We start from the raw sequence: 144,179 nt of genomic DNA, 5'->3' as shown, positions 1-144,179 counted from the left end.
CACATTTCAACACCTTGTCAGCTTGTACATGTTGTTGTATTTGGCAAGCGAGTCCCTCATGTGATGGTTGTGTATCAGCTGACATTTTGCGAGTGAGTAAAGTATTGCTCTCATGTGTAAATAAGAAAAATGTTTTCCAACGTTTAAGCAGTGACAAAGGAATGCAGTAACAATGCTATCCAATAGTTACTGATTATGTATCAGAGCTGTATGGTCATTGATCAGAGGAAATGCACTCTTTCAGTGCTGCCCAATTAATTAAAAAAAAAGATCGAGAATCACACCTATGCAATCTCATTTTGTGAAGAATCATGCAGCACTAGTTGGAGGTCAAATTAATTTTAGTTACTCTTATGCTTTTGCTTGTTTTATAAATAAATATTTTCAGGAAAAAAAAAAAATTGTGAGAGAATCTTGTGAAAGAAATTCGAGATTCACATTTGAGCCAGAATCGTGTTATCTGACGAGTATCACAGCCTCAGTCAAAACCCAACTCATGAGTCACGATTAGGTCTAGTTGGCGCACACACACACACACACACACACACACACACACACACACACACACACACACACACACACACACACACACACACACACACACACACACACACACACACACACACACACACACACACACACACACACACACACACACACACACACACACACACACACACACACACACACACACACACACACACACACACACACACACACACACACACACACACACACACAATAAATATATATCATAAGCATGGTGACTGAAACAGAAACATTTCATGAAATGGCAATGAGTTCGAAACTTACATTGCACAAGGGTAAGGGTTGACTACAAAAGATAAGATGCCGGCGTTATCATTTAATCGTTATTTACTTTTGGCAAAGTGTTGCTGCAAAGAGCCTCTGCTTGTTTGAAACAGCATGTGGTATCACTGAAAGCTTGCCCGCCATCCAATGGTATGGCATGTGGTGATGATAAATGGAAATATTACGGGTTTTACCCAGGAGGCAAAAGGTTAATGTCTACAACTCTAATATGTACAGTGTAGACGGCTTGGCAAAGAATGCTCTACTCACAACAACCACACAGAGGTTGGTTCAAACAGCACAGCGCATCACCAGGACTAAGATTCTGTCATGCTGGCTTTCTCAATCACCATCAAAAACAGTCAGGAACAAGAACATGAAAGAGGTGGCATGTACCTGCCTCATGGCCAGATAAGCTCTACACTACCTTCGCCAGGGAAAGACCAGCAGCGTGAATGTTTTTTTATTGTGGGCGAGGAGGGAAAAAGTGATTCATACTGTATAAACACGTTTGTTTGAAATAACTTTGTTTTGATAATGAATTAAATCACATTGCATCCAAGTTCTCTAATGATACATTTCAATATATATTTCAAAACTTAAGGCTCTTTTTCTCATACTGAAAATGGATCAGGAATCAATAATACAATATAGATGACCAATATACATTACGCAAAAAGGTGACGGGGAGCTAGGAGGAGGGCTGACAGTGTCAGGGGTACAGAATGATTGGGGGCCCCCTTCAGTTAGGAAGGGGCAAAATGCCCTGGATGGCACTTTTTAGTTGCAAATTTGCAATGTATGGTTGTCAAAGAATCAAACCGTTAAGAACCACTGCTCTAGTAGTCTACCAACCAGATTGGTCAAAAATAAAAAAGCAATGGATTGTCACTTTAAATCCAACTCCATTTCAGTTGAGTGATGCACATGAGGTCCATCAGCTTCTGCTTGGTCAGAGACAGGAAACCCGGCTCAGTTCATATCAGGAAGTGAAGATTGCAGAACACATTAGTTGCCTCAACTTTTTCACTGGAAAAATAAAATGCAGGCCAATGGCACACAGACAACAATATAATAATCCACCATGTCAGACAGTGACTGACAAGAAGAAACATTGTGCGACAAAAAGTATAAAAGGTGTTATTACATTACACTTGTCTGATGTACAACAGAGTTAACAACAGCTATTTGCGAGGAGGAAATGACAGAGAATTACATAATGAGTAATGACAGAGAATGAGTATGTCAGAATAGTAAAGAGATGTCATTACAGTGAGTCAGGCTAGGTCAGAGACATTCAGACCTGAGTTGACTCGCTCTGGGCTTTATCTCAGCCCCATGTCTGGGCTGGGCCTAATCTTTAGCATGTGACGGCCGGGAGAGCAAAGCCATGTTTGAATTTGAAATGACTTAAAATGCTAAATGTCAAAGTGAAATTTATCTTATCCAGCGACAACCAAATATTCAAAGTCTTGGGTCTGAGAGGCCAAACCTCATCAAATGGTGGTCCGTGGCTCAAAAACTGAATAAATAGTGGACCATGAAATGAAAATGGTTGAAAACCTGTAGAAAATATAATCTTGGAGTGACCTTATAGCCAAATTGGTTAGGGGCAGGGCACCTAGGCGCTTACCACATAAAATACCTTCTTCAACATGCCCAGGTTCAACACTCTGGGCTGGCCGTACTATTTGTTCCGTCACTGCCCTGCTCTCTGTCCTCTTTTCCTGTTTCTATCTCACCGTCGCTATCAAAATACAGTGGGCATCGGTGGGACGGCACTAAAGTGGTTCTCCTCCTACCTCACCGACCAAACTCCCAAACTCTTCTCCCTTCTGGCTCCAAAACTATGGAATGCACTTCCCATTACAATCAGAACTGCAGCCTCACTCCCAATCTTGGGACTGGGACTCCGCCGTAGTCTGAAAACCCACCTTTTCAGACTCCATCATGGCCCGTAGCACTTGCCCTAGCCGCTTAGATAAGCACTTTATGTAGACTTATAGCATGTTACATAGACAGCACTAGAATTGCATTTTATGTAGTCATAGCACTTTATAGTATATATGTATACTTTTTATGTATGTGATGTATTGCCATGCTTTTTGTTCTTGCTTAATGTAAATCGCTCTGGATTAAGAGCGTGCCTAAATTGTAATTGTACAGCAAAGAAAATAATGTTTAAAACAATAAGTGCATAATTTTGTGAGTGACGGTAAACACTGAGATGAAAAAGGTCAACCAGACATCATCAGTTATTGGCCTGGCTGAAGAATTGGACTATACAGACAGGCAAACACACCAACGCACGCACGGTTCTTCAGAGGGAATGCTGATGGAATTTTTCACACACCATAGAGGCAGAAAAGAGCAGCAAATAAAGCCATTTTGTTTACCGGGTCAACAAACTGCATTTCTGAATGCCAAAGCAGATCAGACAACATTCTATGGAGGGAGCAAGCATGGAAGGTAGGAGAGAAAAACGATTTTATATGAGTTTATAGGCTTTCCTAATTTCCATAGCCCTGGGTACTACTAGACAGTGTTTTCTACTTAACTCCAGTAGACCATGTAGAAAAAGAAGACCCATGGATTTACAAATGTGCGATCAAATGGGGATAAAAAAAAAAGTATCACAGTACTGGGCTGATCACATTACGTCACAGCAATTAATGCAACAGGGAAAAGCAATGAGTGAATCATTAAAATGCACTCATATCGCAGACCAAGGTTCGGGTTGCAACATGTAGCAAAATAATTTAACCCATGATGTCATCAATTTGTTGCAATGTTGTTAAAATCTGTAAAGGCTCCAGATGCGTCTTATCCATCAATGACACAGAGAGAGCATTGGGACAAATCCTGCTAGAACTTGATGACACATTGCTGGCAACTTGGCATCAACATTGGACAGTAACAAAAAAGCTGATTATGTATGTAAATGTTGAAGGCGATGGAAAGAAATCCATTCATTTCTTAGCTTTGTTTTTTTAGCATGTATTCTGGACACATGACGCGGCAGTGGCTCAGGTGTAGAGTGGCCGGTAGAACAGCCGGATGGGAACCGCAAGGTTCCCAGTTCGATCCGGGGCCCCTCTAGAGTTATGCCCCCTACACACTGCACGATATTTGATCCAATTATGCTATCGGGGAGCTTTTTTGGCGCTCTCCGACAAAACCCCCGATCTGATGCAAGATCGGGCTTGAACGCCAAGGTTTCGCTTGCTGTGTGTGAAAGATCTGCGAGAAGCTCCAGCGGCGATAAAGCGCTCACTGCCCGTTTATGAATATCTACCAGGTTTGATATTTGACTCTCTCACCGACTTCATACAGTATGAACGGGGTTGCAACCGCACCCCGAGAAGGTCCGTATTACAGCCAATGAGAGCACTGTGCTCACAGACAGAAAGTCTAAATCCAGGTCTCATACATATGGTAGCTATATTAGCCTAATATTGCTGTGAAATAGAAAACCAACACATCTCACTTGAATGTTGATATTAAAAGAGCGCAAACATTTGGACCACCACGTGCGCTGTGCACGCGCGGAGGGAGAGACGCAGAGACAGAATTATTTAATGAAAATCAAGATTTTAGCGCCCTGACTCGCTCTAGTTTGCCCTGTGTTCCTGTGTGTGCGGAGAGAGAGACGTAAGTCCGTCGGTCTCGCGCATGTATCACGGGATCCTGCACCTATGAATACCAGACGAATCGCCCATTTACCAACTAAAGTAACCCAAGTAAATTATGCTTAAACGGTTAAACCTAACCTTAACCTCATAGTAAAACTATGCCTAAACCTAACCCTATACCTCGGTCGGTGTGAGGTTGTCAGGGAAAAGAAATCGAGGCGTGAGATGGTTTAGGGGCGAACGTACCCGATACCGCACCTATACATGTCAAAATGAATTGAAAAACATTTTTTAGCCTCTATGTATCGAGTCTGGATCGCATCTTGGTGAACTCTTGCAGTATGTGATCCCTAGTCAGCGATTAATTGTTTAGTGTGAAAACCACAAAGATATAATGACAGCAGACTTAAAAAAAAAAAAAAGACTCCTGTAGTGTGAAATACATAACGATCTGATAACTCGACGACAACTTTAAAAAGTGTAAATTGTGTGTCCTTGAACTCCTAATTGCTCCCGATGTGCATGTTGGTGCCTTCACTGCTTTGCATGGTTTCCTCCACCATTGGTGTGTGAATGTAATGCACAATCTATGTAAAGCTCTGTCGTGTGTGTGTGTGTGTGTGTGTATATATATATATATATATATCTGCATTACACACACAGTAATTATTAAATGGCTAGCGGAAGCCCTGGCATAGACAGTCACACAGCCTACACAGATGCTTACTACATCACTGGCTGCTGATAGTGTCTACTAGTGTTCCTCTCAGCCAATAGAGGGTATGCACGTGACATCATCATTAAACCCGGAAGTTATGCAGGAATGCCTGAGTGGCAAAAAACTACTTTCTGACCTTGACAACCCATGCATCCAAACAGAAAAGTCCTATCTGATTGCATGAAACAATGTTAAACTCACTTTGATGAATGTTGCTTTGCCACTCGATTTGCCACTCGTGTGCCATTCACTTTAAGCATGCGCATACCCTCTATGGCAAGAATGCAAGTGTAGGCCAAGAGCCAAGTCCCTCCATCAGTAATGTGGTGGAAAAATAAATCAGATGCTTACTACAGTCAGCAGGCGACTGTTCCCTCTAACACAGAGAGAGACAGGCCTGCATGCATCACAAGCAACCTTTCACGGATGCTTAATGGTATCCTAATGGGCTCTGGAGCCCTCCACAGGGAAGTGGGTCAAAGAGACAGAGGAGGACATGGATCAGTCACTGAAAGGGGGAGGAAGAGGCAAGATCAAGGAGCCAAAAGCAGGGATAGACTGAAATATTCATAGTGGCATCGTGTGAGCTCTGTTTTCAGCATGATATCTACAGTTGGCAAGATGTAATGAATTTAAGGCTGTATACTAATTATGCTGCAGATAAAATACAAATACATAAATGAGAGAATAATGCCCTCCTCAAATTTATGATGTCACAAGCAGAGCTTCATATAAAAAAAACAAAATAGCAAAATCTCAAGCAAATATTGATTTGGGGGCCAAATACAGAGTCCATTATTCGTAGTCAATAATTATGTACTCAACTGATGTTTTATCAGTATAATTTATTTCCTATCGAAAATGCCAATAGCCAATATTTTATATCCTACAAAAATGTATAAATACATTACTAGAGCAATTCTTTTTTGAGTAAAGAAAATGTGCAAAGTAACTGTAAATTCAACAGATAAGTGCCCTGAAAACTCCTCATAACTTTCCTCAATATTGAATGAACAGCCTGGGAAAAAAGTGATGACAATAATAAAAGTGGATATTAATATTAAACCAAATGCAGACCGGTCAGTAAAAACGGAACTTTACATTTTAACAGTGCTCTATTATCTACTGAATGAATGGCTGTGTTTCTGAATGAATATCAAGTTACTGTTATCCCTTGAACACTACATCTACGGGATGCACTACTGTACTGTTTTTATTTATAATAATCATGTATTCTTCTGTTTTCTACATGAATATAACCACATTATAACCATATGAAATGAAATTAGTTAAATGCTGCAATTTGTAAAAAATATATTTGCAAAATATGACTCCTAACGTCATTTAAGTGGGACTCATAAAATGTCCCTGGGACTCATCTAAAAGACCATCCCTGCATTCAGTACATTGAAAACATATTTACTTCACTGCAGAATATATATATTGATTGAACTATTTTAACTCACAGGTCACATCAAATATAAATGAGGTGACTTCATGTGGCTATCAATAGAAAGTTATTAAGAATAGGCAAGTTGGTTGACTAAAAACAGTAGTATCAACGTAATGATTTGTCATCCTGAACAGGGTGTGATGTCATAGTGTATTTGAGCACATACAATATTTCCTTATAGGCAAGCAGAGTTGTTTAATACTTTATGATGGGCATGTATAAAGCTCAAACTATGCACAGGCAAAGAACAACTACGCCCAGAATATACACCGGCATATTAATGTGACAACTTGTATTAGTCATCAATGTTATGTACCCAATTGAGCTGAATATAAGACTACGTTTTTTCCGTTGGAAATATCCTAAAAAACAGGGTTGTATTATAAATCGGGGACTAGACTATTTGACATTCAATGTTCTATTTCCACAAATGAGTCTTAAAAAAATGGGGTTGTCTTAAAATCAGAGTAGTCTTATATTCGGCACAATACGGTAGTTAGCACACTTCTAAGCAAATCTCACTCGACCAGTTACCTAGAAACAAGTGTTGACTTGAGAACTGTTCTTTTCATTCCAAAGGTCTGAATAAGGTGGCACTTGACTGCATGGCAATGTTAATGGCATCTGTCTGTCTGTTGGTTGTTGTGGGGAGTGTGCAATACTCTACATGCTTGGAGTACTAATTAGCTACCAGAAAAATCTATTTGCATTGAGCAAATTGGGCTTGCCTTTCATGTTTAAGGATTTCACATTGGTCAGGAAGTAGCCAAAGTATGAGTTTTAAATCTTCAAATACAAAGCCAATCTTAAGGTCCATGTGGTGCTGACTGGTAACAGGCTTTAAGAGTGGCACACTGATCCAACAGCAGAAAGCCGTTTAAAATTCCTGTACCATCTCTGTGAAAGAAGAGAAACCCTTCATAAGGTAAGCCTCGCCACATTTTCCCATTCAAACAAAACTGACTTTTGGATGGAGCAACACTTGGGGTGAGACACTGGTGATAAAGCGGAGGAAAATACAGCAGGATACGCATCACCATGAGATAACACCATAGCAAGTCACAGCACAGGCTCTTCCTGTGTCTCCTTTCTCTCGTCAATTGTGTGGACAATTTGGACAGTTATCTAGTAGTGTATGTAATGTGATTGAAACAGACTAGCACTTGGTTTGCTTTACTGCAAAGAAAGAAAGACAGACACGCAAAAGATTAAGAACTTTTCATAAAGTATAAAATCGGTAACAAATGTGGAAATTCACATATGGTAACAGAGTTCCTCAGATCGTGTGACAGGCTATGATAGTTTTTAAATTTTCACCATGAGCTGAATGATTAACAGAATTCAAAGTGTCTCCAAATATCCACATAGTTGTACTGGATTTGTGAGTAATTACATAATTTTTAAATTGAATATTGACTGACTATTCTATGAAAATTGACAAATCATCAATTCCTCCCATTTTCACCCAAAGTTTGAATATGAATAGTTTCCCTAAAGATCATGCTACTGGATGATGCTCAGATTATTACTACATTTTTTCCATATTTTTGTATTCACCAAAACAACTAGTCAAAATACCCCTTTTCAAATTACATTGTTAAAATTGTGTTCTCCTCTGTTGCAAAGATAAAGGGAGTGGACATAGATGATTGAAGTCAGGCTGGGTGTCACCACCAGTTCTCACTCACACACGCAAGATATCCACCTCTAGACGAACAGACCTTTTCGTTCGTTATGATATAGCACATTCACAAACTGTCGATATGCTGGTTAGGGTTCCTGTAAAATCTCTATCATAACAAGTTTGACACCCCTGCTATGAACCACCACTCTCCCAGGACAAGGTCCACACACCATAAACATAACAGGAGCTCAGGAAAGTTATTGTAAATCCATCCTGTGTCTCAAAGGTCTATACTGTGTTCCCCTTATGGAACCATAAACACAAACACTATGAACACTTGCTGTTAAAATCTCGGAGGCACAAGGCCAAGTCCATTTAAATCTGCAAACACATACGTAGTAAACTAGCAAAATAAGAAGCTTAGCATTGATGTCATGTGGCACACCTCTTCAAAGCCAGGATAAAATATTACTTATAATCAACTTTTTATGTAAAGTAGAAGTTAGCACTTGACTGACGGCAGAAATAGCGAATTCAGATTGGCTACATAGGTGATCAGGTGACAAAGTTGACAGACAGTGTCAAAGAAATCATATGCAAACCTCACCAGATAACTGGCCCATGCCAATCCATAATGTCTGCCAAACAATACATTATACAGTTAACTTACACCACTTCTTCCCAAGTTGCCTTAGCTAGCATTATGTCTGATGCTATTCCTACGTTACTTCACAGCAGGGTACATCGACATTAGTTATGATACCAACTGTAATACTGTAAGTTACATGCGAATCGGGAAACTAGCATTAACGTTAAGTTCGCTAAGTTAGTTGGTGTGTCACTGTTTTAACAGAGGCGAGAGGCTAATGTGAAACACCTCGTCCAGCTAGCATTATAGCTAGCTAACATTTTACAGTTCTTCCATCTGTCGACAACAAAAACCTCCGAAACCAAAACTAAAGCCAAGGAGTTGGAACATTGAGCCCGTGCAGCTGGCTAAAGCCGGATATATAACACTCTCTGCGGCAAGAAGGTGTGGAAAAAACACAATAGCTCCTAGTACAACAAGCTACGTGACATAGCCAAGTTAGTTAGCCAGAGATAACGTCATTAGCCAACTTTTCCTTTCCCCGGCCAGACAGACGTACAGGGGTCGTCAGCTGCTTGACAGCTGAGACACCGAGAAACGCTCAACAAACACCGATGATCCATTATTCGCTCGACGACAGAAATGAATCGTTTCTTCTGCGACGACTTCAGTCCGTTTTTGTCTTCATGTTAACACAGTTGACAACACGTAACGTCTGTCGAAAATACGTCATTTTTGTTCTCAACAACACTTGTCAAAAGGAGCTCGCGCGACGAAGTAGCCTCGGGGATTTTTTCCCCCTCTTCTTGGTTCCGGTTGCTGGAAAGCCTAAATGCTCTCATATTGTTATATTATAGTCTTATTATATTATATTATATATGATTTGTCTCTATATATTGTGTTGATTTAAAAGGGTCCACCGCTGGACGGACTCTCGATGCGGGCGGTTTAATGATCCCTGTACTTGCCTGATGGCTGGTTTGGCCAAAATGTTAACTGAGGCTGTGGAAAATCTTCTACGACTAACAACATAGTATGATGTAAACGCCCAATACAAACTCCACGTATTCCCAACGTCCACACATGTAAATAGTTTTTCTTTCTTAAAAAACACTTACACTACTTTAGTTGTTTTCGCTGACCACACATCGGTACCCCTCTGTTCTTCTTCTCTTCTCGGGCCCTGGCCTTCCCTTCCGGTTAGTGACTTTTCCGGGAACCTCCCACACTTGTCAGCAGGGTTTCTGAACCAATGAGACACACACTTCATTTATATGGTACCTCGCAGGGCGGTGTCGCGCACGGTGAAAATGGCAGATCTACAAGCCCACGACGTGTCGGCGATGCGAAGGGTCGTGAGCTTGTAAAGTTGCTTTTTTGTCGTCAGAAGAACTGCCTGGGAACGCACTTTACATTCATGGATAAACATTGATTTCTGCAAGTCCACATTTTCCAAACCATCCCCCGATTCCCCCCCCGTTGATTGTTTCATCATTTTATATAAAAAATAAATAAATCGTTGAGCTCGTTTAGCTCTATCCATTTTTGAGCTATCTATGATGAAGTGTGAGAGAAAACATGACCTTGGTGAAAGTTTGTTTATACCTTTTTATTTGATCAACGATTATGTCCATATGTTCTTTTCTCACTTTGATCGATAACCACCAGAGTGAAACATCTAGGAATAATCAATGCTTGTTTCGCTGCACTGAATGGTGTGGATTGTGTGGAACCAAACCATTATAAACCATTGAGCAATAGACGTTTTTACGGTTATTCACCACTGAGTGGCGCTAGAGATCTACACAGAAGTCTACACCAAGCATTGAAAGATGACTATTAAAAAACAATAAACCCCACTTGCACATGTTTACTACAATATATGCGAAACAGAAACAGGTACACACAGTGTTCAGTTGTTTCATTATTATCATTATTATTATTATTATTATTATTATTATTGCGAACGCAGTGATTGCGAACGCAGTGATTGCGAACGCAGTGAGCATTTACTATGAGACCCAGCAGATCACGTCCGTGTGTCTGTGTGTGTGTGTGTCTGTGTGTCACGCTGTAACACCACCCGCCCACCACCAGAGGGCGCAGCTGTATCACACACAAAAACACACACACACACATGCACGCACACACACACACACGCACGCACGCACGCACGCACGCACGCACGCACGCACGCACGCACGCACGCACGCACACACACACAAAAAACTTAACTTAAAAAAAAACTTAACTTAAAAAAAAACTTAACTTAAAAAACAAAATTAAAAAGGAAAAACGCACACACACAAAACACTTAACTTAAAAAAAACTTAACTTAAAAAAAAACTTAACTTAAAAAAAAACATAAAAAAGGAAAAACGCACACAAAAAACTTAACTTAAAAAAAAACTTAACTTAAAAAAAAACTTAACTTAAAAGAAAACCTTAAAAAGGAAAAACGCACACACAAAAAAAAACTTAACTTAAAAAAAAACTTAACTTAAAAAAAAAACTTAAAAAGGAAAAACGCACACACACAAAAAACTTAACTTAAAAAAAAACTTACAGAAAAAACTTTAAAAAAAAAAACCTAAAAAATAAACACGCACGCAAGCACACATACACACACTAAAAAAATAACTTGAAAAAACATTTAATTTAAAAAAACTTAACTTAAACCTTAAAAAGTACGTCATTTATTCCAATTGTTGTTATTGCAATTTACGAGCTGCGTTCGCTTCCCGCGTTTGCGCGTCTTACTTGTTATTAGTATAATAATACTCTGTGACTGGCCCAGAAAGAAAGCAGAGTGAGACTGATACAGTGTGAAAGTCATTGTAGTCACTGACATGTCATTATTCATGCAGTATTGTTTCGATGTATGCAATAAGTGTCAGGCTTTTGTCACCCAAACAATAGAACAGGAATGCACACCAGTAGTGAGGAGGAGCTGACAACGGAGATAAATAACTGCAAGGAAAAGCGTTCGCACAGCTCGTAGCCACAATGCAATAACATTTTTTTAAACAATTCGATACAATATAGGTCTTCTTCAGGGTATGTCCCCTCCACAGTCCACACCCTAAATGGGTCCAACTTCTACAGTTGGAGTAGGCCTACTGCTGCTAGTCTCTGAATCTACAACCTCTTTATCTGTCCTCTCTGGATGCTTAGGAAGTATGCAATCTGTTCCTGTAGAAGACCCCAGCACTGTACTGTATAGTAGCTTCTCTGTCTGGTGGATAGGGCTGCATCCTACCAGATCATTCTGTCTTGGACCACTGATAGAACCAAGGGGGCCCTGGCTGTGTGTTGTGCTTGCTGAGGTATAGACCCCTGAGGCGGACAGGGAGCTAAAGGCAGTGTGGACTTCTGGATGGCCGGTAGGGGTGACAGAGACATGGATGGGTGTTGGTGAGTTGGTAGATTGTGTGAGATCAGAGTTGGCTTGCACACTCAGCGAGGGATAGGACTGGCTGAGGTTTCTTGCAGAACACATTAGGTGACATCTGCTGCTCAAAGTGGGAACGGAGGCCTTGCATCCCACCTGAGGGCCCTGACAGCTGGTTTTAAACGGAGGGCTATGTGGATAGGGGAGGCACTGAGCTGGACCAAAAAGAAGGGCCGGGCAAGAAGCTCAGTGCCTTATTTTAAAGTGATGTATGGTGATTTGTTGTGTAATTCTGCACATCTGAATATAGAATGGACAGAAATGTCAAGTAAATGCATTTATGGCAAAATATGTGAGGACCTATACGGTGGCATTTTCCCCTACAGGAACCTTGATGAGTAGTAGAAACATCTCCGAAAAAAAGAGGGATGTGATGTGGTTGGTCTCTGTTAGGAGACTAGCAGTAAGGGCGGTGGTAAGATGGAGCTGTTTTGTTAAAACTATTAAATGCCCCGTTCTAAATTGTAATACAGATGAAACGTTAGAGCATTTGCTAGTAGACTGCCAGAGGTCTAGAGAGGTTTGGGGGAAGATGTCAATAATTGGTTTTAATGTTAAGATCACATATAATGCAGTAATGTATGGTGTTTTTATGGAAAAAATGTCTGCCATGGAGAACGACTTTTATTGGACTATTGTATGCACTGTAGTTAATAAGATATGGAACACCAGAAGTGCCATGGTGATTCACCAGGAGGTCATCACAGGAGAGGTAGTGTTTAAACAGATACGAACTGAACTAAAAAGACAAAGAACTCTGGACTAAAAAAAAAAGAAACTGACACCATGGCACTTATTAACATTGTGAAAAAAAAAAAAAAGAAAAAAAAAGGAAAAGAAACCCTTTTGTATTGAAATGCATTGATCGATGTTTGTACTTTGATGTAATATACATGTATACACTGTGACAGAGACATGGATGGGTGTTGGTGAGTTGGTAGATTGTGTGAGATCAGAGTTGGCTTGCACACTCAGCGAGGGATAGGACTGGCTGAGGTTTCTTGCAGACTGAGAACACATTAGGTGACATCTGCTGCTCAAAGTGGGAACGGAGGCCTTGCATCCCATCTGAGTGCCCTGACAAGTCACTGGGAAGCTTTGAAAGGCAGAGCTAAGTCCAAGGAGGGATGGGCCTCCCTGACCATGATTTTGGGTCATGTAGGAGGAGTTGGGTATTGTTCTGGAGGTTTTTAAGGGACCACATTGACTCTGTAATCTGTGAGTAGTGGTTGTTTCTCTGTCAGAGCAGCATATGTGTACACAAGATGACACAGGACTGGACAGTCCATGCAAATGCTCAAGTCTCTGGCCTTGAGTGGGATTTATGCCATGGTTGGGTACTCCACTGTGACCCCACACATTTCTGTCAGGTTGGCTAATTGGCTTGTGATGGAGATGAGGCCCTGTTGCCACATTAAAAGGCACATGTGTCTGCCAATCACTGGAAGCTGTCACACTGGCACTGGACGCCATCTGTATGCTACTAGAATTTCGCGGGCCTTCGGCCCGCTCATCCCAGAGTTGCGTTGCCCCGCGTTGCGATACAGAAGTCCACAGATACAGAAGTCCACAGTGACACGCGTTTTATGCAGCTGTTTTGTGTTGCAGCGCGTGCGCGCGCGCGCGCGTGGTGTTGTTGTTGTTATCCATATATGCGCCTGGGTTGGTCCCGTTTGTTCCACGCCAGGTGTCGATGCAGTCGTTTGCGCAATTTGCGTGTTTGCATTATGTTAAGTGTGTAGGCATACCATATTCTGAATGAGCAAAAAGAGGACACATGCGCGCGTGCATGTGGATGTGGACATGCGCGTGCACGTCGTGCATGTGCATGTGTCGTGCGTGGGCGGTTCTGGTAAATTCAGATGTCAAAATAATCTGTAGGCTAACATTAAATTGATCAAATATGCTCTATATTAGTTATGTATTTTTTGAAAGCAGTGGCTCTCAAAGGTGTGATCCAGGGACCCTCATGTTTCCTTGAGGGGGTTCCAAATGGACCCATTATAGGTCTGTAACTCTGAGAGTGTACAAATGGATCCAAGTGGACCCTACAGGTGTGTAACTGTGAGAGTGTACAAATGGAACCAAATGGACTGTTTTATAACTTTTAACTCTGATACTGTACAAATGGAATCAAATGGGACTGTTATGGGTCCATTTGGTTTTACTGTCAGAGTTATGGGGGTCCTTGAAATTAAAAAGGTTGAGAACCTGTATGCAATGGCGTATGTCTTGTGAAAAGAGAGAGCAGCCTATTCTCCATCATATGTTATGCTTTGCTAGGTTGTACAAAATAATATTGGGTCAGTGTAATTTGCAGGAGTCACCGCGCGCACAGCTGCCTTGTCTGTGTTGACATGACATGGGCTTGCAGGACAGAACTTGTATTTGTGACAGACACATAGTTGCTTTGCAGACAATACAATCTGCTTCGCATTGGTCAGTCACAAAGCTAAGAAAACAATGTGAGAGAAAAGGTAAGGACTGGAAAGCGCTGTGTTTGTCTCTGTGTTCCTACGTGAAGACGTGTGTGCTCTGTCTCTCTCTCGCTCTGTTCTCTCTCCTCCCTCTCTGGGGTGTGTGTGTGTGTGTGTGTGTGGGGGGGGGGGGGGGGGGGAGTAGTTGCGCTGCCTTCGACAGTGCTATACTTGTCCAGCAGCGGTGCAGAACCGAGAGAGTGACACATTGTTGTGGATGTAAACGGCGCAACGTGTAGCTCTAAAGTAGTTTGGATTGTGTAGTCGCAGCGGTGCTACAAAGTGAATGTTACAATTCGCACGGTGATATTGTAAGTCGCAAATGCGAGTACGTAGTGGCACTGGCGAGCCCTGTGTAGTGTAGTGCCATTGTCGCGGCATCGCGAGGCGATCCAAATTCCCCCCCCCCGCGCACGCACGCACGCACGCACACACACACTGTACGTAGCTGTTTGTTGTTGCAGCGCGCGCGTGTGCGTGTAGTGTTGTTGTTGGTATCCATATATGCGCCTGGGTTTGTCCCGCTTGTACCACGCCAGGTGTCGACGCGGTCGTGTTAGCATTATGGTAAGTGTCCAAGTTAGAATCAGAGTGTGCGCTGTGTAGTTCTTCTTCTTCTAGTAAACAGAAGCCGTGTGTGTGTCACACCAAAAGTGGTGACCTATAGAATCCTGTACATAGAAGCATCACGCAATCGTCTCCCTCCCTGTGTGGGTCACGTGGTGGGCTGTGAGCCAATGGGAGAGGGAATGTAGTGTTGCCAGGTCCGCGTATTGTAAGCGAGTGGTAGTGTGTGTAAGTAGCGTGTTGAATGGCATTTTTTCTGTGCTTGTTTTCATAGACGTGGCAACAAATTAGGCGGGGGTGTCGGTGCTTGTGGCGTGTTTGTGTTTATTATTGATATTGATATTGTTTGCGAGTGTGGACGGGAGCCGGCTGTAGTGGCAGTGCGATGTCAATTTTTACGCGGCTGGTGTCGAGTGTGGCCGTGCGGCGCGACATGAGGAGATAGGGAACCAACGACGCGGAGGGTAAGTGTGTGACGTGTTAGTGTGTTGTTGCAGTGTGTGTTGCAGCGTGTTGCAGCGTGTCAGTGACGTAGTAGCTGGTGCCTTTTGTTCCTGTGCGTGCTTTTGGGCACATGTTTTCAATTGTAATATAGGATAGGGGTATGTTGAGACTGGGGTCGTATAGTGCGGCATGGTGATATAGGTCTGCAAAAATTGCATCATCTCACGGAGTTCCTTGGCCAGGTTAGATATTTCTTGATTCAAGTTGCTCATCTGTAAAGAAAAAAAGGAAGGAAAAGGGAAGACGGCAATGAAGGATTTCTGATTTCTAATGCCATACTGTATGTTTAAGCTACTTCTCATTGCTAAGAAATAAACTTACTATGGAATGTGTAGCTGCTTCAAATTATACATGTAAAATTGGAGCATACACTTTCTGTAGTACATTAGACTTTGGTTGTAACAATTTTGTTCACATTTAACTTGTGTCCTGAAAGTATGTCAAGAAAAAGTTGAGAGTCCTGCTTTTAGATACAGTATGTAGTGTACCCAGCCCTTGAGGAGCTGTGAAAGTAGAGTAGTGTGACTATATGAAGGAGGAACAAAATGTTTGACATAAAAATGTTTGTCACCTAGTTAAATGTTTCTATTCATAGATTGTGTTATATGTCTGTCATTCAGTTGGTCTAAGGCAGGCCTGTTGAACCCATTTTGGGGTGAGGGGCGCATTGGTCAAAAGGTCACTTGATGTGGGCCAGAACCAGTTGCGGACCCGTGCTTACACGCATTTACAGTATCATTCACATATAAATAAATAAAATGAGGAAGACTACTATTATCAAACAATAAAATAAAACATTTGAAAGAGCAATTCAATTTGAAGTGAGGACATTACCTTTCTAAGCAAACATTTCCATCTGCAAATTTGCATCTGTATCTGCAGCTGTAACTGTAATTACTACACGTTTTATGCAGGCCTACTTTAGACTCTAAGGTCACTAAATACTGTACCTCATTGTTAAGCTTGCCGATATTCTGTCTCACCTCCTCTGTCTCCAGAAGCAGGTTAGCACTGATCTGGAAATGGTCTATAAAAGGGTGTAGAACACAAAGTATGTTAAATAAAAATGAATGTTGCTTATATTTAGTCTAGTAGCCTAGTGTATAATACTTCAAATGGGTTAACAAAAGTGTTTTCAATTAATTGGATTTGTGTGGAAGATTTATCAAGTAGTACAAATCTGAGATGAGTTGCATTAATCTAAGTAGTAATTATTATTAGTACAATGTTCCTAGATATTTGAGACATATACAGTACAGGCGCTGTATGTTTTGGGTCTCAAAAACGTGGAATCAGACATTCCTCCTCTGTATGTTGAACAAACTTTACATGAATAAGTAATGGCCAAGCTCTTACCCCTGAGATATCCTTTTGATCAAGTTTTTCACTGTTCATTCATTGTTACAACTATAGCAGCCTACCACTGATGCACCATGAAGCCTGTGAATGAATTACCTTTTCCATTAGTCTTTGACTCAGTCTGCTCTACATTAAAATGAAACGCATGCCCATTATCTTCAATTCCATCCACAACCCTGGAAGAGACAGGAATAAGAGTTACATCATTATAGAGCAATCTGAAAACCAATTAATATCTGGCTAAAACTGATTGGAATTGATTACCTGGGGCTCAAGTCTAGAGGACTGACACAATGTACAGAAGGGATGAGCAGTTTGGATGGTCTATGGCTCGTGTCTGTGTCATGTCGAAGAGTGGGTAATGGAGAGGACAAGAGATTGTCAGTGTTAAGTAGCTGGGGAGATGGGCTACGGCCTCTACATCCCTGAACGGGTGATCGAGGTCGGAGGGCATGGATGTGGTGAAGCTCTTCTCCCAACCGGGTGGTGCTCAGGCTGGGTTGGTGAACAGGGCTACCCATTGCGTGCAGAAGGGGTACCCTCCTTGGAATCCAGTGGCCCATGTCTTGCCCGTGTTCCACCTTGTCCGTCTCAACAATGAAGGGTAGTTTGTGATTCATTCCAAGCCGATCCTAGGGAGATGAGAGTTAGAAAAACGATTTCTTAGTTCAAAGGATTATTGAAGGAAATTATGTTTGTCAAATAAGTGCTTTGAGAATCACATCGCTGTTTTATGTAAACAGCGAATAAGACTCCTGAACTTGAAAAAAGTGACAAACTGTAACAGGACTAGTTTACAGACAGATTCCTTCATATTTTTAATTGCCATTTATTATATACTGCTATTTGTCAGTATTGTACTGCACTTTAAAATATACACCTTATTGCCACCAGTGCACTTTATACTGCCACCACTGCAGCCATTTCGGTTACTATTTTCACACAGTGGTGTTTTCTACCGTTACGCTATATATTAGTATGTTGCGTCAAAGCTTTTGAAAAAAAGCATATACCATTGCTATGCAGGTCAAACTTTCTTCGCTGCTAACGTGCCTATTGGACAAGGATGGGTTGGGGAGGGACTTAGTGAAGGGCTAATTGAAAAAGAATTTAGGAGAAAAGGTTTTTATATATATATATATATATATATATATATATATATATATATATATATAATATATGTGAAACATTATAATCCTTACCGCATTGCTTTGGTATACCCATTGTTGAATTGTGACATAGATTATGTACAGTTACAGTACTGTACAAACATTGCTGCAGATTGGTGAATGTGTCAAATGTACTGTATTAAACTAGAATTTCGCGGGCCTTCGGCCCGCTCATCCCAGAGTTGCGTTGCCCCGCGTTGCGATACAGAAGTCCACAGATACAGAAGTCCACAGTGAGACGCGTTTTATGCAGCTGTTTTGTGTTGCAGCGCGTGCGCGCGCGCGCGCGTGTAGTGTTGTTGTTCTTATCCATAACAATAAATGGATGAAATATGCTCTATATTAGTTATGTATAGATGTAAAGCAGTGGCTGTCAAAGGTGTGATCCAGGGACCCTCATGGTTCCTTGAGGGGGTTCCAAATGGACCCATTATAGGTCTGTAACTCTGAGAGTGTACAAATGGAACCAAGTGGACCCTACAGGTCTGTAACTCTGAGAGTGTACAAATGGAACCAAATGGACTCTTTTATAACGTTTAACTGTGATAGTGTACAAATGGAATCAAATGGGACTCTTATGGGTCCATTTGGTTTGACTGTCAGAGTTATGGGGGTCCTTGAAATTAAAAAGGTTGAGAACCTGTATGCAATGGCTTATGTCTTGTAAAAAGAGAGACCAGCCTATTCTCCAAACCATCATATCTTATGCTTTGCTAGGTTGTACAAATTAATATTGGGTCAATATAATTTGCAGGACTCACGTGTGTGCTCTCTGTCTCTCTCGCTCTCTTCTCTCTCCTCCGTCTCTGGGGTGTGTGGGGGGGGGGGGGGAGTAGTTGCGCTGCCTGCGACAGTGCTATACTTGTCCAGCAGCGGTGCAGAACCGAGAGAGTGACACATTGTTTTGGATGTAAAATGCGCAACTTGTAGCTTTAAAGTTCGGATTGTGTAGTCGCACCGGTGGGACAAAGTGAATGTTACAACTCGCACGGTGATGTTGTAGGTCGCAAATGCGAGTACCTAGTCGCACTGTCGAGCCCTGTGTAGTGTAGTGGCATTTTCGCTGCATCGCGAGGCGATCCAAATTCCCCCCCCGCGCACGCACGCGCGCACACACACACACACACTGTACGTAGCTGTGTGTTGTTGCAGCGCGCGCGTGTGCGTGTAGTGTTGTTGTTGTTGTTCGTGTCCATATATGCGCGTCGGTTTGTCCCGCTTGTACCACGCCAGGTTTGCACAGTGCGCTCAGTGCGATATTTCCGAACGTGGGCGTTGTGTGTGTGTGGGTGGGTGTGTGTGTGTGGCAGGCTGGCCTGTGTTTTGTTGCGTGGGGATCGCCATGTGAGGGGGCTAGCCAATAAGGGCCCTGTGTTGCATGTGGAGAATTGTGTAGGTTAGTGTGTGTGGTGTAGCCGAACGGGGTGGTGAGAACATGAGGGGGATGTAGCACAGCAATCGGTGACCCCTACATTAAGCTGTGTTGCTCCCAAGATGCAGTGCAAATGCGTGTTGTAGCAACCGTAGCCAATGGGAAAACAGGATGCAGTGTTGCCAGGTCCGCGAATTGTAAGCGAGTTGTAAGTAGCGTGTTGAATGGCATTTTTTCTGGGCTTGTTTTCATAGACCTGGCAACAAATTAGGCGGGGGTGTCGGTGCTTGTGGCGTGTTTGTGTTTGTGTTTATTTACTCATTGTTTGTGAGTCTGGACGGGAGGCGGCTGTAGTGGCAGTGCAATGACAATTTTTACGCGGGTGGTGTTGACTGTGGCCGTGCTGCGCGACATGAGGAGATAGCCGTGGATCGACGCGGAGGGTAAGTCTGTGACGTGTTAGTGTGTTTAGTGGGTTGTTGCAGTGTGTGTTGCAGTGTGTCAGTGACGTAGTAGCTGGTGCCTTTTGTTCCTGTCCTGGGTTTTGGGCACACCTTTTCAAATGTATAATAGATAAGAAATAAATAGCTCTGTGAGGCAGAAATACCTGAGACAGCATGGGAGATCTTGAAAGTCTTGTTCGTCCCTATAGATATATTATCAAAGTTAGCAGATATACACAACTGTGGTGTGGTCGCAAAGTGGCAGCATATAACTTGAAGCATCTGTAGTATATATTTAACACACTACGTAATATATATGCTACAGCAGGGGTTTTCAATTGATTGTGAACAAGGGACCACCACCCTGACTGGGGACCACTGTTGTGTCGGGATGGGATATGGGCTTCGATTAGTGCTTTCGTAACACTTGCATCCCATGTCTATACAACCACTGTTTCTCAACCGATGGTCCACGGACTACTAGTGGTCCATGGAATAATAGGCCTGCAGGTGGTCCATGGGCAAATGTTTTAAAATATAAATAGAATGCCTTTGTTAAATGTATTAAAATATATTTCAATAATACAGTATTTCAAAAGTCCATAAAATGTAAGAAGATATTTGAATAAATAGCTAATAGAAATATTTAAATTAAATCATGACTGTTAAGGACTTGATTTCATTCATTGCACGATACTACGTGCAACAAATTATAACAAGCTCAGGCATTATTAAATTGAAATGTATACTTTTGGCTCTGGAGTGGTCCAGAGCCAATTTACGTATTTATGTTTTGAAAACCACTGATCTATTCCTATCCCACGCTTACCCTTATTCCATTCTTATTTTATCCAACCTTCCATTAAACTCAGGTTAACTGATATACACAATACACTACTGATAGAGCAGACACACGATGACATGATTATCTGCACATTTCCTAATAATGATGACTCAATCAGGAAAGCTGGTAGACTTACCCTTCTTGAGATTCTAACTCACTTTTCTGTAGAATTTCTTAACCTCAGACTTCCCAGTAACTGACAACATTGACGCACTTCCACGGAACAGTGCACTAAAGTTTAGTGCACTGTTCCGTTGAAGAAAATACAAAATCTTAATTGCTACATTACTAAATGCATGGTCAGGGACCACATGCAGTACCTCCACGGACCACTGGTGTACAGACTGTACATGTGGGAAATGGGAAACCACGTGAAGCGCCCAGTTTCGGGTGTTTACGGTGTGTGTGTTGTAGCGATCTGCTATCGCACGCACGCACACGCACCCACTCACACCACCACAATCATTCATGTCCACGCACAACCCAGCACACCCACAGACTAACGTCAGCGCAGCGACACGCCCCCGACGCTGGTACCGGTCAAGGGGCCAGTGAGGCTATTCAACGTTGAAGCTCTGGGCCCTAGTGGTAGGAGGAGGGACTACAAGCGGACCCGTGGATTCATGACCGGGAAACCCCGTGCAGCTGGGCTTTAACATTGAGCGCTCGGTTGCACTTCCGCATTTGACCACCAAAATTTGGTGGTCAAATGCGGAAGTAGACGTTCTGAGACGGTACTTCCGGCAGTCTTCCGGGTGCTTCAAAACGCCACTGAGCAACTTCCACTGACATGAATAGCTGGGGGGGCGGAGCTTCGCGCCAGTTCAGTCTCTATCCTATATACTCTATGGTACCGGTACGTTTACGTTCTATAAATGGAAGGGTAGGCAAGATGGCGGGGCCGGTCACAGAGAGGAGAGACTGAAGTGAAGACGGAGGAGCGATCGCGTACGCGAGTTCAAAGTTTAGTACAGTCTGTGCGGTGCGTCGGATCTACAATCGGATCCATTGGGAGAAGAACCTAAGAAGATAAACCTTGGCGTTCTCACTTCTCACTGTCCGAGTGTCCGGATCTTGGAGCACAGCAACGGAGCTGCAGTGCTCTCTCACTGACTGGTTGACAAAATCAACCAGTCACAAATGCACAAAATCAACCAGTCACAAATGCACAAAATCAACCAGTCACAAATGCACAAAATCAACCAGTGACAAATGCACAAAATCAGCCTGATGGAAATGCACAAAATCAGCCTGATGGAAATGCACAAATCAATCAACCGACTGGTTCACCTGCAAGGAGTGCAATAAATCAGAGCAATCAGCCGGATCCACAATCCGGTGCAAGGAGTGACGCACAGAGTCATTACAGTTTGATTGACATGGATCTTTGTGACAATTTGGTGACAAACCAGATCCAACCCTTGAGGCCGACCTCTTCCACAGTGCTGGGAGCCACATTGGTGGATGTGGTGGCTGCTGTGGAAGGAATGCGTGTTGCCCATCACCACCTAGAAACCATGGTAAGAATCAATGTCAAACAACTGGTGAAACAACAAGAGCGTAATACTGTTACATTGAGAGAGGTCAAGGATGCAACGCTAACAATGGGTGATCAACAGATCACGAAAATGCAGGATGAAATGAGAGCAATGAATGACACCATTTTGCACACTAACCACCACAGTGGAACAAGGTCAAAGCAGAATGCATAAATAAATGATCGAGCACCTGGATTACCTCCGAAGACAGTTCACTTCAACCATGAACTGGAAAATGAAACGCCACCATGCTGAACTGCTGAGGGATGTTAGCACGGCGCTGGCCCCTATTGAGCAAAATTTGGACAACACTCGCTCATCATTAACCACATGCTTGAAAAATATCGACACAGTGAACGCAGAAGTGTTAGCCATAAAACAACATTCCTTGAACACTACTGCAATGCCGGGAACCACACCACAAACCAGCTCTCCCGTCATAACTACTACTGCACCATCTGGTCAGTTTCACCGCAGGCTGCAGTCCACGCTACACGTTGGTGGAGGAACTAAGAGGAGGATTTATGGGCAGACCCCCCCCATTAAAATCCAATTCCCCACGTTTGGACAGCGTGAGGACCCCCCAGACCCCTTGCTTTACTTGGAAAAGTGCAGGGACTTTCTCGCCATTAATCCTCTGACGGATGATGAACTCATTGCCACCCTCAGGAATGTGTTGCATGGCACTGCCAGAGACTGGTGGGATGTGGTTCGCCAGGAGACTAACACCTGGCCAGATTTTGAAGCGAAACTTGTGGCTGCATTCCTCTCTGAGGATTATGAGGACGAGTTGGCTGAGAGAGTTTCGAAACAGAGTTCAGGGTGAAGATGAAAGCATTAGAGATTTTGCCTACATGTACAGGTCTCTCTGCCGACGTTGGAAGCCTGAGATCAGTGAGGCGGACATAATCAAACTCACACTGAAGAGTTTGAATCCAAAGCTTACAAGCCAGCTGCGAAGCAGTGGAGTGAACACTGTGGATGGCTTGGTTCGACTTGGACAACAACTGGAAAAAGACATGGAAAATCAACTTGTATTGTTGAGAAACAAGAAACAAGTACAGATATCAAAACCACAAACACGACAGGATAATTCTGTGAAATCCACACCTCCTGTGAATCCATCATCTTCCTCCTCTAAGAGTCAAGATTCATTCTGCTGGCGTTGCAAAGGTGCACATGCTCCTGCTACATGTCCCTATGCAGATGATGGAAAGAAAGGTAAGGGAAATGCTAATTCTGTGACATCTGCGCAGGTATTTTCCCCAAAGCTTTCTGCATCACCACTCCAGCAAACCTCAAAGGAGCCACCACTCCAATTGAAGGTTCCTGTGACGCTGGGTGCTTGGAAAGGGACAGCGATTGTGGACACTGGGTCCTCCTTCACACTGCTGAATCAGGACCTGTGGACATCAATTAGGGACACGGGAAAAGGCAAAATTACATCTTGGACTAAGGGTCCCATATACTTGGCCGATGGAGAGCCAAAAACCCCAGTGGGTCAGAGTGAAGTGAATTACACCTTACATGGCAAACCATGGACTCAAACCACTGCTGTGCTTCACTCTGACGCCTTGGCAATTCCGTGTGTGCTGGGTCTAGATTTCCTCTGCCAAAGTGGCTTGCAAATTGATGTCACTGACAATGCATACTGGTTCAAAAGCAATGACAAAGAACAATTTAATTTCCTGCTGGAACCCTCAGATGCACATCAACCTACCGGTACTGTGACTACTTCTCTGCTGTTCCACCCTCTCACCTTTCTCTTACAACGGGGGGAGGAGTTATTGAAGTGTTCAGCACGGCTGTGCAGGATGCGCACCTGGAACAGAGTGGGAAAATGCAACTACTTTCACAACTTCAAGATAACTCAGACGTCTGCACCACACAAGTGGGTCGCACTGAACTTCTACAGCACAAGATCTTGGTCAGCTCAAATATCTCACTACGACAAAAACCATACCGTGTATCACCTCCCAAACTCCAGACCATGAAGAAGCTCATTGACAAAATGTTGGCCGATGATGTCATTGAACCATCTTCATCTGCCTGGGCCGCACCTGTTCTGATTCCGAAGAAGACTGGTGATTCCGAAATGGTCTTCAAGGTTGTTTCAGACCAGACAGATAGGGCAGGGGGAGTTTAATTTCTAGAATTATTTTCACGGCTAGCTTCCCTCCGTTTTCACTTTCTGTTACAATCATGCTCTTCTAAATCCCTAACCTAATAGGCTACATGGAAATGAGTGTGAACCACTGCTGTAGGTATAGGTAGGGTGTTGGCAAGACCGACAAATGCAATGCATCTGACCATTGTGCCTGCCCAGATCTAATTTCTATATTCGAGCCAGTGCAGCTAAGCATGGCGGGGTTGTTTTAGCATTTTGGCTTCTTATTTACTAATTTAGGGCCTCCCTACTGTAGTTATGGCTTTGGCCATACTGATAACATGGATTCACTGTTACATGTCTCTGGACACAACTGGCATTTCAGCTGTTTAAAAACAAATATGCATTGGCACCAGCCATCAACTTCGATTCACAGATTAAACAAATACATTTATGAAATCTCTGAAAGTTGGTTTAAAATAAAGATATTGAGGCTGATGCAATGACAAGCCATTTTCTGTTAAAACAAGCTCTGTGGGACTCATAGCAATATGACTATAACAGCCAAGCTAGCAGCTGCACCTAGCTCTTTACACCCAAATGGAAATTGTCCTAGAAGAAAGCTCATCAGGCTTTCATCCTGGGATATCTTGTGTAAAAAGCTGATATTTTGGCCTGAGGGTGACAATACTGACATGTTATTACACCACACACACAATTCAATTCAAAGGGCTTTATTGGCATGAGAAAACATACGTTTACATTGCCAAAGCAGAAAGCACAATACAACAATACAGCAATACAATCAAAACAAAAAAAATTGTACATTTGAACGTCAGAATCTTCAATAGATCAATTTCTATATTGTACCAAGATCACTGGATGCAGGTATAGTGCAGGAATATACACAATGACACACACACACGTCAAGCACATTAACAATATTTTATGCCAATATTTGAGTCAAGTTAACCAGACTTACAAGCAACAGCAAATACCTTCCCTTTGGTAAAATTACAATTTATTTTCTCTTTTTTTTTTGCATTTTATACCACATGACCCCACCCTCCCCATGTCCCCTGCCTCACAGTAGTGGCTGCTGTGAAGGTACTGTTGTGCTAGTTGTTGATGTCATAACAGAGGATGACAACACTGGTCAAAGCGATCCCTCCCTGATATGAAAAGTAAAAATAAGAGAAAAAAGTAAGCATAAAAAGTAGTTTGAGATAACATCTGAATTCACAAAGATGACAAGACAGAGCCAGTGCACTTAATAAATATCTGAATTCACAAAGATGACTTATAGATCAGGAAAAGAAAAAAAAACTGATGAGGAAACATGTAGAGATTGGGAAGATATTGACAATAACTATTGATTGGTTACACAGACAGCAACATGTTTTCAATACACATTTGTGATTTTGGTCAAGAATACAAATCTTGCTTTACGCATTTGTCATTGTACATGGATGATTCAAAGAACATTACATTAATGCTAAATTGACTTATTGGTGACAATGTTAATAATGCACTATTTACTGTATATTGTTGGATTAATTATAAAGCATTAGGTGTCCCTATGCTTTGAAATCATTCTGAATAACTTGTCAAAAAGTCGAAGTAATAACAATAGTGATAACAATATAACAATGTAATAAATCAGTTCATCTATACAGCCGCTATCTAGAAGGAAATGGCTGTCCAGCCCCCTCTCCTTTTTGGAACCCTCTCTTCACTTCTTCCAGGAAGCCGACAGGGAACAAGGAGTAAAAGTGAAGGAACGCTGCATGCACCTTCCACCAAACTAACAGTGACATCATCTTATGATCAAAATACTGGAGTCATTTATGGTACATAGAAAAAACAGTAAGTAGGAAAGAAAGGTGAGGGCCAACAAGCCTGTTTAATTTTTTTTAAATTCCCTCCAGATGCTTTTGATTAGATTTTTTTTCCTTTACAGAAATACAGAGAACCAAAGATGAGCAGATTGCTCCATTAAGTGCGATCGGTACTGATTGATCTTTTTCTCCTTCCATAGGGCCTTTTTGGTGGTTGTTGTCAAATGTCCATTGTCAATCAAGAGATCTTGAGTTGGTACGTCTTGGGGTGGGGTATTTTAAACTTCATTCTGTAAATTAGTGCGTTGGTCTATTTATTTTATCTGTCGATCGGTTCATCAGTTGTGTCTGGCAGTCTACTCGCCAATAGCACTGGTCTGCCAGACGGTTGGTTGGTTGGTACCAGGTAGAAGCTGGTCTGTCCATGGATTGGTTTGACCAATGGGATGCGTGTGTCAGCTGGTTGATATCTGGTCAGGTTGGTTGATACTGTAGGTCGCTTGGATCAATTGACTCAGTACTTTAGTTAGTTTCCACCCCCACAGCACTTGCTACCTCCACCGCCCTGTGGTGCAGTATCCTGCAGGTCCACGCCGCCTCTGGCACGTCCACCAGCACTACTTCCACCCCCCTGGGGCTCATTCTTCGGAAGCTTCTTGGCTATTTTAAAGAGCACAGACCAGGTAGATGTATGGAAAATGAGCAAACATTTATGTACTTTAGAAATATAATATGATGGATCAATGTCCCATAGTAATGTAAGGCGCTTACCTATGGCCATAAAAATCTCATTGACATTCATAGCAGTCTTGGCTGAGGTCTCCATGAAGAGCAAACTGTTGTCATCTGCGTACGATTGTGCTTCCTAAAACAATAAAGATGCAGATACATTTGGAAACTGCTATCAGGCAGTTTGAAGACGTTATTGTCTAGGAATTTCATTAAAGAAAATGTAAGTTTCAGTAGCATTAATATTGCCTGTTATTAGGCTTCTCCTAAAACAACTACAGTATAATGAACTATTTAGATAGATAAATGTCTATTTAGATAGCAAATACTGTACTCGGTACGTTTTATGTACCTGGAAATCTACATCTCTTTTGTTGGCCAAGTCTGCTTTGTTCCCTGCCAATGCAATGAAAATATTAGGAATGGCTTGTCGGAGCTCCTTCACCCACTTCTTTGCACAGGAATCTTTCCTATGTGTGAATGTATCCTAAAAAAAAGAAAGAAGAAAAAAGCACAACACAAAATACACTCAATACGTATAATCATACAACTTTCACATACAACTTCAACTTCACAATTATATGAGCAAAGGTCCTTTGCAATTTACAATTTACAATTACAATTTAGGCATTTAGCAGATTACATTAGGCAAAAACAAAAGTATGGGAATACATCACATATATAAAATGCATTTATCAAGAAACATGCGTAAGCTAAGAACGTAACTAGAACATATCTATATAATGACACTATACATATATACTATACTATGCTATACATATGTACTATGATGTGCTATGACTACATGCAATGCAATTATTGTGCTGTCTACATGACATGCTATAAGTCTGTTTCAAATGCTATCTAAGTCTAAAAAGTGCTATCTAAGGGGGTAGGATAAGTGCTATGGGCCATGATGGAGTCTGAAAAGGTGGGTCTTCAGACTACGGCGGAAGATTGGGAGTGATGCTGCAGTTCTGATTGCAACGGGGAGTGCATTCCACAGTTTTGGGGCCAGAAGGGAGAAGAGTTTGGGACGTGTGGAGCGTTGTCCCGGCGTTTTTAGTGAGGGTACTTCCAGCTTTCCTGCGTTGGTTGAGTTGAGTGGGCTGAGTGCGCGGGAGGGTTTGTAGGGTTCAATCATGCTTGCAAGATATGGGGGAGCCATACCTTTGGTTGCTTTGAATGCCAGCATCAGAGTTTTGTATTCTGTGCGGGCAGCGACTGGGAGCCAGTGCAGGGAGCGGAGCGCTCTGTATTATTCTGTAATCATCAACCCAAGCTGAAAAGCAAGGGTACATTCATAGCTGACAGAGGTTATTTAGGTGCATTAGTCCAGTGGTTCTCAAAGTGGGGTCCGGGTACCCCAGGGGTCCTTGGGAGGGTTCTAGGGGTCCCCAGCTAAATGAGTGAATACATTAGCCTTGCGTAGCGATACTAATATCACTGCGTGGATATTAGTCTCGTCCCTCTCAGTGGTTTTTCGCAATGGGGGCAATATGCATTGCAAAGGCATGCAGGTGAAGGCTGGCTACGTGAGTCTATGAATATTGTAGCTATGAATATTGTAGCGGCCAGCTACAGCCAATAGAAGTGAGTGTGGGGTGGGACTTCCGGGACTGGGGAAGTGAGTGACAGATGTTATGTGGATGTGCTGTGAGGAATGCTGTTGTGTAGGTTCTAAGAGTTACGGACTACGGTGAAGCCAGGTCCATTGTTTGTAAAATAGTGTTAAATTACTATTAAAGTTGGAGCCTTGGAATTTGCACTACGTCTCTGCCTCCAGTTCCTGGGATTGTTACAAACTACATGGCAGCAAAATCTGTTCATTTTGACAATGTCTAACACAAATATTATCTTATCCCTTATGGGATCTCAAAAAAAAATAATCAGATGGGCGTCCAAATAAATAAGGTTTCCTTGACAATGTTTGAGAACTACCGTGTTGGTCAATATGTTACATGCCAGGTAACTTACTGTGTTGGTAATGTCATAGACCACGATGGCAGCCTGGGCTCCTCTGTAGAACATGGGAGCCAGGCTGTGATACTGCTCCTGTCCCGCTGTGTCCCAGATCTCAAACTTAACTGTTGTGTCATCCAAACATACCGTCTGTGTGAGGAAGACAGCTGCCGAAAAAGACAATACAAAAACCAGTTTAACATGCAATGCAGTCTAGTGACTTACAAGTGAAAGTGCAACTACATTCAGTAAGTAATTATCGATTCCCCTTCACATTCGATAATTGACATTGATGGGTGAAAAATGGGTTACAAATCGTGGGATATATTTTTTTAAAAGCACATTGTACCTTTATTTTACCCATAGCAATTCAAAGCCCGACCAATCTCTCCAGCTCTTTAGTAAAGAGTAAAGAAATTAAGTGATAACACATTTGGAACGATTGAAGCAGATGAATGGGTTCCATTTGACACAATAGCATTGATTGTTATCAGAATAAGAGTTTTAACCTGGTGATGGACCACAATGGAAACAAGCCCCTGCAGATTTTTGGGTTATCCTTTTAGCATAACTTTGACTGTACTACTTGTATCTAGTGATGTTAATCAATTATTCAATCAAACCTTTTATTAAACAAACAATTCACTTGACATGATTGCCATTTGTAATTAAACCTTTTTCATTTAAAAAGCTAGATCTTAGATGAGACCTCCAGGCTGGAAAGGGGAGGAAGAGTCAATGTAATATGTAAACAAGATAATTGCAGATACCTTGACATGACAAAAACAAAAAACAGAACAGACCTAAGCCAGAGAAATGAAACATTGCCAGTGTTCCCACTGGCGAGTTACTTTTCCACAGAACCATCAATATGTTTTAATACAGAATGTATTTTCAATGTTTGTAACCCCAAAGTTAAAATCCAGACAAACTTTGTCAAGGCCAATATCCCCATGAGTGAATACACCTTTTGTATGTGATGAAAATAATAAACTAGAAAAAGTGCCCTTCTGGGCACAGGTCTCCACCAGGAGGATAGGAGTGTGTGTGATGTTTGGCAAAATGTATAGGAGTAATATAAACATGTTTTTTTGTTCGTTTGTTTTTTGCAACAATGTTCTTCATTTTGTTGAGGAAATGCAGAGCCAGATCACTCATAGAATCTCTGAGGATAGAATTGTGGATGAGCAGGACATGTGCAGCATTTTGAACGAAACGGGCCACTCCTGAAAACTTTAGAAGGCAATGTTAGCCAATCAGTGTAGAATCTGATAAATCATACATAAGTTGTATACAGATTGATGAAGTTATAGCTAAAAACAGGAATTGGCCTGTTATATCGCCACCATGAGGCTGATTCGGAAAAGAATGAGTGGCATGTCGTCCTCGGCCTAGTGGAAATGTGCGTGTATAATTTCACGGAAATTGCACACTGTGTTTGTGATTTGTGGCATTTTGTTCGAAACGGACCAATCATGTGAGCTTTGGAAGCCAATATTAGCCAATCAGGATGGAACATGGGAAATTGTGCAGATCTGTGTTGATCACATGACTATGGAGATAGTGTATACCGAATTGTGTGATGTATGGATAAAATGTGTACGAGTAATCTACAGAAATGTGTTTTGCCTAAATCGGCCTCATGGTGGCGCTATAACGGGCCGTTGAAGAATATTTGGAGCAGAGGTTCATCGTTGGCATCCATGGAGTGTGTGTGCAAAGTTTGGTATGGATCGGGCCAACGGTACCGGAGATTAGCTGATAACGGACGGACGGAAGGAAGGACACACACACGGACGGAGTGCAAAGCATACTCTCTCGGAGACAATAATCATTTGTGTTTTGGAGGTAAAGGTGTAGCTGACAATATAAGCTCCGACTTACCCTGTTTGTTGTGTAAACAAATGAGTCACGTCTAAACCTTTCTGGGCAGATAAACACCAGAAGCGGTTTCTAGAGTGTATTAAATGTTATGTGGCAGAGAGGATTAGACATGTGAGAAGCTAGTTGTCACTCTGATTCCATCAAAGGCACAATACATTTGGAAGGCGCTCACCTCCGATGGTGCTCACGTGGGACTCACGGAACTGGCCCTTGACGAAGCGATGCACCAAGCTCGACTTGCCTACCCCCGCCTCTCCCACCAGCACTAGCTTGAACTGGCAGATCTTGTTGCTTGCTGCTGTGCCGTTGGTTCGTGCCTGTCCTCGCCCTGCCATAGTGCTGTGCTTAGAGCTTCACTGGAGGAAGTGAATGGAAGTCCCAGTTGACTCTAGGCTAAGGCTTAGTACAGGGGCGGACAAAGCCCGGACAAAGGCTGGTTGAGCTAGGCAAGGCCAGGTATAGTCCAGGCTGCAAACCAGAGAAGATGCCTCACCGATGAAAGCTGGAAGAGAGAGAGAGTACATAAATAAATAAGAGTCCTGTGCGCAGCATTCGAACATTGGGCCTCAAACAGACCAGCGTATTCTACGCATGACAGTGTTTTTCAACCTAAAGAAATTTGTGACAAGAAAAAGCTCTGTGGCGAGGATGTGCTTAAAAAGGAGCACATACCTGCTGTGTTATTTTACAAAAGGAGTCATAATTTGCAAGCAGTGATTTGGCATCATCACAGTACCACATGGCAACACTCTACAACGAGGGGTTTAAGATCTTGATAAAGCCAAATTATACAATCCATATTCCATAATAGGACAGTGCCAGCCCAGAGCCCACTCACTCACCAAAAAGAACAGATCTACAAGGCTTCACATTTCAACACCTTCAGTCAGCTTATACATGTTGTTGTATTTGGCAAGCGAGTCCCTCATGTGATGGATGTGTATCAGCTGACATTTTGCGAGTGAGTAAAGTATTGCTCTCATGTGTAAATAAGAAAAATGTTTTCCAACGTTTAAGCAGTGACAAAGGAATGCAGGAACAATGCTATCCAAGAGTTACTGATTATGTATCAGAGCTGTATGGTCATTGATCACAGGAAATGTACTCTTTTAGTGCTGCCCAATTAATTAAAAAAAAGATCGAGATCTAGAATCACACCTATGCAATCTCATTTTGTGAAGAATCATGCAGCACTAGTTGGAGGTCAAATTCATTTTAGTTACTCTTATGCTTTTGCTTGTTTTTTTAATAAATATTTTCAGGAAAAAAAATTTGTGTGAGAATCTTGTGAAAGAAATTCGAGATTCACATTTGAGCCAGAATCGTGCAGCACTACGCTCTTTGCACAAACATATCCTAACTACTCCATCTGCTGCCCTGCATTGGGAATGTGTAGGCATCTTCAGATGGTCATTATTATCAATCAAGTTTCATAATTAAATTTTAGAGTTTGCCAACTATGACGTTTCAGCGTAGAGATGACGGCTCTATGCCAAACAACTAAAGTATTGTATTTTTTTTTTGGAGTGCCGCAATATTCAGAAACAGTGGGGGGGTTTTATCTGACGAGTATCACAGCCTCAGTCAAAACCCAACTCATGAGTCACGATTAGGTCTAGTTGGTAATCCAGAAACCAGAATCTAACTTTCAAATTTAGTTTGTCATTCCTTCTTACAAGTATTCCACACACACAATTTGTCAGTGACAAACCCTGAGCTATCATATTAGCCCACAAAATAAATATATATCATAAGCATGGTGACTGAAACAGAAACATTTCATGAAATGGTAATGAGTTCGAAACTTACATTGCACAAGGGTAAGGGTTGACTACAAAAGATAAGATGCCGGCGTTATCATTTAATCGTTATTTACTTTTGGCAAAGTGTTGCTGCAAAGAGCCTCTGCTTGTTTGAAACAGCATGTGGTATCACTGAAAGCTTGCCCGCCATCCAATGGTATGGTATGTGGTGATGATAAATGGAAATATTACGGGTTTTACCCAGAAGCCAAAAGGTTAATGTCTTTAATGTCTACAACTCTAATGTGTAGAGTGTAGACGGCTTGGCAAAGAATGCTCTACTCACAACAACCACACAGAGGTTGGTTCAAACAGCACAGCACATCACCAGGACTAAGATTCTGTCATGCTGGCTTTCTCAATCACCATCAAAAACAGTCAGGAACAAGAACATGAAAGAGGTGGCATGTACCTGCCTCATGGCCAGATAAGCTCTACACTACCTTCGCCAGGGAAAGACCAGCAGCGTGAATGTTTTTGTATTGTGGGCGAGGAGGGAAAAAGTGATTCATACTGTATAAACACGTTTGTTTGAAATAACTTTGTTTTGATAATGAATTAAATCACATTGCATCCAAGTTCTCTAATGATAAATTTCAATATATATTTCAAAACTTAAGGCTCTTTTTCTCATACTGAAAATGGATCAGGAATCAATAATACAATAGATGACCAATATACATTACGCAAAAAGGTGACGGGGAGCTAGGAGGAGGGCTGACAGTGTCAGGGGTACAGAATGATCACGGGCCCCCCTTCAGTTAGGAACGGGCAAAATGCCCTGGATGGCACTTTTTAGTTGCAAAAATGTATGGTTGTCAAAGAATCAAACCGTTAAGAACCACTGCTCTAGTAGTCTACCAACCAGATTGGTCAAAAATAAAAAGCAATGGATTGTCACTTTAAATCCAACTCCATTTCAGTTGAGTGATGCACATGAGGTCCATCAGCTTCTGCTTGGTCAGAGACAGGAAACCCGGCTCAGTTCATATCAGGAAGTGAAGATTGCAGAACACATTAGTTGCCTCAACTTTTTCACTGGAAAAATAAAATGCAGGCCAATGGCACACAGACAACAATATAACAAGTAAGACGCGCAAACGCGGGAAGCGAACGCAGCTCGTAAATTGCAATAACAACAATTGGAATAAATGACGTACTTTTTAAGGTTTAAGTTAAGTTTTTTTAAATTAAATGTTTTTTCAAGTTATTTTTTTAGTGTGTGTATGTGTGCTTGCGTGCGTGTTTATTTTTTAGGTTTTTTTTTTTAAAGTTTTTTCTGTAAGTTTTTTTTTAAGTTAAGTTTTTTGTGTGTGTGCGTTTTTCCTTTTTAAGTTTTTTTTTTAAGTTAAGTTTTTTTTTAAGTTAAGTTTTTTTTTGTGTGTGCGTTTTTCCTTTTTAAGGTTTTCTTTTAAGTTAAGTTTTTTTTTAAGTTAAGTTTTTTTTTAAGTTAAGTTTTTTGTGTGCGTTTTTCCTTTTTTATGTTTTTTTTTAAGTTAAGTTTTTTTTTAAGTTAAGTTTTTTTTTAAGTTAAGTGTTTTGTGTGTGTGCGTTTTTCCTTTTTAATTTTGTTTTTTAAGTTAAGTTTTTTTTTAAGTTAAGTTTTTTTTTAAGTTAAGTTTTTTGTGTGTGTGTGTGTGCGTGCGTGCGTGCGTGCGTGCGTGCGTGCGTGTGTGTGTGTGTGTGCGTGCGTGCATGTGTGTGTGTGTGTTTTTGTGTGTGATACAGCTGCGCCCTCTGGTGGTGGGCGGGTGGTGTTACAGCGTGACACACAGACACACACACACACAGACACACGGACGTGATCTGCTGGGTCTCATAGTAAATGCTCACTGCGTTCGCAATAATCCACCATGTCAGACAGTGACTGACAAGAAGAAACATTGTACGACAAAAAGTATAAAAGGTGTTATTACATTACACTTGTCTGTTGTACAACAGAGTTAACAACAGCTATTTGCGAGGAGGAAATGACATAATGAGTAATGACAGAGAATGAGTATGTCAGAATAGTAAAGAGATGTCATTACAGTGAGTCAGGCTAGGTCAGAGACATTCAGACCCGAGTTGACTCGCTCTGGGCTTTATCTCAGTCCCATGTCTGGGCTGGGCCTAAATCTTTAGCATGTGACGGGAGAGCAAAGCCATGTTTGAAATGACTTAAAATGCTAAACGTCAGAGTGAAATTTATCTTATCCATCGACAACAAAATATTCAAAGTCTTGGGCCTGAGAGGCCAAACCTCATCAAATGGTGGTCCGTGGCTCAAATGCTGAATAAATAGTAGACCATGAAATGAAAACGGTTGAAAACCCCTAGAAAATATAATCTTGGAGTGACCTTTAGCCAAATTGGTTAGGGGCAGGGCGCCTAGGCGCTTACCACATGGGCATAAAATGCCTTCTTCAACATGCCCAGGTTCGACACTCTGGGCTGGCCGTACCATTTGTTCTGTCACTGCCCTGCTCTCTGTCCTCTTTTCCTATCTATCTCACCGTCGCTATCAAAATACAGTGGGCATCGGTGGGACGGCACTAAAGTGGTTCTCCTCCGAACCTCACCGACCAAACTCCCAAACTCTTCTCCCTTCTGGCTCCAAAACTATGGAATGCACTTCCCATTACAATCAGAATTGGAGCCTCACTCCCAATCTTGGGACTGGGACTCCACCGTAGTCTGAAAACCCAACTTTTCAGACTCCATCATGGCCCGTAGCACTTGCCCTAGCCCCTTAGATAAGAACTTTATGTAGACTTATAGCATGTTACATAGACAGCACTAGAATTGACTTTTATGTAGTCATAGCACTTTATTGCGAACGCAGTGAGCATTTACTATGAGACCCAGCAGATCACGTCCGTGTGTCTGTGTGTGTGTGTGTCTGTGTGTCACGCTGTAACACCACCCGCCCACCACCAGAGGGCGCAGCTGTATCACACACAAAAACACACACACACACATGCACGCACGCACACACACACACACACGCACGCACGCACGCACGCACGCACGCACGCACGCACGCACGCACGCACGCACGCACACACACACACACAAAAAACTTAACTTAAAAAAAAACTTAACTTAAAAAAAAACTTAACTTAAAAAACAAAATTAAAAAGGAAAAACGCACACACACAAAACACTTAACTTAAAAAAAAACTTAACTTAAAAAAAAACTTAACTTAAAAAAAAACATAAAAAAGGAAAAACGCACACAAAAAACTTAACTTAAAAAAAAACTTAACTTAAAAAAAAACTTAACTTAAAAGAAAACCTTAAAAAGGAAAAACGCACACACAAAAAAAAACTTAACTTAAAAAAAAACTTAACTTAAAAAAAAAACTTAAAAAGGAAAAACGCACACACACAAAAAACTTAACTTAAAAAAAAACTTACAGAAAAAACTTTAAAAAAAAAAACCTAAAAAATAAACACGCACGCAAGCACACATACACACACTAAAAAAATAACTTGAAAAAACATTTAATTTAAAAAAACTTAACTTAAACCTTAAAAAGTACGTCATTTATTCCAATTGTTGTTATTGCAATTTACGAGCTGCGTTCGCTTCCCGCGTTTGCGCGTCTTACTTGTAGTATACAGGTATATGTATAGTAGGTATAGTTTCATTATTGCGAACGCAGTGATTGCGAACGCAGTGATTGCGAACGCAGTGAGCATTTACTATGAGACCCAGCAGATCATGTCTGTCTGTCTGTCTGTCTGTCTGTGTGTGTGTCACGCTGTAACACCACCCGCCCGCCACCAGAGGGCGCAGCTGTATCACACACAAAAACACACACATGCACGCACACACGCACGCACACACACACACACACACACACACACACACACACACACAACTAAACTTAACTTAAAGAAAAAACTTAAAAAGAAAAAACTTAAAAAAAACTTAACTTAAAAAAACTTAACTTAAAAAAAAATCTTAAAGAATCTTTTAAAAAAAAACTTCAAATTAAAAAACGTAACTTAAAAAAAAATCTTAAAAAAATCTTTAAAAAAACTTAAAATTAAAAAACTTAACTTAAAAAAACTTAACTTAAACTTAACTTAAACTTTAAAAAAAAATAAAAAAACAACCTTAAAGTACGTAATTTATTCTAATTGTTATTGCAATTTACGAGCTGCGTTCGCTTCCCGCGTTTGCGCGTCTTACTTGTATAGATATCCCACGGTTACGTTCTTATCTTACGCATGTTTCATGATAACTACTTTTTATGTATGTGATGTATTGCCATGCTTTTTGTTCTTGCTTAATGTAAATCGCTCTGGATTAAGAGTGTGCCTAAATTCTAATTGTACAGCAAAGAAAATAAAGTTCAAAACAATTGTGCATAATTTTGTGAGTGACGGTAAACACCGAGATGAAAAAGGTCACCAGTTATTGGCCTGGCTGAAGAATTGGACTATACAGGCAAACACACCAACGCACGCACGGTTCTTCAGAGGGAATGCTGATGGAATTTTTCACACACACCATAGAGGCAGAAAAGAGCAGCAAATAAAGCTACTTTGTTTACCGGGTCAACAAACTGCATTTCTGAATGCCAAAGCAGATCAGACAACATTCTATGGAGGAAGCAAGCATGGAAGGTAGGAGAGAAAAACGATTTTATATAGGAGTTTATAGGCTTTCCTAATTTCCATAGCCCTGGGTACTACTAGACAGTGTTTTCTACTTAACTCCAGTAGACCATGTAGAAAAAGAAGACCCATGGATTTACAAATGTGCGATAAACAGGGATAAAAAAAAAAGTATCACAGTACTGGGCTGATCACATTACGTCACAGCAATTAATGCAACAGGGAAAAGCAATGAGTGAATCATTAAAATGCACTCATATCGCAGACCAAGGTTCGGGTTGCAAACAACATGTAGCAAAATAATTTAACCCATGATGTCATCAATTTGTTGCAATGTTGCTAAAATCTGTAAAGGCTCCAGATTTGTCTTATTCATCAATGACACAGAGAGCATTGGGACAAATCCTGCTAGAACTTGATGACACATTGCTGGCAACTTGGCATCAACATTGACAAAAAAGCTGATTATGTATGTAAATGTTGAAGGCGATGGAAAGAAAGCCATTAATTTCTTAGCTTTGTTTTTTTAGCATGTATTCTGGACACATGGCACGGCAGTGGCTCAGGTGTAGAGTGGCCGGTAGAACAGCCGGATGGGAACCGCAAGGTTCCCAGTTCGATCCCGGGCTCCTCCAGAGTTATGCCCCCTACACACTGCACGATATTTGATCCAATTATGCTATCGGGGAGCTTTTTTGGCACTCTCCGACAAAACCCCCGATCTGATGCAGTGATGACACTGTACATATAAACTACTATACTATGCTGTACATATATACTATGAAGTGCTATGACTACATACAATGCAATTATTGTGCTGTCTACATAACATGCTATAAGTCTGTATCAAATGCTATCTAAGTCTAAAAAGTGCTGTCTAAGGGGGTAGGGTAAGTGCTATGGGCCATGGTGGAGTCTGAAAAGGTGGGTTTTCAGACTACGGCGGAAGATTGGGAGTGATGCTGCAGTTCTGACTGCAACGGGGAGTGCATTCCACAGTTTTGGAGCCAGAAGGGAGAAGAGTTTGGGACGTGTGGAGCGTTGTCCCGGCGTTTTTAGTGTGGGTACTTCCAGCTTCCCTGCATTGGCTGATCAGAGTGCGCGGGAGGGTTTGTAGGGTTCAATCATACTTGCAAGATATGGGGGAGCCATACCTCTGGTTGCTTTGAATGCCAGCATCAGGGTTTTGTATTCTGTGCGGGCAGCGACCGGGAGCCAGTGGAGGGAGCGGAGCAGGGGGGAGACATGTGAGAATTTTGGCTGGTTGAAGACCAAGCGAGCTGCGGCATTTTGGATCAGTTGGAGAGGCTTAAGTGCACATGCCGGTAGGCCAGTAAGACTGTTGTCTGGATTAGGAGCTGGGCTGATTCCTGGTTGAGGAACGGTCTAATTCGTCGTATGTTATAGAGCAGTGTTTCCCAACCTGTGTGCCGCGGCACTTTACTGTGCCGTTTGATGTGTCCAGGTGTGCCGCCTGATTTGACCAAAAATAACACTAACCCTCCCCCGAAAGCAATAGCTACTGAGCTGCAGGATTCGTGCGACAACAACAACAACGGAACAATAGACTCTAACGACCATCGGCCATAGGAATGTTAATCACCTGTACTCGCCTGGCAACTTTACTGTATAAATGTGCAGTGATGTACCGGAACGCGTTCAAAGAACGATAGTTCACGAACGCGTTCCTATTTCGGCTGAACGTGAACTGAACGTACTGTATTTCTGCCTGATGAACGTCATTGTGAACGCGTTCATTTCTGGCGTGTGTGAACGTCACTTTCTCACGTTCAACTTCGTTCAAAAGTGAGTGAGCCTTCCAGGCGAAACCCCCGCTAAAACACACCCTAATCACTCCTTATTAATATCTAGCGGAAAACCCACCAATAAGCCCTTATCCAACACAAATTAACTAATCTTCACTGGAGCGCGCAGCGCGCATATGCACGCAGACAGCAGACACATACAGTCCTACATGTCCCGACCCAAACACTGAGGAGGTAAAGTAAACTTGTTTATAATGTGCCACGGAAAATAGATTCCAATTGCTTATTTTTTGCGTCGATGAGGTATGTCGTATGTGTCCAACTGTCCATACATGATCGCCTCGTTTTGCCAACAATATATATCTCCCTCCCTCCACAGAAGCGCAGTGATGCCTGATTTATTCTTCGTCGTACACGTGTTCCATGCTGAAAATAGTTGATCTACAAGCTCACAACGCGCGCAACGCGTTGTGAGCTTGTAGGCTGTGGCTGTGACACCGTCTCCACACCTTAGCGCAAAACGGTCTTAAGCTGCGCACTTCTTAAGCTGCGCGCAGCTTAGATTCTGAGTTTTTAGACAGCTGGTGGATGGAAAAGAAGCTCCACCTCCGCAGACTTTTTGCGCGGAGGAGAGCGTTTCCGGGAATCTGGCCGTCGCGCAAAAAGTCCGCGGAGGTGGAGCTTGCAATGGGTCTGGTCCACAAGATTCGATACACCACCAAGATACCCATGTACCTGTCTAGATACTTCCTTAATGTTAACGAAGTCCACACCCACAACACCAGAGGGAGTGCAACGAACCATGTACAACCCAGATTCGGCACAAACAAGGGACTAAATTCTTGTCGCTCCTATGCCACCAAAATGTGGAACGCCCTACCAACTGTCATTAAGACATGCGAATCCCTTGACTCCTTCAAAACCGCTCTCAAAGGGCACCTACGGATGGCTGCAATTCGAAACTGGCCCCCGTAAAATCTGAATCCCCCCCCCCCCAGCCCCCCCCCCTTTTTCCCCTCACTGTATATATTTCTTTTCCCTTTTTACCTCCTTTATGATGAATTCCTGTTCTGTCTATAGAAGTGTCTATTTGTACGTCTCTAAATGTTTTGATGATTTGAACATGGTGGACCCTATTGGAAACAAGTGTAATGCTTAATTGGGTCGTCCACTCACAGTTAACAGCCTTTGTATTGAGTTTGTGCTTGAAATGTACTGTAATTCTGCAAACTGTTAATAAATTCTTCAATCAATCAATCAATCCAGGCTGTGAGCTTGCAGGCTGTAAGAACTGAGACCCTTCACAATAAAAGCATGTAGCTTTCACAAGTTGGCCCCATAATAAAGACAAGGAAAAGGATGAATCCTTACATTCGGTGGCATTTCACATTGCAAAGAGCAATATTTTCCCCAAAAAAAATCACACCCGTGTGAAGTGAACTGAGTGGTTGCTCATGTTTAAGACCATTGTATTGTGGCAAAACATTTTTTTTATTTAGAAGTATTTACTTTGCATTGACAAATTGAACATGTGTGTGCTATATTTTGTATATTGAGTTATTTGATGAGTGCTGTCATGTGTGTTCTTAAAAGTATATTGGGTTCAAATAAGTTTTACTCTGTCAAAAGTATAATGTGTTTATCAAAGACGTTTTACTATATATATATATATATATATATATATATATATATATATATATACACATACATACACACATGCACACCCCCCGTATATCTAGGTGTGCCCCGAGATTTTTAGGCTATGAAAAGTGTGCCCTGGGACAAAAAAGGTTGGGAAACACTGTTATAGAGTGTGAACCTGCAGGATACAACCGTGAGACTCTGCCTTTGAAGCGCAAACATTATCCACAAACGACCCCCCCCCCCCCTCAATGCTGCATAGAGAGTCAGAGAGAGAGACGCTCTACTCCTTACTTACAAGTGTTTCACCGGATTTTACTGTTAAATAAATAAATAATTAGCCGTGACTGCGCACGTCTGTAGGAACCGATAGTTAGATCCGAAATTTCATTAGGCCTACTGTAATGGGTGCCACGGAAAGTACCGACAACTCACCCCGCAATGTCAGAAAGTGAAGAGCTGTCCGTACTTTCTCGCCCAACTCGCCCCAGCGGAAAGTACAGACAACTCACCCCGACATGTCAGAAAGTGAAGTTGTCCAGTATTCGTCAAAAGGAGCTCGCGCGACGAAGTAGCCTCGGGGATTCCCCCCCCCCCTCTTCTTGGTTCCCGTTGCTGGTCAGCCTAAATGCTCTCATAAAGTTATATTATAGTCTTATTATATTATATATGATTTGTCTCTATATATTGTGTTGATTTAAAAGGGTCCACCGGTGGACAGACTCTCGATGCGGGCGGTTTAATGATCCCTGTACTTGCCTGATGGCTGGTTTGGCCAAAATGTTAACTGAGGCTGTGGAAAATCTTCTACGACTAACAACATAGTATGATGTAAACGCCCAATACAAACTCCACGTATTCCCAACGTCCACACATGTAAATTGTTTTTCTTTCTTAAAAAACACTTTCACTTTCGCTGACCAAGCCTCGGTAGGCACTGTTTTCTGGCAAATCTAAGCTAGCAAATCTAAGACTTCCGGGGGACGATCTCTTCAAAATAAGAGTACCCTCTGGAGTATTGAAAAAAGATTAATTTGCACATTAAAACTACAAATTAAGCATTTAAACGATGCTATAGGACACACATTATGTTTCTGTGTAAAAATAAGTAATAAGTAATGTTTATGTGTAAAGATAAGTAATTAAAAAGTTATCTAAATGGATAAATGCTATTCACTGGAGTGCATGGACTTTATAAAGTGGACACTGGACAAAAATCCCTGCTATGTATCGACTAGTGTGACATACGCACATGTCCGGGGAGACCTCCTCTACAACACCACACTGTCCGCTAAGCAGCAGAGGTGTAAAAATTTAATTGGCACACCATACAGCGAGGTGAAAGGTCAAAAAACATCCCAATTCCAGACTAAAGTGAACTAAAGTGGACACTGGACAAAAATCCCTGCTATGTATCGACTAGTGTGACATACGCACATGTCCGTGGAGACCTCCTCTACAACACCACACTGTCCGCTAAGCAGCAGAGGTGTAAAACAAAAATTGGCACGCCATACAGCGAGGTGAAAGATAAAAAACATCCCATTTCCAGACTAAAGTGAACTAAAGTGGACACTGGACAAAAATCCCTGCTATGTATCGACTAGTGTGACATACGCACATGTCCGGGGAGACCTCCTCTACAACACAATTTTTGTTTTACACCTCTGCTGCTTAGCGGACAGTGTGGTGTTGTAGAGGAGGTCTCCACGGACATGTGCATATGTCACACTAGTCGATACATAGCAGGGATTTTTGTCCAGTGTCCACTTTAGTTCACTTTAGTCTGGAAATGGGATATTTTTTTATCTTTCACCTCGCTGTATGGTGTGCCAATTTAATTTTTACACCTCTGCTGCTTAGCGGACAGTGTGGTGTTGTAGAGGAGGTCTCCACGGACATGTGCGTATGTCACACTAGTCGATACATAGCAGGGATTTTTGTCCAGTGTCCACTTTAGTTCACTTTAGTCTGGAAATGGGATCATTTTTTACCTTTCACCTCGCTGTATGGCGTGCCAATTTTTGTTTTACACCTCTGCTGCTTAGCGGACAGTGTGGTGTTGTAGAGGAGGTCTCCACGGACATGTGCGTATGTCACACTAGTCGATACATAGCAGGGATTTTTGTCCAGTGTCCACTTTAGTTCACTTTAGTCTGGAAATGGGACATTTTTTTTATCTTTCACCTCGCTGTATGGCGTGCCAATTTTTGTTTTACACCTCTGCTGCTTAGCGGACAGTGTGGTGTTGTAGAGGAGGTCTCCACGGACATGTGCATAAGTCACACTAGTCGATACATAGCAGGGATTTTTGTCCAGTGTCCACTTTAGTTCACTTTAGTCTGGAAATGGGATATTTTTTATCTTTCACCTCGCTGTATGGTGTGCCAATTTAATTTTTACACCTCTGCTGCTTAGCGGACAGTGTGGTGTTGTAGAGGAGGTCTCCACGGACATGTGCGTATGTCACACTAGTCGATACATAGCAGGGTATTTTGTCCAGTGTCCACTTTATAAAGTCCATGCACTCCAGTCTTGGGCATTTATCCATTTAGATAACTTTTTTACGTTATTTCATTACTTATTTTTACACAGAAACATAATGTGTGTCTTCACAATAACTGTAATGTAATAATAATACTAATAATGTAATGTAATAATGATTTAATTAACGACGCTTTTATTCTGAAAGCAACCGGATGTCTTAAATTTGCTAGCTCTCAAACAGGAAATTCTAGATTTGCCGAAAAGAAGGAGCCTACATCGGTACTCTGTTCTTCTTCCTTTCCGGTTAGTGACTTTCTCACTTTTCCGGGAACCTTGTCAGCAGGGTTTCTGAACCAATGAGACACACACTTCATTTATATGGTGCCTCGCAGGGCGGTGTCGCGCACGGTGAAAATGGCAGATCTACAAGCCCACGACTTGTCGGGGATGCGAAGGGTCGTGAACTTGTAAAGTTGCTTTTTTGTCGTCAGAAGAACTGCTTGGGAACGCACTTTACATTCATGGTTAACATTGATTTCTGCAAGTCCACATTTTCTAAACCATCCCCCGATTCCCCCCCGTTGATTGTTTCATTTTATATAAAAAATAAGAAATCGTTGAGCACGTTTAGCTCTAATCGGATATTTATAATTGATATAGGCTACCGTCCGTATATCAATTTTTGAGCTAACTATGATGAAGTGTGAGAGAAAACATGACCTTGGTGAAAGTTGGTTTAATACCTTTTTATTTGATCAACGATTATGTTCTTTTCTCACTTTTATCGATAACCACCAGAGTGAAACATCTAGGAATAATCAATGCTTGTTTCGCTGCACTGAATGTTGTGGATTGTGTGGAACCAAACCATTATAAACCATTGAGCAATAGACGTTTTTACGGTTATTCACCACTGAGTGGCGCTAGAGATCTACGCAGAAACCTACACCAAGCATTGAAAGATGACTATTAAAAAACAATAAACCCCACTTGCACAATATATGCGAAACAGAAACAGGTACATACAGTGTTCAGTTGTTTCATTATTATCATTATTATTATTATTAGTATAATAATACTCTGTGACTGGCTCAGAAAGAAAGGAAACTGATACAGTGTGAAAGTCATTGTAGTCACTGACATGTCATTATTCATGCAGTATTGTTTCGATGTATGCAATAAGTGTCAGGCTTGTGTCACCCAAACAATAGAACAGGAATGCACACCAGTAGTGAGGAGCTGACCACGGGAGATAAATAACTGCAAAGAAAAGCGTTCGCACAGCTCGTAGCCACAATGCAATAACATTTTTTGAAACAATTCGATACAATATAGGTCTTCTTCAGGGTATGTCCCCTCCACAGTCCACACCCTAAATGGGTCCAACTTCTACAGTTGGAGTAGGCCTACTGCTGCTAGTCTCTGAATCTACAACCTCTTTATCTGTCCTCTCTGGATGCTTAGGAAGTATGCAATCTGTTCCAGTAGAAGACCCCAGCAGTGTACTGTATAGTAGCTTCTCTGTCTGGTGGATATGGCTGCATCCTACCAGATCATTCTGTCTTGGACCACTGATAGAACCAAGGGGGGCCTGGCTGTGTGTTGTGCTTGCTGAGGTATAGACCCCTGAGGCGGACAGGGAGCTAAAGGCAGTGTGGACTTCTGGATGGCCGGTAGGGGTGACAGAGACATGGATGGGTGTTGGTGAGTTGGTAGATTGTGTGAGATCAGAGTTGGCTTGCACACTCAGCGAGGGATAGGACTGGCTGAGGTTTCTTGCAGAACACATTAGGTGACATCTGCTGCTCAAAGTGGGAACGGAGGCCTTGCATCCCACCTGAGGGCCCTGACAAGTCCCTGGGAAGCTTTGAAAGGCAGAGCTAAGTCTAAGGAGGGATGACCATGAGTTTGGGTCATGTAGGAGGAGTTGGGTATTGTTCTGGAGGTTTGTAAGGGACCACATTGACTCTGTAATCTGTGAGTAGTGGTTGTTTCTCTGTCAGAGCAGCATATGTGTACACAAGATGACACAGGACTGGACAGTCCATGCGAATGCTCAAGTCTCTGGCCTTGAGTGGGATTTATGCCATGGTTGGGTACTCCACTGTGACCCCACACATTTCTGTCAGGTTGGCTAATTGGCTTGTGATGGAGATGAGGCCCTGTTGCCACATTAAAAGGCACATGTGTCTGCCAATCACTGGAAGCTGTCACACTGGCACTGGACGCCATCTGTATGCTATAGGGGTATGTTGAGACTGGGGTGGTATAGTGCGGCATGGTGACATGGGTCTGCAAAAATTGCATCATCTCACGGAGTTCCTTGGCCAGGTTAGATATTTCTTGATTCAAGTTGCTCATCTGTAAAGAAAAAAAGGAAGGAAAAGGGAAGACGGCAATGAAGGATTTCTGATTTCTAATGCCATACTGTATGTTTAAGCTACTTCTCATTGCTAAAATGTAAAATTGGAGCATACACTTTCTGTAGTACATTAGACTTTGGTTGTAACAATTTTGTTCACATTTAACTTGTGTCCTGAAAGTATGTCAAGAAAAAGTTGAGAGTCCTGCTTTTAGATACAGTATGTAGTGTACCCAGCCCTTGAGGAGCTGTGAAAGTAGAGTAGTGTGACTATATGAAGGGGGAACAAAATGTTTGACATAAAAATGTTTGTCACCTAGTTAAATGTTTCTATTCATAGATTGTGTTATATGTCTGTCATTCAGTTGGTCTAAGGCAGGCCTGTTGAACCCATTTTGGGGTGAGGGGCGCATTGGTCAAAAGGTCACTTGATGTGGGCCAGAACCAGTTGCGGACCCGCGCTCACACGCATTTACAGTATCATTCACATATAAATAAATAAAATGAGGAAGACTACTATTATCAAACAATAAAATAAAACATTTGAAAGAGCAATTCAATTTGAAGTGAGGACATTACCTTTCTAAGCAAACATTTCCATCTGCAAATTTGCATCTGTATCTGCAGCTGTAACTGTAATTACTACACGTTTTATGCAGGCCTACTTTAGACTCTACGGTCACTAAATACTGTACCTCATTGTTAAGCTTGCCAATATTCTGTCTCACCTCCTCTGTCTCCAGAAGCAGGTTAGCACTGATCTGGAAATGGTCTATAAAAGGGTGTAGAACACAAAGTGTGTTAAATAAAAATGAATGTTGCTTATATTTAGTCTAGTAGCCTAGTGTCTAATACTTCAAATGGGTTAACAAAAGTGTTTTCAATGAATTGGATTTGTGTGGAAGATTTATCAAGTAGTACAAATCTGAGATGAGTTGCATTAATCTAAGTAGTAATTATTATTAGTACAATGTTCCTAGATATTTGAGACATATACAGTACAGGCGCTGTATGTTTTGGGTCTCAAAAACGTGGAATCAGACATTCCTCCTCTGTATGTTGAACAAACTTTACATGAATAAGTAATGGCCAAGCTCTTACCCCTGAGATATCCTTTTGATCAAGTTTTTCACTGTTCATTCATTGTTACAACTATAGCAGCCTACCACTGATGAACCATGAAGCCTGTGAATGAATTACCTTTTCCATTAGTCTTTGACTCAGTCTGCTCTACATTAAAATGAAACGCATGCCCATTATCTTCAATTCCATCCACAACCCTGGAAGAGACAGGAATAAGAGTTACATCATTATAGAGCAATCTGAAAACCAATTAATATCTGGCTAAAACTGATTGGAATTGATTACCTGGGGCTCAAGTCTAGAGGACTGACACAATGTACAGAAGGGATGAGCAGTTTGGATGGTCTATGGCTCGTGTCTGTGTCATGTCGAAGAGTGGGTAATGGAGAGGACAAGAGATTGTCAGTGTTAAGTAGCTGGGGAGATGGGCTACGGCCTCTACATCCCTGAACGGGTGATCGAGGTCGGAGGGCATGGATGTGGTGAAGCTCTTCTCCCAACCGGGTGGTGCTCAGGCTGGGTTGGTGAACAGGGCTACCCATTGCATGCAGAAGGGGTACCCTCCTTGGAATCCAGTGGCCCATGTCTTGCCCGTGTTCCACCTTGTCCGTCTCAACAATGAAGGGTAGTTTGTGATTCATTCCAAGCCGATCCTAGGGAGATGAGAGTTAGAAAAACGATTTCTTAGTTCAAAGGATTATTGAAGGAAATTATGTTTGTCAAATAAGTGCTTTGAGAATCACATCGCTGTTTTATGTAAACAGCGAATAAGACTCCTGAACTTGAAAAAAGTGACAAACTGTAACAGGACTAGTTTACAGACAGATTCCCTTCATATTTTTAATTGCCATTTCTTATACTGCTATTTGTCAGTATTGTACTGCACTTTAAAATATACACCTTATTGCCACCAGTGCACTTTATACTGCCACCACTGCAGCCATTTCGGTTACTATTTTCACACAGTGGTGTTTTCTACCGTTACGCTATATATTAGTATGTTGCGTCAAAGCTTTTGAAAAAAAGCATATACGATTGCTATGCAGGTCAAACTTTCTTCGCTGCTAACGTGCCTATTGGACAAGGATGGGTTGGGGAGGGACATAGTGAAGGGCTAATTGAAAGAGAATTTAGGAGAAAAGGTGTTTATATATATATATATATATATATATATATATATATATATATATATAATATATGTGAAACATTATAATCCTTACCGCATTGCTTTGGTATACCCATTGTTGAATTGTGACATAGATTATGTACAGTTACAGTACTGTACAAACATTGCTGCAGATTGGTGAATGTGTCAAATGTACTGTATTAAATAAGAAATAAATAGCTCTGTGAGGCAGAAATACCTGAGACAGCATGGGAGATCTTGAAAGTCTTGTTCGTCCCTATAGATATATTATCAAAGTTAGCAGATATACACAACTGTGGTGTGGTCGCAAAGTGGCAGCATATAACTTGAAGCATCTGTAGTATATATTTAACACACTATGTAATATATATGCTACAGCAGGGGTTTTCAATTGATTTTGAACAAGGGACCACCACCCTGACTGGGGACCACTGTTGTGTCGGGATGGGATATGGGCTTCGATTAGTGCTTTCGTAACACTTGCATCCCATGTCTATACAACCACTGTTTCTCAACCGATGGTCCACGGACTACTAGTGGTCCATGGAATAATAGGCCTGCAGGTGGTCCATGGGAAAATGTTTTAAAATATAAATAGAATGCCTTTGTTAAATGTATTAAAATATATTTCAATAATACAGTATTTCAAAAGTCCATAAAATGTAAGAAGATATTTGAATAAATAGCTAATAGAAATATTTCAATTAAATCATGACTGTTAAGGACTTGATTTCATTCATTGCACGATACTACGTGCAACAAATTATAACAAGCTCAGGCATTATTAAATTGAAATGTATACTTTTGTCTCTGGAGTGGTCCAGAGCCAATTTACGTATTTATGTTTTGAAAACCACTGATCTATTCCTATCCCACGCTTACCCTTATTCCATTCTTATTTTATCCAACCTTCCATTAAACTCAGGTTAACTGATATACACTACTGATAGAGCAGACACATGATGACATGATTATCTGCACATTTCCTAATAATGATGACTCAATCAGGAAAGCTGGTAGATTTACCCTTCTTGAGATTCTAACTCACTTTTCTGTAGAATTTCTTAACCTCAGACTTCCCAGTAACTGACAACATTGACGCACTTCCACGGAACAGTGCACTAAAGTTTAGTGCACTGTTCCGTTGAAGAAAATACAAAATCTTAATTGCTACATTACTAAATGCATGGTCAGGGACCACATGCAGTACCTCCACGGACCACTGGTGTACAGACTGTACATGTGGGAAATGGGAAACCACGTGAAGCGCCCAGTTTCGGGTGTTTACGGTGTGTGTGTTGTAGCGATCTGCTATCGCACGCACGCACACGCACCCACTCACACCACCACAATCATTCATGTCCACGCACAACCCAGCACACCCACAGACTAACGTCAGCGCAGCGACACGCCCCCGACGCTGGTACCGGTCAAGGGGCCAGTGAGGCTATTCAACGTTGAAGCTCTGGGCCCTAGTGGTAGGAGGAGGGACTACAAGCGGACCCGTGGATTCATGACCGGGAAACCCCGTGCAGCTGGGCTTTAACATTGAGCGCTCGGTTGCACTTCCGCATTTGACCACCAAAATTTGGTGGTCAAATGCGGAAGTAGACATTCTGAGACGGTACTTCCGGCAGTCTTCCGGGTGCTTCAAAACGCCACTGAGCAACTTCCACTGACATGAATAGCTGGGGGGGCGGAGCTTCGCGCCAGTTCAGTCTCTATCCTTTTATATACTCTATGGTACCGGTACGTTTACGTTCTATGAATGGAAGGGTAGGCAAGATGGCGGGGCCGGTCACAGAGAGGAGAGACTGAAGTGAAGACGGAGGAGCGATCGCGTACGCGAGTTCAAAGTTTAGTACAGTCTGTGCGGTGCGTCGGATCTACAATCGGATCCATTGGGAGAAGAACCTAAGAAGATAAACCTTGGCGTTCTCACTTCTCACTGTCCGAGTGTCCGGATCTTGGAGCACAGCAACGGAGCTGCAGTGCTCTCTCACTGACTGGTTGACAAAATCAACCAGTCACAAATGCACAAAATCAACCAGTCACAAATGCACAAAATAAACCAGTGACAAATGCACAAAATCAGCCTGATGGAAATGCACAAAATCAGCCTGATGGAAATGCACAAATCAATCAACCGACTGGTTCACCTGCAAGGAGTGCAATAAATCAGAGCAATCACCTGGATCCACAATCCGGTGCAAGGAGTGACGCACAGAGTCATTACAGTTTGATTGACATGGATCTTTGTGACAATTTGGTGACAAACCAGATCCAACCCTTGAGGCCGACCTCTTCCACAGTGCTGGGAGCCACATTGGTGGATGTGGTGGCTGCTGTGGAAGGAATGCGTGTTGCCCATCACCACCTAGAAACCATGGTAAGAATCAATGTCAAACAACTGGTGAAACAACAAGAGCGTAATACTGTTACATTGAGAGAGGTCAAGGATGCAACGCTAACAATGGGTGATCAACAGATCACGAAAATGCAGGATGAAATGAGAGCAATGAATGACACCATTTTGCACACTAACCACCACAGTGGAACAAGGTCAAAGCAGAATGCATAAATAAATGATCGAGCACCTGGATTACCTCCGAACACAGTTCACTTCAACCATGAACTGGAAAATGAAACACCACCATGCTGAACTGCTGATGGATGTTAGCACGGCGCTGGCCCCTATTGAGCAAAATTTGGACAACACTCGCTCATCATTAAACACATGCTTGAAAAATATCGACACAGTGAACGCAGAAGTGTTAGCCATAAAACAACATTCCTTGAACACTACTGCAATGCCGGGAACCACACCACAAACCAGCTCTCCCGTCATAGCTACTACTGCACCATCTGGTCAGTTTCACCGCAGGCTGCAGTCCACGCTACACGTTGGTGGAGGAACTAAGAGGAGGATTTATGGGCAGACCCCCCCCCATTAAAATCCAATTCCCCACGTTTGGACAGCGTGAGGACCCCCCAGACCCCTTGCTTTACTTGGAAAAGTGCAGGGACTTTCTCGCCATTAATCCTCTGACAGATGATGAACTCATTGCCACCCTCAGGAATGTGTTGCATGGCACTGCCAGAGACTGGTGGGATGTGGTTCGCCAGGAGACTAACACCTGGCCAGATTTTGAAGCGAAATTTGTGGCTGCATTCCTCTCTGAGGATTATGAGGACGAGTTGGCTGAGAGAGTTCGAAACAGAGTTCAGGGTGAAGATGAAAGCATTAGAGATTTTGCCTACATGTACAGGTCTCTCTGCCGACGTTGGAAGCCTGAGATCAGTGAGGCGGACATAATCAAACTCACACTGAAGAGTTTGAATCCAAAGCTTACAAGCCAGCTGCGAAGCAGTGGAGTGAACACTGTGGATGGCTTGGTTCGACTTGGACAACAACTGGAAAAAGACATGGAAAATCAACTTGTATTGTTGAGAAACAAGAAACAAGTACAGATATCAAAACCACAAACACGACAGGATAATTCTGTGAAATCCACACCTCCTGTGAATCCATCATCTTCCTCCTCTAAGAGTCAAGATTCATTCTGCTGGCGTTGCAAAGGTGCACATGCTCCTGCTACATGTCCCTATGCAGATGATGGAAAGAAAGGTAAGGGAAATGCTAATTCTGTGACATCTGCGCAGGTATTTTCCCCAAAGCTTTCTGCATCACCACTCCAGCAAACCTCAAAGGAGCCACCACTCCAATTGAAGGTTCCTGTGACGCTGGGTGCTTGGAAAGGGACAGCGATTGTGGACACTGGGTCCTCCTTCACACTGCTGAATCAGGACCTGTGGACATCAATTAGGGACACGGGAAAAGGCAAAATTACATCTTGGACTAAGGGTCCCATATACTTGGCCGATGGAGAGCCAAAAACCCCAGTGGGTCAGAGTGAAGTGAATTACACCTTACATGGCAAACCATGGACTCGAACCACTGCTGTGCTTCACTCTGACGCCTTGGCAATTCCGTGTGTGCTGGGTCTAGATTTCCTCTGCCAAAGTGGCTTGCAAATTGATGTCACTGACAATGCATACTGGTTCAAAAGCAATGACAAAGAACAATTTAATTTCCTGCTGGAACCCTCAGATGCACATCAACCTACCGGTACTGTGACTACTTCTCTGCTGTTCCACCCTCTCACCTTTCTCTTACAACGGGGGGAGGAGTTCTTGAAGTGTTCAGCACGGCTGTGCAGGATGCGCACCTGGAACAATGCAACTACTTTCACAACTTCAAGATAACTCAGACGTCTGCACCACACAAGTGGGTCGCACTGAACTTCTACAGCACAAGATCTTGGTCAGCTCAAATATCTCACTACGACAAAAACCATACCGTGTATCACCTCCCAAACTCCAGACCATGAAGAAGCTCATTGACAAAATGTTGGCCGATGATGTCATTGAACCATCTTCATCTGCCTGGGCCGCACCTGTTGTTCTGATTCCGAAGAAGACTGGTGATTCCGAAATGGTCTTCAAGGGTGTTTCAGACCTGACAGATAGGGCAGGGGGAGTTTAATTTCTAGAATTATTTTCACGGCTAGCTTCCCTCCGTTTTCACTTTCTGTTACAATCATGCTCTTCTAAATCCCTAACCTAATAGGCTACATGGAAATGAGTGTGAACCACTGCTGTAGGTATGGGTAGGGTGTTGGCAAGACCGACAAATGCAATGCATCTGACCATTGTGCCTGCCCAGATCTAATTTCTATATTCGAGCCAGTGCAGCTAAGCATGGCGGGGTTGTTTTAGCATTTTGGCTTCTTATTTACTAATTTAGGGCCTCCCTACTGTAGTTATGGCTTTGGCCATACTGATAACATGGATTCACTGTTACATGTCTCTGGACACAACTGGCATTTTAGCTGTTTAAAAACAAAAATGCATTGGCACCAGCCATCAACTTCGATTCACAGATTAAACAAATACATTCATGAAATCTCTGAAAGTTGGTTTAAAATAAAGATATTGAGGCTGATGCAATGACAAGCCATTTTCTGTTAAAACAAGCTCTGTGGGACTCATAGCAATATGACTATAACAGCCAAGCTAGCAGCTGCACCTAGCTCTTTATACCCAAATGGAAATTGTCCTAGAAGAAAGCTCATCAGGCTTTCATCCTGGGATATCCTGGGTAAAAAGCTGATATTTTGGCCTGAGGGTGACAATACTGACATGTTATTACACCACACACACAATTCAATTCAAAGGGCTTTATTGGCATGAGAAAACATACGTTTACATTGCCAAAGCAGAAAGCACAATACAACAATACAGCAATACAATCAAAACAAAAAAATGTGTACATTTGAACGTCAGAATCTTCAATAGATCAATTTCTATATTGTACCAAGATCACTGGATGCAGGTATAGTGCAGGAATATACACAATGACACACACACACGTCAAGCACATTAACAATATTTTATGCCAATATTTGAGTCAAGTTAAATAACCAGACTTACAAGCAACAGCAAATACCTTCCCCTTGTTTATTGGTAAAATTACAATTTATTTTCCCTTTTTTTTTTGCATTTTATACCACATGACCCCACCCTCCCCATGTCCCCTGCCTCACAGTAGTGGCTGCTGTGAAGGTACTGTTGTGCTAGTTGTTGATGTCATAACAGAGGATGACAACACTGGTCAAAGCGATCCCTCCCTGATATGAAAAGTAAAAATAAGAGAAAAAAGTAAGCATAAAAAGTAGTTTGAGATAACATCTGAATTCACAAAGATGACAAGACAGAGCAAGTGCACTTAATAAACATCTGAATTCACAAAGATGACTTATAGATCAGGAAAAGAAAAAAAAACTGATGAGGAAACATGTAGAGATTGGGAAGATATTGACAATAACTATTGATTGGTTACAAGTTAGGGGGAAAAAAAGGATAATACAAAGACAGCAACATGTTTTCAATACACATTTGTGATTTTGGTCAAGAATACAAATCTTGCTTTACGCATTTGTCATTGTACATGGATGATTCAAAGAACATTACATTAATGCTAAATTGACTTATTGGTGACAATGTTAATAATGCACTATTTACTGTATATTGTTGGATTAATTATAAAGCATTAGGTGTCCCTATGCTTTGAAATCATTCTGAATAACTTGTCAAAAAGTCGAAGTAATAACAATAGTGATAACAATATAACAATGTAATAAATCAGTTCATCTATACAGCCGCTATCTAGAAGGAAATGGCTGTCCAGCCCCCTCTCCTTTTTGGAACCCTCTCTTCACTTCTTCCAGGAAGCCGACAGGGAACAAGGAGGAAAAGTGAAGGAACGCTGCATGCACCTTCCACCAAACTAACAGTGACATCAGCTTATGATCAAAATACTGGAGTAATTTATGGTACATAGAAAAAACAGTAAGTAGGAAAGAAAGGTGAGGGCCAACAAGCCTGTTTAATTTTTTTTAAATTCCCTCCAGATGCTTTTGATTTGATTTTTTTTCCTTTACAGAAATACAGAGAACCAAAGATGAGCAGATTGCTCCATTAAGTGCGATCGGTACTGATTGATCTTTTTCTCCTTCCATAGGGCCTTTTTGGTGGTTGTTGTCAAATGTCCATTGTCAATCAAGAGATCTTGAGTTGGTACGTCTTGGGGTGGGGTTTTTTAAACTTCACAGCACTTGCTACCTCCACCGCCCTGTGGTGCAGTATCCTGCAGGTCCACGCCGCCTCTGGCACGTCCACCAGCACTACTTCCACCCCCCTGGGGCTCATTCTTCGGAAGCTTCTTGGCTATTTAAAGAGCACAGACCAGGTAGATGTATGGAAAATGAGCAAACATTTATGTACTTTAGAAATATAATATGATGGATCAATGTCCCATAGTAATGTAAGGCGCTTACCTATGGCCATAAAAATCTCATTGACATTCATAGCAGTCTTGGCTGAGGTCTCCATGAAGAGCAAACTGTTGTCGTCTGCGTACGATTGTGCTTCCTAAAACAATAAAGATGCAGATTCATTTGGAAACTGCTATCAGGCAGTTTGAAGACGTTATTGTCTAGGAATTTCATTAAAGAAAATGTAAGTTTCAGTAGCATTACTATTGCCTGTTATTAGGCTTCTCCTAAAACAACTACAGTATAATGAACTATTTAGATAGATAAATGTCTATTTAGATAGCAAATACTGTACTCAGTACGTTTTATGTACCTGGAAATCTACATCTCTTTTGTTGGCCAAGTCTGCTTTGTTCCCTGCCAATGCAATGACAATATTAGGACTGGCTTGTCGGAGATCCTTCACCCAGTTCTTTGCACAGTAATCTTCCCTGTGTCTTCTTTGTGTGAATGTATCCTAAAAGAAAACGAAGAAAAAAGCACAACACAAAATACACTCAATACGTATAATCATACAACTTTCACATACAACTTCAACTTCACAATTATATGAGCAAAGGTCCTTTGCAATTTACAATTTACAATTACAATTTAGGCATTTAGCAGATTACATTAGGCAAAAACAAAAGTATGGGAATACATCACATATATAAAATGCATTTATCAAGAAACATGCGTAAGCTAAGAACGTAACTAGAACATATCTATATAATGACACTATACATATATACTATACTATGCTATACATGTACTATGATGTGCTATGACTACATGCAATGCAATTATTGTGCTGTCTACATGACATGCTATAAGTCTGTTTCAAATGCTATCTAAGTCTAAAAAGTGCTATCTAAGGGGGTAGGATAAGTGCTATGGGCCATGATGGAGTCTGAAAAGGTGGGTCTTCAGACTACGGCGGAAGATTGGGAGTGATGCTGCAGTTCTGATTGCAACGGGGAGTGCATTCCACAGTTTTGGGGCCAGAAGGGAGAAGAGTTTGGGACGTGTGGAGCGTTGTCCCGGCGTTTTTAGTGAGGGTACTTCCAGCTTTCCTGCGTTGGTTGATCTGAGTGCGCGGGAGGGTTTGTAGGGTTCAATCATGCTTGCAAGATATGGGGGAGCCATACCTTTGGTTGCTTTGAATGCCAGCATCAGAGTTTTGTATTCTGTGCGGGCAGCGACTGGGAGCCAGTGCAGGGAGCGGAGCGCTCTGTATTATTCTGTAATCATCAACCCAAGCTGAAAAGCAAGGGTACATTCATAGCTGACAGAGGTTATTTAGGTGCGTTAGTCCAGTGGTTCTCAAAGTGGGGTCCGGGTACCCCAGGGGTCCTTGGGAGGGTTCTAGGGGTCCCCAGCAAAATGAGTGAATACATTAGCCTTGCGTAGCGATACTAATATCACTGCGTGGATATTAGTCTCGTCCCTCTCAGTGGTTTTTCGCAATGGGGGCAATATGCATTGCAAAGGCAGGTGAAGGCTGGCTACGTGAGTCTATGAATATTGTAGCTATGAATATTGTAGCGGCCGGCTACAGCCAATAGAAGTGAGTGTGGGGTGGGACTTCCGGGACTGGGGAAGTGAGTGACAGATGTTATGTGGATGTGCTGTGAGGAATGCGGTTGTGTGTGTTCTAAGAGTTACGGACTACGGTGAAGCCAGGTCCATTGTTTGTAAAATAGTGTTAAATTACTATTAAAGTTGGAGCCTTGGAATTTGCACTACGTCTCTGCCTCCAGTTCCTGGGATTGTTACAAACTACATGGCAGCAAAATCTGTTCATTTTGACAATGTCTAACACAAATATTATCTTATCCCTTATGGGATCTAAAAAAAAAAAAATCAGATGGGCGTCCAAATAAATAAGGTTTCCTTGACAATGTTTGAGAACTACCGTGTTGGTCAATATGTTACATGCCAGGTAACTTACTGTGTTGGTAATGTCATAGACCACGATGGCAGCCTGGGCTCCTCTGTAGTACATCGGAGCCAGGCTGTGATACCGCTCCTGTCCCGCTGTGTCCCAGATCTGAAACTTAACTGTTGTGTCATCCAAACATACCGTCTGTGAGAGCTGGAAGACAGCTGCCGAAAAAGACAATACAAAAACCAGTTTAACATGCAATGCAGTCTAGTGACTTACAAGTCCCATAGCAATTCAAAGCCCGACCAATCTCTCCAGCTCTTTAGTAAAGAGTAAAGAAATTAAGTGATAAAACATTTGGAACGATTGAAGCAGATGAATGGGTTCCATTTGACACAATAGCAATGATTGTTATCAGAATAAGAGTTTTAACCTGGTGATGGACCACAATGGAAACAAGCCCCTGCAGATTTTTGGGTTATCCTTTTAGCATAACTTTGACTGTACTACTTGTATCTAGTGATGTTAATCAATTATTCAATCAAACCTTTTATTAAACAAACAATTCACTTGACATGATTGCCATTTGTAATTAAACCTTTTTCATTTAAAAAGCTAGATCTTAGATGAGACCTCCAGGCTGGAAATGGGAGGAAGAGTCAATGTAATATGTAAACAAGATAATTGCAGATACCTTGACATGACAAAAACAAAAAACAGAACAGACCTAAGCCAGAGAAATTAAACATTGCCAGTGTTCCCACTGGCGATGGAATTTGTGGGATATCACTTTGAGATGCCGTAGCGGCCGATGCCTATGCCAGATAGGAGTAATTGGGTGATTTCCCTATGAGAGTCGTTCATAAAGTCATGGGAATAAATACATTTAGTTACTTTTCCACAGAACCATCAATATGTTTTAATACAGAATGTATTTTCAATGTTTGTAACCCCAAAGTTAAAATCCAGACAAACTTTGTCAAGGCCAATATCCCCATGAGTGAATACACCTTTTGTATGTGATGAAAATAATACTAACTAGAAAAAGTGCCCTTCTGGGCACAGGTCTCCACCAGGAGGATAGGAGTGTGTGTGATGTTTGGCAAAATGTTTAGGAGTAATATAAACATGTTTTTTTGTTCGTTTGTTTTTTGCAACAATGTTCTTCATTTTGTTGAGGAAATGCAGAGCCAGATCACTCATAGAATCTCTGAGGATAGAATTGTGGATGAGCAGGACATGTGCAGCATTTTGAACGAAACGGGCCACTCCTGAAAACTTTAGAAGGCTATGTTAGCCAATCAGTGTAGAATCTGATAAATCATACATAAGTTGTATACAGATTGATGAAGTTATAGCTAAAAACAGGAATTGGCCTGTTATATCGCCACCATGAGGCTGATTCGGAAAAGAATGAGTGGCATGTCGTCCTCGGCCTAGTGGAAATGTGCGTGTATAATTTCACGGAAATTGCACACTGTGTTTGTGATTTGTGGCATTTTGTTCGAAACGGACCAATCATGTGAGCTTTGGAAGCCAATATTAGCCAATCAGGATGGAACATGGGAAATTGTGCAGATCTGTGTTGATCACATGACTATGGAGATAGTGTATACCGAATTGTGTGATGTATGGATAAAATGTGTACGAGTAATCTACAGAAATGTGTTTTGCCTAAATCGGCCTCATGGTGGCGCTATAACGGGCCGTTGAAGAATATTTGGGGGAGAGGTTCATCGTTGGCATCCATGGAGTGTGTGTGCAAAGTTTGGCATGGATCGGGCCAACGGTACCGGAGATTAGCTGATAACGGACGGACGAAAGGACGGAAGGAAGGACACACACACGGACGGAGTGCAAAGCATACTCTCTCGGAGACAATAATCATTTGTGTTTTGGAGGTAAAGGTGTAGCTGACAATATAAGCTCCGACTTACCCTGTTTGTTGTGTAAACAAATGAGTCACGTCTAAACCTTTCTGGGCAGATAAACACCAGAAGCGGTTTCTAGAGTGTATTAAATGTTATGTGACCCCCCCAACCCCCTCACACACCCATCAAAAAAAGAAGAAAACTAGAAAAAGTGCCCTTCTGGGCACAGGTCTCCACCAGGAGGATAGGACTGTGTGAGATGTTTGGCAAAATGTTTAGGAGTATAATATAAACATGTTTTTTTGTTTTAGTTTTTTGCAACAATTTTCTTCATTTTGTTGAGGAAATGCAGAGCCAGATCACTCATAGCATCTTTGAGGATAGAATTCTGGATGAGCAGGACATGTGCAGCATTTTGAACGAAACGGGCCACTCCTGAAAACTTTGGAAGGCAATCTTAGCCAATCAGTGTAGAATCGGAGAAATCCAACAGACTCGTCTTGATCACATGACTACAGAGATCATGTGGACCGATTTGCGTGAGATTTGGATGAAATCTGTGCGACTAACATAAGCAATGTGTTTTGCAGAAATTGGCCTCATGGTGGCGCTATGACCGGCAGATGTGGAGCGATGCAGGGACAATGTTTTTCCATGGCCTCTAGGGAGTGCGCATACATAAGTTGTATACAGATCGATGCAGTTATAGCTAAAACAGGAATTGGCCTGTTATAGCGCCACCGTGAGGCTGATTTGGGGAAAAGAATTGTGGCATGTCGTCCTCGGCCTAGTGGAAATGTGCGTGTATAATTTCACGGAAATTGCACACTGTGTTTGTGATTTGTGGCATTTTGTTCGAAACGGACCAATCGTGTGAGCTTTGGAAGCCAATCTTAGCCAATCAGGATGGAAGATGGGAAATGGTGCCGCTCCGTGTTGATCACATGACTATGGAGATAGTGTATAACGAATTGTGTGATGTATGGATAAAATGTGTACGAGTAATCTACATAAATGTTTTTTGCCTAAATCGGCCTCATGGTGGCGCTATAACAGGCCGTTGAGGAATATTTGGGGCAGAGGTTCGTCGTTGGCATCCAGGGAGTGTGTGTGCAAAGTTTGGCATGGATCGGGCCAACGGTGCCAGAGATTAGCTGATAACGGACGGACGGAAGGACGGACGGACGGACGGACGGAAGGAAGGACACACACACGGACGGAGTGCAAAACATACTCTCTCCCCATGCCTTCGGCCTGGTGGAGACAATCAGGCTGAGAATGAACACAGATTGCATAAGAGACAGGCGAGACCACTCCACTGCAGACACAACATGCTTATTCAGCCTTGCTGTGTCACATGACAGAGGAAAATGTGAGCTCATTGTACATAGTTTAGAGCTTTGTGACCTTTGACCGAGCAGGCAGCTGACCACAAGTTAACTAGAGGAAAGAAATGCTGACTTGTTTCAAGTCTTTGGCCAGTGTAAGCACCAAGCATCCTGCCCCACATCCCCACACCACCATTATTCATAGATTGTGTGATATGGGATTCTATAGGGATAAAATGTTAGTTGAAAATAAACTATTACTTGTTAAAACAGCAGTAAATATTAATAGAGCGAACGTTTTCCAGATAAACTGTTAAGATACTGGACATTTACCCATTTAAACTCGATTCATACTTGTAGCAGACCAACAAGCGGATGCGATACGTTGTGAGATTGTAGGTCTGCTATTTTGTATGAAATGGACCGTTTATGTTTCATTTTAACCAGGTAAGTTAAATAGCGACACATTCTTGGAAAGACCAAGTGGGAAATATCAGGGAAAGGGCTAATCAATGCCTGGGTCTGCCAAGACTGATATGGCATTGACAACACAAATGTTCAATTTGCCCTGTAGCATTGCTGACTTTGTAGTTGTAGGCTACTAGGCACTTCTACAAAAAAAATTATTTTAACTCCCCATGAATCTGAACTACAAGCATAATGCTACTTTAGGCAGAACGGGATGATTCTACAGAAAACTTCCTTTTTGGGTGAAAAGGGACATTTATTTGGTCATCACCACCTAGGCATATAAGTTTCACTGGTCTACACCAGGCCCAGGAAAACCCCATTGTTGTCTCCTTCCTTCCTGTTTGAAGTAACCACATTCATTGCTGCCTTCAAAAGGTAACTGAATAATAACAATCTAAACTTGCAGCCTTTTTATTTTCTGGATTCTTTCGTGATAAAATGAATACATAAAATTGAATGTAGGATACCTTCTACCTTCCATTTGGACCAAAACTTGGTCCTGCAGCATCAATTATGATAACAAAGGGCCATGCAAACTCACCCCAGGAACAAAATTAATTATTCCCACCCTGATGTTACTACATCCTATGTGCATAACATGGGACCTGTTTAAATTCAACTGAAACACATCATTTCATCAAGAAACCACATATTTGACATGTTTTCATTAAATTAATGCAGTCAATCAGAGTTCAGTTCAACCTCATTAGAGATTTCTTTGAGAAACAAAGTTAGGAAGGATGCAATTGAATGGCATTCAAAGTTAAACACATACATTTCTGAGCCATTTCAAAACCTGTGTAGGCCTACTCTTTCTCCTACCGAAAATGGATCAGGAATCAATAATGCAAATGGCATGATTGGTGGCATCAATAAAATGATACATTTTCATCCCTAATCGTAACTGAACTGGGGCTGCAGCACTTTCCATGACAAGATTCAGAATGACAGAAGATGCAACGCTGAATGATTGATGGAGACAAACCCATTCAGTAGGGGGGTGGTTGGAGAGCTGAATAATTCTTAAATTGAATATATATGTGAATACTACTATATATATATATATATATATATATATTTGATAGAATTTCAATAAAGATTACAATAGTATACCATATTAAAAAAAAGAAGGCTCATCTGTACATGTGTACATGCCAGGCAGAGAGGATTAGACATGTGAGAAGCTAGTTGTCTCCACCAGGCCGAAGGCATGGGGAGAGAGTATGTTTTGCACTCCGTCCGTCCGTCCGTGTGTCCGTGTGTGTGTCCGTGTGTCCGTCCGTCCGTCCGTCTGTGACCAGCTAATCTCTGGCACCGTTGGCTTGATCGCAGCCACACTCTGCACACACACTCCCTGAATGCCAGAGTTGAAGCTCTGCCCCAAAGTTTGCACATTGGCCTGTTATAGCGCCACCAGGAGGCCGCTTTGTGCAAAACAAATATTTGGACAGTACACCTACAGATTTTGTCCAAACATAACGCAAATTGGTACACAGTCTCTCTAGAGCCATTCCACGAAACGGGTCTTTCAGATTTTTCTGGCTCCATCCTGATTGGCTAAGATTGGCTTCCAAAGTTTGCAGGAGTGCTCCGTTTCAAACAAAATGCTGCAAATCATGAACACATTGTGTGAGTTCCGTGAAATTTTGCATGCACATTCCCACTAGGCCGAGAAAGAAATGCCACTTGAAAATTTCCAACTCAGCCTCATGGTGGCGCTATAACTGGCCAATTAGTGTTTTGACCTATAACTGCACCGATCTGTGTAAAACCTTGTATGCACACTCCCTAGAGGCCAAGGAAAAACCTTTGCATGGACATTTTCACATCTGCTCTTTATAGCGCCATCAGGAGGCCGACATGTGTAAAAGACATTTTCGAATATTACTCCTTCAGATCTTATCCAAATTTCACGCAAATCGGTACACATGATCTCCATAGTCATGTGATCAAGACAGGTTTGTTTGATTTCTCACATTCCATCCTGATTGGCCACGATTGGCTCCTACAGTTTTCAGGAGTAGCCCGTTTTGTACAAATCGCCACAACTCCTCAACGCAGTGTCCGATTGAGATGAAACTGTGCACGCATATTCCCACTAGGATGAGGAAGAAATGCCATTTGACAGTTTTCAAATCAGCCTCATGGTGGCGCTACAACAAGCCAAGTCGCGTCATGCACACACACACACACACACACACACACACACACACACACACACACACACACACACACACGCTCTTACATGTGGGAACTGTCTTTATGACCTCTAGCATTTGCACTCAATATGATCTCAATTAAAGTGTTGACAAAGCATGCTCTTTTTGAGATAAGAGTTTTCTGGAGCATCTACATAACAAAGGATACTGTTTACAGCTGTCCTCGGAAAGCCTGACTGAAGTCATTGACCTACTGTAGTCAAACCAGCATGTTTACTCAGGTAAACCTTAATTTTGCAGAAAAGTACAAACTTAATACACAATATTGCATTGCAACATGGTGGATCTTGAAGATCAAGTATTGTCAGAACAGATATTCAATGCAACGTAAACACAAAAACACATTCATACACTGATGGCGGAGGAACCCATAGGCCTATAATAATAACAATAGTGGTGGTAGTTGGAGTATTAATACTAGTAGTACTTATTAGTTAAGTAGTAGTAGTAGTAGCACTTACATTATTAATGATAATAACACTTATTATTATGACTGCATGCCTATTTTAGTTCCTATCCTAATATGAATGCCTTTATTATAAAACAGCAAACTGTTTATTTGTATCCGAAACTTTCATGGACTGTGTGAATAGCAAGGTCACTGTTTTGCCATTACAATGACGTACCTTTGTCAATAACATGCCATTTGTATAATGCATGCCATCATATGCCATTCATCTTTATAACATTACTAAGCATTGTTATTACATGTTATATTATTCACTTTTGTTGCCCTGTTATCCAACCACCAGAAGGGCACTTTTTCTAGTTGTCACTCTGATTCCATCAAAGGCACAATACATTTGGAAGGCGCTCACCTCCGATGGTGCTCTCGTGGTACTCACGGAACTGGCCCTTGACGAAGCGCAGCACCAAGCTCGACTTGCCTACCCCCTGCTCTCCCACCAGCACTAGCTTGAACTGGCAGATCTTGTTGCTTGCTGCTGTGCCGTTGGTTCGTGCCTGTCCTCGCCCTGCCATAGTGCTGTGCTTAGAGCTTCACTGGAGGAAGAGAAAGAGAAAGTCCCAGTTGACTCTAGGCTAAGGCTTAGTCATAGAGTATATAAAGGATAGAGAGGGGCGGACAAAGCCCGGACAAAGGCTGGTTGAGCTAGGCAAGGCCAGGTATAGTCCAGGCTGCAAACCAGAGAAGATGCCTCACCGATGAAAGCTGGAAGAGAGAGAGAGTACATAAATAAATAAGAGTCCTGTGCGCAGCATTCGAACATTGGGCCTCAAACAGACCAGCGTATTCTACGCATGACAGTGTTTTTCAACCTAAAGAAATTTGTGACAAGAAAAAGCTCTGTGGCGAGGATGTGCTTAAAAAGGAGCACATACCTGCTGTGTGATTTTACAAAAGGAGTCATAATTTGCAAGCAGTGATTTGGCATCATCACAGTACCACATGGCAACACTCTACAACGAGGGGTTTAAGATCTTGATAAAGCCAAATTATACTCCAATCCATATTCCATAATAGGACAGTGCCAGCCCAGAGCCCACTCACTCACCAAAAAGAACAGATCTACAAGGCTTCACATTTCAACACCTTCAGTCAGCTTGTACATGTATTTGGCAAGCGAGTCCCTCATGTGATGGATGTGTATCAGCTGACATTTTGCGAGTGAGTAAAGTATTGCTCTCATGTTTTCCAACGTTTAAGCAGTGACAAAGGAATGCAGGAACAATGCTATCCAAGAGTTACTGATTATGTATCAGAGCTGTATGGTCATTGATCACAGGAAATGCACTCTTTTAGTGCTGCCCAATTCATTAAAAAAAAGATCGAGATCTAGAATCGCACCTATGCAATCTCATTTTGTGAAGAATCATGCAGCACTAGTTGGAGGTCAAATTCATTTTAGTTACTCTTATGCTTTTGCTTGTTTTTTTAATAAATATTTTCAGGGAAAAAAAATTGTGTGAGAATCTTGTGAAAGAAATTCGAGATTCACATTTGAGCCAGAATCGTGCAGCACTACGCTCTTTACACAAACATATCCTAACTACTCCATCTTCTGCCCTGCATCGGGAATGTGTAGGCATCTTCAGATGGTCATTATTATCAATCAAGTTTCATAATTACATTTTAGAGTTTGCCAACTATGACGATTCAGCGTAGAGATGATGGCTCTATGCCAAACGACTAAAGTATTGTATTTTTTTTTTTGAGTGCCGCAATATTCAGAAACAGTGGGGGGGTTTTATCTGACGAGTATCACAGCCTCAGTCAAAACCCAACTCATGAGTCACGATTAGGTCTAGTTGGTAATCCAGAAACCAGAATCTAACTTTCAAATGTAGTTTGTCATTCCTTCTTACAGGTATTCCACACACACGAGTACAATATGATTAAAATCAGTATGAGACCGACAATTTGTCAGTGACAAACCCTGAGCTATCATATTAGCCCACAAAATAAATATATATCATAAGCATGGTGACTGATTCAGCGTAGAGATGATGGCTCTATGCCAAACGACTAAAGTATTGTATTTTTTTTTTTGAGTGCCGCAATATTCAGAAACAGTGGGGGGGTTTTATCTGACGAGTATCACAGCCTCAGTCAAAACCCAACTCATGAGTCACGATTAGGTCTAGTTGGTAATCCAGAAACCAGAATCTAACTTTCAAATGTAGTTTTGTCATTCCTTCTTACAAGTATTCCACACACACGAGTACAATATGATTAAAATCAGTATGAGACCGACAATTTGTCAGTGACAAACCCTGAGCTATCATATTAGCCCACAAAATAAATATATATCATAAGCATGGTGACTGATTCAGCGTAGAGATGATGGCTCTATGCCAAACGACTAAAGTATTGTATTTTTTTTTTTGAGTGCCGCAATATTCAGAAACAGTGGGAGAAACATTTCATGAAATGGCAATGAGTTCGAAACTTACATTGCACAAGGGTAAGGGTTGACTACAAAAGATAAGATGCCGGCGTTATCATTTAATCGTTATTTACTTTTGGCAAAGTGTTGCTGCAAAGAGCCTCTGCTTGTTTGAAACAGCATGTGGTATCACTGAAAGCTTGCCCGCCATCCAATGGTATGGTATATGTGGTGATGATAAATGGAAATATTACAGGTTTTACCCAGAAGCCAAAAAGGTTAATGTCTTTAATGTCTACAACTTTAATGTGTAGAGTGTAGACGGCTTGGCAAAGAATGCTCTACTCACAACAACCACACAGAGGTTGGTTCAAACAGCACAGCACATCACCAGGACTAAGATTCTGTCATGCTGGCTTTCTCAATCACCATCAAAAACAGTCAGGAACAAGAACATGAAAGAGGTGGCATGTACCTGCCTCATGGCCAGATAAGCTCTACACTACCTTCTCCAGGGAAAGACCAGCAGCGTGAATGTTTTTTTATTGTGGGCGAGGAGGGAAAAAGTGATTCATACTGTATAAACACGTTTGTTTGAAATAACTTTGTTTTGATAATGAATTAAATCACATTGCATCCAAGTTCTCTAATGATAAATTTCAATATATATTTCAGAACTTAAGGCTCTTTTTCTCATACTGAAAATGGATCAGGAATCAATAATACAATAGATGACCAATATACATTACGCAAAAAGGTGACGGGGAGCTAGGAGGAGGGCTGACAGTGTCAGGGGTACAGAATGATCGGGGGCCCCCCTTCAGTTAGGAAGGGGCAAAATGCCCTGGATGGCACTTTTTAGTTGCAAATTTGCAATGTATGGTTGTCAAAGAATCAAACCGTTAACCAGATTGGTCAAAATAAAAAGCAATGGATTGTCACTTTAAATCCAACTCCATTTCAGTTGAGTGATGCACATGAGGTCCATCAGCTTCTGCTTGGTCAGAGACAGGAAACCCGGCTCAGTTCATATCAGGAAGTGAAGATTGCAGAACACATTAGTTGCCTCAACTTTTTCACTGGAAAAATAAAATGCAGGCCAATGGCACACAGACAACAATATAATAATCCACCATGTCAGACAGTGACTGACAAGAAGAAACATTGTACAACAAAAAGTATAAAAGGTGTTATTACATTACACTTGTCTGATGTACAACAGAGTTAACAACAGCTATTTGTGAGGAGGAAATGACAGAGAATTACATAATGAGTAATGACAGAGAATGAGTATGTCAGAATAGTAAAGAGATGTCATTACAGTGAGTCAGGCTAGGTCAGAGACATTCAGACCCGAGTTGACTCGCTCTGGGCTTTATCTCAGCCCCATGTCTGGGCTGGGCCTAAATCTTTAGCATGTGACGGGAGAGCAAAGCCATGTTTGAAATGACTTAAAATGCTAAACGTCAGAGTGAAATTTATCTTATCCATCGACAACAAAATATTCAAAGTCTTGGGCCTGAGAGGCCAAACCTCATCAAATGGTGGTCCGTGGCTCAAATGCTGAATAAATAGTAGACCATGAAATGAAAACGGTTGAAAACCCCTAGAAAATATAATCTTGGAGTGACCTTTAGCCAAATTGGTTAGGGGCAGGGCGCCTAGGCGCTTACCACATGGGCATAAAATGCCTTCTTCAACATGCCCAGGTTCGACACTCTGGGCTGGCCGTACCATTTGTTCTGTCACTGCCCTGCTCTCTGTCCTCTTTTCCTATCTATCTCACCGTCGCTATCAAAATACAGTGGGCATCGGTGGGACGGCACTAAAGTGGTTCTCCTCCGAACCTCACCGACCAAACTCCCAAACTCTTCTCCCTTCTGGCTCCAAAACTATGGAATGCACTTCCCATTACAATCAGAATTGGAGCCTCACTCCCAATCTTGGGACTGGGACTCCACCGTAGTCTGAAAACCCAACTTTTCAGACTCCATCATGGCCCGTAGCACTTGCCCTAGCCCCTTAGATAAGAACTTTATGTAGACTTATAGCATGTTACGTAGACAGTACTAGAATTGACTTTTATGTAGTCATAGCACTTTATAGTATACAGGTATATGTATAGTAGGTATAGTTTCATTATTGCGAACGCAGTGATTGCGAACGCAGTGAGCATTTACTATGAGACCCAGCAGATCATGTCTGTCTGTCTGTCTGTCTGTCTGTCTGTGTGTGTGTCACGCTGTAACACCACCTGCCCGCCACCAGAGGGCGCAGCTGTATCACACAAAAACACACACATGCACGCACACACGCACGCACGCACACACACACACACACACACACACACACACACACACACACACACACACACACACACAAACAACTTAACTTAATAAAAAAAAACTTAACTTAAAGAAAAAACTTAAAAAGAAAAAACTTAAAAAAAACTTAACTTAAAAAAACTGAACTTAAAAAAATATATTAAAAAATATTAAAAAACTAAAAAAAACAAAAAAAAACAACCTTAAAGTACGTAATTTATTCTAATTGTTATTGCAATTTACGAGCTGCGTTCGCTTCCCGCGTTTGCGCGTCTTACTTGTATAGATATCCCACGGTTACGTTCTTATCTTACGCATGTTTCATGATAACTACTTTTTATGTATGTGATGTATTGCCATGCTTTTTGTTCTTGCTTAATGTAAATCGCTCTGGATTAAGAGTGTGCCTAAATTCTAATTGTACAGCAAAGAAAATAAAGTTCAAAACAATTGTGCATAATTTTGTGAGTGACGGTAAACACCGAGATGAAAAAGGTCACCAGTTATTGGCCTGGCTGAAGAATTGGACTATACAGGCAAACACACCAACGCACGCACGGTTCTTCAGAGGGAATGCTGATGGAATTTTTCACACACACCATAGAGGCAGAAAAGAGCAGCAAATAAAGCTACTTTGTTTACCGGGTCAACAAACTGCATTTCTGAATGCCAAAGCAGATCAGACAACATTCTATGGAGGAAGCAAGCATGGAAGGTAGGAGAGAAAAACGATTTTATATAGGAGTTTATAGGCTTTCCTAATTTCCATAGCCCTGGGTACTACTAGACAGTGTTTTCTACTTAACTCCAGTAGACCATGTAGAAAAAGAAGACCCATGGATTTACAAATGTGCGATAAACAGGGATAAAAAAAAAAGTATCACAGTACTGGGCTGATCACATTACGTCACAGCAATTAATGCAACAGGGAAAAGCAATGAGTGAATCATTAAAATGCACTCATATCGCAGACCAAGGTTCGGGTTGCATACAACATGTAGCAAAATAATTTAACCCATGATGTCATCAATTTGTTGCAATGTTGCTAAAATCTGTAAAGGCTCCAGATTTGTCTTATTCATCAATGACACAGAGAGCATTGGGACAAATCCTGCTAGAACTTGATGACACATTGCTGGCAACTTGGCATCAACATTGACAAAAAAGCTGATTATGTATGTAAATGTTGAAGGCGATGGAAAGAAAGCCATTCATTTCTTAGCTTTGTTTTTAGCATGTATTCTGGACACATGGCACGGCAGTGGCTCAGGTGTAGAGTGGCCGGTAGAACAGCCGGATGGGAACCGCAAGGTTCCCAGTTCGATCCCGGGCTCCTCCAGAGTTATGCCCCCTACACACTGCACGATATTTGATCCAATTATGATCGGGGAGCTTTTTTGGCACTCTCCGACAAAACCCCCGATCTGATGCAAGATCGGGCTTGATCGCCAAGGTTTTGCTTGCTGTGTGTGAAAGATCTGCGAGAAGCTCCAGTGGCGATAAAGCGCTCACTGACCGTTTATGAATATAAAAAAAGACTCCTGTAGTGTGAAATACATAACGATCTGATAACTCGCCGACAATTTAAAAAGTGTCAATTTTGTCAAAGTGTCCTTGAGCTCCTAATTGCTCCCGATGTGCATGTTGGTGCCTTCACTGCTTTGCATGGTTTCCTCCACCATTGTAAAGCTCTGTTGTGTGTGTGTGTGTGTGTGTGTGTGTGTGTGTGTGTATGTGTATATATATATATATATATATATATATATATATATATATCTGCATTACACACACAGTAATTATTAATTTACAATTTAGGCATTTAGCAGACGCTCTTAATCCAGAGCGATTTACATTAAGCAAGAACAAAAGCATGGGAATACATCACATATAAAAAGCATTTATCAAGAAACATGCGTAAACTAAGAACGTAGCTAGAACATATCTATATAATGACACTGCACATATAAACTACTATACTATGCTGTACATATATACTATGAAGTGCTATGACTACATACAATGCAATTATTGTGCTGTCTACATAACATGCTATAAGTCTGTATCAAATGCTATCTAAGTCTAAAAAGTGCTGTCTAAGGGGGTAGGGTAAGTGCTATGGGCCATAGTGGAGTCTGAAAAGGTGGGTTTTCAGACTACGGCGGAAGATTGGGAGTGATGCTGCAGTTCTGACTGCAACGGGGAGTGCATTCCACAGTTTTGGAGCCAGAAGGGAGAAGAGTTTGGGACGTGTGGAGCGTTGTCCCGGCGTTTTTAGTGTGGGTACTTCCAGCTTCCCTGCATTGGCTGATCAGAGTGCGCGGGAGGGTTTGTAGGGTTCAATCATACTTGCAAGATATGGGGGAGCCATACCTCTGGTTGCTTTGAATGCCAGCATCAGGGTTTTGTATTCTGTGCGGGCAGCGACCGGGAGCCAGTGGAGGGAGCGGAGCAGGGGGGAGACATGTGAGAATTTTGGCTGGTTGAAGACCAAGCGAGCTGCGGCATTTTGGATCAGTTGGAGAGGCTTAAGTGCACATGCCGGTAGGCCAGTAAGACTGTTGTCTGGATTAGGAGCTGGGCTGATTCCTGGTTGAGGAACGGTCTAATTCGTCGTATGTTATAGAGCAGTGTTTCCCAACCTGTGTGCCGCGGCACTTTACTGTGCCGTTTGATGTGTCCAGGTGTGCCGCCTGATTTGACCAAAAATAACACTAACCCTCCCCCGAAAGCAATAGCTACTGAGCTGCAGGATTCGTGCGACAACAACAACAACGGAACAATAGACTCTAACGACCATCGGCCATAGGAATGTTAATCACCTGTACTCGCCTGGCAACTTTACTGTATAAATGTGCAGTGATGTACCGGAACGCGTTCAAAGAACGATAGTTCACGAACGCGTTCCTATTTCGGCTGAACGTGAACTGAACGTACTGTATTTCTGCCTGATGAACGTCATTGTGAACGCGTTCATTTCTGGCGTGTGTGAACGTCACTTTCTCACGTTCAACTTCGTTCAAAAGTGAGTGAGCCTTCCAGGCGAAACCCCCGCTAAAACACACCCTAATCACTCCTTATTAATATCTAGCAGAAAACCCACCAATAAGCCCTTATCCAACACAAATTAACTAATCTTTCTCAATCCGCACAATTTCACTGGAGCGCGCAGCGCGCATATGCACGCAGACAGCAGACACATACAGTCCTACATGTCCCGACCCAAACACTGAGGAGGTAAAGTAAACTTGTTTATAATGTGCCACGGAAAATAGGTTCCAATTGCTTGTTATTTTTTGCGTCGATGAGGTATGTCGTATGTGTCCAACTGTCCATACATGATCGCCTCGTTTTGCCAACAATATATATCTCCCTCCCTCCACAGAAGCGCAGTGATGCCTGATTTATTCTTCGTCGTACACGTGTTCCATGCTGAAAATAGTTGATCTACAAGCTCACAACGCGCGCAACGCGTTGTGTGCTTGTAGGCTGTGGCTGTGACACCGTCTCCACACCTTAGCGCAAAACGGTCTTAAACTGCGCACTTCTTAAGCTGCGCGCAGCTTAAATTCTGAGTTTTTAGACAGCTGGTGGATGGAAAAGAAGCTCCACCTCCGCGGACTTTTTGCGCGGAGGAGAGCGTTTCCGGGAATCTGGCCGTCGCGCAAAAAGTCCGCGGAGGTGGAGCTTATTTTCCATCCACCAGCTGTCTAAAAACTCGGAATTTAAGCTGCGAGCAGCCGAGAACGTGCGCAGCGGTGGCCGAACGGATAGCGGCGCGGTCTAGATACCGGAAGATTCCCAGTTCGAACCAGCCGTCCGACACGTTAAAATTACCACCGCTGAAATGCCCTTGAACAAGGCGTCAACCACTACGATGAAATGTGTTCTATGAGCAGGGCCTGGCTGGAAACAAGTTCTTGAGCTTAGCCCAGATACCCTGGGTAAATATAGATTTCATTTCATTTCATTTAATTTCATTTCATTTCATTTCATTTCAGCTCTTTCGATAGTGTGGCAGCACCTCCAGGCTGTGAGCTTGCAGGCTGTAAGAACTGAGACCCTTCACAATAAAAGCATGTAGCTTTCACAAGTTGGCCCATAATTAAGACAAGGAAAAGGATTAATCCTTAAATTCGGTGGCATTTCACATTGCAAAGAGCAATATTTTCCCCAAAATGTAAAAAAATAAAATCACACCCGTGTGAACTGAGTGGTTGCTCATGTTTAAGACCATTGTATTGTGGCAAAACATTTTTTTTATTTAGAAGTATTTACTTTGCATTGACAAATTGAACATGTGTGTGCTATATTTTGTATATTGAGTTATTTGATGAGTGCTGTCATGTGTGTTCTTAAAAGTATATTGGGTTCAAATAAGTTTTACTCTGTCAAAAGTATAATGTGTTTATCAAAGACGTTTTACTATATATATATATATATACACATACATACACACATGCACACACCCCGTATATCTAGGTGTGCCCCGAGATTTTTAGGCTATGAAAAGTGTGCCCTGGGACAAAAAAGGTTGGGAAACACTGTTATAGAGTGTGAACCTGGCAGGATACAGCCGTGAGACTCTGCCTTTGAAGCGCAAACATTATCCACAAACGACCCCCCCCCCCCCCCTCAATGCTGCATAGAGAGTGAGAGAGAGAGACGCTCTACTCCTTACTTACAAGTGTTTCACCGGATTTTACTGTTAAATAAATAAATAATTAGCCGTGACTGCGCACGTCTGTAGGAACCGATAGTTAGATCCGAAATTTTATTAGGCCTACTGTAATGGGTGCCACGGAAACTCACCCCGCAATGTCAGAAAGTGAAGACAACTCACCGGGGTGAGTTGTCTAGACTTTCGGGGTGAGCTGTCCGTACTTTCTCGCCCAACTCGCCCCAGCGGAAAGTACAGACAACTCACCCCGACATGTCAGAAAGTGAAGTTGTCCAGTATTCGTCAAAAGGAGCTCGCGCAACGAAGTAGCCTCGGGGATTTCCCCCCCCCCTCTTCTTGGTTCCCGTTGCTGGTCAGCCTAAATGCTCTCATAAAGTTATATTATAGTCTTATTATATTATATATGATTTGTCTCTATATATTGTGTTGATTTAAAAGGGTCCACCGCTGGACGGACTCTCGATGCGGGCGGTTTAATGATCCCTGTACTTGCCTGATGGCTGGTTTGGCCAAAATGTTAACTGAGGCTGTGGAAAATCTTCTACGACTAACAACATAGTATGATGTAAACGCCCAATACAAACTCCACGTATTCCCAACGTCCACACATGTAAATTGTTTTTCTTTCTTAAAAAACACTTTCGCTTTCGCTTTCGCTGACCACGCCTCGGTAGGCACTGTTTTTCTGGCAAATCTAAGCTAGCAAATATAAGACTTCCGGGGGACGATCTCTTCAAAATAAGAGTACCCTCTAGAGTATTGAAAAAAAGATTAATTTGCACATTAAAACTATAAATTAAGCATTTAAACGATGCTATAGGACACACATTATGTTTCTGTGTAAAAATAAGTAATAAGTAATGTTTCTGTGTAAAGATAAGTAATTAAAAAGTTATCTAAATGGATAAATGCTATTCACTGGAGTGCATGGACTTTATAAAGTGGACACTGGACAAAAATCCCTGCTATGTATCGACTAGTGTGACATACGCACATGTCCGGGGAGACCTCCTCTACAACACCACACTGTCCGCTAAGCAGCAGAGGTGTAAAAATTGTATTGGCACACCATACAGCGAGGTGAAAGGTAAAAAAACCTCCCATTTCCAGACTAAAGTCAACTAAAGTGGACACTGGACAAAAATCCCTGCTATGTATCGACTAGTGTGACATACGCACATGTCCGTGGAGACCTCCTCTACAACACCACACTGTCCGCTAAGCAGCAGAGGTGTAAAACAAAAATTGGCATGCCATACAGCGAGGTGAAAGGTAAAAAACTATCCCATTTCCAGACTAAAGTTAACTAAAGTGGACACTGGACAAAAATCCCTGCTATGTATCGACTAGTGTGACATACGCACATGTCCGTGGAGACCTCCTCTACAACACCACACTGTCCGCTAAGCAGCAGAGGTGTAAAACAAAAATTGGCACGCCATACAGCGAGGTGAAAGATACAAAAACATCCCATTTCCAGACTAAAGTCAACTAAAGTGGACACTGGACAAAAATCCCTGCTATGTATCGACTAGTGTGACATACGCACATGTCCGTGGAGACCTCCTCTACAACACCACACTGTCCACTAAGCAGCAGAGGTGTAAAACAAAAATTGGCACGCCATACAGCGAGGTGAAAGATAAAAAAATGTCCCATTTCCAGACTAAAGTCAACTAAAGTGGACACTGGACAAAAATCCCTGCTATGTATCGACTAGTGTGACATACGCACATGTCCGTGGAGACCTCCTCTACAACACCACACTGTCCGCTAAGCAGCAGAGGTGTAAAACAAAAATTGGCATGCCATACAGCGAGGTGAAAGGTCAAAAACTATCCCATTTCCAGACTAAAGTTAACTAAAGTGGACACTGGACAAAAATCCCTGCTATGTATCGACTAGTGTGACATACGCACATGTCCGTGGAGACCTCCTCTACAACACCACACTGTCCGCTAAGCAGCAGAGGTGTAAAACAAAAATTGGCACGCCATACAGCGAGGTGAAAGATACAAAAATATCCCATTTCCAGACTAAAGTCAACTAAAGTGGACACTGGACAAAATCCCTGCTATGTATGGACTAGTGTGACATACGCACATGTCCGTGGAGACCTCCTCTACAACACCACACTGTCCACTAAGCAGCAGAGGTGTAAAACAAAAATTGGCACGCCATACAGCGAGGTGAAAGATAAAAAAATGTCCCATTTCCAGACTAAAGTCAACTAAAGTGGACACTGGACAAAAATCCCTGCTATGTATCGACTAGTGTGACATATGCACATGTCCGGGGAGACCTCCTCTACAACACCACACTGTCCGCTAAGCAGCAGAGGTGTAAAACAAAAATTGGCACGCCATACAGCGAGGTGAAAAAAAAAATGTCCCATTTCCAGACTAAAGTCAACTAAAGTGGACACTGGACAAAAATCCCTGCTATGTATCGACTGAGTGAACCACCATAACGCCATGCTGGAGTGATGGAGTGTGAGTGAACCACCATAACGCCATGCTGGAGTGATGGAGTGTGAGTGAACCACCATAACGCCATGCTGGAGTGATGGAGTGTGAGTGAACAAGTGGCTGAGATTTGGGTCTATAGGGTAAATCTCCTTTGAATTGATTTGACATGAATTGGGCGGGTCTTGCCTTCTGGCGTGCGTGCGTGCGTGCGTGCGTGCGTGCGTGCGTGCGTGCGTGCGTGCGTGTGTGTGTTTGCGTGCGTGCGTGCGTGCGTGCGTGCGTGTACACAGATACAGGGCAGTTCGGCACTAAGACAGCAACACACCTTGATGTGCTTTGACCTTTGATCTTTAAAAAAAGAAAATATTTAACAAAAATGCTTAAAGGTATCTTTATCTTATCTTTATCTTCAGTGATTTCACTTAATTCAAATATCATATATCAATATCAGGGTGAGGGAGAGAGAGAGGGGGGGTAGAAAGAGAGAGGGAGGAGGAGAGAGAGAGGCTGCTAGAGGGGAGAGGAAGTCAGAAATGAGAGCGAGGGGCGAGCTAGGGGTCATTCTTTGAGACACGTCCAGGTTTTGGACCAATAAGCACCTTTGTTTGAAGCTTCAAAGGGTCAAACAACCAGCGTTTTCAAATGCTGCCCGAACCCGACCTGACCCGACGGGGGTCATCGGGCCGGGCCTAAAATGTATGCAAATGATTTGGGCCAGGCCGGGCCTCGGGTCATCCCAGTTAGGGCCCAGTTAGAGCCCAGTTAGGGCCCAGTTAGAGCCCAGTTAGAGCCCAGTTAGGGCCCAGTTAGGGCCCAGTTAGAGCCCAGTTAGAGCCCAGTTAGGGCCCAGTTAGGGCCCAGTTAGAGCCCAGTTAGAGCCCAGTTAGGGCCCAGTTAGAGCCCAGTTAGGGCCCAGTTAGGGCCCAGTTAGAGCCCAGTTAGAGCCCAGTTAGAGCCCAGTTAGGGCCCAGTTAGAGCCCAGTTAGAGCCCAGTTAGGGCCCAGTTAGAGCCCAGTTAGAGCCCAGTTAGGGCCCAGTTAGAGCCCAGTTAGGGCCCAGTTAGAGCCCAGTTAGAGCCCAGTTAGGGCCCAGTTAGAGCCCAGTTAGAGCCCAGTTAGGGCGTCAATTTTCAGGCCCGTTGAGAACAATCATTGGAATCTCTTGTTTAATTTCTGTTCATTAAATGAATACTGGACAACTCACCCCGGTGCCTGCCCGTTTTTCCTCCCGGAATTTTCCCCAGTGAGGGGGATAACTTTGTAATATGCTATTGGCTGTTTGTATTCTTTTTGGAAAAATATAAAAAGATACTCCTGTGGAAAGGCTATATTATTTTACTTATATTGACCCTATAAACAATTTAGTATTATTTAGTATATGTAAGGTTTTTCCCACTCAAATGGTACCTCGTCAGATAATACCCACATAGCCTACAACAACTTCTGTGAAATTCCGGGAGGAAAACGGAAACGGGGTGAGTTGTCTTGTTACCCATTAAATGACTTACTTTTAATTTCTCTTTACAGTCAGAATTACTTTTTTACAATCAGGATACCGAGTCTATTTCTTATTGATTATTTCTGTTCACCAGTGAAGTGTAGGCAGAATAATTAAGGAGCGAAACTTCATTGTTCAACTTTTATGACCGTCTCAACACCCTAAAAACAGTATAATACGGCCTGGGCCATGGCTCAGTGGTCCAGGCACCTTGGCTGGTAATCCAGTCTGGCAGTGTGCCGCGGGTTCGACTCCCAATCCCGACGGCCTTTACTGCATGTCTTCCCCCCCATCTCTCTCCCCATTTCCTGTCAGCCTACTGTCTGTCACTCCATAAAAAATATAAAATAAAGGCGAAAGCCACAAAAAAAAACTCCAGTAAAGTGATTAAAACACTTACCCGATATTAACTTTTAGGCTTTAATCCAACGCAGCAAAATGGAGTCCATATACACGTAGTGTTCAGCTCTCTGTCGTTGTTGTGTCAAAATGGTCGACTGTGTTTTAACACACATACAGTAGGAAGTGTCTAGAGAGGAAACAGGTTTTGCCAGTGTACACTGTACACCACACACACACGGATCCCAATTCAGGGGGTTCACCGGGCCTACAAGGTGCGGTACTAGGTAGGATGGGGGAGGGCACTACCCCGTGGAGGGGGCATAGGGCCCACGGAGCCGAGTGGAGCTGGGCGGAGCCGAGCGGAGCCGAGCGTTCCCGACTGGCAGCCATTACTGTTGTCACCGCAGTGTTTTTAGACCTCTTAAAACTACTTTTTTACGCCACGGAATTTACTTTCAAGTTATTTTACGGGAGTATTTAGTTGTTTAAGCTTCATATATGTGGTCAATTAATCATAAAACGGCCTATTTAAAAATATCCCACAACGATGTCGGAGAATTCAGAGAACCGTGTTGTCTCGCCTTGGGGGCGGCCAGCAACAGAGATGTACCCTTGTGTGGCTACCCGTTGTCGGCATAGCCCGAAGCAATTCCCCCTGTTGCTCCTACGTTGTTGTGGAACGAAATGATGCCCACGGCTCTCACCGCTGTATGATATGAATCTGTTGTGGATATTTACAGCCTACAGGCAATTCGTTTCTAATTGTTTTATTTTCCCAAATGTCAAGTGCATTATAAATAAAAGCTATTATATTATTGTTATTATTATTACTACGTCGAATCTGATTTAACATGAGTCCTGACTCCTTGCAAAGAGTTGCTGAAAGGAAGGATTATCCTTCCTTCAAGGATATACTTTGATTGATTGATTGTATAAACAGTTTGCAGAATTACAGTACATTTCAAGCACAAACTCAATACAAAGGCTGTTAACTGTGAGTGGACGACCCAATTAAGCATTACACTTGTTTCCAATAGGGTCCACCATGTTCAATTCATCAAAACATTTAGAGACGTACAAATAGACACTTCTATATAGACAAAGAACAGTACAGGAATTCATCATAATGGAGGTAAAAAGGGAAAAGAAACATATACAGTGAGAGAAAAAGGGGGTGGGGGGGGGATTCAGATTTTACGGGGGCCAGTTTCGAATTGCAGCCATCCGTAGGTGCCCTTTGAGAGCGGTTTTGAAGGAGTCAAGGGATTCACATGTCTTAATGACTGTTGGTAGGGCGTTCCACATTTTGGTGGCATAGGAGCGAAAATAATTTAGTCCCTTGTTTGTGCCGAATCTGGGTTGAACATGGTTCGTTGCACTCCCTCTGGTGTTGTGGGTGTGGACTTCGTTAACATTAAGGAAGTATCTACACAAGTACATGGGTATCTTGGTGGAGTATCGAATCTTGTGGACCAGACCCATTGCAAGATGCTGTACTCTGCGTCCACACATGTAAATTGTTTTTCTTTCTTAAAAAACACTTTCGCTTTCGCTTTCGCTGACCACACATCGGTACTCTGTTCTTCTTCCCTTCCGGTTAGTGACTTTTCCGGGAACCTTGTCAGCAGGGTTTCTGAACCAATGAGACACACACTTCATTTATATGGTGCCTCGCAGTGCGGTGTCGCGCACACGACGTGTCGGGGATGCGAAGGGTCGTGAGCTTGTAAAGTTGCTTTTTTTGTCGTCAGAAGAACTGCCTGGGAACGCACTTTACATTCATGGATAAACATTGATTTCTGCAAGTCCACATTTTCTAAACCATCCCCCGATTCCCCCCCGTTGATTGTTTCATTTTATATAAAAAATAAGAAATCGTTGAGCTCGTTTAGCTCTAATCGGATATTTATAATTGATATAGGCTACCGTCCGTATGTATCAATTTTTGAGCTAACTATGATGAAGTGTGAGAGAAAACATGACTTTGGTGAAAGTTTGTTTAATACCTTTTTATTTGATCAACGATTATGTTCTTTTCTCACTTTTATCGATAACCACCAGAGTGAAACATCTAGGAATAATCAATGCTTGTTTCGCTGCACTGAATGTTGTGGATTGTGTGGAACCAAACCATTATAAACCATTGAGCAATAGACGTTTTTACGGTTATTCACCACTGAGTGGCGCTAGAGATCTACGCAGAAGCCTACACCAAGCATTGAAAGATGACTATTAAAAAAACAATAAACCCCACTTGCACAATATATGCGAAACAGAAACAGGTACATACAGTGTTCAGTTCTTTCATTATTATCATTATTATTATTATTAGTATAATAATACTCTGTGACTGGCTCAGAAAGAAAGGAAACTGATACAGTGTGAAAGTCATTGTAGTCACTGACATGTCATTATTCATGCAGTATTGTTTCGATGTATGCAATAAGTGTCAGGCTTGTGTCACCCAAACAATAGAACAGGAATGCACACCAGTAGTGAGGAGGAGCTGACCACGGGAGATAAATAACTGCAAAGAAAAGCGTTCGCACAGCTCGTAGCCACAATGCAATAACATTTTTTGAAACAATTTGATACAATATAGGTCTTCTTCAGGGTATGTCCCCTCCACAGTCCACACCCTAAATGGGTCCAACTTCTACAGTTGGAGTAGGCCTACTGCTGCTAGTCTCTGAATCTACAACCTCTTTATCTGTCCTCTCTGGATGCTTAGGAAGTATGCAATCTGTTCCAGTAGAAGACCCCAGCACTGTACTGTATAGTAGCTTCTCTGTCTGGTGGATAGGGCTGCATCCTACCAGATCATTCTGTCTTGGACCACTGATAGAACCAAGGGGGGCCTGGCTGTGTGTTGTGCTTGCTGAGGTATAGACCCCTGAGGCAGACAGGGAGCTAAAGGCAGTGTGGACTTCTGGATGGCCGGTAGGGGTGACAGAGACATGGATGGGTGTTGGTGAGTTGGTAGATTGTGTGAGATCAGAGTTGGCTTGCACACTCAGCGAGGGATAGGACTGGCTGAGGTTTCTTGCAGAACACATTAGGTGACATCTGCTGCTCAAAGTGGGAACGGAGGCCTTGCATCCCACCTGAGGGCCCTGACAAGTCCCTGGGAAGCTTTGAAAGGCAGAGCTAAGTCTAAGGAGGGATGGGCCTCCCTGACCATGAGTTTGGGTCATGTAGGAGGAGTTGGGTATTGTTCTGGAGGTTTGTAAGGGACCACATTGACTCTGTAATCTGTGAGTAGTGGTTGTTTCTCTGTCAGAGCAGCATATGTGTACACAAGATGACACAGGACTGGACAGTCCATGCGAATGCTCAAGTCTCTGGCCTTGAGTGGGATTTATGCCATGGTTGGGTACTCCACTGTGACCCCACACATTTCTGTCAGGTTGGCTAATTGGCTTGTGATGGAGATGAGGCCCTGTTGCCACATTAAAAGGCACATGTGTCTGCCAATCACTGGAAGCTGTCACACTGGCACTGGACGCCATCTGTATGCTATAGGGGTATGTTGAGACTGGGGTGGTATAGTGCGGCATGGTGACATGGGTCTGCAAAAATTGCATCATCTCACGGAGTTCCTTGGCCAGGTTAGATATTTCTTGATTCAAGTTGCTCATCTGTAAAGAAAAAAAGGAAGGAAAAGGGAAGACGGCAATGAAGGATTTCTGATTTCTAATGCCATACTGTATGTTTAAGCTACTTCTCATTGCTAAGAAATAAACTTGAGACTATGGAATGTGTAGCTGCTTCAAATTATACATGTAAAATTGGAGCATACACTTTCTGTAGTACATTAGACTTTGGTTGTAACAATTTTGTTCACATTTAACTTGTGTCCTGAAAGTATGTCAAGAAAAAGTTGAGAGTCCTGCTTTTAGATACAGTATGTAGTGTACCCAGCCCTTGAGGAGCTGTGAAAGTAGAGTAGTGTGACTATATGAAGGAGGAACAAAATGTTTGACATAAAAATGTTTGTCACCTAGTTAAATGTTTCTATTCATAGATTGTGTTATATGTCTGTCATTCAGTTGGTCTAAGGCAGGCCTGTTGAACCCATTTTGGGGTGAGGGGCGCATTGGTCAAAAGGTCACTTGATGTGGGCCAGAACCAGTTGCGGACCCGCGCTCACACGCATTTACAGTATCATTCACATATAAATAAATAAAATGAGGAAGACTACTATTATCAAACAATAAAATAAAACATTTGAAAGAGCAATTCAATTTGAAGTGAGGACATTACCTTTCTAAGCAAACATTTCCATCTGCAAATTTGCATCTGTATCTGCAGCTGTAACTGTAATTACTACACGTTTTATGCAGGCCTACTTTAGACTCTAAGGTCACTAAATACTGTACCTCATTGTTAAGCTTGCCGATATTCTGTCTCACCTCCTCTGTCTCCAGAAGCAGGTTAGCACTGATCTGGAAATGGTCTATAAAAGGGTGTAGAACACAAAGTATGTTAAATAAAAATGAATGTTGCTTATATTTAGTCTAGTAGCCTAGTGTCTAATACTTCAAATGGGTTAACAAAAGTGTTTTCAATTAATTGGATTTGTGTGGAAGATTTATCAAGTAGTACAAATCTGAGATGAGTTGCATTAATCTAAGTAGTAATTATTATTAGTACAATGTTCCTAGATATTTGAGACATATACAGTACAGGCGCTGTATGTTTTGGGTCTCAAAAACGTGGAATCAGACATTCCTCCTCTGTATGTTGAACAAACTTTACATGAATAAGTAATGGCCAAGCTCTTACCCCTGAGATATCCTTTTGATCAAGTTTTTCACTGTTCATTCATTGTTACAACTATAGCAGCCTACCACTGATGCACCATGAAGCCTGTGAATGAATTACCTTTTCCATTAGTCTTTGACTCAGTCTGCTCTACATTAAAATGAAACGCATGCCCATTATCTTCAATTCCATCCACAACCCTGGAAGAGACAGGAATAAGAGTTACATCATTATAGAGCAATCTGAAAACCAATGAATATCTGGCTAAAACTGATTGGAATTGATTACCTGGGGCTCAAGTCTAGAGGACTGACACAATGTACAGAAGGGATGAGCAGTTTGGATGGTCTATGGCTCGTGTCTGTGTCATGTCGAAGAGTGGGTAATGGAGAGGACAAGAGATTGTCAGTGTTAAGTAGCTGGGGAGATGGGCTACGGCCTCTACATCCCTGAACGGGTGATCGAGGTCGGAGGGCATGGATGTGGTGAAGCTCTTCTCCCAACTGGGTGGTGCTCAGGCTGGGTTGGTGAACAGGGCTACCCATTGCGTGCAGAAGGGGTACCCTCCTTGGAATCCAGTGGCCCATGTCTTGCCCGTGTTCCACCTTGTCCGTCTCAACAATGAAGGGTAGTTTGTGATTCATTCCAAGCCGATCCTAGGGAGATGAGAGTTAGAAAAACGATTTCTCAGTTCAAAGGATTATTGAAGGAAATTATGTTTGTCAAATAAGTGCTTTGAGAATCACATCGCTGTAAACAGCGAATAAGACTCCTGAACTTGAAAAAAGTGACAAACTGTAACAGGACTAGTTTACAGACAGATTCCCTTCATATTTTTAATTGCCATTTCTTATATACTGCTATTTGTCAGTATTGTACTGCACTTTAAAATATACACCTTATTGCCACCAGTGCACTTTATACTGCCACCACTGCAGCCATTTCGGTTACTATTTTCACACAGTGGTGTTTTCTACCGTTACGCTATATATTAGTATGTTGCGTCAAAGCTTTTGAAAAAAAGCATATACCATTGCTATGCAGGTCAAACTTTCTTCGCTGCTAACGTGCCTATTGGACAAGGATGGGTTGGGGAGGGACTTAGTGAAGGGCTAATTGAAAAAGAATTTAGGAGAAAAGGTTTTTATATATATATATATATATATATATATATAATATATGTGAAACATTATAATCCTTACCGCATTGCTTTGGTATACCCATTGTTGAATTGTGACATAGATTATGTACAGTTACAGTACTGTACAAACATTGCTGCAGATTGGTGAATGTGTCAAATGTACTGTATTAAATAAGAAATAAATAGCTCTGTGAGGCAGAAATACCTGAGACAGCATGGGAGATCTTGAAAGTCTTGTTCGTCCCTATAGATATATTATCAAAGTTAGCAGATATACACAACTGTGGTGTGGTCGCAAAGTGGCAGCATATAACTTGAAGCATCTGTAGTATATATTTAACACACTACGTAATATATATGCTACAGCAGGGGTTTTCAATTGATTGTGAACAAGGGACCACCACCCTGACTGGGGACCACTGTTGTGTCGGGATGGGATATGGGCTTCGATTAGTGCTTTCGTAACACTTGCATCCCATGTCTATACAACCACTGTTTCTCAACCGATGGTCCACGGACTACTAGTGGTCCATGGAATAATAGGCCTGCAGGTGGTCCATGGGAAAATGTTTTAAAATATAAATAGAATGCCTTTGTTAAATGTATTAAAATATATTTCAATAATACAGTATTTCAAAAGTCCATACAATGTAAGAAGATATTTGAATAAATAGCTAATAGAAATATTTAAATTAAATCATGACTGTTAAGGACTTGATTTCATTCATTGCACGATACTACGTGCAACAAATTATAACAAGCTCAGGCATTATTAAATTGAAATGTATACTTTTGTCTCTGGAGTGGTCCAGAGCCAATTTACCTATTTATGTTTTGAAAACCACTGATCTATTCCTATCCCACGCTTACCCTTATTCCATTCTTATTTTATCCAACCTTCCATTAAACTCAGGTTAACTGATATACACTACTGATAGAGCAGACACATGATGACATGATTATCTGCACATTTCCTAATAATGATGACTCAATCAGGAAAGCTGGTAGACTTACCCTTCTTGAGATTCTAACTCACTTTTCTGTAGAATTTCTTAACCTCAGACTTCCCAGTAACTGACAACATTGACGCACTTCCACGGAACAGTGCACTAAAGTTTTAGCGCTCGGTTGCACTTCCGCATTTGACCACCAAAATTTGGTGGTCAAATGCGGAAGTAGACGTTCTGAGACGGTACTTCCGTCAGTCTTCCGGGTGCTTCAAAACGCCACTGAGCAACTTCCACTGACATGAATAGCTGGGGGGCGGAGCTTCGCGCCAGTTCAGTCTCTATCCTTTTATATACTCTATGGTACCGGTACGTTTACGTTCTATGAATGGAAGGGTAGGCAAGATGGCGGGGCCGGTCACAGAGAGGAGAGACTGAAGTGAAGACGGAGGAGCGATCGCGTACGCAAGTTCAAAGTTTAGTACAGTCTGTGCGGTGCGTCGGATCTACAATCGGATCCATTGGGAGAAGAACCTAAGAAGATAAACCTTGGCGTTCTCACTTCTCACTGTCCGAGTGTCCGGATCTTGGAGCACAGCAACGGAGCTGCAGTGCTCTCTCACTGACTGGTTGACAAAATCAACCAGTCACAAATGCACAAAATCAACCAGTCACAAATGCACAAAATAAACCAGTGACAAATGCACAAAATCAGCCTGATGGAAATGCACAAAATCAGCCTGATGGAAATGCACAAATCAATCAACCGACTGGTTCACCTGCAAGGAGTGCAATAAATCAGAGAAATCAGCCGGATCCACAATCCGGTGCAAGGAGTGACGCACAGAGTCATTACAGTTTGATTGACATGGATCTTTGTGACAATTTGGTGACAAACCAGATCCAACCCTTGAGGCCGACCTCTTCCACAGTGCTGGGAGCCACATTGGTGGATGTGGTGGCTGCTGTGGAAGGAATGCGTGTTGCCCATCACCACCTAGAAACCATGGTAAGAATCAATGTCAAACAACTGGTGAAACAACAAGAGCGTAATACTGTTGAGAGAGGTCAAGGATGCAACGCTAACAATGGGTGATCAACAGATCACGAAAATGCAGGATGAAATGAGAGCAATGAATGACACCATTTTGCACACTAACCACCACAGTGGAACAAGGTCAAAGCAGAATGCATAAATAAATGATCGAGCACCTGGATTACCTCCGAAGACAGTTCACTTCAACCATGAACTGGAAAATGAAACGCCACCATGCTGAACTGCTGAGGGATGTTAGCACGGCGCTGGCCCCTATTGAGCAAAATATGGACAACACTCGCTCATCATTAACCACATGCTTGAAAAATATCGACACAGTGAACGCAGAAGTGTTAGCCATAAAACAACATTCCTTGAACACTACTGCAATGCCGGGAACCACACCACAAACCAGCTCTCCCGTCATAGCTACTACTGCACCATCTGGTCAGTTTCACCGCAGGCTGCAGTCCACGCTACACGTTGGTGGAGGTGCAGCCCTCCCGGACAGCTTACAGAGTGAACTAAGAGGAGGATTTTTGGGCAGACCCCCCCCATTAAAATCCAATTCCCCACGTTTGGACAGCGTGAGGACCCCCCAGACCCCTTGCTTTACTTGGAAAAGTGCAGGGACTTTCTCGCCATTAATCCTCTGACGGATGATGAACTCATTGCCACCCTCAGGAATGTGTTGCATGGCACTGCCAGAGACTGGTGGGATGTGGTTCGCCAGGAGACTAACACCTGGCCAGATTTTGAAGCGAAATTTGTGGCTGCATTCCTCTCTGAGGATTATGAGGACGAGTTGGCTGAGAGAGTTCGAAACAGAGTTCAGGGTGAAGATGAAAGCATTAGAGATTTTGCCTACATGTACAGGTCTCTCTGCCGACGTTGGAAGCCTGAGATCAGTGAGGCGGACATAATCAAACTCACACTGAAGAGTTTGAATCCAAAGCTTACAAGCCAGCTGCGAAGCAGTGGAGTGAACACTGTGGATGGCTTGGTTCGACTTGGACAACAACTGGAAAAAGACATGGAAAATCAACTTGTGTATGAGAAACAAGTACAGATATCAAAACCACAAACACGACAGGATAATTCTGTGAAATCCACACCTCCTGTGAATCCATCATCTTCCTCCTCTAAGAGTCAAGATTCATTCTGCTGGCGTTGCAAAGGTGCACATGCTCCTGCTACATGTCCCTATGCAGATGATGGAAAGAAAGGTAAGGGAAATGCTAATTCTGTGACATCTGCGCAGGTATTTTCCCCAAAGCTTTCTGCATCACCACTCCAGCAAACCTCAAAGGAGCCACCACTCCAATTGAAGGTTCCTGTGACGCTGGGTGCTTGGAAAGGGACAGCGATTGTGGACACTGGGTCCTCCTTCACACTGCTGAAAAGGCAAAATTACATCTTGGACTAAGGGTCCCATATACTTGGCCGATGGAGAGCCAAAAACCCCAGTGGGTCAGAGTGAAGTGAATTACACCTTACATGGCAAACCATGGACTCAAACCACTGCTGTGCTTCACTCTGACGCCTTGGCAATTCCGTGTGTGCTGGGTCTAGATTTCCTCTGCCAAAGTGGCTTGCAAATTGATGTCACTAACAATGCATACTGGTTCAAAAGCAATGACAAAGAACAATTTAATTTCCTGCTGGAACCCTCAGATGCACATCAACCTACCGGTACTGTGACTACTTCTCTGCTGTTCCACCCTCTCACCTTTCTCTTACAACGGGGGGAGGAGTTCTTGAAGTGTTCAGCATGGCTGTGCAGGATGCGCACCTGGAACAGAGTGGAAAAATGCAACTACTTTCACAACTTCAAGATAACTCAGACGTCTGCACCACACAAGTGGGTCGCACTGAACTTCTACAGCACAAGATCTTGGTCAGCTCAAATATCTCACTACGACAAAAACCATACCGTGTATCACCTCCCAAACTCCAGACCATGAAGAAGCTCATTGACAAAATGTTGGCCGATGATGTCATTGAACCATCTTCATCTGCCTGGGCCGCACCTGTTGTTCTGATTCCGAAGAAGACTGGTGATTTCCGAAATGGTCTTCAAGGGTGTTTCAGACCAGACAGATAGGGCAGGGGGAGTTTAATTTCTAGAATTATTTTCACGGCTAGCTTCCCTCCGTTTTCACTTTCTGTTACAATCATGCTCTTCTAAATCCCTAACCTAATAGGCTACATGGAAATGAGTGTGAACCACTGCTGTAGGTATAGGTAGGGTGTTGGCAAGACCGACAAATGCAATGCATCTGACCATTGTGCCTGCCCAGATCTAATTTCTATATTCGAGCCAGTGCAGCTAAGCATGGCGGGGTTGTTTTAGCATTTTGGCTTCTTATTTACTAATTTAGGGCCTCCCTACTGTAGTTATGGCTTTGGCCATACTGATAACATGGATTCACTGTTACATGTCTCTGGACACAACTGGCATTTCAGCTGTTTAAAAACAAATATGCATTGGCACAAGCCATCAACTTCGATTCACAGATTAAACAAATACATTTATGAAATCTCTGAAAGTTGGTTTAAAATAAAGATATTGAGGCTGATGCAATGACAAGCCATTTTCTGTTAAAACAAGCTCTGTGGGACTCATAGCAATATGACTATAACAGCCAAGCTAGCAGCTGCACCTAGCTCTTTACACCCAAATGGAAATTGTCCTAGAAGAAAGCTCATCAGGCTTTCATCCTGGGATATCTTGTGTAAAAAGCTGATATTTTGGCCTGAGGGTGACAATACTGACATGTTATTACACCACACACACAATTCAATTCAAAGGGCTTTATTGGCATGAGAAAACATACGTTTACATTGCCAAAGCAGAAAGCACAATACAACAATACAGCAATACAATCAAAACAAAAAAATGTGTACATTTGAACGTCAGAATCTTCAATAGATCAATTTCTATATTGTACCAAGATCACTGGATGCAGGTATAGTGCAGGAATATACACAATGACACACACACGCGTCAAGCACATTAACAATATTTTATGCCAATATTTGAGTCAAGTTAAATAACCAGACTTACAAGCAACAGCAAATACCTTCCCCTTGTTTATTGGTAAAATTACAATTTATTTTCTCTTTTTTTTTTTGCATTTTATACCACATGACCCCACCCTCCCCATGTCCCCTGCCTCACAGTAGTGGCTGCTGTGAAGGTACTGTTGTGCTAGTTGTTGATGTCATAACAGAGGATGACAACACTGGTCAAAGCGATCCCTCCCTGATATGAAAAGTAAAAATAAGAGAAAAAGGTAAGCATAAAAAGTAGTTTGAGATAACATCTGAATTCACAAAGATGACAAGACAGAGCCAGTGCACTTAATAAACATCTGAATTCACAAAGATGACTTATAGATCAGGAAAAGAAAAAAAAACTGATGAGGAAACATGTAGAGATTGGGAAGATATTGACAATAACTATTGATTGGTTACAAGTTAGGGGAAAAAAAGGATAATACAAAGACAGCAACATGTTTTCAATACACATTTGTGATTTTGGTCAAGAATACAAATCTTGCTTTACGCATTTGTCATTGTACATGGATGATTAAAGAACATTACATTAATGCTAAATTGACTTATTGGTGACAATGTTAATAATGCACTATTTACTGTATATTGTTGGATTAATTGTAAAGCATTAGGTGTCCCTATGCTTTGAAATCATTCTGAATAACTTGTCAAAAAGTCGAAGTAATAACAATAGTGATAACAATATAACAATGTAATAAATCAGTTCATCTATACAGCCGCTATCTAGAAGGAAATGGCTGTCCAGCCCCCTCTCCTTTTTGGAACCCTCTCTTCACTTCTTCCAGGAAGCCGACAGGGAACAAGGAGGAAAAGTGAAGGAACGCTGCATGCACCTTCCACCAAACTAACAGTGACATCAGCTTATGATCAAAATACTGGAGTAATTTATGGTACATAGAAAAAACAGTAAGTAGGAAAGAAAGGTGAGGGCCAACAAACCTGTTTAATTTTTTTTAAATTCCCTCCAGATGCTTTTGATTTGATTTTTTTTCCTTTACAGAAATACAGAGAACCAAAGATGAGCAGATTGCTCCATTAAGTGCGATCGGTACTGATTGATCTTTTTCTCCTTCCATAGGGCCTTTTTGGTGGTTGTTGTCAAATGTCCATTGTCAATCAAGAGATCTTGAGTTGGTACGTCTTGGGGTGGGGGTTTTTAAACTTTATTCTGTAAATTAGTGCGTTGGTCTATTTATTTTATCTGTCGATCGGTTCATCAGTTGTGTCTGGCAGTCTACTCGCCAATAGCACTGGTCTGCCAGACGGTTGGTTGGTTGGTACCAGGTAGAAGCTGGTCTGTCCATGGATTGGTTTGACCAATGGGATGCGTGTGTCAGCTGGTTGATATCTGGTCAGGTTGGTTGATACTGTAGGTCGCTTGGATCAATTGACTCAGTACTTTAGTTAGTTTCCACCCCCACAGCACTTGCTACCTCCACCGCCCTGTGGTGCAGTATCCTGCAGGTCCACGCCGCCTCTGGCACGTCCACCAGCACTACTTCCACCCCCCTGGGGCTCATTCTTCGGAAGCTTCTTGGCTATTTTAAAGAGCACAGACCAGGTAGATGTATGGAAAATGAGCAAACATTTATGTACTTTAGAAATATAATATGATGGATCAATGTCCCATAGTAATGTAAGGCGCTTACCTATGGCCATAAAAATCTCATTGACATTCATAGCAGTCTTGGCTGAGGTCTCCATGAAGAGCAAACTGTTGTCATCTGCGTACGATTGTGCTTCCTAAAACAATAAAGATGCAGATACATTTGGAAACTGCTATCAGGCAGTTTGAAGACGTTATTGTCTAGGAATTTCATTAAAGAAAATGTAAGTTTCAGTAGCATTAATATTGCCTGTTATTAGGCTTCTCCTAAAACAACTACAGTATAATGAACTATTTAGATAGATAAATGTCTATTTAGATAGCAAATACTGTACTCGGTACGTTTTATGTACCTGGAAATCTACATCTCTTTTGTTGGCCTCATCTGCTTTGTTCCCTGCCAATGCAATGACAATATTAGGACTGGCTTGTCGGAGCTCCTTCACCCAGTTCTTTGCACAGGAATCTTTCCGATGTGTGAATGTATCCTAAAAACAAAACGAAGAAAAAAGCACACAAAATACACTCAATACGTATAATCATACAACTTTCACATACAACTTCAACTTCACAATTATATGAGCAAAGGTCCTTTGCAATTTACAATTTACAATTACAATTTAGGCATTTAGCAGATTACATTAGGCAAAAACAAAAGTATGGGAATACATCACATATATAAAATGCATTTATCGAGAAACATGCGTAAGCTAAGAACGTAACTAGAACATATCTATATAATGACACTATACATATATACTATACTATGCTATACATATGTACTATGATGTGCTATGACTACATGCAATGCAATTATTGTGCTGTCTACATGACATGCTATGAGTCTGTTTCAAATGCTATCTAAGTCTAAAAAGTGCTATCTAAGGGGGTAGGATAAGTGCTATGGGCCATGATGGAGTCTGAAAAGGTGGGTCTTCAGACTACGGCGGAAGATTGGGAGTGATGCTGCAGTTCTGATTGCAACGGGGAGTGCATTCCACAGTTTTGGGGCCAGAAGGGAGAAGAGTTTGGGACGTGTGGAGCGTTGTCCTGGCGTTTTTAGTGAGGGTACTTCCAGCTTTCCTGCGTTGGTTGCGTTGGTTGAGTTGAGTGGGCTGAGTGCGCGGGAGGGTTTGTAGGGTTCAATCATGCTTGCAAGATATGGGGGAGCCATACCTTTGGTTGCTTTGAATGCCAGCATCAGAGTTTTGTATTCTGTGGCTACGTGAGTCTATGAATATTGTAGCTATGAATATTATAGCGGCCGGCTACAGCCAATAGAAGTGAGTGTGGGGTGGGACTTCCGGGACTGGGGAAGTGAGTGACAGATGTTATGTGGATGTGCTGTGAGGAATGCTGTTGTGTGTGTTCTAAGAGTTACGGACTACGGTGAAGCCAGGTCCATTGTTTGTAAAATAGTGTTAAATTACTATTAAAGTTGGAGCCTTGGAATTTGCACTACGTCTCTGCCTCCAGTTCCTGGGATTGTTACAAACTACATGGCAGCAAAATCTGTTCATTTTGACAATGTCTAACACAAATATTATCTTATCCCTTATGGGATCTCAAAAAAAAAAATCAGATGGGCGTCCAAATAAATAAGGTTTCCTTGACAATGTTTGAGAACTACCGTGTTGGTCAATATGTTACATGCCAGGTAACTTACTGTGTTGGTAATGTCATAGACCACGATGGCAGCCTGGGCTCCTCTGTAGTACATGGGAGCCAGGCTGTGATACTTCTCCTGTCCCGCTGTGTCCCAGATCTGAAACGTAACTGTTGTGTCATCCAAACATACCGTCTGTGTGAGGAAGACAGCTGCCGAAAAAGACAATACAAAAACCAGTTTAACATGCAATGCAGTCTAGTGACTTACAAGTGAAAGTGCAACTACATTCAGTAAGTAATTATCGATTCCCCTTCACATTCGATAATTGACATTGATGGGTGAAAAATGGGTTACAAATCGTGGGATATATTTTTTAAAAAGCACATTGTACCTTTATTTTACCCATAGCAATTCAAAGCCCGACCAATCTCTCCAGCTCTTTAGTAAAGAGTAAAGAAATTAAGTGATAAAACATTTGGAACGATTGAAGCAGATGAATGGGTTCCATTTGACACAATAGCAATGATTGTTATCAGAATAAGAGTTTTAACCTGGTGATGGACCACAATGGAAACAAGCCCCTGCAGATTTTTGGGTTATCCTTTTAGCATAACTTTGACTGTACTACTTGTATCTAGTGATGTTAATCAATTATTCAATCAAACCTTTTATTAAACAAACAATTCACTTGACATGATTGCCATTTGTAATTAAACCTTTTTCATTTAAAAAGCTAGATCTTAGATGAGACCTCCAGGCTGGAAAGGGGAGGAAGAGTCAATGTAATATGTAAACAAGACAAGTAAGACGCGCAAACGCGGGAAGCGAACGCAGCTCGTAAATTGCAATAACAACAATTAGAATAAATTACGTAAGGTTTTTTTTAAGTTAAGTTTTTTTAAATTAAATGTTTTTTCAAGTTTTTTTTAGTGTGTGTATGTGTGCGTGCGTGCGTGTTTATTTTTTAGGTTTTTTTTTTTAAAGTTTTTTGTTTAAGTTTTTTTTTAAGTTAAGTTTTTTTTTAAGTTAAGCTTTTTGTGTGTGTGCGTTTTAACTTTTAAATTTTTTTTTTAAGTTAAGTTTTTTTTTAAGTTAAGTTTTTTGTGTGTGCGTTTTTCCTTTGTACGTTTTTTTTTTAAGTTAAGTTTTTTTTTAAGTTAAGTTTTTTTTAAGTTAAGTTTTTTGTGTGTGTGCGTTTTTCCTTTTGAAGTTTTTTTTTTAAGTTAAGTTTTTTTTTAAGTTAAGTTTTTTTTTAAGTTAAGTTTTTTGTGTGTGCGTTTTTCCTTTGTACGTTTTTTTTTTAAGTTAAGTTTTTTTTTAAGTTAAGTTTTTTTTTAAGTTACGTTTTGTGTGTGTGCGTTTTTCCTTTTTAAGTTTTTTTTTTAAGTTAAGTTTTTTTTTAAGTTAAGTTTTTTTTTAAGTTAAGTTTTTTGTGTGTGTGTGTGCGTGCGTGCGTGCGTGCGTGCGTGCGTGCGTGCGTGTGTGCGTGCATGTGTGTGTGTGTGTGTTTTTGTGTGTGATACAGCTGCGCCCTCTGGTGGTGGGCGGGTGGTGTTACAGCGTGACACACAGACACACACACACACACACACACACACACAGACACACAGACGTGATCTGCTGGGTCTCATAGTAAATGCTCACTGCGTTCGCAATAATTGCAGATACCTTGACATGACAAAAACAAAAAACAGAACAGACCTAAGCCAGAGAAATTAAACATTGCCAGTGTTCCCACTGGCGATGGAATTTGTGGGATATCACTTTGAGATGCCGTAGCGGCCGATGCCTATGCCAGATAGGAGTAATTGGGTGATTTCCCTATGAGAGTCGTTCATAAAATCATGGGAATAAATACATTTAGTTACTTTTCCACAGAACCATCAATATGTTTTAATACAGAATGTTTGTAACCCCAAAGTTAAAATCCAGACAAACTTTGTCAAGGCCAATATCCCCATGAGTGAATACACCTTTTGTATGTGATGAAAATAATACTAACTAGAAAAAGTGCCCTTCTGGGCACAGGTCTCCACCAGGAGGATAGGAGTGTGTGTGATGTTTGGCAAAATGTTTAGGAGTAATATAAACATGTTTTTTTGTTCGTTTGTTTTTTGCAACAATGTTCTTCATTTTGTTGAGGAAATGCAGAGCCAGATCACTCATAGAATCTCTGAGGATAGAATTGTGGATGAGCAGGACATGTGCAGCATTTTGAACGAAACGGGCCACTCCTGAAAACTTTAGAAGGCAATGTTAGCCAATCAGTGTAGAATCTGATAAATCATACATAAGTTGTATACAGATTGATGAAGTTATAGCTAAAAACAGGAATTGGCCTGTTATATCGCCACCATGAGGCTGATTCGGAAAAGAATGAGTGGCATGTCGTCCTCGGCCTAGTGGAAATGTGCGTGTATAATTTCACGGAAATTGCACACTGTTTGTGATTTGTGGCATTTTGTTCGAAACGGACCAATCATGTGAGCTTTGGAAGCCAATTTTAGCCAATCAGGATGGAACATGGGAAATTGTGCAGATCTGTGTTGATCACATGACTATGGAGATAGTGTATACCGAATTGTGACCTTTGACCGAGCAGGCAGCTGACCACAAGTTAACTAGAGGAAAGAAATGCTGACTTGTTTCAAGTCTTTGGCCAGTGTAAGCACCAAGCATCCTGCCCCACATCCCCCCACCACCATTATTCATAGATTGTGTGATATGGGATTCTATAGGGATAAAATGTTAGTTGAAAATAGACTATTACTTGTTAAAACAGCAGTAAATATTAATAGAGCGAACGTTTTCCAGATAAACTGTTAAGATACTGGACATTTACCCATTTAAACTCGATTCATACTTGTAGCAGACCAACAAGCGGATGCGATACGTTGTGAGATTGTAGGTCTGCTATTTTGTATGAAATGGACCTTTTATGTTTCATTTTAACCAGGTAAGTTAAATAGCGACACATTCTTGGAAAGACCAAGTGGGAAATATCAGGGAAAGGGCTAATCAATGCCTGGGTCTGCCGCCAGCTTAAACAGGAGGCCAAGACTGAGACTTGACAACACAAATGTTCAATTTGCCCTGTAGCATTGCTGACTTTGTAGTTGTAGGCTACTAGGCACTTCTACAAAAAAAATATTCGTTTTAACTCCCCATGAATCTGAACTACAAGCATAATGCTACTTTAGGCAGAACGGGATGATTCTACAGAAAACTTCCTTTTTGGGTGAAAAGGGACATTTATTTGGTCATCACCACCTAGGCATATAAGTTTCACTGGTCTACACCAGGCCCAGGAACCCCCCATTGTTGTCTCCTTCCTTCCCGTTTGAAGTAACCACATTCATCGCTGCCTTCAAAAGGTAACTGAATAATAACAATCTAAACTTGCAGCCTTTTTATTTTCTGGATTCTTTCGTGATAAAATGAATACATAAAATGAATGTAGGCTACCTTCTACCTTCCAATTGGACCAAAACTTGGTCCTGCAGCATCAATTATGATAACAAAGGGCCATGCAAACTCACCCCAGGAACAAAACTTATTATTCCCACCCTGATGTTACTACATCCTATGTGCATAACATGGGACCTGTTTAAATTCAACTGAAACACAACATTTCATCAAGAAACCACATATTTGACATGTTTTCATTAAATTAATGCAGTCAATCAGAGTTCAGTTCAACCTCATTAGAACAGTCGTTTCTTTGAGAAACAAAGTTAGGAAGGATGCAATTGAATGGCATTCAAAGTTAAACACATACATTTCTGAGCCATTTCAAAACCTGTGTAGGCCTACTCTTTCTCCTACCGAAAATGGATCAGGAATCAATAATGCAAATGGCATGATTGGTGGCATCAATAAAATGATACATTTTCATCCCTAATCGTAACTGAACTGGGGCTGCAGCACTTTCCATGACAAGATTCAGAATGACAGAAGATGCAACGCTGAATGATTGATGGAGACAAACCCATTCAGTAGGGGGGTGGTTGGAGAGCTGAATAATTCTTAAATTGAATATATATGTGAATACTACTATATATATATATATATATATATATATATATATATATATATATATATATATTTGATAGAATTTCAATAAAGATTACAATAGTATACCATATTAAAAAAAAGAAGGCTCATCTGTACATGTGTACATGCCAGGCAGAGAGGATTAGACATGTGAGAAGCTAGTTGTCACTCTGATTCCATCAAAGGCACAATACATTTGGAAGGCGCTCACCTCCGATGGTGCTCTCGTGGTACTCATGGAACTGGCCCTTGACGAAGCGCAGCACCAAGCTCGACTTGCCTACCCCCATCTCTCCCACCAGCACTAGCTTGAACTGGCAGATCTTGTTGCTTGCTGCTGTGCCGTTGGTTCGTGCCTGTCCTCGCCCTGCCATAGTGCTGTGCTTAGAGCTTCACTGGAGGAAGAGAAAGAGAAAGTCCCAGTTGACTCTAGGCTAAGGCTTAGTCATAGAGTATATAAAGGATAGAGACCGAACTGGAGCACTAGCCCCGCCCCCAAGCTATTCATTTCGATGAAGTTGCTCAGTGGCGTTTTGAAGCACCCGGAAGACTGCCGGAAGTACCTCCTCCGGACCTCAAATTTGAGGTCCGGGGTGACGTATGGGTGACGTAGGGAGTGATGGTCCTACGTGTCCGTGCACGGGAACGCCTGCAGTCCTTCCTCTTACCACTAGGGCCCAGAGCTTCAACGTTGGAGCGCCTCACTGGCCCCTTGGGCTTAGTACAGGGGCGGACAAAGCCCGGACAAAGGCTGGTTGAGCTAGGCAAGGCCAGGTATAGTCCAGGCTGCAAACCAGAGAAGATGCCTCACCGATGAAAGCTGGAAGAGAGAGAGAGTACATAAATAAATAAGAGTCCTGTGCGCAGCATTCGAACATTGGGCCTCAAACAGACCAGCGTATTCTACGCATGACAGTGTTTTTCAACCTAAAGAAATTTGTGACAAGAAAAAGCTCTGTGGCGAGGATGTGCTTAAAAAGGAGCACATACCTGCTGTGTGATTTTACAAAAGGAGTCATAATTTGCAAGCAGTGATTTGGCATCATCACAGTACCACATGGCAACACTCTACAACGAGGGGTTTAAGATCTTGATAAAGCCAAATTATACTCCAATCCATATTCCATAATAGGACAGTGCCAGCTCAGAGCCCACTCACTCACCAAAAAGAACAGATCTACAAGGCTTCACATTTCAACACCTTCAGTCAGCTTGTACATGTATTTGGCAAGCGAGTCCCTCATGTGATGGATGTGTATCAGCTGACATTTTGCGAGTGAGTAAAGTATTGCTCTCATGTTTTCCAACGTTTAAGCAGTGACAAAGGAATGCAGGAACAATGCTATCCAAGAGTTACTGATTATGTATCAGAGCTGTATGGTCATTGATCACAGGAAATGCACTCTTTTAGTGCTGCCCAATTAATTAAAAAAAAGATCGAGATCTAGAATCGCACCTATGCAATCTCATTTTGTGAAGAATCATGCAGCACTAGTTGGAGGTCAAATTCATTTTAGTTACTCTTATGCTTTTGCTTGTTTTTTTAATAAATATTTTCAGGAAAAAAATTTGTGTGAGAATCTTGTGAAAGAAATTCGAGATTCACATTTGAGCCAGAATCGTGCAGCACTACGCTCTTTACACAAACATATCCTAACTACTCCATCTTCTGCCCTGCATCGGGAATGTGTAGGCATCTTCAGATGGTCATTATTATCAATCAAGTTTCATAATTACATTTTAGAGTTTGCCAACTATGACGTTTCAGCGTAGAGATGATGGCTCTATGCCAAACGACTAAAGTATTGTATTTTTTTTTTTTGGAGTGCCGCAATATTCAGAAAGTGGGGGGGGGGGGGGGGGGGGGTGTTATCTGACGAGTATCACAGCCTCAGTCAAAACCCAACTCATGAGTCACGATTAGGTCTAGTTGGTAATCCAGAAACCAGAATCTAACTTTCAAATGTAGTTTGTCATTCCTTCTTACAAGTATTCCACACACACGAGTACAATATGATTAAAATCAGTATGAGACCGACAATTTGTCAGTGACAAACCCTGAGCTATCATATTAGCCCACAAAATAAATATATATCATAAGCATGGTGACTGAAACAGAAACATTTCATGAAATGGCAATGAGTTCGAAACTTACATTGCACAAGGGTAAGGGTTGACTACAAAAGATAAGATGCCGGCGTTATCATTTAATCGTTATTTACTTTTGGCAAAGTGTTGCTGCAAAGAGCCTCTGCTTGTTTGAAACAGCATGTGGTATCACTGAAAGCTTGCCCGCCATCCAATGGTATGGTATGTGGTGATGATAAATGGAAATATTACAGGTTTTACCCAGAAGCCAAAAAGGTTAATGTCTTTAATGTCTACAACTTTAATGTGTAGAGTGTAGACGGCTTGGCAAAGAATGCTCTACTCACAACAACCACACAGAGGTTGGTTCAAACAGCACAGCACATCACCAGGACTAAGATTCTGTCATGCTGGCTTTCTCAATCACCATCAAAAACAGTCAGGAACAAGAACATGAAAGAGGTGGCATGTACCTGCCTCATGGCCAGATAAGCTCTACACTACCTTCGCCAGGGAAAGACCAGCAGCGTGAATGTTTTTTTATTGTTTATTATTTGTTAACTTTGTTTTGATAATGAATTAAATCACATTGCATCCAAGTTCTCTAATGATAAATTTCAATATATATTTCAAAACTTAAGGCTCTTTTTCTCATACTGAAAATGGATCAGGAATCAATAATACAATAGATGACCAATATACATTACGCAAAAAGGTGACGGGGAGCTAGGAGGAGGGCTGACAGTGTCAGGGGTACAGAATGATCGGGGGCCCCCCTTCAGTTAGGAAGGGGCAAAATGCCCTGGATGGCACTTTTTAGTTGCAAATTTGCAATGTATGGTTGTCAAAGAATCAAACCGTTAACCAGATTGGTCAAAATAAAAAGCAATGGATTGTCACTTTAAATCCAACTCCATTTCAGTTGAGTGATGCACATGAGGTCCATCAGCTTCTGCTTGGTCAGAGACAGGAAACCCGGCTCAGTTCATATCAGGAAGTGAAGATTGCAGAACACATTAGTTGCCTCAACTTTTTCACTGGAAAAATAAAATGCAGGCCAATGGCACACAGACAACAATATAATAATCCACCATGTCAGACAGTGACTGACAAGAAGAAACATTGTACAACAAAAAGTATAAAAGGTGTTATTACATTACACTTGTCTGATGTACAACAGAGTTAACAACAGCTATTTGTGAGGAGGAAATGACAGAGAATTACATAATGAGTAATGACAGAGAATGAGTATGTCAGAATAGTAAAGAGATGTCATTACAGTGAGTCAGGCTAGGTCAGAGACATTCAGACCTGAGTTGACTCGCTCTGGGCTTTATCTCAGTCCCATGTCTGGGCTGGGCCTAATCTTTAGCATGTGACGGGAGAGCAAAGCCATGTTTGAATTTGAAATTACTTAAAATGCTAAATGTCAAAGTGAAATTTATCTTATCCAGCGACAACCAAATATTCAAAGTCTTGGGTCTGAGAGGCCAAACCTCATCAAATGGTGGTCCGTGGCTCAAATACTGAATAAATAGTGGACCATGAAATTAAAATGGTTGAAAACCTGTAGAAAATATAATCTTGGAATGACCTTATAGCCAAATTGGTTAGGGGCAGGGCACCTAGGCGCTTACCACATGTGCATACAATACCTTCTTCAACATGCCCAGGTTCAACACTCTGGGCTGGCCGTACTATTTGTTCCGTCACTGCCCTGCTCTCTGTCCTCTTTTCCTGTTTCTATCTCACCGTCGCTATCAAAATACAGTGGGCATCGGTGGGACGGCACTAAAGTGGTTCTCCTCCTACCTCACCGACCAAACTCCCAAACTCTTCTCCCTTCTGGCTCCAAAACTATGGAATGCACTTCCCATTACAAATCAGAACTGCAGCCTCACTCCCAATCTTGGGACTGGGACTCCGCCGTAGTCTGAAAACCCACCTTTTCAGACTCCATCATGGCTCGTAGCACTTGCCCTAGCCGCTTAGATAAGCACTTTATGTAGACTTATAGCATGTTACATAGACAGCACTAGAATTGCATTTTATGTAGTCATAGCACTTTATAGTATATATGTATACTTTTTATGTATGTGATGTATTGCCATGCTTTTTGTTCTTGCTTAATGTAAATCGCTCTGGATTAAGAGCGTGCCTAAATTGTAATTGTACAGCAAAGAAAATAATGTTTAAAACAATAAGTGCATAATTTTGTGAGTGACGGTAAACACTGAGATGAAAAAGGTCAACCAGACATCAGTTATTGGCCTGGCTGAAGAATTGGACTATACAGGCAAACACACCAACGCACGCACGGTTCTTCAGAGGGAATGCTGATGGAATTTTTCACACACCATTGAGGCAGAAAAGAGCAGCAAATAAAGCCATTTTGTTTACCGGGTCAACAAACTGCATTTCTGAATGCCAAAGCAGATCAGACAACATTCTATGGAGGGAGCAAGCATGGAAGGTAGGAGAGAAAAACGATTTTATATGAGTTTATAGGCTTTCCTAATTTCCATAGCCCTGGGTACTACTAGACAGTGTTTTCTACTTAACTCCAGTAGACCATGTAGAAAAAGAAGACCCATGGATTTACAAATGTGCGATAAACAGGGATAAAAAAAAAGTATCACAGTACTGGGCTGATCACATTACGTCACAGCAATTAATGCAACAGGGAAAAGCAATGAGTGAATCATTAAAATGCACTCATATCGCAGACCAAGGTTCGGGTTGCATACAACATGTAGCAAAATAATTTAACCCATGATGTCATCAATTTGTTGCAATGTTGCTAAACTCTGTAAAGGCTCCAGATTTGTCTTATTCATCAATGACACAGAGAGCATTGGGACAAATCCTGCTAGAACTTGATGACACATTGCTGGCAACTTGGCATCAACATTGACAAAAAAGCTGATTATGTATGTAAATGTTGAAGGCGATGGAAAGAAAGCCATTCATTTCTTAGCTTTGTTTTTTTAGCATGTATTCTGGACACATGGCACGGCAGTGGCTCAGGTGTAGAGTGGCCGGTAGAACAGCCGGATGGGAACCGCAAGGTTCCCAGTTCGATCCCGGGCTCCTCCAGAGTTATGCCCCCTACACACTGCACGATATTTGGCACTCTCCGACAAAACCCCCGATCTGATGCAAGATCGGGCTTGATCGCCAAGGTTTTGCTTGCTGTGTGTGAAAGATGTGCGGAAGCTCCAGTGGCGATAAAGCGCTCACTGACCGTTTATGAATATAAAAAAAGACTCCTGTAGTGTGAAATACATAACGATCTGATAACTCGCCGACCATTTAAAAAGTGTCAATTTTGTCAAAGTGTCCTTGAGCTCCTAATTGCTCCCGATGTGCATGTTGGTGCCTTCACTGCTTTGCATGGTTTCCTCCACCATTGTAAAGCTCTGTCGTGTGTGTGTGTGTGTGTGTGTGTGTGTGTGTGTGTGTGTGTGTGTGTGTGTGTGTGTGTGTGTGTGTGTGTGTGTGTGTGTGTGTGTATGTATGTATGTGTATATATATATATATATATATATATATATATATATATCTGCACACACAGTAATTATTAATTTACAATTTAGGCATTTAGCAGACGCTCTTAATCCAGAGCGATTTACATTAAGCAAGAACAAAAGCATGGGAATACATCACATATAAAAAGCATTTATCAAGAAACATGCGTAAACTAAGAACGTAGCTAGAACATATCTATATAATGACACTGCACATATAAACTACTATACTATGCTGTACATATATACTATGAAGTGCTATGACTACATACAATGCAATTATTGTACTGTCTACATAACATGCTATAAGTCTGTATCAAATGCTATCTAAGTCTAAAAAGTGCTGTCTAAGGGGGTAGGGTAAGTGCTATGGGCCATGGTGGAGTCTGAAAAGGTGGGTTTTCAGACTACGGAGGAAGATTGGGAGTGATGCTGCAGTTCTGACTGCAACGGGGAGTGCATTCCACAGTTTTGGAGCCAGAAGGGAGAAGAGTTTGGGACGTGTGGAGCGTTGTCCCGGCGTTTTTAGTGTGGGTACTTCCAGCTTCCCTGCATTGGCTGATCAGAGTGCGCGGGAGGGTTTGTAGGGTTCAATCATACTTGCAAGATATGGGGGAGCCATACCTCTGGTTGCTTTGAATGCCAGCATCAGGGTTTTGTATTCTGTGCGGGCAGCGACCGGGAGCCAGTGGAGGGAGCGGAGCAGGGGGGAGACATGTGAGAATTTTGGCTGGTTGAAGACCAAGCAAGCTGCGGCATTTTGGATCAGTTGGAGAGGCTTAAGTGCACATGCCGGTAGGCCAGTAAGTTGTCTGGATTAGGAGCTGGGCTGATTCCTGGTTGAGGAACGGTCTAATTCGTCGTATCTTATAGAGCAGTGTTTCCCAACCTGTGTGCCGCGCCACTTTACTGTGCCGTTTGATGTGTCCAGGTGTGCCGCCTGATTTGACCAAAAATAACACTAACCCTCCCCCGAAAGCAATAGCTACTGAGCTGCAGGATTCGTGCGACAACAACAACAACGGAACAATAGACTCTAACGACCATCGGCCATAGGAATGTTAATCACCTGTACTCACCTGGCAACTTTACTGTATAAATGTGCAGTGATGTACCGGAACGCGTTCAAAGAACGATAGTTCACGAACGCGTTCCTATTTCGGCTGAACGTGAACTGAACGTACTGTATTTCTGCCTGATGAACGTCATTGTGAACGCGTTCATTTCTGCCGTGTGTGAACGTCACTTTCTCACGTTCAACTTCGTTTAAAAGTGAGTGAGCCTTCCAGGCGAAACCCCCGCTAAAACACACCCTAATCACTCCTTATTAATATCTAGCGGAAAACCCACCAATAAGCCCTTATCCAACACAAATTAACTAATCTTTCTCAATCCGCACAATTTCACTGGAGCGCGCAGCGCGCATATCCACGCAGACAGCAGACACATACAGTCCTACATGTCCCGACCCAAACACTGAGGAGGTAAAGTAAACTTGTTTATAATGTGCCACGGAAAATAGATTCCAATTGCTTGTTATTTTTTGCGTCGATGAGGTATGTCGTATGTGTCCAACTGTCCATACATGATCGCCTCGTTTTGCCAACAATATATATCTCCCTCCCTCCACAGAAGCGCAGTGATGCCTGATTTATTCTTCGTCGTACACGTGTTCCATGCTGAAAATAGTTGATCTACAACAGGGGTGCCCACACATTTATGACGTGAGATCTACTTTCAAAATGACCAGCTCAACAAGATCTACCCACTGAAAAAATAAGTGTACCATTGCTGAAAATAGTTTAAATATATAATGTAGGCCTACCTGGGGGGGCTTTGGAATAGGGAGAAAATATGACAGGCAGTTTGCTGTCATATTTCCTCCCCGTATTTAACTTAAACGCCCAATGCATTCTCAATGGCAATAGCACAAACTTTGGCATGCTACTAGTCCTACATACTTACACCTATAGAAACCCCATTCAAACCTATTTAGGTTCATCTTACAGTGGACATGTTTGCCTGAAATGGAATCTTTGAAATGTTTCATAGTTTTAGAAATATATAGTGCAAGGACACTTTGACACCAACTCTGGGGGAGCCCGGGTTCGAACTGGCAACCTTGCAGTTACCATCCATGATCCAGCCACTCTACCCCCTGAGCCACCACCGCCCTGTTTAGGTTTGGTTTTACTATAGTTTATGACAGAATGGAGAGAGAAAGCTAAATTCATTGACAAAGTACATTTGGAATTTGTCACCCATCCTACACACCCAGGGGTGCCCACACTTTTTGACTTGAGAGCTACTTTCAAAGTAGCTCGGCAAGATCTACCCACCAAATCAATTATTATACCATTGCTGAAAATAGTTAAAATATGTACCTGAGGGGGCTTCGGAATAGTAGAGTTTGTGTTACATTCTGTACAGTATAAGACAAATGCACTTGGAATGGGAAATAGAGGGGGAGAAATGTCTTTTTTTTTATCGTTTTTTTTCTTCAATATATTTAAATGAAATACTCTTTAGGGGCATGTCATGTGATCTACCTGCACAGCCTTTGTAATCTACTGGTAGATCGCGATCTACCTTTTGGGCACCCCTGATCTACAAGCTCACAACGCGCACAACGCGGCTGTGGCTGTGACACCGTCTCCACACCTTAGCGCAAAACGGTCTTAAACTGCGCACTTCTTAAGCTGCGCGCAGCTTAAATTCTGAGTTTTTAGACAGCTGGTGGATGGAAAAGAAGCTCCACCTCCGCGGACTTTTTGCGCGGAGGAGAGCGTTTCCGGAAATCTGGCCGTCCGCGGAGGTGGAGCTTCTTTTCCATCCACCAGCTGTCTAAAAACTCGGAATTTAAGCTGCGCGCAGCCGAGAACGTGCGCAGCTCTTTCGATAGTGTGGCAGCACCTCCAGGCTGTGAGCTTGCAGGCTGTAAGAACTGAGACCCTTCACAATAAAAGCATGTAGCTTTCACAAGTTGGCCCATAATTAAGACAAGGAAAAGGATTCATCCTTAAATTCGGTGGCATTTCACATTGCAAAGAGCAATATTTTCCCCAAAATGTAAAAAAAAACAATCACACCCATGTGAACTGAGTGGTTGCTCATGTTTAAGACCATTGTATTGTGGCAAAACATTTTTTTTATTTAGAAGTATTTACTTTGCATTGACAAATTGAACATGTGTGTGCTATATTTTGTATATTGAGTTATTTGATGAGTGCTGTCATGTGTGTTCTTAAAAGTATATTGGGTTCAAATACGTTTTACTCTGTCAAAAGTATAATGTGTTTATCAAAGACGTTTTACTATATATATATATATATATATACACATACATACACACATGCACCCCCCCCGTATATCTAGGTGTGCCCCGAGATTTTTAGGCTATGAAAAGTGTGCCCTGGGACAAAAAAGGTTGGGAAACACTGTTATAGAGTGTGAACCTGCAGGATACAGCCGTGAGACTCTGCCTTTGAAGCGCAAACATTATCCACAAACGACCCCCCCCCCCTCAATGCTGCATAGAGAGTGAGAGAGAGAGACGCTCTACTCCTTACTTACAAGTGTTTCACCGGATTTTACTGTTAAATAAATAAATAATTAGCCGTGACTGCGCACGTCTGTAGGAACCGATAGTTAGATCCGAAATTTCATTAGGCCTACTGTAATGGGTGCCACGGAAAGTACAGACAACTCACCCCGCAATGTCAGAAAGTGAAGACAACGTCTAGACAAGTCTAGACAACTCACCGGGGTGAGTTGTCTAGACTTTCGGGGTGAGCTGTCCGTACTTTCTCGCCCAACTCGCCCCAGCGGAAAGTACAGACAACTCACCCCGACATGTCAGAAAGTGAAGTTGTCCAGTATTCGTCAAAAGGAGCTCGCGCGACGAAGTAGCCTCGGGGATTCCCCCCCCCTCTTCTTGGTTCCCGTTGCTGGTCAGCCTAAATGCTCTCATAAAGTTATATTATAGTCTTATTATATTATATATGATTTGTCTCTATATATTGTGTTGATTTAAAAGGGTCCACCGCTGGACGGACTCTCGATGCGGGCGGTTTAATGATCCCTGTACTTGCCTGATGGCTGGTTTGGCCAAAATGTTAACTGAGGCTGTGGAAAATCTTCTACGACTAACAACATAGTATGATGTAAACGCCCAATACAAACTCCACGTATTCCCAACGTCCACACATGTAAATTGTTTTTCTTTCTTAAAAAACACTTTCGCTTTCGCTTTCGCTGACCACACATCGGTAGGCACTGTTTTTCTGGCAAATCTAAGCTAGCAAATATAAGACTTCCGGGGGACGATCTCTTCAAAATGAGAGTACCCTCTAGAGTATTGAAAAAAAGATTAGTTCGCACATTAAAACTATAAATTAAGCATTTAAACGATGCTATAGGACACACATTATGTTTCTGTGTAAAAATAAGTAATAAGTAATGTTTCTGTGTAAAGATAAGTAATTAAAAAGTTATCTAAATGGATAAATGCTATTCACTGGAGTGCATGGACTTTATAAAGTGGACACTGGACAAAAGTCCCTGCTATGTATCGACTAGTGTGACATACGCACATGTCCGTGGAGACCTCCTCTACAACACCACACTGTCCGCTAAGCAGCAGAGGTGTAAAACAAATATTGGCATGCCATACAGCGAGGTGAAAGGTCAAAAACTATCCCATTTCCAGACTAAAGTCAACTAAAGTGGACACTGGACAAAAATCCCTGCTATGTATCGACTGAGTGAACCACCATAACGCCATGCTGGAGTGATGGAGTGTGAGTGAACCACCATAACGCCATGCTGGAGTGATGGAGTGTGAGTGAACCACCATAACGCCATGCTGGAGTGATGGAGTGTGAGTGAACCACCATAACGCCATGCTGGAGTGATGGAGTGTGAGTGAACAAGTGGCTGAGATTTGGATCTATAGGGTAAATCTCCTTTGAATTGATTTGACATGAATTGGGCGGGTCTTGCCTTCTGGCATGCGTGCGTGCGTGTGTGTGTGTGTGTGTGTGTGTGTGTGTGTGTGTGTGTGTGTGTGTGTGTTTGCATGCGTGCGTGCGTGCGTGCGTGCGTGCGTGCGTGCGTGCGTGCGTGCGTGCGTGCGTGCGTGCGTGTACACAGATACAGGGCAGTTCGGCACTAAGACAGCAACACACCTTGATGTGCTTTGACCTTTGATCTTTAAAAAAAGAAAACATTTAACAAAAATGCTTAAAGGTATCTTTATCTTATCTTTATCTTCAGTGATTTCACTTAATTCAAATATCATATTCATATATCAATATCAGGGTGAGGGAGAGAGAGAGGGGGGGTAGAAAGAGAGAGGGAGGAGGAGAGAGAGAGGCTGCTAGAGGGGAGAGGAAGTCAGAAATGAGAGCGAGGGGCGAGCTAGGGGTCATTCTTTGAGACACGTCCAGGTTTTGGACCAATAAGCACCTTTGTTTGAAGCTTCAAAGGGTCAAACAACCAGCGTTTTCAAATGCTGCCCGAACCCGACCTGACCCGACGGGGGTCATCGGGCCGGGCCTAAAATGTATGCAAATGAGTTGGGCCAGGCCGGGCCTCGGGTCAGCCCAGTTAGAGCCCAGTTAGGGCCCAGTTAGGGCCCAGTTAGAGCCCAGTTAGAGCCCAGTTAGGGCCCAGTTAGAGCCCAGTTAGAGCCCAGTTAGAGCCCAGTTAGGGCCCAGTTAGAGCCCAGTTAGAGCCCAGTTAGGGCCCAGTTAGAGCCCAGTTAGAGCCCAGTTAGAGCCCAGTTAGGGCGTCAATTTTCAGGCCCGTTGAGAACAATCATTGGAATCTCTTGTTTAATTTCTGTTCATTAAATGACTTACTTTTAATTTCTCTTTACAGTCAGAATTACTTTTTTACAATCAGGATACCGAGTCTATTTCTTATTGATTATTTCTGTTCACCAGTGAAGTGTAGGCAGAATAATTAAGGAGCGAAACTTCATTGTTCAACTTTTATGACCGTCTCAACACCCTAAAAACAGTATAATACGGCCTGGGCCATGGCTCAGTGGTCCAGGCACCTTGGCTGGTAATCCAGTCTGGCAGTGTGCCGCGGGTTCGACTCCCAATCCCGACGGCCTTTACTGCATGTCTTCCCCCCCATCTCTCTCCCCATTTCCTGTCAGCCTACTGTCTGTCACTCCATAAAAAATATAAAATAAAGGCGAAAGCCACAAAAAAAAAACTCCAGTAAAGTGATTAAAACACTTACCCGATATTAACTTTTAGGCTTTAATCCAACGCAGCAAAATGGAGTCCATATACACGTAGTGTTCAGCTCTCTGTCGTTGTTGTGTCAAAATGGTCGACTGTGTTTTAACACACATACAGTAGGAAGTGTCTAGAGAGGAAACAGGTTTTGCCAGTGTACACTGTACACCACACACACACGGATCCCAATTCAGGGGGTTCACCGGGCCTACAAGGTGCGGTACGCGTTCGTATACTTGACACTAGGTAGGATGGGGGAGGGCTGCGGCACTACCCCGTGGAGGGGGCATAGGGCCCACGGAGCCGAGTGGAGCTGGGCGGAGCCGAGCGGAGCCGAGCGTTCCCGACTGGCAGCCATTACTGTTGTCACCGCAGTGTTTTTAGACCTCTTAAAACTACTTTTTTACGCCACGGAATTTACTTTCAAGTTATTTTACGGGAGTATTTAGTTGTTTAAGCTTCATATATGTGGTCAATTAATCATAAAACGGCCTATTTAAAAATATCCCACAACGATGTCGGAGAATTCAGAGAACCGTGTTGTCTCGCCTTGGGAGCGGCCAGCAACAGAGATGTACCCTTGTGTGGCTACCCGTTGTCGGCATAGCCCGAAGCAATTCCCCCTGTTGCTCCTACGTTGTTGTGGAACGAAATGATGCCCGCGGCTCTCACCGCTGTATGATATGAATCTGTTGTGGATATTTACAGCCTACAGGCAATTCGTTTCTAATTGTTTTATTTTCCCAAATGTCAAGTGCATTATAAATAAAAGCTATTATATTATTGTTATTATTATTACTACGTCGAATCTGATTTAACATGAGTGACTCCTTCCTTTCAGCAACTCTTTGCAATGACTCCTTGCAAAGAGTTGCTGAAAGGAAGGATTATCCTTCCTTCAAGGATATACTTTGATTGATTGATTGAAAATTGTATTAACAGTTTGCAGAATTACAGTACATTTCAAGCACAAACTCAATACAAAGGCTGTTAACTGTGAGTGGACGACCCAATTAAGCATTACACTTGTTTCCAATAGGGTCCACCATGTTCAATTCATCAAAACATTTAGAGACGTACAAATAGACACTTCTATATAGACAAAGAACAGTACAGGAATTCATCATAATGGAGGTAAAAAGGGAAAAGAAACATATACAGTGAGAGAAAAAGGGGGTGGGGGGGGATTCAGATTTTACGGGGGCCAGTTTCGAATTGCAGCCATCCGTAGGTGCCCTTTGAGAGCGGTTTTGAAGGAGTCAAGGGATTCACATGTCTTAATGACTGTTGGTAGGGCGTTCCACATTTTGGTGGCATAGGAGCGAAAATAATTTAGTCCCTTGTTTGTGCCGAATCTGGGTTGAACATGGTTCGTTGCACTCCCTCTGGTGTTGTGGGTGTGGACTTCGTTAACATTAAGGAAGTATCTACACAAGTACATGGGTATCTTGGTGGAGTATCGAATCTTGTGGACCAGACCCATTGCAAGATGCTGTACTCTGCGTCCACACATGTAAATTGTTTTTCTTTCTTAAAAAACACTTTCGCTTTCGCTGACCACACATCGGTACTCTGTTCTTCTTCCCTTCCGGTTAGTGACTTTTCCGGGAACCTTGTCAGCAGGGTTTCTGAACCAATGAGACACACACTTCATTTATATGGTGCCTCGCAGTGCGGTGTCGCGCACACGACGTGTCGGGGATGCGAAGGGTCGTGAGCTTGTAAAGTTGCTTTTTTGTCGTCAGAAGAACTGCCTGGGAACGCACTTTACATTCATGGATAAACATTGATTTCTGCAAGTCCACATTTTCTAAACCATCCCCCGATTCCCCCCGTTGATTGTTTCATTTTATATAAAAAATAAGAAATCGTTGAGCTCGTTTAGCTCTAATCGGATATTTATAATTGATATAGGCTACCGTCCGTATGTATCAATTTTTTAGCTAACTATGATGAAGTGTGAGAGAAAACATGACTTTGGTGAAAGTTTGTTTAATACCTTTTTATTTGATCAACGATTATGTTCTTTTCTCACTTTTATCGATAACCACCAGAGTGAAACATCTAGGAATAATCAATGCTTGTTTCGCTGCACTGAATGTTGTGGATTGTGTGGAACCAAACCATTATAAACCATTGAGCAATAGACGTTTTTACGGTTATTCACCACTGAGTGGCGCTAGAGATCTACGCAGAAGCCTACACCAAGCATTGAAAGATGACTATTAAAAAACAATAAACCCCACTTGCACAATATATGCGAAACAGAAACAGGTACATACAGTGTTCAGTTGTTTCATTATTATCATTATTATTATTATTAGTATAATAATACTCTGTGACTGGCTCAGAAAGAAAGGAAACTGATACAGTGTGAAAGTCATTGTAGTCACTGACATGTCATTATTCATGCAGTATTGTTTCGATGTATGCAATAAGTGTCAGGCTTGTGTCACCCAAACAATAGAACAGGAATGCACACCAGTAGTGAGGAGGAGCTGACCACGGGAGATAAATAACTGCAAAGAAAAGCGTTCGCACAGCTCGTAGCCACAATGCAATAACATTTTTTGAAACAATTTGATACAATATAGGTCTTCTTCAGGGTATGTCCCCTCCACAGTCCACACCCTAAATGGGTCCAACTTCTACAGTTGGAGTAGGCCTACTGCTGCTAGTCTCTGAATCTACAACCTCTTTATCTGTCCTCTCTGGATGCTTAGGAAGTATGCAATCTGTTCCAGTAGAAGACCCCAGCACTGTACTGTATAGTAGCTTCTCTGTCTGGTGGATAGGGCTGCATCCTACCAGATCATTCTGTCTTGGACCACTGATAGAACCAAGGGGGGCCTGGCTGTGTGTTGTGCTTGCTGAGGTATAGACCCCTGAGGCGGACAGGGAGCTAAAGGCAGTGTGGACTTCTGGATGGCCGGTAGGGGTGACAGAGACATGGATGGGTGTTGGTGAGTTGGTAGATTGTGTGAGATCAGAGTTGGCTTGCACACTCAGCGAGGGATAGGACTGGCTGAGGTTTCTTGCAGAACACATTAGGTGACATCTGCTGCTCAAAGTGGGAACGGAGGCCTTGCATCCCACCTGAGGGCCCTGACAAGTCCCTGGGAAGCTTTGAAAGGCAGAGCTAAGTCTAAGGAGGGATGGGCCTCCCTGACCATGAGTTTGGGTCATGTAGGAGGAGTTGGGTATTGTTCTGGAGGTTTGTAAGGGACCACATTGACTCTGTAATCTGTGAGTAGTGGTTGTTTCTCTGTCAGAGCAGCATATGTGTACACAAGATGACACAGGACTGAACAGTCCATGCGAATGCTCAAGTCTCTGGCCTTGAGTGGGATTTATGCCATTGTTGGGTACTCCACTGTGACCCCACACATTTCTGTCAGGTTGGCTAATTGGCTTGTGATGGAGATGAGGCCCTGTTGCCACATTAAAAGGCACATGTGTCTGCCAATCACTGGAAGCTGTCACACTGGCACTGGACGCCATCTGTATGCTATAGGGGTATGTTGAGACTGGGGTGGTATAGTGCGGCATGGTGACATGGGTCTGCAAAAATTGCATCATCTCACGGAGTTCCTTGGCCAGGTTAGATATTTCTTGATTCAAGTTGCTCATCTGTAAAGAAAAAAAGGAAGGAAAAGGGAAGACGGCAATGAAGGATTTCTGATTTCTAATGCCATACTTTATGTTTAAGCTACTTCTCATTGCTAAGAAATAAACTTGAGACTATGGAATGTGTAGCTGCTTCAAATTATACATGTAAAATTGGAGCATACACTTTCTGTAGTACATTAGACTTTGGTTGTAACAATTTTGTTCACATTTAACTTGTGTCCTGAAAGTATGTCAAGAAAAAGTTGAGAGTCCTGCTTTTAGATACAGTATGTAGTGTACCCAGCCCTTGAGGAGCTGTGAAAGTAGAGTAGTGTGACTATATGAAGGAGGAACAAAATGTTTGACATAAAAATGTTTGTCACCTAGTTAAATGTTTCTATTCATAGATTGTGTTATATGTCTGTCATTCAGTTGGTCTAAGGCAGGCCTGTTGAACCCATTTTGGGGTGAGGGGCGCATTGGTCAAAAGGTCACTTGATGTGGGCCAGAACCAGTTGCGGACCCGCGCTCACACGCATGTATAGTATCATTCACATATAAATAAATAAAATGAGGAAGACTACTATTATCAAACAATAAAATAAAACATTTGAAAGAGCAATTCAATTTGAAGTGAGGACATTACCTTTCTAAGCAAACATTTCCATCTGCAAATTTGCATCTGTATCTGCAGCTGTAACTGTAATTACTACACGTTTTATGCAGGCCTACTTTAGACTCTAAGGTCACTAAATACTGTACCTCATTGTTAAGCTTGCCGATATTCTGTCTCACCTCTTCTGTCTCCAGAAGCAGGTTAGCACTGATCTGGAAATGGTCTATAAAAGGGTGTAGAACACAAAGTATGTTAAATAAAAATGAATGTTGCTTATATTTAGTCTAGTAGCCTAGTGTCTAATACTTCAAATGGGTTAACAAAAGTGTTTTCAATTAATTGGATTTGTGTGGAAGATTTATCAAGTAGTACAAATCTGAGATGAGTTGCATTAATCTAAGTAGTAATTATTATTAGTACAATGTTCCTAGATATTTGAGACATATACAGTACAGGCGCTGTATGTTTTGGGTCTCAAAAACGTGGAATCAGACATTCCTCCTCTGTATGTTGAACAAACTTTACATGAATAAGTAATGGCCAAGCTCTTACCCCTGAGATATCCTTTTGATCAAGTTTTTCACTGTTCATTCATTGTTACAACTATAGCAGCCTACCACTGATGCACCATGAAGCCTGTGAATGAATTACCTTTTCCATTAGTCTTTGACTCAGTCTGCTCTACATTAAAATGAAACGCATGCCCATTATCTTCAATTCCATCCACAACCCTGGAAGAGACAGGAATAAGAGTTACATCATTATAGAGCAATCTGAAAACCAATTAATATCTGGCTAAAACTGATTGGAATTGATTACCTGGGGCTCAAGTCTAGAGGACTGACACAATGTACAGAAGGGATGAGCAGTTTGGATGGTCTATGGCTCGTGTCTGTGTCATGTCGAAGAGTGGGTAATGGAGAGGACAAGAGATTGTCAGTGTTAAGTAGCTGGGGAGATGGGCTACGGCCTCTACATCCCTGAACGGGTGATCGAGGTCGGAGGGCATGGATGTGGTGAAGCTCTTCTCCCAACTGGGTGGTGCTCAGGCTGGGTTGGTGAACAGGGCTACCCATTGCGTGCAGAAGGGGTACCCTCCTTGGAATCCAGTGGCCCATGTCTTGCCCGTGTTCCACCTTGTCCGTCTCAACAATGAAGGGTAGTTTGTGATTCATTCCAAGCCGATCCTAGGGAGATGAGAGTTAGAAAAACGATTTCTCAGTTCAAAGGATTATTGAAGGAAATTATGTTTGTCAAATAAGTGCTTTGAGAATCACATCGCTGTAAACAGCGAATAAGACTCCTGAACTTGAAAAAAGTGACAAACTGTAACAGGACTAGTTTACAGACAGATTCCCTTCATATTTTTAATTGCCATTTCTTATATACTGCTATTTGTCAGTATTGTACTGCACTTTAAAATATACACCTTATTGCCACCAGTGCACTTTATACTGCCACCACTGCAGCCATTTCGGTTACTATTTTCACACAGTGGTGTTTTCTACCGTTACGCTATATATTAGTATGTTGCGTCAAAGCTTTTGAAAAAAAGCATATACCATTGCTATGCAGGTAAAACTTTCTTCGCTGCTAACGTGCCTATTGGACAAGGATGGGTTGGGGAGGGACTTAGTGAAGGGCTAATTGAAAAAGAATTTAGGAGAAAAGGTTTTTATATATATATATATATATATATATATATATATATATATATATATATATATATATATATAATATATGTGAAACATTATAATCCTTACCGCATTGCTTTGGTATACCCATTGTTGAATTGTGACATAGATTATGTACAGTTACAGTACTGTACAAACATTGCTGCAGATTGGTGAATGTGTCAAATGTACTGTATTAAATAAGAAATAAATAGCTCTGTGAGGCAGAAATACCTGAGACAGCATGGGAGATCTTGAAAGTCTTGTTCGTCCCTATAGATATATTATCAAAGTTAGCAGATATACACAACTGTGGTGTGGTCGCAAAGTGGCAGCATATAACTTGAAGCATCTGTAGTATATATTTAACACACTACGTAATATATATGCTACAGCAGGGGTTTTCAATTGATTGTGAACAAGGGACCACCACCCTGACTGGGGGGGACCACTGTTGTGTCGGGATGGGATATGGGCTTCGATTAGTGCTTTCGTAACACTTGCATCCCATGTCTATACAACCACTGTTTCTCAACCGATGGTCCACGGACTACTAGTGGTCCATGGAATAATAGGCCTGCAGGTGGTCCATGGGAAAATGTTTTAAAATATAAATAGAATGCCTTTGTTAAATGTATTAAAATATATTTCAATAATACAGTATTTCAAAAGTCCATAAAATGTAAGAAGATATTTGAATAAATAGCTAATAGAAATATTTAAATTAAATCATGACTGTTAAGGACTTGATTTCATTCATTGCACGATACTACGTGCAACAAATTATAACAAGCTCAGGCATTATTCAATTGAAATGTATACTTTTGGCTCTGGAGTGGTCCAGAGACAATTTACCTATTTATGTTTTGAAAACCACTGATCTATTCCTATCCCACGCTTACCCTTATTCCATTCTTATTTTATCCAACCTTCCATTAAACTCAGGTTAACTGATATACACTACTGATAGAGCAGACACATGATGACATGATTATCTGCACATTTCCTAATAATGATGACTCAATCAGGCAAGCTGCATGGTAGACTTACCCTTCTTGAGATTCTAACTCACTTTTCTGTGGAATTTCTTAACCTCAGACTTCCCAGTAACTGACAACATTGACGCACTTCCACGGAACAGTGCACAAAAGTTTAGTGCACTGTTCCGTTGAAAGGGTTCCGTTGAAAGCCTCAAAGGGACCCGGCCTCGACCCGGCCACGTCCCGTGCCGGCACTACAATAAAATGTAATTGATTCAACCTATTCAATTGCACATGTCTTACTTCAGCATCACTGCCTTCTCGCAGGTTGTATGTGAGGTTGTGGTGGATGTCTGAGTTGAAGCGGCTGCCATACTCTGGGTAGAGCCCCAGGACCTCCTGCAGAGCCCTGACACTGATGTACTGCAAGTCACAGTAAGTCAAAGCCTTCACGTCTGCATTGGTCTTAATCACTTGATCATTCCCTGGTAGGTCAGCCCCAATTAGATCACCTTTACCTGCACAGATCAGGTCAAAAAACAAAAAACAGAAGGGTTACAATGCATTGAAGACCAGTGGTGTAAAGTAACTAAGTACATTTACTTTAGTACTGTACTTAAGTACAATTTAGAAGTATTTGTACTTTACTTGAGTATTTCTACACTACATCTCAGAGGCAAATATTGTACTTTTACTTTACATTTATTTGAAAACTTTAGTTACTACTAGTTACAGTACTTTGCAGATTGTAGATTTGTAGATCCAAAACTGAATGGCTGGAAAATGGAAATTAAGAATTTACATAGTAGGCCACACATAGACTAGTACATGCAGGTGGCGGTGGCTCAGGGGTAGAGTGTCTGGATGGTAACTGTAAGGTTGCCAGTACGAACCCGGGCTCCCCCAGAGTTACTGTCGAAGTGTCCTTGAGCAAGACACTGAACCCCTAATTGCTCCCGATGTGCTAGTTGGTGCCTTGCCATTACCATTTACAAACCTTCCTTAATGATTAGGCCTATATCTGGTTTCAGTATTTATTTATGAAGTATTTTCTCTATTATGAAGGTTATTGTAGCGGTCAATTTGTATTGGGGCGGGACAGGGGTCACGAGACATGTCCAAAGCATTTCTGGGGGTTTCCAGCCAAAAACGCCAAAGCATTTCCGGGGGTTCCCAGCCAAAAACGTGAGAACACCTGCACTAACCCAGGATAGCAAGAACCATGCCGTCCTTCAGCACTTCCAGGGATCCGGAGCAGACAAAGTAGTTGGCCTGCAGGGCGTCTCCCTGACGGATGAGGTACTCCCCAGGTGCACAGAAAGAGGTCTTGACGTGCAGGGAGAGAGAGCGCAGGCACCCCCTGCTGGCGCGCTCAAACACAGGCAGCTGCAGAATGTCCTTGTTCAAGTGCATGGCGATGTCCGCTCGTAGCTCGTCTGGGAAGTCATGCAGCAGCTAAAGAGAGAGAGGAGTTGAAAGCCCTCATCAGTCTGAACAAGTCGAATGTCTCTAGAACAGTGGTTCCCAAAGTGGGGTCCGGGGACCCCCAGGGGGTCCTTGAGGGAGTTCCAGGGGGTCCCCAGCTAAATGGATTGGTTTTGGATTGGTTCCATTTGTACACTCTGAAGTGGCCCTCATTTATCAACCGTGCGTACGCCAAAATATGGGTGTACGCCGAAATTACCGCAATTTTCGGCATTTACCATTTGCGCCAAAGATTGAAAATGATCTTGTGCCAAGACAAAACTCACGTCTGGTCGGGAGCTGTCGTACGCTTTGTCCTCACCTGTTTTTTGTCGTAGAACAGCGGAGCAGCATTGTTTGACCAGCTGAGAGGCTGTCACAGGCATCGAAACATATGTATTCACTCCTAAAATGTTTATATAAAACTAGGTATGTATATGGGCTAAATGTAAAAAAGTAAAAAAAAGTGAAGGAATACATCAACGATGTGTCTTTTTGTCATATGAAATTAGTAGGAGCTTTCCAACTTTACAAGCAAGCAATTAAAATCGCGCATTTAAAAACAATGTTGCAAGTTAGATGCGTAAGCCATTTAAACAGTGTTTTGCATGATGAGCGCATACATGCGAGGATTTGGGCTGTCTGTGCTGAAATATTTCCATGACGGGACGTTGGAGATTATAGTACAGCGCTGCAGCTGCGGAGAGTCCCAACATGGGTAGCCTACTGTAGCCTAATCTACAGCAGGCCGATGTCTTTCTGGAGTTACAGTATGTGCAATCTCCTCCTCGTTTAATAAACCCGACGCGTCGCTCGAATGCCAAATGTGTCGTGCCAGCGCAAGTGGGAACGCATCGGAGATAGTATAGGCTAACCCAGCCTGCAGCCCACCACCACCACCACCACTGTCCAGTGCATGCCACATGAGGCTACGGTTTTGGCTTCAATATTCATATAATTGATTTGACAGTTGACAGCCCAACCACTGCAGCGACTGCGAGGCAATTTAAATCGTCGAACGTGCTGGTCAGTTGATCACGGTGTCACGGACGGACCACAGTGATAGAGAGAGACAGACAGGACAGGAGGAGCACCTATGCAAAACAGCAGCGTGTGTGTGCCTATTTGTTATTTAATTCATGGTTCACAGGTTCAGGTTTTCGTTCACTAATATTTCTTGTTGTATATTAAATTAAAAATACTTTAATAATTGAATATACAACTAACAACACACAGTGACAGTTGCTTGCAAATTGCGATATGTGCGTGCATGCGTGCGGGGGGGGGGGGGGTGAGGCGGACAGGGGGGAAGCGAAGCGAGAGGAGAAACAGACAGGGTAGGCTACAGCTTTATTTAATTCATGCAGGTTTATTTATTTAAGATACAACAAGTTGCAAGTTGCGTGTGCGTGTGTGCGTCTGTGTGTGTGTGTGTGTGTGTGTGTTTGTGTGTATGAGAGGGGGCAGAAAGGCAACTTATGCAAGCGAGGGGAACTTTATTTTTCCTGTAACCATGGTTTCCAGGTCGTATTGCAGTTGTTCATGTCGCAAAAACGAGGGCGAGGCTTGATTTCATAGGGCGTGCCAGATAGATTTCAGCCGTCACATTTATTAACGTCGGAACGAAATTAAGGAAGAAACAGCTGTCTGCGATCACTTTGTAAATGCCGACCCGACGTGGGTGTACTACGAATCCTACACTCGAATTTGGGGCAGATTTTACACTCGATTGATAAATGAGGGCCTGAGAGTTAAATTAACATTGATTTTACAATATAAATTGGGGTCCCAGAGATAGAAATGCCATTCCTCCATTAAATGGGAGTCCGTTGACTATATGCATGTCAAACTGGGGGTCCTTGAAATTAAACCGGTTGAGAATCACAGCTAGAGCTGTAAAAATCTTCTCTTATGCGGGTCCCTGGAATATCTTTTCCAATGGGGGTCCGCAGGCTAATTAGTGTCAATTTGGGGGGTCCTTTACATGAAAAGGTTTGGGAACCACTGCTCTAGAAAGCCCTTTAGATTCTGAGAGGTCTCTTTCTATTCTCCTAATTGTTTCCAAACCTTTTTGCCTGTGACCCAAAACAGAAATTAGACATTCTCCCAGGACCAAAACCAGTGAAAATAGCAGATCTACAAGCTTACAACACGTCGCTTCACGCCACGTTGTGAGCTTGTAGATCGGCTATTCTCACCACTTCTTTTCTTCTAATTTGTGGAATTTTGTAGATTTTTCTTTTATTTCTTCATGAAGTTACTGAAAAAAATGATTTTTTTTGTTTAATTCATGAAAAGTTTTTTTTAAATGTTTTGAAATAATAATAGTTAAAAATCTAATTTAAGAAACAAAAAATAAGGGGACCCCTAACAATGTGTCCGCGACCCACGGGTCCCGACACAGTGTTTGGGAACCAGTGTTATAACAATCATAACAATCAATGTCTCATTGGATGGATATCACGTGTACTTGTCTACACTGTGTGTTGTCTTCAACAGGCTAGCCATGAGAAGCATGAGACCTGCATGTACTACTTTGAAACAAATTCATTGGATAGCTGTCATTTCCATGTTTGACCTGACGTGGTTGTGGTTTCTACAATTTCTCATTCATGCAATTTCTGTCCAAATGTCTGGAGGATTTCAATTTACAAATTTCAAAAGGAAGTGATATGTAATTAGAAAAAACATGCATAGATTTGTAAGTAAGAGCTCAGAACTAGAAAAAGTGCCCTTCTGGGCACAGGTCTCCACCAGGAGGATAGGACTGTGTGAGATGTTTGGCAAAATGTTTAGTAGTAATATAAACATGTTTTTTTGTTTGTTAGTTTTTTGCAACAATTTTCTTCATTTTGTTGAGGAAATGCAGAGTGCCTGGTGGCACTATAATAGGCCAATGTGAAAAGGGTGCCATTTCTTCATAAGCCTTTAATGGCAATTGGATGATTTGAGGCATTTTGTTCCAAAAATGTGTTTTGCAAAAATCAACCTGTTGGTGGCGCTATAACAGGCCAATGTGAAAAGGGTTCCTCAGCCTAGTAAGAAAATGTGTGAAAGATTTCACGTAAATTGCATGCTGCGTTCATGATTTGAGGCTTTTGTTCAAAACGGGGCAATCTTGCAAACTGTGAAAGCCAATTATAGCCAATTAGGATGGAATATGAAATATCGGACAGATCCGACTTGAGCACATGACCATAGAGATACTGTGTAACGATTTGTGGACAGAATCTGGAGGAGTAATATAAAAAAATGTGTTTTACAAAAGTCGGCCTCCTGGTGGCGCTATAAAAGGCAGATGCGGAAAATGCAGGTCAAAGATTTGTCCTTGGCCTCTAGGGAGTGTGCATGCAACGTTTCACGCAGATCGGTGCAGTTTTAGGTACAAAATGTGAAAAGCTGCCTCATGGTGGCGCTATAACAGGGCGTTCTGGAAAATGTGGGGCAGAGGTTCATCATTGGCATCCAGGGAGTGTGTGTGCAAAGTTTGGCATCGACCGGGTTAACGGTGCCGGAGATTAGCTGGTAACGGACGGACGGAAGGACGGACGGACACACGGACGGACACACGGACGGAGTGCAAAACATACTCTCTCCCCATGCCTTCGGCCTGGTGGAGACAATAACACCAACATGTACCGATCTATTATAACACTTCACGTGATAAATGATAATTTCCTTTTTCACCCAAGACCCTTGAAAGCATATTATGGGAAAGTGAAAACATGTTATTCTAATATCTTTACAAGACATCTGGAGGAGGAAGAAATCTTCTATCTAAAACCAGCATTGTTAGGCAACAGTTTCTGTTGCGTGTGACATCAGACAAAAGTGTGATCAGAAATAGTCAGAGACAGAAAAAAAGAGATAGACTTCTAGAAGCAAGACAGGGAGGGAGGGAGGGAGGGAGGGAGAGAGGGAGAAAAAGAGAGAGGGAGGGAAATAGTTGCACTGACATGACATGCAAGGTTGCACTGAAAAAACAGATGCAGGATGCTAAAGGCAGCATGTGTTGACTGTCACACCCTGACACTCATTGACTGTCTCTTAGCTTCAACAGTGAATAAATTCTCTAAAGCTAGGGACGGTGAGAGTGTTAATGAGTATTCGCTCTTTTTCCACATACATATAATTAGACAGGGTGCTGCTCCTAGGACTGATACTGCGTTTGGTGCCAAAGTCGCTAATTTTAAACTCCTATAAGCCTAGTTACAGTAGCCTAAGACACTCATGAGTCAATGTCTTATATTTTAACAATTAAGTTTCTGACTATGGATTCTAGCAACAACTCAAACGCCAATAATTGACACTGTACTGACACTGAAAAGGACAAGACAACGTGTAAACAATTAAAGCAGACAGTTAAATGTGTGTTAACTTTTACAGAAGACTGCACATGAGAGAAGGTGGGACTTGCCTGACAGCCAGGCTCGTAAAAGACTTACAAATCCAATATTCTTATCCAAATATCCATAAACCCTATTATATATACTTAGTTGTATGTCAAATAGCAACCATACCTGATCTACAAACTCACAATAGACAGTGTTGCGATGTATTGTGAGCCTGTTGCTGTCTGCTATTTTCACCAATGTGTCTGTGTATTTTCGCCTTTTTTGATATGCCCAGAATGATAGGGTCGCTGGGGTTAAACAGTCACTTCTTCAGTTCACCAACCTCATTGGCATTGATGCCATTGTTCACAGACCAGGTGGCCTGGAAATATTCCAGCATCCGCTGCTTTAGCAGTTGAGGCAGACGATGTACACGGATGAAGTCCTTGAGGTCCTTCATTCTTGTATGGTAGAGTGAGCGTCTAGAGTACATGCGCTGAATGATAGCCGTCACATTACCGAAGACCACCGCGTGCATCAGGGCTAGGTGGGGCAGGGGAGCAGAAACATCATTTGATATTTTCTCTGGCTAAGTACACAGTCAAATCCTGGAAAAAACTCCTCCTCCTCAACCACAGGATATAATGTACATTAATCAATAGAAGAGCAGAGAGAGAACAATATTGTGTGTGTGTGTGTGTGTGTGTGTGTGTGTGTGTGTGTGTGTGTGTGTGTGTGTGTGTGTGTGTGTGTGTGTGTGTGTGTGTGTGTGTGTGTGTGTGTGTGTGTGTGTGTGTGTGTGTGTGTGTGTGTGTGTGTATATATATAAAACCTACCATAAAGATTGGTTAAAATAATGTTTTACAAAAGAAATATGAATTGCAGCTTTAATTCTCACTCAGTTTGTTTTTAGTCAGCAAATGAATCACAGGAAGGAGCGTCAACAGTTTCTGATGAACTCACCACCCATGAGCATGATGCAGATGGAGAAGATCTTCTCTGCGTCAGTGTTGGCACACACGTTGCCAAAGCCTACACTGGTGAGGCTACTGAGGGTGAAATAGAGCGAGGCGATGTACGCACTGGGCATGGAGGGACCCCCCACGGTGCTGTTGATGTACGGGGTCTCCAGGCGCTTACCCAGCTCCTGGAGCCAGCCTTGTGGACCAGGGGAGATACAGAGAGAGAGAGATGTTATGTTATGTTATGTTATGTTTATTACTTTATTTATTTGACATGGACATCACAATCGCATTGCACAATTGTACAATTTGTAGATGCGTTACTTACAGTGTATTAGCACGAGTGCTAGTTCTCAACACAAAAAATACGTGCACTTTAGTCTAAAACCCAATTTGATGCCAGTGCTTTTGTACCTTTACTCAAGTGCAATTTTGAATAAAGGCCTTTTACGTTTTATATTGTGGTATTGCCGTTTTCACTCATGTAAAACATCAGAGTAGGCCTACTGCTTCCACCACTGCATCGTAAAGCAGAAAGCTTAATTGCTCCCTTCAGTGTGTCTTTTCAGGCTTAACTGATGACCCGCCGTTCCACAAAGTCTTTCTGTGTGTTAGCGGAGATAAATGTGATTATAAAATAAAAGTGCAGTGGGGGGGCATTACTGCCCATTACTCTGTGACCTGAACTTCCTGGGCTGCCGTGCTAGCGGTGGGAGTTGCAGCAGGGGAGGCTGGGAGCTGCGGGGAACCAAAGAGGCTACTGATGCCTTCATGCTTGGCTAGCAGTGCTGGGCCAGTCCAATTAGCTGCTCATGGAAAAGTGATATTGTTGTTTCTGATGTGTGAATTGAAAGCTGTCAAACACACAGGAACATGTGCACGGTACAAACAAACCTTGGTGTCAATTTAACTCTGAGTGCACACACACACACACACACACACACACACACACACACACACACACACACACACACACACACACACACACACACACACTACCTATATTGTGTGAGACATGAATCCCTGTACCGTCCATGGCACGGCGCAGATCTTTAGCAATCAAAACCGTGATTTGATTGCTGTATTTATGTGTGTAATGTATAGAATTCCTTGAAGGCAGGGTAGTGATACGTACTGTATACTGTATCTGTTGGGGATGTTAGTAGTTAATCGATTAGTCGCCTTTAAGAAATTCCTCAATTAAACATAATAGTTAACAATTAATCGAAAATTCTGTAGTTCTATCATTGGGTGGTTTTCTGTGAATGTAATGCTGTCTGCGCGTGCGTGTGGACGGTTTGGCCTAGTATAGCCACAGAAACATCTCTGCTTTTGCATGTGAAGTGACAGACAAGACAGTGCACTTCATTTCATTTCTCATACAAAGATGCCATTGCCTGGCCCTGTATCTCAAATGGTCAAATAAATATTTGATTAAGGAATATAATATGCCTTTTGTATTCTTTCTTTAAACAAAATGTAGATTTTTATGTTAGACATTGAGGGAAAGTAAGATTCTCAGATAAATAATTAAAAACACCGCTTATCAACTAACCGGTTAATCAATCGATAAGGTTATCAATTAAGGAATTAATCAATAATTTCCATCCCTAGTATCTGTGCAACATATTCCTGTTCTTTATTGTGCAGGAAACAGGATGAGTCAATGATGTGACCGGTAACAGAGGGCAAGGTTGTAATTAGGGTGCACAACTTGCAATCAGGCTTTTATCGCAAACTTGAGAATTGATTTGTCCATTGTTGAGTTTTGAAGCACGGAATCAGACACGGTGTGGTCAGTGTGGTCACACAAACGCACGCACGCACTCACACACGCACGCACGCACATGTTCTCACCTATGTCCCACGTGACAGGGTCAGTGCTCTCTATCTGCTTGCGTCCGATGACGTACCAGACGCACGCCATCCAGTGGGCCAGCAGGGCAAACACAGACATCAGCAGGGTCAGGACCACGGCGCTGTACTGCGAGTAGCGGTCCAGCTTCTGCAACAGGCGCAGCAGCCGCAGTAAACGCACCGTCTTCAGCAGGTGCATTAGAGAGGCCTGGAATGAGAGCACTGTACAGGTCACATGAAAAAAGCCACTGAGAGAAATACAGAAAAAGCATTGAATTATATCAACACTACAGTATCAAAACTAAGATTCTACATTTGAAAGATCTACTGGCTACTATATTCATGACACAAGGGCTGTCTAAGAAGTTAAACACTTAACCACTGAACCACTAAACAACAAAAAAGTCATTATTGAGAAAATAGCTGAACAACAAGCTCATAGAAATTTGTTTAGTTTTTCGTATTTCTTTGCCCATAATGATGTGCCAAAAAAGGTTAATCAAAATCCAGGAGTTTTGTTATTTTTTCATGTGGACAGAACACGTCAAGAAAGAGACCTAGAGTTTTTGGAAGAGAAAGAAAGAAAGTATAGGTAGAGATAGAAGCCTGCCTCTGTCTGACACAGGATTGAAGATATGAGGAACACATCCAGAAAGACACAGGCACACAGCCATGCAGGCCCGCACCCGCGCACGCACGCACGCACGCACGCACGCACGCACGCACGCACGCACGCACGCACGCACGCACGCACGCACGCACACACAGAGAGAGAGAGAGAGAGAGAGAGAGAGAGAGAGAGAGAGAGAGAGAGCAACATCTCACCACTGTAATGTTGAAGGCATACAGCAGGTCAAAGGGCAGCGCAGCGATCAGATCTATAAAGAACCAGGAGCTGCAGTAATGCAGGTAGATGGAACGGGCATCGTACACCACCTGACCCGACTGGCTCACATAGGTGGTCCGGAAATTCACGATGATATCTGAATGTGAACGGTGAAAATATACACGGTGAAATGCAGAGAGTGTACATTCGTCCATTTGTACAGTCTCAGAGTTACTACGGATGAATTAATACTGAGTATCATGTAGATAGAGATATTTACTGTAACAAGGACTATCAATAGTTTATGTGAATTGAGGTGACATGAATTGATGCCAGAATTATAATATCATTACTAAAAGTAGCACTAGCAATCCTTCTTACCCTCCATTAGAGTCGATGCTAAATGTATTATCTATTTACAAATAAATGTGTTTGATTACCTAAAAATATGTCTGTAGGCGAAAAGGCATTTAGTTTGTGGAAGTACATCTTTAAACAAAACTAACGTAGAACTATACAATCTAAAAATGACATTTTGTAGTACTTCAGACTTCTATAAATTAATTTTCTCAGGTGTTTCACTGTGCATAATTGTCACCAGACAAAGTTATTGACAGACAAAGGAGGAACCAGAGCCCGATGACAGCTGTGCTAACATCACACTCCTCTGGAAACTGAAAGTGGGACGACGTGAGAATGCTCTAATTATGATCCGTAGCCTGGGGCAACAGAGACACCCTGCGTAGGCGAGGAGTCGAGGACAGGTGGGATATATATGGGGTGTATATTGTTATCTATCGCCACAGCAACCATCACAGTTGCACTGATATATAATTATTACAATAATTACATATCAGGTTTGTTATTGGTTTCTCTTCATAGCACTGTTGGAGGCACGCTGTAACATCTTAAGGAAGATTATTTGGAGTGGATCTGTGGAAAAAGTGGAGACGAGCCATATAGAAATGTGTCTGTCTGTCTTGTCTTGTCTGTCTGTCTGGGGATAATGTCACACACTGACGCACACGCAACGCATGCTGCCACTAGGCCAAGGAAGCACCTCCCCACAGCTCTGTAGTTACCAAACATTTTAGCTCGAAACCCAAATTGGAAATTTGATGTCTTCCTGGAACCCAAACTATAGTGAAAATAGCCGATCTGTGAGGGAACGCAACGTTGTGAGCTTGTAGGTCTGCGATTTTCACTATTTCTTAAAAGTATTTTTTTTAAATTTACACCTAGCTCTGGTCCATAGCGTTTGGAGGACTTCTCCTTAAAGCTACTCTCAACTTCCTCTGCGTGCATGAAAGGCTGCACTGCCTGTCGACTGCTTAAAAAAGAACACTTTCACTAATCACCAATACAAATGTGGTTTTGGGGAGTCAAAAGCCTACTGTCCCTAGTGGATGCAGTCTGAGCCCCCTACCACACGTATAAAATGCACTTGGCCAGAAAAGAAAATATTTCACCGGATGGAAAAATCTGGTCAAAAGCACCATAGCATTAGGCTGAAACCTCCTCATAGATATATGTCATCATAAGACAGATGACTGATGTCACGTACAGGCTGGCAACACAAGTCCGAGAGCCACATGAAGTCACAACGTTCCCATGTGGATCTCAAGATCAACATGAGTCAATGTGATTCACATTTTGTCCTATATATTATATATGTATCTTCTGAGTCAACAGCGGTTAATTGTATCATACCTAGTATAAACAGTATCTCCACTGCGATGTCACTGCCTATAGTGTTGCGACTGGCACTTCTTTCGGGGTCATCGTCTTCATCATGACTGACAAAACAAACATCGTAAGGCACGGTGACTGCGACGTAGAAGGTGGCCAGCAGGATCAGCCAGTCCCACAAGGCCTTGGAGATGCTGTAGTGGAGCAGGATGAAGCGGGACTTCTTTACAGCGGCCACCTTGTACTCCGGCAGAGAGGGCTTCTGGAACACATTCTGACAGAGGGAGGAGAGAGAGAGCAGCCATGAATCGTACAGACAATCCATCCAAGAGCATCACATTAGATTGCACGTTGAAAGATGAAGGGCAAGCTTGGGCATTCTTCTGCTCGTTTATGTTCAATGTCAAAGTGATGACAATTCTTCCAAGTTGATCACTAACTATGTGGACAGCGGTTGCTGTCAATAACCACATTTTTAGCATTTGTCTGGATGGAAACGCTTTAGTTAGTGGTACGCCTACATCTGCCAAGGAACAGGACTGACTGACTGACTGACAATTATTTCTTTACCAATCTATCCATTTAACCTCTCTGTATGAAGACATACAGCACAGTATGTATCGTTGCTGTCAGGTGGAAATCTTGTAGATCTGTACTAATGAAATGAATGAGGAATATAAAAATATTTTCTTCCCAACAGTGACGATATACAGTACATTGCGTGTGCACAGCAGCACATGTGAGCATGTGAATTTGATTAACCGGTAGTGAATCATTTATGACCCCCTGTCCCTGACTCACAGTCTGACAGGCCTGAGGACCCCCACTTCGCCTTAATCCTCTCACTTCCTCAGACCACAGACCCCCGTCGTACCTCCCATTTAAAGACTTCACACACTCCCCCTTGGCTGTGCAACAAACAAAGAAGACACAGACAGACCGACAGACAGACAGACAGACAGACAGACAGACAGACAGACAGACAGACAGACAGACAGACAGACAGACAGACAGACAGACAGACAGACAGACAGACAGACAGACAGACCACCACCATGATCCCAGCGGCACTCGGCCCTCTACTGTATACCAGAAATCACGCTGGCTGGGCCAGGCTACGGACTCCTAGTGAATATACTACCTGGTAGGGGTCTGTAAAATAAAGACATACCAAAACATTTGACCAAAGAACCTTTCTTGAACCTGTCAACCAAACAATACATCAGACCACCCAATCTCTTCACAGATTTTTCCACTTACCCTGTTGATGGCTGACTGGGGTTCATGGTTATTTACTTATTTTTCATATCCATGAACGCATAACATCTCTAAAGCTTGTGGGACAAGAAGGAAGTTTGTACGAGATGGTGGATAGAAAGAAGAATGTGCAATGGTGACTAAGGGACATCTTAAAGGATTTATAGTAGCACTATAGGTAGAAATGTGAAATCTGAGGAAACAATCCAAGCACAAATGTAATATCTGAGACAGTTGGTTAGACTGAGAAGCAGACACGTGTCAATAACTCTGGGGGGTTATTGATGTGAAAAGGTTTGAGCAACACTGATATAGATAGCAAGTAGCAACATAAACTAAAATCGGCATCAGGTCTTAATGTGAGTATAAGTAAACAGAGTAAGGTTTTGGACTCACATTGGTGAGCTTCCCTTTGCTCCTCTTGGAGAACATGTTGGTCAGCTGGTACACAACCGTCCTCCCCCTCGCTTGGGCTTGGGAAAAACCGGATTGGTTGCTTTTCCTGTTTTGGCAGGAATCGTCTGACATGCCTGTTTGAAATAAAGGACACAGGATCATGCTGTAAATGATAGGTCAAGTGCTTAACAACAGTTAGAGGGAGGAAATACAAGATTGATGCAATATAAAATATGAATATCAAAAACGATTGTCACCTAAGTCCATTAAAAGTCAAGTACATATTACTGCAAGCTGGGGATGCTGTGGGGTCCCAACCGGGGCCTATAGCTGTAAAGGGGAGGATTGAAGGGTTTTGCTAATTTCATTACCTGAAAGAAGGGTTTGGTAATTTCACTGCCTGACAGTTTCACTAACGAGTCAACGACAACCAATTATAATTGTGGTTATTGTGAAACTTAAAAGATTAGATCAAATACAGCTTCTGTTTCATTGGAAAAACGTTACACAGTATAACTTTAACTTTAAACACTGTTTTAAAAGCTAACTTAAAAGCTGTTTTAAATGCGAAATTAATCAATGTTGAACAACGGCATGGCCCATTTCTTGCCTAAAATGTTATATGGATTTTTTTTAAAGATTTCTTTTGTATTTCTTTTAGAAATGCACGATATAATCGGTAGCATATCGGAATCGGCCATATAAATGCCATATCGGTATCGGATCAGTCTCAAAATAATCCCGATTATTCTCTCCGATATTGACTACGCAATATTAATGTGACCGTCAATGGCTTTGTAGTCTACTCATTCAGTAGTGAAAACAGACATGTGGAAAAAGAGTATAGGCTATTTATTGATTGATTGAATATTTTTAACAGGATTTGGGCCAAGCCCCTATAAGGCCTAGGCTTGTTTCCATTGTGGTCCTCTGTATAATATCGTAATCGGTCAGAATTGTATCGGCAGATATGAGCCTGCAAATAATCGGAGATCGGATAATGGTCATAATTTCCTAATCGTGCACCCCTAATTTCTTTGTGTATATGGCACTCCTTTGTACGTAGGTGTTCCAGGCTGCAATTAGCTAGGAAGCATTCAGCCGCAATAAACTCACCATCTCTCTTCTTGCTGTTGTGGTGGACTTTCCCATAGGAATCACTGACATCTTTAAACGAGAACAGGAACAGAACCACCTCGCTTTTCTCATTCTTAATTGGTACAATGTCCAGGAGACACCAGAACGGATTTCCTGAGAATAATGAAAAATGCATTTGCATGCAATTGGTTAAACTGAGGTAATTCACCATAAATGTGTGTGTGTGCGTGCATGTGCGTGCGTGCGTGTGTGTGTTTGATCAAATGGAACACAACCACCTTAAAGACTATGTATTCCTGTATATCTGCATCGAGCGATCTCGGTACATAGATCTAGTATGTTCAATGACAGCTCAAACAAAAACAGTCATAACTATTAACAGGTTGGTTTTATTACAAACGTTGTCAATGTGGCTATATGATTCAGGACGCTTATCTGCTTAATTTTGTTTTTTTACGTGAACGTCTTATAAAAGCATATAAGTATGCGGACGTCTCTGATGTTATGGTTATTTAAAAGCACATGCCCCATAGACACAATGTTATGCTGCCCCGAGGTAAGATGGCCGCCACGTAGCAACGTCATTCTCCATTGGCCAGAGCGCGGGTGAGCCATCTAGCTTTCTTATATCTATGGTGCACACCGCGAGTCATATAACAGTAACACGCGTCACACGTGTCATACAAACACGTGTGTGTTTACAGTACATGAACAGGTTTGTCTCTCCTCACCATTCTTCCTATAGAAGCGGACATGTCCTTGGTACTCCTGTCGACCCTCCAGAGCCTTGTCCACTTGCTCGGTGACCCTCTCGCAGGTCTCGCCCCCGTGCAGGAAGCGACACGTGCAATTCTTCTGCATCACTTCTGTCCTCGCGAAGCCCGTCAGCTCGCAGAACCCGTCCGAGCAATACACGACGGGGTAGCCATGGCGGCCGTGGGCGTTCCCCAGCAGAAAGTTACTGTCTGCGAAGGAAAAGAACATGAAAGGACTGAGGTTCAGTGGTGGAAAGTAACTTACTGTAATGCATTTACTCAAGTACTGTGTACAACTGTACAAGTTTGAGGTGCTATACTTTACTTGACTTTACTTGAGCTGTAAGCTGAGTACTGACATAGTGGTCAGTTGACATATAGGCCTACTGATATGTTGACACTTAAGAACAAAAGCCAATAGTCTATCCTCCTGACTCCTGATCAGTCATCATGCCACAAGCATGGCAATATTGCAAAAGATTGACAAAATCATATATAGACATATAACGGTTACATATAGCACGTGTCAGATACTGTATGTTATATTAGTTCAGAAGAAGTGACCTCTCCATTCTGAGTATACCAGGTGTAGCTACCATGTTAGAGGAAATGTTTTTGGTAATTTCCCATGGGTTTGAGTTCTCTGTCATTTTTCTGCATTCATTCACACGGCATTCTATATTAATCACCTTTGAGCTTCTGAAATGAGTCAGGAGCTTATAAAGAATGCTGATGTGTGTATGAAGTATGAAGGACGTGTGTGGGGAGTCGGGGCGGGACCCAGTGTGACTCCATGAAAGTTGATGAAACATACAGTACCAGGGTCAGTAGTATATGGGGGCAGGAATGAGCACGTGGAACATGCCACGTGCCAGATTTGTACTTAAAAATAGCCAATCTACAAGCTCACAAAGATGAAGCATAAATTCGGCAGATTGAACTGAAGAAGCCCAGGGAGCTGAGGTTCCAGGGGGCAATCCCAACAGCCTGCAAGCACCAGTCAATCACGCTCATTATATTGATTTTTGTGTTGTTGTTCCCATCTTTATGCCTGTGTAACTGTGTTTGTGTCACGTGTGTCAGTGCCTGACATATCCAACATAGACCAACTATAACTGTGACGAGTCATCTCCCCCGAAGCCGAAGGTGACAATGAGGCTCGATCACACTTTGCAACCTTCCAATCACCACAAAAAGTGAATCCTTGTGTCACACACCTTTGAACCTTCACAGTTACAGCGGTATTGGAAAGGATGGGTATTGTGAGATGGTCTGGTGTGTATAGAGGAGTGCATCATGCACACGGTGAATTCAGCCCACTCACAGAATGGGTACAATCTAGATGGATTGAATACTGTCTGGAATGCTGTCTGGAGAACGAAGGTCTTATGCTCCCTCAGTCCCTTTAGAATTTATTTTTTGCCAGTGGCAAATACTGACAAAGGATCTTCAACCTACTGAACATAATGATATAGGCCTACTGTCTGGCTCGTGTCAGCAGCCAAAGCAGTATGCATCTATTACAAAAAACATGTTCCAGTCACTCCAAGGAAAAAGGGAGGATACCCCAAACCCTGAATGGGGCAGAAGCCTGGTCCTATAGCCCCGAAGCCTACACATTCGTAATCCTGCCCTGGCTGCAACTTACTGTACATTTAGTTTTCTTTTTCTATTTATTCCAATATTTCCTCATTGAATATGGTACGGTATGTTCGACAGAGATTTCATAGCCAGGCGTTGCCAGAGTAGGTGAGAATGTGTGAGTGCATGATCCCACGTGATCAGTGGAGATTTTAATGCCGCTAGTGAAATTATGCGAAACGCTAGTGACTATAATTACATGTACTAATTTGCACTTTGCAGGCTGTCATGAGACAGGCTGATCTTGACATGTGGTGGTGTGATGATACCTAACGTATTCGATCCATCTTTCAGCACTTAATTCGCATATTTGAAGCGGTCTAACTAACTCCGCATAGGCCTAATGTAAATCCTCCTGCTGGGTGAATGTAGTCATAATATCCACGTGCATTATTTATACAGGCGATTGATGTCTAAATCCCATAATGCCCTAAGATAATAACATCATGTGGACTCAAGCTACATTCGTGTTTCCATGACAACTCAGTGGTGGTGCGTGATGCTGGGGGGGGATTATACTGTAGCCTAGCTATGTTACCAGACCTTCAATAAGTCGTGATTACATAACTGTACACTCGCCCACAAGTTCGTGTTTGTTTGGGAGAGAACTATCGTTTGACCTTAGAGACATCTTTGCAGAGAAGTCTGGCTTGAAAAAGGGAGTTATTCAGAGCTACGCTTGTTGCATGCACAGATGTAGTGCCTCTTGAAATAGAGAGAGAGTAGGTGAAGACAGTATTTGTTCATCAGAATAGACTTTGCAGGGGAAAATATCCAGTGTTTTACCAGTGTTGGAGAGTAATGAAGTACAGTTACTGTACTTGAGAGTAGACTACAGTACATGAGTAAATATGTTTAGTATCTGTACTTTACTTGAATATTTGTTAATTTGTTTTAATTATGACTATCACTCCACTAACAGATCAAAGAGAAATATTGTACATTTGATACTATTTCTAGGAAGAGATTATGAATTGAATAACCACTTAAATAGTACTTTAATTAACTCAACTTGCACCTGTACTTCAGTAATATTTGACCAGGACTATCTAAAGTATTTGCCTCCGGTACTGGGGTTGTAGCCTGGGATCCAGGCTGATTCGTGAGTGAATCAGACTGGATTCCAGGCTACTGGGGTTGTAGCCTGGGATCCAGGCTGATTCGTGAGTGAATCAGACTGGATTCCAGGCTACTGGGGTTGAGTACTTTGTCCAGCACTGCAGAAGAGTCATAGATTATCTCAAGTGGACATTCAATTAAACATCTATTCATGCTTGGACCAGACTCTAACAAGAATCACAGCAGCCTTCTTCTACCATGGCCTCTTAAGTTTCACTTGTCAGAAGGATTGTGCGTCAAATAATTAATTAAGCCTACTTCATACTTGATCAGAAAGTGAAAAATCCACTTGAAAATCGAATGAAAATTGACGTGCAACACAGACAAAGTATACATGAGGCTTTAGACTTTATTTTCTCCTTCCAAGTTTGTAGAACCATGGTTACAATTCAAAGCGATGGCGAGCAGGTAGCTCAGAGTAGCTGTGTCCTGGATGGAACCCGCCTGCACTGAAACACTACTTAGAATAGGCTAAAACAGGCTTCATTCAGGTCAACACACAAGCAGTAAATCTCTCCTAGGATGACAAGCCGGCAGACAGAAGAAGCATGACAAGAACAGCCCAACACACGGTACACTACAGTAATAACACTGAAACACATGTCCTCATCTCAAGTTCCATCATTTATCTATGTAAGTGTATGTATTTATTCTGTCTGGGCAAGCAAACAATCAAAAAACACAACAATGTGAGAAATATAATCCACACCAAATGCCCAGCCACGATCTTCAAACGGCCGAACCCTCTCCATGCATTTCAGCCCATCCCTTGTATTGCACTTTCTTTATGTGGGCGCTGCACCCAAGGCTCTGTTGTGAATAACAATGCATCTAAAGCAATAATTTACCAGCCAATATGTGTCTGCTTTCACCTGTCACATTGGCAATGTGTTGTGGGCTTGTAGATTGACTATTTTCCATGCAAGAACATAAATTAGGGCTTTGAATAAACAATAAGAACAAATTCAACAAAACGTCCATACTGTGAAAATAATCCAATTCCTGGCAAAGTTGTTTGTTTGAATGTATTCTACATCATTTTATTAGATTTACATTTTAGTTTTGGAGTCAGTCCTGCCTGCCTGAAAAAATATAATACATTTGCATTCCCACTGTGGAAAGGGAAATGCTCATTATACGAACAGATAGGAAATCTGCAGTTGGATGACATTTATGGCTTTATATTGAGGAAAATACACAGACATAATGTGTCACGACAATGGCTAAATTAAGAACTCATCTACCCGTTGTGTTGTGTGTGTTGCCATAGCAATTTGCGCAGTAAAATCATACGGCAAAGCTGCTATTTGCTATTTGGGTTACAAAGATGCTGTTGTTTGTCAGGTGCAAATTTAGGCACTAATTGATCTACAAAACTATCTTCAATCATAATGATACTAACTCGTTTAATTTGTTGGGATACAGAATTGTTTGTAAAGACAATTCATTGCTGATATTTACTATAATTGTGTGGTCATTGAATCGATAGACACACATAGGACCTACCAGATTAAAAAAGGAGTTGTTTGGGGAGGCAAATATTATAATCTCAAACCAAGTTTTTCTATTTACTTAAATTGATTGAACAGCTATAGGTCCCCCAGGGCTCTAGAAATGGTCCTCTCATTTCCCCCCCTCTACAGTCTACACAAATCTCTTCGCTGAAAATAGCCCATCGATCTACAAACTCATAACGTGTTGCAATGTGTTCCTGCACATTTTGAGTGTTGTGAGCTCATAAAAAGACTCTTGTGGAGATCTGGTATTTTTGGCAAATGTTCGACTATTGCAGAATGTTAGCCTAATGTTTGACATGCCCAGAATTGGATGCTAGGGTTCATGTGGTTAAAGGATGTTCAACGTCGTCGACGGTCATTACACTGTAAAACTTCACTCTGTAGAGGACTTGGTTTCGTAGCCTACTGTAAATCCAGACAGCGGGGCAGTTATTATCCCAGTCTGAAAATGCTGTGCAATCAGCTGTCAGCTCTACACTTAGCTTACTTCACTGACAAAGTAATACAGTACGTTTTGTTTTTGTTGCGCATTAACTCTCTCCCAGCCTTTAATATAGACTTGATAGACTTGAATAGACTGTCTGTGTCTGTAAATGTGGTTTAATTGCAATAGAAGATACAAACTACAGAATGTCACCATGTGCGATGCAAGCCCAAATTGCCTCAGTATAGTGCAGTTATGTAAAAGATTATTTATCAAAACATTTCTTTTGCCAGTACATGTTCCTCCAGTAATTCAAGGTTGCACTGTGAGGAGAGGGAATCATTGTGCAAGTGAAAAATATTTATTCGTTATTTAATTATTTTCAGGCTTGTCAATATATTGTGCTGGCTTATTTCTATCAAGTTTGATTCAATCTGTATCGTGCTACATTCTTCCTTGAACTTTATCACAGCGGCTTCAATTCAATGAAATGAATGAAGGGCATCTCTTTTGAAGCGATGCAGGGTGTCTGTCTGAAACTAAGCAGTCGATAAGCAGCAGCAATTCTGAAGCCTGATTTATATTTAGTTGTACGATGGTGTTCCGTGCCAAATCTACAAGCTCACATTGTGTTGCAATGGGACCTGCTGTGAGCTTGTAGATCATCTATTTTTGGGCGCATGCAGGACACTGTAGTGGATTATTTAGACCTTACATCAGAGTCTTTAAGAAATAATCAAGGTATAGAGTGGACTGAAACAATGTCACTTTTATTACAAGGAGTGGTCCGGACCAGCCCAGGGAGGATGCACGAATGCAAGCCTCCAGAGCTGTTTACATGCGTCTCTCTTATACACAATGAAAGAGCAAAAATACATTGGAGGTGTGGTCAGTGGACATGGTAAAACAAGGGTCTATGTAAGAATAGGTCATCTGACAGACAACCAACAGGTGGAAGCCTTGCTTCCCAGTATACTGAGAGGTGCAAAAGGGACGCTAGCTGCGATGACTCATGTGAATGTTCACAAGACAGTTTAGTATTGTCATCTTCATACTTCCCATTACATTACAACACCATCGTACAGCGGAATATAAATTAGGCATAACGCCCACACGATCAATTACAGTGGAGGCTGCAGACCTGAAGGAATGGTACATAAGAAAGAGCTAAAGCATTCAGTGGCTGACATGGATTAAAGTTCTCAGTCGCCACGACTGATTATGAGTCATTTGGATTCCATTGAAGCCAGCGTGTCTTCTGTGAAAGCATGCTGCATTTGAACTAAGTGATCAAACTTGCAAATATAGAACACACATTTAGATGCATCTTCCAGAAACATGAATAATCTCAGAAATGACACAAAAGCAAAGAGCCTCAAATGTGTGATTTCTTCAACTGGTTGGCTGTTGAGCGGAACAGTAGCAACTAGATAAAGTGCCCTTCTGGGCACAGGTCTCCACCAGGCCAGGTCAGGTTGTGGCCTCCTGGTGGCGCTATAATAGGCCAATGTGAAAAGGGTGCCATTTCTTCTTATGCATTTGATGGCAATTGGATGATTTGAGGCATTTTGTTCCAAAACTGTGTTTTGAAAAAATCCACCTGTTGGTGGCGCTTAACAGGCCAATGTGAAAAGGGTGGGATATATTCCTCAGCCTAGTAGGAAAGTGAGTGAAAGATTTCACATAAATTACATGCTGCATTCATGATTTAATGCTTTTTGTTCAAAACGGGCCAATCCTGCAAACTTTGAAAGCCAATTATAGCCAATTAGGATGGAATATGAAATATGGGACAGATCCGTCTTGAGCACATGACTATAGGGGGTGTGCATGCAACGTTTCATGCAGATCAGTGCAGTTATAGGTAAAAATGTGAAAAAGCTGCCTCATAGTGGCCGGCGCTATAACAGGCCGTTCTGGAAGAGGTTCATCGTTGGCATCCAGGGAGTCGAGTGTGTGTGCAAAGTTTGGCATCGACCGGGTTAACGGTGCTGGAGATTAGCTGGTAACAGACAGACGGAAGGACGGACACACACACGGATGGATGGACGGAGTGCAAAACATACTCTCTCCCCATGCCTTCAGCCTGGTGGAGACAACAATAGGTTTACATTTTCAACCATGAGATTCTATTTTGCTTTATTCCATGGGCTGATATCTTCGGAGATATTGGAGTCTGTGACAAAATCTCCTCACTTTGACCCCTATAGTGTCCACGTGGTGACAATTACGACCCCTTTACGTGGCTAAACATTCAGTCAATCATTAATTCATGTTAACTTGTATTAGGCCAAATGTCAAGATTATATCTTTAGCTGTCATTAATAACCTATGCCAGGAGTTGGCGAAATGAAATGATTAATAATTTAAGTGGGATTTATTTTCCCTCCACACATGTTAAAGAGCATAGCTGAGTAAGATTCATGGGTAATGTTTGATTGACTCTTTGCCTCTACATAATTCATTGTAATTATCTTCCCTGCTCACATGTTGGGGATCTGCTCTTCATTTATCATCATTGTCCCCCTTAACCACTTGCACCTGAACCCTATCATCCCTATTCTAGGGGAACATTCGCAGAAAATAGCTCGTTACAATGTGCGACATTCGGGCAAAGACATTTGATGTAGAGGGGAAAAAAGAGCGGAACAAGTACAGTACAGAACTGATTAAGAATGAGTAAACAGTAAGTAACATTTTCGAAGTATGTTTTTTTAGACAGACAGTGTTTGAGGAGTGAGTTTCATTTCTGTAAACATTTTCTTATCTAAAAAGGTAAACACCTGCATTTCCAGGTAATAAACCCTTCTTACTCTTGTCCTTGTCCTAAGCTTTTCAAGTGAGCCCTGATCCAGAATGGGTCGAGAACCACTGCCGTTTGATGAGCCGCAGCTGAGTGGCTGAGTGGCTGTTTGGCAATCAAATGTGTTCCAGAGCAAGACACTTAACCCCACTCCCCCACTGCTCCTAATAGCTAAGGATTATTCAAACCACGGTGTTCTACACTCTGGAAAATATAACCCAGCATTCTCAAATTGTATGTATCACAATAATAGCATCATACTTTTGAGTAACGTGTTGTGAGCTTGTGGATCTACTATTTTCGAGTATAAATCCCAAAGGGTTATTTCACTTTCAAATAAAATAAACATTAAACAAGAATTACTCTTTTATCATTGCCAGCTACAGCAAGCTCTCGTTTATGAACATCTATAATCAGTGTGTGTGCCGCAGCCTGTCTGCCTCAGCTCACGGCTTCGCGTTGCGGTCTTCAGAGTATGCAGCTAATACGGCTCCACGTTGCGGTGTTCAGAGTATGCAGCTAATAGGCTCCACGTTGCGGCGTTCAGAGTATGCAGCTAATACGGCTCCACGTTGCGGCGTTCAGAGTATGCAGCCAACACAGCTTCACGTTGCAGGGGTTTTATGCCGTTTAGACTATGGGCTTTTATGGGTAAGTCTCCCATTGGTTTAGAGGCAGCCTAGAGGCAGTCAATGAGGAAAAGGTGTCGACTATGGTCGCTAGTAGAGGTAGGTGAACCGCTTTTCAAGCAGCTGGCAAAAATATATATAGAAAAATGAATGAAAAAACGAATGGAAAACTCACAGCCACCTTATTCATTAGAATGATGAGTGGCACAAACAACTAGAAATAGCCGAACCGCCATACAGTGGAGCCTGACCGAACGGATTTTTCTGATGATTTCGCACGCACGCACGCACGCACGCACGCACGCACGCACGCACACACACACACACACACACACACACACACACACACACACACACACACACACACACACACACACACACACACACACACACACACACACACACACACACACACACACAAACAGATGTTCCTCCTAGGAACCTACTGGCCCAACAACACCATCCCTGTGGGACCTCACTAGACAAGACAAAATAGAAATGCAAATCAGGAGGAGGAAATGGAACTGGATAGGACACACACTTCGAAGACATAACAGATTAATCACAAAACATGCTCTAACATGGAATCCGCAAGGCAAGAGGAAGAGAGGAAGGCCCAGAGCCACCTGGAGATCAAGGACCACAGAGCAGGAGATGAAGGCACAAGGGCTGTCATGGCAACAACTGGAGCGGAGGGCACAAGACCGAAGGGGATGGAGCAGCCTCATCAATGGCCTCTGTTCCTCAGGGAATTTAAAGGTCTAAGTAAGTACAGTAAGTAGTCACTCATTAGAATGTCCTTCAAATGCGTGAGGGGCTGTGGTTTTTCCATTACCTTTTTCATTTATTTTTTATACTAGACCTGTACGTGCCCGTCGGCCACCGGCCTACTTGAGAACGATGCAACTTGGTAACCTAATAATACCCATTGTCAACTTGTCATAGCACCCGTCTGTCTTTGTCCCACATGGAGATCTCTGTATGTGCCTGTGTCTGAAGAGGGCAAACTGAGTGCCTGTGAAAAGTGGACTGGTTAAGTAATCAATTGTCAGGTGTGGGTGTGGGTTGCCATGGCAATCAATTGGCTGAGGCAGAGGCTGGAAATTGCACAGGTGAGAGGACTTGGCCTCATTAGGCCCACTGGCAGAGCCTTTTGTGGTGGTTCTAGAGAACCGTGGGTCCGACCGACTCGAGGCCGGGCACTGCACTCCCTGCGGAGGTGTGGAACGCATGTGTCGAAGTTGAAGTCGGTGGGGCAAACGGTTCTCGAGTTACGTGCATTACAACCGTACACACACGCAGACACAGAGACGTGGCACATTAAGTTAGATATATTTTTTAAATGTTTATTTGATTTGAAAGTGAATTATCCTTTTAAGCACAAGCAACAGCAGAGCATAATCAATTGACACCCCTCTTGCAATAGGATAGCTATAATCTCAGTCCCTTTCCTGACCTGTTGCATCTCAGCCCAGTTTTCTAGGTTACAGGCATTACTTGGGTCAAGCAGCAGTCTTTCTCAACATCTGGGTCAGAAGTCAAAGTACAGGCACTGGTAGACTTAAAACAGGTCTCAGATTCATACTGTGACCTGAGCTAGATTTAGAATTTTGTGAGATTGAGATATTAATTAGTAATATCAATTTCTATTCTGTCTGCATAAATGTTATTCTACTTTCTTTCTTCAGTTTTGTGTCAAGCACTTTGTAATGTAACTTAGTATTGATAAGTGGTATAAAAATATATTTTATTATTTGTATTATACTGCTCCTAGTACAACAAGCATTTTAACCACTTAAACCCTATATATGTCTTTGACCAGAGTCCTCCATACTATGCCACTTTCTTTTCTACCTCTATCTAATCTCTTCATTAAAAATACCCAATCTACATGCTCACAACGCAGCTTGTAGATGTGCAATTTTCACTGAATGCTCTCTTCCCAGAATAGGGACTTCATATCATATGGCTAGTGTAAAGAATGTGTAATATAAATAATTTATTTTTGAAATAGTCTGTAACTCACATTTCTTGAAGAACACTCCACTGTGCTGCACATTTTACCTGGAACTGCACAGTGAAATCCTCTGGTTACATTTGTACACAGAGTGTACAAATGTAACCAAATGTACGTGTACACTCTCAGAGTTAAATTAAAATTGGGGATTTTACTGCCTGTGAGCTTACTGTTCAGTCGTTTCATATACTTACAGTTGATGCAGAACCATTGCCGTTTGATATTCTGTAGCTCAAATACATTTCAAAGTTGCAAAAGACATGCCGTAGACAACTTTAACACATGCTCCCCTTTTTCTGTATTTCCCCCCAAAAATGTACACTGAGTGAGCAATGAATTGCTAATGGGGGTACAGCAGTGTGTACAGTACTTACGGGTTCCATCAAAGTGGTTGGCAATGGTGTCCAGGAAGGTGTTCTGTGGGGCAAGGAGGCCTTTCATTACAGGCATCTTGCCCATGGGAATAAGAGAATGTTGCAGACTCTTGTCACTTCATCCCCCGTGCAGATCACTGGAGAAACTGACCGCTCCACACACCACAAGGTAGAGGGATGGCTTCCTGACCGCTCCACACACCACAAGGTAGAGGGATGGCTTCCTGACCGCTCCACACACCACAAGGTAGAGGGATGGCTTCCTGACCGCTCCACACACCACAAGGTAGAGGGATGGCTTCCTGACCGCTCCACACACCACAAGGTAGAGGGATGGCTTCCAGGGAATAGTTGTCAATCAACAATGGCAGACTTTCAAAGCAAAGATTCAGATAGAAATTCTTCTATACTGTCTTCTGCCTCTTTTTGAGTGATGGTTGTAAGAAAGCTTCTCTCTGGTGCATCTCTCTGCTCAGCCCTCTGCTCCCATCTGCCTCTTCTCTGTAAGAGCGCTCTCTCTCTCTCTCTCTCTCTCTCTCTCTCTCTCTCTCTCTCTGCGCTCTCCTCCTCCGACTTCTACTCCTCAATGCCTTCTTCTTGGTAGTAGCCTCAGCCCGCTCTCTCAATATACCAGATTTTACCTGAGGGCTCAAAGCATCATTATCTCAACACTGTTTTTTGTAAACTATTCATTTGCGTGTACCTACCTAAATGGAGTGGTTTTACATCAGAGAAGCTAAGCAGTTAGAGCAAATGCAAGCACGAACACATGTGCACAGCACAGACACACATGTGTATCATGAATGTTCACATAATGTATTACATTACTTAAGACTATTTTTCAAATATTGTGTACCATTTTGGACAAAATAACACATTTTACATCAATTGGGTGCCCAGATGTCCGTATGCTCATCTATCCTGTATCACTACCCACTGAGCATTTTTCAGGCTATTAGACATCTAAAATACATCTAAATGGTCGTCTAATTTCTTTTTTTTTAGCTGTCTAGGTTTAGATTATATGTTGTAACAACGTTGTTTCAATGCACATGTCTATATATATAGATGGTCTTTATATAGACATTTCAAAATCTGCTAATCAACGTCTAAGCTAAGACCACACAGACCAGTTATAACCCATTTTTAGACAGACGTCTAATAGGCTATTGCTCAGTGGGTAAAAATATCTCTGCTGTCAGGCAGAAACCAACTAACTCCTAAATGTAAAATTTTCAAGTTGGTATACTGACTTTATATTGTCAGATACTTGCATGAGAGGGGGAGAGGGGGTGTAGTTAGCTGGTTTGGTCAGAAGCACTTTTTAATACTTCATTGGTTCAATCTTATTTTTAGCCGACACACAGACTAAAGGGTGTTAGCTGGTTTCTGCCGGACAGCGACAACACAGTACACAGTATAGCCTAGAGCCAGGGATGGGTATACAGTACGTAGCCTAAGATTAGACTCTTGTAGATGTATTTATCGATTCTATAGTTTGAAAATGTCAGAATCGATCAAATACATCTACAAGGGTTTAATAAAGTGCATAATTATACACATATTATATATCAGCAGGCCTATCCAATCCATCACGCCCCCCCATTTGGCCGTGGAAACTTGTAGAAGCAAAATTTAGTTCACTTACAGTTACAGATTACATGTTTGGTGCATCTCATCTCATGTCAGTCCTCTGATACAGTAGTAGATAATCATCATGTCATGGTTATCAATATGCTTATGCAGATATATGTGTCGTCTGAGTCAGGCTGAGGCCGGAAACCATAACACTGTAGTCTGAATACAGAGAGGGAGAGCGATCGACAGAGAGAGAGACAGTTGCTATTACTTCATCAGAGAGTATTATTAGGGCATGACTCCTGGGAGATGTGCTTACGAGTGTGCTTATGAGTGTGTAGACTGCACAATCAAACTTGAAATTTTGCTTACTTTACAGTGACAAATCGTGCCAGTGTATTTTAATTTCTTTCTTTGTAATTTGCCCTCCTAATTTCTTGATTTATTGTTTTGTTTTGTTCTTTTCTTTTTTTATGTTATAATATGACAATCTGCCCATCGGTGTTAGAGCTCATGCACGCACACACACATGTGTAGTTCTGAGAGTGTTCCCAAACTAATGCTGATTGCTTGACTTGCCTGTCTCCGTATATATGGACCTGTGTTTGCACATTTTTCTCATACCTGCCATGATGAAGACTCTTTTGGGGTCGAAACATGTTGGCTTTTTTAAACAATAAAGTACCTTGATTTTTATCCACCCTCTCCTCATTTTGAAACATTTTTGAGTGCTCGGATCACCGCCTTTTCTTTAGTATTCTAGTCCCACTGGTCTTTGAAGCACCAGTCTATACTTTACTTTTAAACTTTTTCCATTGACATTTCCTGTTTTTGGCAATTAATTAGCTAATTATGCAGTCTCTTCTTTCTATTCAGGCAGTGATATGGGGGTGAAGCTTGAAGCCAGGGACCCAGTGAATATAATTTATTGCTCTTCAGCGCCCTCTTCTGTCCTCAGCAGGATTACACTCAGGAGCATCCAGTTCAACATTCTGACTCTGAGAGCTGGGCCCAGCCTCATGCTGCATCAGTTTGAACTTCGCTTTGAGTTGGCAGTCTGTTTCTATCAAGGTGTCTTGACTTCACAATTTAGATGACTCCTACTTTTGTGAGCATTGATTCGGAGGAATAAACATTTGTGCTGTAGTTAGAATTTTTGAATGGACAAACCACAGTCTCAGTTTGGAACCTGAAAAGTAGCCTAGGCCTATGTGAAAATCTTGGGCAATCCCATTTACATGATGATAGAAATGCAAATCGTGCAGAAATACATTCACAGGCAGACGCTTCTAAATATGTTGCTGGGGCCTGTTCACTAAAGGAATTACATGATTCAGTCATTGAATTCACTAACGCAATGAATCCGACGCACTATTTTGGAAGGACAAACAACCTAAAGAAATACAAAATCTGGACTTTAACGACTAGGGCAGCAGTCCAAAAAAAGCTGAAGAATGTTGTCAATAAGCTGCCCGGTTTTGCGAATGACACGTAGCTGAGCGGCTGCTAGAAAACCAGGGAGCTTCTAGAAAGTATATGAGACGTGGCTGCCTTACTTCTGGGCGATGCTGACAGCTCTCCCTGCTGAACAGGTTGCCTTCTTTCGTAAAACTTCACTCAGTCCATCACAGGTAACCCCTATTCCAACATGGCCTGGCCATGTGGCCTGGCCATGTGCATTGAATGTACAATGAACAAGGGCAAATTAAGTCAGGCTGGATCATCGGAGCCTATTTCTGATCACCCGATCCGATCGGGACAACCCTAGTTGTTAACGTCCATACTAACCTACCTAAACCAATGGCCTGTTGTGCTCCACCTATCTTGTAGGTCTGTTGGCCAGTCAGCATCACTGTACCCTTTAAGTTTTAGGTCATCCTCTCTCTCTTCTTATAGCATATAACTCGTGTTTACCCAGTACTGCTGTTTAGCCTCTAATAAAAGCTTTGATAGTTTACTCACAAGTCACAACCCAACTCAAAGGCCTGCATGGTGCATGGTGCAGTCTCATAATGTATATGAGACTGCCTATGACCTCTCGATACCCTGTTGCATTTATCACTTCACCTTCAGTGTCAAATGCTCACATGGGGTTGACCTTGGTTTGCAGTCTAACATACCAAATCTCTGTAGCACTTTTTCAATGTGTTGACCTCTCCTTCACTCTGAGTGAACTTTTAGTCAATAGCAAGAAAGTGTCTTATTTTTCCCATATCTTTTATTTTAAATTTCCCTTTCAACATCTCTTTGACCTCACCAAGCAATGCTGGCCGCAATGAGTAAATCATACACCCATATTATTAGTAGGCCTATCACTTCGCCATTCTTAGATTGTCTGCTATAGACACAATGATCTGCATCATTTTGTTCAAAATTATTCTCGGTAAGATAATCATGTAGTAGCCTGTTCCATTTACGGCATGATTGCTTCAAACCACACATGTTCACCTGTTTTTGACTCAAATTCAAAACCTTCTGGCTGTTCCATATAAACCTCATAGCCCATTGGAGCATGGAGGTAAGCTGTTTTTACATCCATCTGATGTAGGATGAGGTCCTCCTGTGCTGCAACCTGCATCACTGTTCGTCAGAAGTCATGTTTGCAGGGTGTGAAAAGGTTTCCTTATAGTCAATTCCCTCTACTTGACTATAGCCCTTAGCTACATACCTGGCTTTATAAGTCTCAGACCCCTCTGGGCTTCCTTTACCACATAAACCCAACGGCCCCCCACTGATTGCTTATTCTCTGTGTGGTCAAAGTGAATGTTTCATTTTCTTTCAATGAGTTCATCTCCTCCTGCATTGCCTCAGCCCAACATTTTGACGTTTTAGAGCCTATGGCATCTGTAGGTTTTTGGAACACCATAAGCAAACCTGCAAGAAATTATCTACATCCTCATTTTCTTCCTCAGATTTAGCTTTGCAATCATACTCCTTTAAATATCCTGGAGCTCTCCTTTCACTACTGGGGTAGCGCCGTGCACTCTCCTCCTGACTCCCATGAATATTTTGCGGCCCCTAGCTGCGTCACAGAGACAATTTTTTGGGGAGCGTTTTACCCATTGCTGGCTGTCTGAATACCAAAAAAAAGATCATTAAAATGTTGACATTATTGCTTATAGCAGCTTTAATTTATTCTACTGGATGTGTGTGCAGTGCTCATTCTGCTCCATATTTACAGTAAGGTGTGAATTAAAATTATGTATCTAGGCATTCACCTAGTGTGGTCATTTGTATGAATGGAACTGTAACTGACTGAGCTAACTTCTCTGGGTTAAACTATCAGCATGTGTTGATGCATAATGCTTATGAAATAAACTGTTCTTATACTTTGTGTGTGTCTTAGCCTAAGCCTAGTCTCCCAGTCCTAGCTCCCTTTCAGATCCCCTTGGGAAATCAGTTGTGGGGGTCGGTCATCCAATATCACAGATAACCGATAGGGCTTTGTGAACAACTGCTTGGAAGTCTTCATGAGCCTTCACTGCCTTGATCAAGTAGCCTACAGGCTAAGTACACTGCATTTCAAGTAGTGCACACTGCACTGCACATACTGTAAGCACAACGTTACAGGCCTGAGACAAAGTCTTCCGGAAACGCATGTTATATTGGGGATTATTATGACCTCACTGTCTTTGTTATTGCCTCTTTAACACACTAGAAGAGACACTGTTTATTTAACCCCAAGAGT

The 144,179-nt window shown here is 42.1% G+C and overlaps 4 protein-coding genes across 5 annotated transcripts in view; all 4 read right to left on the bottom strand.

Annotated features, from left to right (window-relative positions):
• The window catches only part of LOC306937727 (ras-related protein Rab-5C-like), a 16,900-nt gene extending 6,832 nt beyond the window's left edge, over positions 1-10,068 (bottom strand). The window contains exon 1 of the mRNA XM_079521641.1: positions 9,948-10,068. The gene's annotated coding sequence lies outside the window, so the exon portion shown is untranslated. The remainder of the gene's footprint in view (positions 1-9,947) is intronic.
• A 16,428-nt stretch (positions 10,069-26,496) lies between these two features.
• On the bottom strand, positions 26,497-31,570 carry LOC306937726 (ras-related protein Rab-5C-like). The gene is made up of 5 exons (XM_079521640.1): positions 31,246-31,570; positions 29,205-29,356; positions 27,580-27,714; positions 27,270-27,363; positions 26,497-27,158 (listed from the first exon to the last, which is right to left on the bottom strand). The coding sequence occupies exons 1-5, from the start codon at positions 31,406-31,408 to the stop codon at positions 27,025-27,027; spliced, it is 678 nt and encodes a 225-aa protein (XP_079377766.1). The 5' UTR covers positions 31,409-31,570; the 3' UTR covers positions 26,497-27,024.
• Positions 31,571-53,567: 21,997 nt separating this feature from the next.
• Positions 53,568-95,396, bottom strand: LOC306937728 (ras-related protein Rab-5C-like; the record flags this gene model as incomplete). 2 transcript variants are annotated; one of them, XM_079521642.1, is made up of 5 exons in its annotated part: positions 87,838-89,277; positions 89,389-89,482; positions 89,699-89,833; positions 91,012-91,163; positions 95,219-95,396. In XM_079521642.1, the coding sequence occupies 5 exons, from the start codon at positions 95,379-95,381 to the stop codon at positions 89,144-89,146; spliced, it is 678 nt and encodes a 225-aa protein (XP_079377768.1). In that variant the 3' UTR covers positions 87,838-89,143. The 2 variants fall into 2 exon arrangements, with proteins under 2 accessions (XP_079377769.1, XP_079377768.1); XM_079521643.1 differs by lacking the exons at positions 87,838-89,277; positions 89,389-89,482; positions 89,699-89,833; positions 91,012-91,163; positions 95,219-95,396 and adding exons at positions 53,568-54,758; positions 54,869-54,962; positions 56,796-56,950; positions 63,437-63,599.
• A 13,093-nt stretch (positions 95,397-108,489) lies between these two features.
• Positions 108,490-138,998, bottom strand: kcnh4a (potassium voltage-gated channel, subfamily H (eag-related), member 4a; the record flags this gene model as incomplete). The annotated part of the gene is made up of 16 exons (XM_079520817.1): positions 108,490-108,501; positions 109,682-110,503; positions 111,245-111,321; positions 111,750-111,829; positions 111,918-112,285; positions 114,055-114,269; positions 114,957-115,206; positions 119,893-120,092; positions 120,513-120,707; positions 122,369-122,576; positions 123,194-123,351; positions 124,905-125,157; positions 126,537-126,670; positions 127,653-127,787; positions 128,366-128,599; positions 138,914-138,998. 16 exons carry the CDS (start codon positions 138,996-138,998, stop codon positions 108,490-108,492), a joined length of 3,426 nt encoding a protein of 1,141 aa, XP_079376943.1.
• Positions 138,999-144,179: the final 5,181 nt, after the last annotated feature.

Source organism: Electrona antarctica (assembly GCF_951216825.1).
Source record: "Electrona antarctica genome assembly, chromosome: 14".
In the NCBI taxonomy this organism is placed as follows: Eukaryota; Metazoa; Chordata; class Actinopteri; order Myctophiformes; family Myctophidae; genus Electrona; species Electrona antarctica.
The sequence above is the reverse complement of the archived record's forward strand: the minus strand, read 5'-3'. Positions and strand labels throughout refer to the sequence as shown.

Bases quoted from the DNA above. Each gene is read 5' to 3' on its own strand.
- LOC306937726 (XM_079521640.1), bottom strand. From the start codon at position 31,408: ATGGCAGGGCGAGGACAGGCACGAACCAACGGCACAGCAGCAAGCAAC. The intron at 29,357-31,245 runs GTGAGCGCCTTC...CTTTTTCGGCAG, and splicing joins CCACGTGAGCACCATCGGAG to CTGTCTTCCTCACACAGACG. The intron at 27,715-29,204 runs GTAAGTTACCTG...TCTTTTTTTTAG, and splicing joins TCTATGACATTACCAACACA to GATACATTCACACATAGGAA.